General features: G+C 44.4%; 4 protein-coding genes across 4 annotated transcripts; all 4 read left to right on the top strand.

The window, feature by feature from the left end:
* The first annotated feature begins 10,687 nt into the window (after positions 1-10,687).
* LOC136364464 (deleted in malignant brain tumors 1 protein-like) lies at positions 10,688-23,295 on the top strand. The gene is made up of 11 exons (XM_066324435.1): positions 10,688-10,699; positions 12,811-12,887; positions 16,640-16,941; positions 17,301-17,330; positions 18,432-18,585; positions 18,704-18,918; positions 20,182-20,332; positions 20,673-20,884; positions 21,117-21,289; positions 21,953-22,341; positions 22,896-23,295. Exons 1-11 carry the CDS (start codon positions 10,688-10,690, stop codon positions 23,179-23,181), a joined length of 2,001 nt encoding a protein of 666 aa, XP_066180532.1. The 3' UTR covers positions 23,182-23,295.
* An 8,451-nt stretch (positions 23,296-31,746) lies between these two features.
* LOC136364463 (deleted in malignant brain tumors 1 protein-like) lies at positions 31,747-80,404 on the top strand. Its single transcript, XM_066324434.1, has 32 exons — positions 31,747-31,846; positions 34,938-35,249; positions 35,615-35,623; positions 36,230-36,544; positions 37,520-37,837; positions 49,256-49,567; positions 50,546-50,860; positions 51,837-52,151; positions 52,414-52,461; positions 52,851-52,898; positions 53,585-53,896; positions 55,610-55,621; positions 55,752-56,063; positions 56,325-56,372; positions 57,185-57,232; positions 57,919-58,230; positions 58,493-58,540; positions 59,529-59,676; positions 59,950-60,158; positions 60,836-60,937; positions 61,977-62,307; positions 63,179-63,450; positions 64,101-64,269; positions 73,302-73,384; positions 73,634-73,945; positions 74,634-74,681; positions 75,658-75,805; positions 76,079-76,287; positions 76,965-77,137; positions 78,049-78,437; positions 79,309-79,580; positions 80,232-80,404. The coding sequence occupies exons 1-32, from the start codon at positions 31,747-31,749 to the stop codon at positions 80,402-80,404; spliced, it is 6,222 nt and encodes a 2,073-aa protein (XP_066180531.1).
* Positions 80,405-99,849: 19,445 nt separating this feature from the next.
* LOC136364462 (deleted in malignant brain tumors 1 protein-like) lies at positions 99,850-127,873 on the top strand (the record flags this gene model as incomplete). Its single annotated transcript, XM_066324433.1, has 11 exons — positions 99,850-99,886; positions 100,249-100,560; positions 101,530-101,844; positions 102,814-103,128; positions 104,083-104,091; positions 105,979-105,994; positions 114,511-114,809; positions 115,787-116,181; positions 117,046-117,385; positions 126,176-126,487; positions 127,740-127,873. Coding segments are annotated over exons 1-11 (2,484 nt in total), but the record flags the coding sequence as incomplete, so codon positions are not given.
* A 661-nt stretch (positions 127,874-128,534) lies between these two features.
* LOC136364461 (deleted in malignant brain tumors 1 protein-like) lies at positions 128,535-143,091 on the top strand. Its single transcript, XM_066324432.1, has 20 exons — positions 128,535-128,611; positions 129,073-129,147; positions 129,401-129,436; positions 129,570-129,881; positions 130,314-130,373; positions 131,436-131,747; positions 132,445-132,549; positions 132,996-133,307; positions 133,711-133,830; positions 134,588-134,831; positions 135,304-135,345; positions 135,732-136,111; positions 136,558-136,599; positions 137,048-137,359; positions 137,734-137,853; positions 139,138-139,288; positions 139,602-139,813; positions 140,036-140,208; positions 140,809-141,197; positions 141,858-143,091. Exons 1-20 carry the CDS (start codon positions 128,587-128,589, stop codon positions 142,135-142,137), a joined length of 3,702 nt encoding a protein of 1,233 aa, XP_066180529.1. The 5' UTR covers positions 128,535-128,586; the 3' UTR covers positions 142,138-143,091.
* Positions 143,092-143,473: the final 382 nt, after the last annotated feature.

Here is a 143,473-nt window from a genome sequence, read left to right as displayed (position 1 = left end):
AATTAATCTTTATACATATGTTTATTGATGCCCTTGAAGCTTGGGGGTTGTGGGTGGGTTTGTCTTGCTGTAAAGGAGAACAATCAACTACACTTAATTACAAGGTAATTACTCATTGGGTAAACAATAGGCTAAGCAGCCTTTTCTTTCCTCTGTTGAAACATGTACTTCAGAGAATAAATCCAAGGGCTGTAGACAAGTCTTAATGACTGTCATTCCTAAACATGCTCTCCTTTAGAAGAATTTTTTACTAAAATTCTCCATCTGGGTAGCTGGCAGTTTATGGTTTTAAAAGAAAGGGCTGTATTCCACCCAAATGCAGCAATAAATCCTCTGGAGCTGGATTCCTGACAGTGCTCCTTCTCCTCCCAGCTGTATTTCAGTTCTGTTTCAGTTTATCCCAAACTGAGGAGCCTCTGTTTCCTCAGCCTGCTGTTGCCTGCCCTAACTCACCTGGATCACTGCAAATTTACATGGTGTGTAATAGTAATTAATTTCAGTGTACCTTTCAGTCCAGCACTGACTCCTGACAGGATGGGACACCTCATTACCAACTTGTGCCATGGCTGTGCTAAATCACTTGTGAAAATCTGCCAAAACACTGCAGTGCCAAGCCCTGACAGTCTGCAATCCTTTCTGACCCCAAAGATGCAAAGAATGATCTTATAGAAGTGTTTTGTAGCCTCCTTGCACTGCAAGTTCATCTTGCTGATGTTGATTAATGTCCCAGCTTCCTGTTGAAGTGGTGTTATGTTTTGCAATCTGTTTGTGCCCTGTGTAGCACAGAGTGGTGATGATGCACAGCCTTCAGCAAAAATGAGTTTCAAAATCACCTGCCTTCTCTAGTACTCCACCTAATCCAACTAGCAAAAGCTAAACTAAAACCCCAAAGCTAGTAAACTGTGTTTAAAACAGAAGTTACTTTTCATCTGCCTTTTTATTTAAAAAAAAAAAAAATGCTTGCACAATTTTCAGAGCTGATTGATTCTCTTTGTTCCTATTGCTTGTTTTTGTGGTCTCTTAATATGCAAACTCATTTATTTTCTTTGTGTGGGCATTAGGAAAGAGGCAAATGAAATTCTGTAAATGGTTTTCCTGGATCTCTGGGATTAGTAAAATATTTGACCAGAATTCTAGCCCTGAGTTCCATCTAGTGGGGTGTGAGATGGTCTCATGCTGCAACCATCCACTTTGAAAGTGTTTTTCTGATTTACCTTTTCTTAATTTACAGTTATTTCTGTGCAATGGATATCAGTAGCCACATGAATATCAAATGGTAAATGTTTAGAATTTACTTTTCTGGCATCCATGCAGCTTTCACAGTGTACCATGCACTACCCATACAGTTTCTTAAAATCCAATTATTCTCCAAATTATTTTAAAATATTTGAAGTAAGATTGCTGATAAGCAGAGATGTGGAAGCAAAGTTTTGCTTTAATACAATTAATTACCATGGGGTTTTGATGTAGTATGGGATTATAGATCTTGAATGGTTTCTATTCTTTGCTGCTTCAGCAGAGAGTTCTTTCCAAAATGCAATTGAAAATACTTTGTAGAGAATAGCTTTGGCAAAGTTTGTATAAATATCAGTTTCCTGGAAATTTTATGAAGTGTTGGATGCTGTATCAGGGAAATTGGATGTTCTGGCTTGATTTTCAGTATTTTGGAACATCTGAAATGGAAGCTGGAGTTGCTGTGTGTGATGCTGAGTAGATGGCTACGTGAGCTACACTTGGAGGTAGTCTCAAAATGCAAGTTCAACTTATTCCATGAGGGAAAGGTCTTGAGCTATAAAAAATGGTCATGACTAACAATTGTCTGGTTTTTGTGGCTTAGATGCCAAGAAGTAAAATCCTGTCATTTCATTGCCAGAAGACTTCTTTTTCTTTTCTTTTTCCCGTCCTTACCTAGAACTATTTTGTATTCATGCGAAGGTAGCTGAGGATATTTTTAAAGCTACATCTTTCCAAACTATGGTGAGAGAGATGCTAGTAAGGCATGATTAGATTATATACAGGTTTTTATTGTATATCAGAACGAAATGTACTGATTATACATTAAACTGATTAAAACTGCATCTGCAAATACCCAGGAGAAAAAGAAGTGATGACGGTAAAAGTCACCAATCCAGAGCAGTAAGTGATGGGTGCAGTGAGAATTCAGTTCTGTATGTTGGTAGGTCACTGTGGGTCCTTTTCAGGTCCCCTCAAACCCCAAACCGTGTCTCTTGTGCAAGATGCTGGCAGGGAAGTCAGAGCTGGACACTCTGGCCATAGGATTTCAGCCAGTTCAGCCTCTTTGTGCCATTCTTCTGTAAATATGCAATAACTTGATCAGTTAAGGACTGTTTATTGCATAAAATTACTACTAAAACCACTGCATATGTAAATTGACTAATTGGGCAGAGAAAGTAAAGAAAAAACATCAATTTAATCTATCTACATCTGCTGGGAAGTTTTCCTCCAATTTTCAGGGGTTTGTTTAGTAGTCATTGTACTGCAGCATCTGTCCCCATAAACTTTCTGAGGAAGTGGGTAATAATTAGCAACTGATTAGAAGGAAAATGAGTCAGAGCTAAAGCATATGAATCAAATTTACTTAATGTGGTAAAGAATTCGCTTTAGGAGCTTGGAAATACTGCAAAACATGCTGGAGAAGAAAAATCAAATATTTTTTCTGTTCATTCCTTTTCTGTTCAGTGTTTATGCAGAGACCACAGTGATTTTCAGAAAGTTTGCCATGTGGATGTTTGAGGGAGATGCTGTGTTACACAGTGTAATCTTCCTTTCCCCTCTGAAATGGAGCTAGCGGTGCAGATCACCCCTCCACAGAGAAAAGACATTTGTGGGATGTTATTGATTGAGAAAGCTGTGATTCAGGCTGTGTCCATGCAGTGACTGTAGGATTTGCTGTATCTGCCTGGAAAACCCTTTTCCCAACGTCCCTGGAAGCTGAGAGAGAAGCAGCAGCCCTCAGGCCTGAACCCACAGCTGCAGTCCTCCAGGAAAAATAAAAATTTTTCATAGAATCAGAGTGAACTGGGTTGGAAAGGACCTTAAAGACCATCTAATCCCACTGACAGGGACACCTTCCACTATCTCATGCTGCTCCAAGCCCCATCCAACCTGGCCTTGGACACTGCCAGGGATCCAGGGGCTGCCACAGCTTCTGTGAACAAGCTGTTCATAAGAACCTGTGGACAGGTAAGTCCACGAGAGGGCGAGTTGAAGCTAAAAACTCATCCCCAGCCTCTGTGGAAGCTGTATCTGGACATGTCACTGCGATTTGGGGCACTTTCTGTTGGTGACTGTGCTGAGGGGGTGATGTCCTGCAGGAGGAGGGGGATGCAGGGGGAAAAGATGATGTCCATGGAAGTCTGAACTTTGTGTCTGGTCATAAAGAAGTGCTGAAAGCTGCTCTCATAAAAGTTGATTCCAATCTTCCAAGGAACTGGGCAGTTCTGGCAAGGAAAAAGTAGATTTTGTCTGCATCTCATCTCTGGTAAGTTCATATGTCTGGCAGGGAAGGAGAGTCGACTGTCTGATTTGGAAAACGAGACTGTTTCAGCACGCTGTGACTGTTTTAAAATTCTTTGTGCTTGCAAGAAAAAGAAATCAACCCACCAACCTGCAAATCAACCAGAAACAGGCAAATGTAACAGAAAAGGAGCTCTAGCTGCCACTCTCCGGTGCAAAACAAACCTGTAATAAAACCCAACAGTAATTAACAGAAAAATAAATGTACATTTCCCCCACATCTCAATCAACATTGACTTGGAGGTCAGGATCCTGAAAGGAAACCTTCCTTTTGAAGAGGAGTTGGCAAAGGAATGCTTCATTTCACCAGTGTAGTTAGTGGGAGATAAATATTTTATTGGTGTAACAGAGAAGGGTTTACAACCATGAAAATGTTACATTTACATAAACAGCTGTGTAAAGGCTAATGATACACTGAAGCTGTGATACTGCATCTTGGTTTTGTTTTGCAGTCTAACAGTTTTGCTTCTATTTATCCTCAGCTAAGGGGTTTTAATGTTCGTTTGTTTAATGAAAAAGCACTTGCACAGAGAAGGTAGAGTTGTGCAGAAGGAAAAGCTCCACTGGGATAGTTTCCAGCCTGTGCAGTGAATTCCTGTGAGCTCTAAAGGACACTGCAAACCTTTTCACTCCTGCAAAGGGTGTCCTCTGCTCAACTTGCTTCATTGCCTGAAGAACAGACCAGTATTTTTCTTTCTTTTCAGTTAAAAGCCAAAGATCTCTGCTCAACTCCGTGTCTGCCCAGGAGAAAAAGAAACAATAAGAGCAAATCCCAACCCACAGATGCTCATCGTGTCATTTGTTTTGTTACCCAAATACAGGACACTGAAGCTCTGCTCTTGGCACAACACCTCTGCAGACAGAGGACAATTGTCCTCAGTGATTCTTTGATTCTCTTTCTATCTCAGGTCACATTTTTATCCTTGTCCTCCCACCTTTTCAGCTGGTCCAGATCCTTTTTGAGATGCCCAGCCTGGCCCCTGGGTCACTTGCAGCCGTAGAGTAAAGCTGAACCTTCTAGAGAGTCAGAAGATACATCAGATCATTTATCTGTAACTAGCATGGAGTGATATTATGTAGCATTATATTCATTTTTTAGCTCTGGTTTCAGTCTGGGAGGGTTTGAAATTGCAGCCTGAAGCCTGAATAAGACATGATGTGTTTTCTCATCCTCATCACTGAAGTGCTTCAGACTTGCTTAAACAGAAGTGGTAGAAGCTTTATTCCTAAAATTGAAAGGGTTGATGATTTCATCTGCCTCAATCCAGATGTCATAATGTTCCAGGTGTCATCACAGGGAAATCTTGACATAAATTTCATATGACTTTACTGTGACTATAACATGCCATTAACTACTAATTTTATGTAATTGTAAATCCTGCTATTTAGAATCAACTATTATTCATTACATTCAAATATATGATAATTGCCTGTGCAAACCCCTTGAACCAAAATGAGATGCACAAATTGTATAACATTAATGATGCTGCTATTACTAAAACCTGAAACTTGCATTCATTACAGGAGAAAAATTACAGCAACATTTGCAATTAACAAAATTATTAATATTTTTTTTTAAAGGCAGTCTTTCAGAAGAGGTTATCTTCTGGATTTCAGGATGCCCACATTAAAATCTGATCTACGGCAATTCGTTTCCTTAAGTCTGTTTTCTTTGCTTGCATTTCTCCTGGGGAAGAGGGACTCAGAAGGTTTAACACAGGATTTCTAAGGTGACCCCATGTCCAAGAGAAGTGTGTTTAGGTTCTCCTAGGGAAGTGGGCACTGCTCAGAAAGCCAACAAGATGGACAGTCAGCACTGAGCTTACAGGCGTGAGGCAGCCTTGTGTTTGTTATGACAGGAAATTCTCCTTTTTCTGTTGTTTGAGCCATTCTGTGGGAGATCTTCAATGGGAATATTGAAAAGGTGCCGTGTTGTTTCAGGTGTCATTGAAAGTGAAGTAGTTCAACAGGATGCTGAGCAGATGGCTGGTACACTGAGGAAAGTGGCAGGGTTGGATGTTGATAAGAAATGTTTTCTGAGAGGATTTTGCCTCTTTAGTTTTGCCTAGCACTTAATTATTGTGTTGAGCTGCCTGTATGTATTTTATAAAGTGGAGGTTGCAATTCTTTCAGTCTTGCAATCTGTTTGGGATCTGCTTTAGGGCATTTTCTATTTCAGCATCAGATCCTTGCCAAGCCTCGGCCACAGCAGGGAAATTGTGCTTCCAGGAGAGTCTGCTTCAGCAAAGAAATAGAATTGTTCTATTTAGAACAATGGTCACAGAAAATGATTTCCAGACACTGGGCAGTGGCTCTGAAGAGCAAGGAATGGGAAATGGCACAGAAACCTAAAGGCAGAGAAAAGAGCCTTGATGTGATCCCAAACCTTCTGTGGAAGGCCAGTGCAGGAGGAGAGAGCTGGGGCTGTCTCCACTGGGAGCATCAGTGCCAGGCTGCAGCTGTGGCTCCTGGCTGGCCCCTCAGAGCAGGGAGCTGCACTCAGCTGTGCCTGGTCAGTCATGGCTTTGGTGAGCACTTGGATCTCTCCGAGTGGGAGGCTCCCAGGATAGAGCCTGAAATGTCTGAATTTCTGGTATTTGGTGTTGGAAGTCAGTTTTGCCTTCAAATTCAGCTGCAGAACTCGGTTCTGTGTCTGTGCTGGTCAAACAGCTCGTGAAGGACATTTTTGTGCTTTCCCTTTTGTCTTTTAAGTGACTTCATGGATACAGTCTCTCATTCTTAATACAAATGCTGTTGGCTTTGACATCTTTTAGTCAGGTTATGCTCTTATTTACTTTGTCATGGTGGCAGGAGTGTTTGATGCAATCACAGGTCATATTGGGAAAAGGAGGCAGAACTGCAAAGTTTATAATCAGCAGTGATCAGCCGAGCTGAATTAATGAAAACATTATCCTAAACTCAAAACCAGGTGGGTTGGATTGTTTAAGAAGTTGGCCAAACTGTATAGGCAAAAGAATATGTTAATAATAAATAGCACTATTTCTTTATGCAGTGGGTGAGAGACCATGTGGAAAGATAGTCAATATTTGTTTGATAGCAGTGCTAAACTTTGTTTAATGACAAAACAAAATGTTTTAGCTTTTTAGGGGGTGAAGGAACTCAGGACAGGTTGTGATCATTAACACCAACTTTGGGTCCGGAGGTCTTAGTTATAAGTAAATGTCAATTTTCAAGCTGTGATAGCTGTCAAGTGCTTCTGGTTATCCTTAAGTTTATGGTAACATTTTTACTCTTCAGTGACATTTCATGGGATTGTGGTTTAATGGATCATTTCTTAGTTCAGCAAACAATAAAATCTTTCAGACCCACCCTCCTCCTGCAAATCACAGCAGTGCATTTTTCAGCTTCTGCTGTTTGTTGGGTAACAGATCAAATTTGTTCAACAAACGTAAAACAATATCCAAGGGAGATCTGGGTTGGATGGAAGTTGAACTGCCCTTCCCTTATCTCTTACTGGCATCAGCTGCCACAAGCCTTGGAGGTATTTAAATTCGGTTAATGACACTCAGAATTTAGCAATTGTCAAAAAGGTCTGAAATGGTGGCAGATATCAGCCAGCTGATTGCCAGATGAGGGTACTTAAGAGTGGAAAGCAGAAGATATTTTCTCTCTGAGCAAGGGTGGTTCCCATATTAAAATGGCTTAAGAGTTATTCTGTTCAGAAAGAAATGTCCCAGGTCAAATCCATCCATCTCATCCCAGAAAACCAACCTAAACACTTGATTACCAGGTGGCCAGGGTGGGACAGTCTCTCTGTTTCTACCTCTGTGGTGCCAGGCACAGAGAATTGCAGAGTAAGGAACAGCTTTCTGCCATTTTAAAGGTTGTTTGAAAGTGTGGAAACCTTGGTCCTAGACCCTACTCTAAATCTCATTATTGTCTCTATTGCAGCAGCTCTTTATGTAGATCTTGAGTATTAAGAGACCCTAATGACAAGGATATTCTCAAAATTTATATTTTTAATTTGTTTTTTCCATTGCCGTTGACCCTTTATCTATCTTCACAGCTGCAGGCCTGAGTGTATTGATTTAAGGAGTGGTGACTTTATGTTCATACAAAGGAATATCTTGTGCTCTGACATGCTGTGTAAAATATTGGGGTATTTGCTACCAGAAGGCAAACAGGGATCAAAGAGTTCCTGTTCTGCACAATGTCCCCTTGCTGTAAGGTAAAAGACTTCTGTTATCTCATACCCATATTGCATTCAAAGAGGTTGGTGTTTGTTAGTTGGGGTGGGTTGGAGCCAGTGGAGGTCTGGCAGAGGGAGGGATGCTGGGAACAGATGAGGTGCAACCAACAGGAACACAAAATGAGACAAGGCACAAGTGTCCTTTTATCTGCCGAGCACTTTTCCCAAATAATCCCAAGCCTCCTCACTTCCAAAACAGTTCAACATCTCTTCCAAGCATGGGAGAGCAATTCAAAAATAGCAGAGATATTAAATAATGAATGTTTCAACTGCAATCTTTCACTGACTCAGAAGAACTGTGTATCAGGCTCTCAGGTTCTTCAAGCTTTAAATAATAGATTGACTCAATTTTCTACGACTTTATTTGAAATGTCTTGTTATGACAGGTCCAGAACAGGAATTTTTTACACTTTAGCATTTTGGCCAAATGAAATTCTTTGCTGAATTCAGCCTGAATTGTTGCTGAGCCTTTATTCTCCTTATTTTTCAACTCTACTCCTGGCTGGAGTATGGTTACTGCTCTGGAATGCCATCGATCCTAAGAACAATAAAATAAATGATTTCCTTATACAGCTCTTTGCTCTCATGGAGAGCAGTCCCCACCTGCTCACCTAGATGCTCTCACCCGTAAGGCACCAGGCACGGGTTGTTTGGACAAACATTCTCTGCCCTCCTGTTTTGGAACCCTGGGCACTGTGAATTTTAGACTTTCTGAGCTCACAGGCACTGACCCCCAAGCAAACACTGCATTTCACCTGAGGCCTTGGAAGAGGCTTCCAAAATTGAGTGACAGCACTGGGATTGTGGGTGTGCAGTTTGAATAGAAGTGTGTGATATCACGTGGTGGAAAACTCAGAGTTTAAGGTTTTAGAATATAGTAATATATATAAAGCAAGATGGAGGTTTTTGTGCATAAGCTTTCTTTTTTCACCTTCTGCTTCATGGGTCTTGGTGGTATTTTGTAATTGGATAGAAAAATCTGCATTGCAGACCACAGGTGGTTGGTTGTTGGGTTAAAAGTAAAAATAATTTAGGTGCCATTTCATAATTGGTCAGTTTATCCTTAAAAGGCCTTGTAGAGAGACAGAGACAGAGCCATTTTTCACTTTGTTAGCTAGAACTCACAGCTTGTGAGACTGTAATATAGATAAGAACTAATAAACATCTCAGTCTGGATGTGAAACACTGTTTCTTGTGCATTTAATCCCAACTCTGACAGAAAAGAAGATAAAAAGCAGCACTCCTGTGAGCTGCTGGTGTGGGTCTGAATGCCATTCCTCTTGGGGATGAGGGAGACAGTAAGGGAGCAGAGAGGAGTGGGCTGGGAGAGAAACAAGAGAGAGAGGGTACAAGAGGAATGAAGAGAGGAGACTCCCTCAGCCATGTGGGGAGAACTCGGTGTCCATGTGTCTGTCTGCAGCTGTGACTTCTCTGTTGGCATCTTGCAATCAAGATCTTTCATTGGTTCTGTTCCAGCTGTGCACGGGCTCCCAGACGTCCTTGGTGAGCACAGGCACAGCTGTGTGACATGGAGAACAGCAGGAGAAGTGAAGGAAAGCTGCAGGGGTGCAGAGGGAATCTCTAGAGGATCAGTGGAAGGGCTGTAAGGCTGAGCCAAGCAGCTGGAGATGACAGGGACAGAGCAGTGCCAGCAAGCCTGCTACAGGGAACGTCAATTGGACCCTGTTTTTTCTCCTAGCCAGATACACCACTGTACTTAAGGAACACATTTCTAACTTAATGGCTTGTGAGAAATGGAACCAAGTGCAGCAGAGGGATGGCAGGAGACCTATCAAGAGGGAATTGGTGTTCCCACGGCCAGGCAGCAAGGCTGTGTCCAGTGTCAGATTAAATAGTTTAACCTTCCCCATCCCAAGCAAACATAGCTTAATCATAAATCTTGATTTCCTGGTGCAATTAAACCATTCTTGCCTTACAATTTTCTTTGGTGTCACTTGTGCAAACAAAGCTTTGGACAGGGGTGCAAGGAAAGTGAACAGGCGGGGAGAGTGGGCAGGCAGTAGGGAAATTGTGTGCCATGGAGGCTATTTTAGCTTGGGATGAGTTATTGGTACCTGTTTTCTGCCTCTTGCCATGCCTTGTTGGAGGACAGAAACATCACTGATGCTAAAATAGAAGTTATGGTATCAATTGAATTTGAAGGAGTTACTGGGATCTGACTGCTTGTAACAATTAATAAAAAATTGCAGACAACTTGCATCCTTTCTCCCATCCAAAGCACAAGCATTTCATTGCATAGTTGACTTTTTTTTAAAGCAAACATGGATCCAAACTGGAATGAATGTTTCCACATATTCTCATCAAGTTCCAGCTCTGGTTAAATGAGCCAAGAGTCAAAAAAATCCCCAACTCCATCAGCCATCCCACCTGGTGGTGAGAAAGGACCTTTTGTAAAAAAAAACAAAAACCCAGGTCACTACCAGAGCACTACTTTGCTGCTGGCTCTTTGAATTTTTTTCTGCCATGTCAGGGTAGTGACCACTGCAAATGAAGCAAATGAAATTAAATGGAGGGGGTGGTTCAACAGGTGCCAGCCGGTGTCTTGACTACTGACCCAGCAGCTCTGGTGCTTTGATGTGTTCCAGCCAGCTCTGCAACAGTCCCACCTCAGGGCTTGACTGAGTTGTATTTAATTATTAAACTGTATTTAAGAAAGTATGAAATGCCATGCAGGAAATGAGGATTTGGAATAGAAAGCACGACAAACAGCCTTGTGAACACCAAAGTTAGATGAGATGGAGGAGGAGGTTCTCCTTCTACCAGACCTGAGATGTCCTCACAATCCACAGAGGCTCCTGTGCTGGAGCAAGGGGACATTTCTTGAAGGAGCTGTGACCATGGAGAGCTGGTGCTGGATTATCCTGAAGGATAACCTGTTGGTTTATGCTGAAGGACTGCCGCCCAGGGGAAGGACCCGCAATGGAGAAAAAGGTGAGGAAGACAGAGCAACAGTGACAAACTGCCATGTACTGACCACTGTCCCCCTGTGCCACCCAGCATGGGGAAAGGTACAGTAGTGGAATGAAGAAATGACCTCGAGCCTGGCAAAAGAGGGAGCGGGGAAGGCGTTATTTAAGTTTATTGTGTTTCTCGCCATACAAGTTTGTTTTAATTGGCAATCAAGTTATTTTTCTATAAGCTGAATCTGTTTTCCGTGTGACAATAAGTGATTTCTTATCCTTATCTCAACCCATGAACTTCTTCACCTTATTTTTTCCTCCTGCTCAGTTGAAGAGGATGAATGAGAAAGGGGCTGGGTGGGTGTCTTGCAGTCAGCCAAAGGCAATCCACCACACTTCATTTTTATCTGAGGAACTGAGATGCTGGGCTTCACAGAGAATGCAAGTCCTGGACTGGGATGGCCATGCACTGGTGATTGCCATTGGGATCTGTGTGGACCACTCACCCTGAGCTCAGGGTTGTCTCACAGGTTCTCTTTTTGTGTTCAAATGATACCAATTTTCCTTGACTTTTGAATGGTTTTAGTTTGGTTTTCTTTCATCTCTCCGGGTCTGCAACAGCTGCCCCAATGTGCTTACCAAGCCACATCCCTTACTTCCTCCAGTTCCTCCAAAAGATCACTTCCTCCACCTGCCTTGCAAAACCATGAGAATAAAAGTCTCCTCATGTTTACAGAGTCAACAAACTCTTTGTATGTCTAATCCTTTCATTTCCCCCCTATTCTCATGATGAGGTTTGCGCCTCCTTTCTCCTTTTGATTTTCTTTTGGCTCTCCTGTTCTGTGTGAGGTTGAGTTTGGTCATTGGCTGTCCAGGACTGCTGCATTGCATGGTTCAGGAGGCACAAGAAACCTGTTCTTAAGTTTCCGAGAAGTGGTTTGTTTGCCAATCAGTAATAAATCCAAAACTAACAGCAGGAACAATCAGGATGCCAGATTGTTATCTACTAGAAGTTTTTGCACGTTCTCTCTAGAAAAGAAAGTGCAGAATTCTGAGTTACTAAGACCCTGAGACTTTTTAAAGACTGATTGAACTTTGAAGATATCCCTACTTTGAATTGAGGCTTGGACGAGGGGCTCTTCCAGGTTGAGTAGTTCTGTGATTCTGAGGTTTTATATACTGTTCAAACATTTCCAAATTTGCTCTGTGAATGTGAGTTCTTTGATGAGCGCTTGGATCCTCTGAAATTTCATAATGACCTGAGATACTTTCTCTTTGTAAAAATCCATTGTAAATTCCATTGGATGCCCTTAGTTATCTATTACCTTAAATCTGTTGTAAATCTCAGGGAGACAGCTGTGTCAGAAGTTCTGCAAAATTCTTAAGAGCTTCAGAAGTAGAGAATTTGGGATGAATTTTTACTTATTTTCTCTATTTGCCCGTATCCCAGACTTAGAGCCCTTGTTCTCTGGGAAGGTTTTGTGCAGTTCAACAATGATCAGTACATGACCACTGAAGTTTGGCTTGGGTTTGTATCAAAAGTCAAAATATTATTTTTGATGAACTTGCAGAGGGTAAACATCCTGAGTCTTGCTTCCCTGGTGAGTTTAGAGCACACTGAGGGATGAACAGGAGGAGAACAGAAAAAGGGGAATCTACTCACTTTTACTGCATGTTTTTGTGACATCTATTAGGACGTAATACAAAGGGGATCCCATAAGCCCTTGGATTGTTCTTCACTGTACTCCTACCCTTCCACAGGTTCAGTTACAAAAAGAAAGGCACGTTTTGCACCAGCCTAAAAAAGCAGTTTTGTCTCAGATACAGTTCAAACCCAAGAAAGGGACAAGTTACGTAAGCGACAACAGCAGAACTCCACAGCCAAAGAGGGATGGGATGGACAAACAGCAGCTACTGCAACCGCTTTTGATCTCTACTTTCCCTGGATCAGATGCCAGGTGTTGTCTTTTTTGTAGAACCAGGAAACTGTAAATATTGGTTTACAAATCAAACATGTGGTGATGGAAGTTACGGAAGTGAGAGCAGTGGGGAATGTGGTGAGCTACAGAAACAAGAGATTGGGCTGTTGGGCTGCACCCTTTGGGGACTCTGCCTATAAATTCTGGTGTCTTCCTGTATCAGGAGCTCCAAGGAGATGGCTGCTACCAGGATCTTGTCTTGGATGGTGATGGTAATTCTTCATATTCAGGTGGATGCAGGTAAAGAGCCTCACTTCTGATCACCTTTGTAGCTATATTTCACCTCGGGCTAATGTTGACATTTAAGAGTAAAAAGGATTACATGGTTCAGCTCTTTTGAAAACCATGAACAGGTCAAACCTATCAGCTGAGCAAATCGATGTTATCAAAACTACTTCATGAATTTAATGTTTTCCCCATCACTTTTCATAAAAAGCCTAGTAAAGGAAATTAAAATGGATATACTGCAAAGCCAATGATAGTATTTTCCAAACCTTTATATTGAGATAATGGATTTAAAGACTAATAAGTATATTCTGCACTAAATACATGTTTATTTTAAAGAGGTTAAGGTGTATAAACTGTGGGGTTTGTATTTGATTAGACACATTGTTGCATCTAACCTTTTGGTGTTTAATAACAGAGTGCCCTAGAAACAAGTATGGCACATATCCCTGCCCCCATTATTATTACAATTATTAGATTATAATGGAAATTAATGTAATTTTTTATTAGTCTAATTTCCCATAGGCTAATTCCTGTTAGGAGTGTAATTTAATTTGGTTGCAGAGGCAATGGTCTGCCCAGCCATCTTCCATCCCTTTGGGGACCAATACAAATATTGGTGGGCCTGATGGGAGGGGGAATATTCAAACAGGGTGAAATAGGTATTTTCTATTTTAAAAAACACTTTCCCCCTTTCCAGGTGAGACTTCCTGACTGAGCAGGGTGCCAGCCTGGTGCTGAGAGAGACAAGACCTTTCTTTCTAAGCAGCTGCTGTTATGTCCTCTGTGAAGGGATGGAAAAACATCAAAAGTGTTGCCACAGCTGCTGTCTTTCCACCCCTTCCTCTTTCAGGTGTAAAGTTTTGGAATGAACTTGACTTGAACTAATGAACTAAAAGCAGAAAACCTACTTTCCCTTTCCATGCTCCCCCACACCCTTTCACACACAGCAGGAAGAAATAACATTCAGGACTGTTTCCAGACTCAGGTTTTTAATGCCACCATTATTTGCTCCCTCCATAAATATTTGAGGTGCAATTAGTGATAGTGAAAACTAAGCTGGGATGTTGATGTTCAGCTGGAAAATACTGAGCTGCTATTTAACCCTTTAATTACCATCCAGCTAATTTAGATTTTGAGCCTTGCATGTGTGAGGGGCAGAGTGGTGGGTGTGTTGGAAATTTTCCTAATATCTGAATAAATGACACTTGTCCATGTCATGACCTTCTGCATCCAGAAATCACTTCAAACACATAGACTGTGAGTTTGCCAGTGCCACCAGGGGATCCAAGCAAACTTCTCATCGTTATTACTTAATTCATGTAATGTTCCTTCAACCTGTCTTTTTTTTTTTTTTTTTTTTTTTTTTTTTTTTTTTTTTTTGTTAGCACTAGCATATTCTCCAATGCCAACTCGTCTAACAGGTAACTTTTTAAAGATATATAAATATGTTCATTGTTTATAGAGTTGGCCTTGCTAAATATTCTCTCTCCAGGCTGATGAAAACTCTTCTAGTCCAGTGGTAGCGAACACACCAAGGTAGTCAGCGTGCTTCTGACTAGGGTCTCAGATGCTGGATGCACCCGTATAGAATCCGCACAGCAGCACATAAGTGCACTTAAAACACAGTGCATAATTGAATATTTCTTGCTCCTCTCACAGAAAGAATGAGAGTTATCACTGCAATGAAGAGCTTAATTAAATCACTGCTTGGGTTAAAAACTTAGGGTAATAAAGCCAGGTTAAAATGGAGGCTGTATGAATGCAGTAGTTTCTGAGTATTTCTGAAAGCCCAGAGCAAAGTTATGCACAGTTTAAACAGATGAATTTTGTCTGAATACAGATTTGTAGACTGCTTTTCAGTGACCTATGTAGGGACAGAGCAAGCACATGAAATGCCGTTATTAAATGTAGTTTTAAGTTTGGTGCTGTCACCGAAAACACCGGGAAAGAGATCACTTTTCTTCGCATGCCAGAGCCCTGCTCTATGGGACACCTCTGATGTCTTAGTGCCACCTGGAGGCTTTCCATCAGCCCTAGCGGGGAAAACCCTTCTCTGACCCAGTTACTGAAACCAGCTGCGTGGTGTTGATGGAATCAGTGGTGTTGGAAGTCGAAGGGAATGAGGGGTAGCTTAGATGAGGCAGGAATGTGAGCAGAACCTGGGACAGGCAGCTTTTGGAGATACCCCCCCTCTTTTAACCTGCAGCTGTGCACGATGAAAATAATGAGATGTGCAGCCTGCCTTGTCACTGGCCTACTTATGACGACCTCCCCAGATATTTTATGTCATCTTTATTTCTCTTGAGGTTTTTATTGATTTAGTGAAAGGGAGAAAGAGGCAGTTTTTCACAGCCTATTCTCCTATCAGTAGTAGAGCCATCACCTCCCGATCAGGTCAAGTGAAATCAGCAGACAGAATCAAAGAATTGTTCCAGCTGGAAAAGACCTTTAAGATTATCGAGTTCAATCATTAACCCAGCAGTCTCGCACATTTACGTGTCTACAGGTGCCACATTTACATGTCTTTTAAATCCCTCCAGAGATAGCGACTCCACCAGTGCCCTGGGCAGCCTGGTCTTTCCAGGAAGAGATTTCCCCTTATCTCCAGTCAGATAGACTATGTCCTATCACTGATTACGTGGGAGAAGGGACTGACCCCCACCTGGCCACAACCTCCTTTCAGAGTAGCTGAAATAGTAGGGGCAATAAGGTTCCCCCTGAGCCTTCTTTCTCCAGGCTGAGCCCACCAGCTCCCTTGAGCGGATCCCATCCAGCCCCACAGACCTGTGACTATCCAGGTGGGTACAGGTCACTGACTGTTTCCCCTGGGATTATGGGGGCCTCATTCTGCTCCCCATCCCTGTCTTCCAACTTGGGAAGCTGGGTGACCTGAGAAAACTGGTCCCACTTCAAGGCACTCTCTAGGCCAGTTGCGGTTTTGGTGAGCTCACAAAGAGGGTTGATGGTAATGGAAGAAGAAACTGCTGAGATTTACTATGATAGACAGAAATCTCCTGGATCTAAAGTTTGTTGGCTGTAAACTGCTAGAGACTGAAACAGGGTTGAGGAAGCTTCATGTTAAATTTGCCTTGCTGACATTCACATGTGCTGTCCTATATTTTTTCTCTAGAAACAAGAGGTCCCCAAACAACAACTCCCCCCACGACTAGTAAGTAGAATTTATCAGATTGTTGCTTCATATAATAGTGATAGATTTATGTTTTTGTCACAGTATTTATTCTTGGAACAAATTAGCATGATGAAAAAGTTCACATTTTCTTTAGGATGGGGATGTAACATGAGAAGTAAATTATCTGGGAAGCAGGAATTTTGAGATGGCTTTGCTCTACAGCAACCAGCCTCCTAGCTAGAAAGTAAAAGACTTTCTGTCACTTTGTGCCTTCAGGGGATCTTAACTCACTGGAGGAAGGGTAGAGAGCACTGACAGCTCACAAAGAATTTGTACTAATTCTCTTCTCTCTGTGTGTTTTTTTTTTCCTGCTTGTTCTCCTCCACAGTTCAAATCATAGCTGACGGTGAGTCCTGTCCTGCCAGGGCTCTTTTCACGGCCCTGGGCACAGGGATGGGATGTGCCTGCCCCATGCTGCCCCAACCCTCCATCCCACTGTGAGGGAGCTGAGAAGGGGCTGCCAGGCCCTGGGCTGTGCTGCAGATGGATGCACCCATGCCCAGAGAGGATGTGGGATGTCATTGCCTGGGCCAGAGCACCTCTAGCTTGACCAAGGGGTTTGTGTCTCTCAAAGAGTTGCTGCTGAGGCTGGCTGGTGGGCCAACTGGTGTGCAGGCAATGTGGAGATCTACTACTTCGGAGCCTGGGAGAAGGTGTGTGGGTACCTGTGGGACATGCAGGACGCCGAGGTGGTGTGCAGACAGCTGGGCTGTGGCTCCCCTGTCACAACCACACACTCCTTCCCCCCGAGCGACTCGTATGGGTACATGATTACCGAGGTGGACTGCGCAGGCTACGAGAGCTACTTGTGGCAGTGTCCCTACAAGTACCAGTACAGTGTCTGTCACCATGGAGATGCTTCTGTCGTATGCTCAGGTGGGTGTCTGTGTTCTGGTGGTATTTTCCTGAAGAAAATCTGTTATGGTGAGGTAGGATGAAGGCTGTCCAGCCCTTGCTCTGTGCTCAGCAGGGCAGCAGCAGGTCGTGGGTCCACATCCCTGAGGCAGAGAGCGGCATTTCAGAGGGAGCAGCAATCTCATGTTTGCAGACCGTACCTGGGAAAGCTGGGGTTTAGGCATCACTCCTGCAAAGAGCAGGCTGTGAGGAGAGGGATGGTTTTTAGTCAGGCCATCCTCCCTGTGGGTCCCTCCATAATTTTCCATGAAATTAAATATGTGCTCCAAGGGGAGTCAAGCAGTCTGAGTGCCTCATATCCTCTGGTTTTCTCCTTCCAGATTCCGGAATAACAGAGTCTCCAACAGCAGGTAACCAGATTTCTGTTTATATATAGCTTTTCCATGGGATTTTCTTTCTCTGGGATGCTCTGTGCAGGCTGCACTTGCAGACCCTGGCTAATGTCCCTAACATTCAGGGAGATGTGGGATTGCTTGGACTCTTTTGGGATTGAACAACCACTTGTCTGTGGGAGAGATTTGGCCCTAGTCTTCATGGTGCTGTAGTGGAGATGCCCTTGAGCAAGTGCTGGTGCAGTTGGCACTGCAGCCATCTCAGTCCTGCCACGTCACAGTGCTGACTGTGGGCTTTGGCTTTCATTGGACTTCAATGGGGTTCCCATTGGAGAGCGGGTCTCACAGAAGGATGATCCTCTTAGGAAAAACACTTCTTGCTCACCTGCTGCTCTCTCCCTGCAGTACCAGCTGTCTCCGGATGGATGGTCTCCAGGTCATGGAATACAACAGGTATGTCCAAAGGAGCTATGGGGTTGGACAAGCTTCTGCCCTCAGTTATGGATCACAGGATCACAGGAGGATGAGGTTGGAAGGGATCTCTGGAGTCCATCTGGTCCTACCCCCGGCTAAATGCAGGATCAGCTAGAGCTGGCTTCCCAAGACCATATCCAGAGGGCTCTTGGCTATTTGCCACCTCTGTGGACAACCTGTGTCCATGCTCAGTCACCCTTTCAGAGAAAAAGTATCTCCTGATGTTCAGTTTGTGTCCATGGTCTCTTGTCCTCTCACTGAATGCCTGGCTTTTGGAGAGGGTTGACTCCCAGCAGGTTGTATCTCTCAGGAAAAATGCTGAGATTCAACCCTGCGGATTTCTCCCTCCAGCACAACTTCCCCTCTGTCACTGACCACATTTAGGTCCAGAGGAGTTAAGGGGTCTGATTATCTCCTTCCCCAGGTGTCCCACTGGACAGCCAACCCCACGGATTTGGGTTACTGTATGAGCTGAGCACACCCCATGCCCCGGACAGGGGCGATGAAGGGATGATGTTTTGGGGTGCCCGGGAGGAAGGGTCTCTGTGGGGCTGTCTCCTCGGTGGAGCCATGCCCTTCTCTGATGGATTCTGGTGGTGGAATAAGCACTCTCTGGCCACGCCTGGGCTCTGTTTTTTTTCTCAGGGAACTTCTCCTGTGGTGGCCTACTTCAGGGATTGTCTGGCACCATCCAGAGCCCGGGATACCCCAACCCCTACCCCGACAACTCCTACTGCGTGTGGCGTATCCGTCTGCGGGACCCGGCCCGCAGGATCCAGCTCCAGTTTACGGATGTGGAGTGAGTCCAGCCGGGCTGGGAAGAGGCCTCATCCCACTGTGAGGCCTTGGCTCCAGGAACGGGCTGCCCTGTGGGCCCTGCAGCCCGTGGTGCAGACAGATCCTGCTCTCCCCCGCAGGCTGGAAGGCAGCAGCTGCTCCTACGACGCCATCGAGGTGTACGACGGAGGGTCCCCTGAGGGCTGGCCCCTCGGCCGGGTCTGCAGGAACGACCATCGTGTCTTCAACTCATCCGGGAACCGGCTCACCGTCCTGTTCCGCAGCGATGGCAGCGTCAGCAGGAGAGGCTTCCACGCCTACTACTCGTCATTTCTTGACTTCGATAGCACCGTGGGTAAGACTAGAGCTGTCCTTTACTCTTCTCCTGAACAGAAGTTCAAACTCAGTCACAAAGAGCTTCTGGCAGCTCTCAACACCTTGTGGGCACCCAGACCCTCTGGCCCCACTTAAAGGCATCCTGGCTCAAGGGCCTTTTTCAGACCAGGATGGACATGCAGCTGCTGCCAGGCACTGTTTCTTTGCCTGGTGGGCAGGAATGGGACTCTCCCCCCCTCCCCCAGTGCTGCCACTGAGCTATCATCAATTTTCCTGGCCTCTGCTGTAGGCAGAGGAGTTGCTCAGCCCTGGCCCACACATTGCCACAGAGGCCAAAGGCTACTTCTTGCTTCCTCAAAATAAGGAGAGCTGATGTGCTCGGCCACAGTGCAGTGACCTCCCTCTGGCAGCTGAGGAACTGTGGAGGAGCAAGGCTGGCTGCTGCTCTCTGTCTGCAGTGCCAGGCTGCTCTGGATGGCAGCGGCACCGTCTGCTTGAACATCCCCTCCTCCCATCTTGGTGTCACCAGCAAACAGGCTGAGGGTCCCCCCTGTCCCACCCTGCTGACCATTAACAAAGGAGATCAAGGCCTCACTGATGGGAGATGTTGCACGTGCAGAACACAAGCTGCACCCTGGGCTGGTGGGTGGAGGGGGAAGGCTTGCAGGTGCAGACACACAGGGACCTGGACACTACCCATATCCATGTAGTGATTGTGGGTCTGGTGCTTCAGTGTCCCTTCAGGAGCCCTTCTGGGGAGGGGTGACCCCCAGAGGACTGTTTCTTTTAGGCAAAATACTGAGTGTTCACCTGCTGCTCTCTCCCTACAGCTCCCACTATTTTGACATCAACCTCAGGTAGGTTTGGAGGACTTGGGTAAGTTTATGAATTGGATATTTATCAGCATTCTTTTTTTTTGAAACAAAATTATTTGATTTCTTTTTCCTCTTCCCTTTGGTCAGTAGCAATTGTAAGAGGGGGTTCCTCTGTCAAGGAACAGCCGACCTCCAGAATGCCAGCCTCAAAAATTGTGCAGTTCTGCAGCAAATATTTGTGTCCTGCTGGTGTAGGCATTATAAAATCTATTCAGCATTATAAAATCTATTCAGTGTGGTAAGCATCTCCTAACCTGCATTCAGATATATATGAACTTAATGGAGAGGCCACTGAAGCTGATAGAATTCACTGTCTCTCTGTTTAGACATAAACTTCACACAGACACACTCCAGAGGCAGCCCTAAAAGTTCATACATATCTTTTCTTATTGTATTTTTCTCTGCAGAAGATTATTCTTGTGGTGGCTTCCTTTCCTCTCCATCTGGTAACTTACAGAGTCCATTTTACCCCAGAAATTATCCAAACAATGCCAACTGCGTGTGGGAAATACAAGTAAAGAGCAACTTCCTTGTCACACTTGTATTTACAGATATTCAGTAAGTAAGAATTTATTACTTGGGAAGCGGAACTTATGGGACTGGCAACTTGGACTTACCAAGCAAAAGCTCACCCGATTTCAAGGATCTTTATCAAAGCTTTAAGTACATCTAGAGAGGAAAATTGCATTAATTTTTCCTTATTTAGTCAAAAACATGGCTGGCATCTACTGAGGCAGAAATGGGATGCTGGAGTTTCTGTTCCAAAGATTTGACAGTCATATCAATCAAATGTATTCTTCTGCTATAGACAGTTAATCTGACTACAAAAACCAAACCAACAAGCAAACAAAAACCATAAAAACAGAGCATTAAACTAAATAGTCGTGTTGCCTCCCAGGATGGAAGGTGGCAGATGCCTCTCTGACTACGTGGAAATCTACGATGGGCCCCTGCACACCTCTCCTCTCCTTGGGAGGGTTTGTTCTGGGTATTACCACACGTACACGTCGTCCTCAAACCTGCTCACCGTCCGCTTCCACAGCAACCCCCGATACACATACAGAGGGTTTCAGGCCAACTACTATTCCACTCCAGCTGATGACAGCACCAGTAAGTTCATCTTCAAAGCAGAAACGTGCTTCTCAATTATTTCCTAATTCACTGATTGTTAATCTTGTTAAGGTTGTTTCAAATTAGGTCTGTGGTGTTTTCGTGGAGATTCAAGTCCTGGTTTGGATTCTGAACTGCTTCTGCAGATTATAGTGTTTATTTAATCCTCTACTTACAGCCTTTTTTGGTCGCTTCACTGAGCTTGTAACATATTTTCTTTGCCATCCACTAGCACTGCTGTGTTTGCCAACCTACATGCACGTGGTTGTGAGCAGATACTTCCTTCAGTACCACGGCTACTCTGCTTGGAACCTCACCCTGAATGACCCCTCTTGCACACCTTACATTACATCAAATTATGTGGCATTCAACATCCCCTACACTCAATGTGGCACTGTCAGAGAGGTAGGACTGAACGTTTCAACAAAGTGGGCAAATAATGGGAGGATATAAAAATTCAAACAGAGGAATTTGCTTTGAAAATCAGCACAAATTGAAATCTGCCTGGGATGTGCAGGGTCTGGAAGTGTCCTGGTGGTTATGGGTTGTCTCTCTCTCTACTGAAGGATAAGGACTATTTGTACATGCATTTCCTGCCTCTGCTAACAGAGCATTCCCTTACAGCTGTTATCAATCTCCAAAGGAATAAGCTGTGGAAGGATACAAATTTTCAAGGTCCCAGGCTGAGTGTGATAGTTGAAAAGGTTTCAAAGCTTTCACTAAATATGAGTAAATAATGTTGTAGCCAGACTTCAACATAAATAATGTGCTGGATCTGAACCTTCACGTACTTAATGTTGTATAGGTTGTATTTAATTCTGTTATATCTGTATTTATTGTAGGTCATTTTCTAGGCCAAAATTGTGGGTGCTGAATATCCCATGAAGATTACAGAGTCTTATCTTGAGAACAGAAATTACTAGATTCAGACTTTTCCACATCAGACTTTCTGGGAAATAATGTTTTTACAGTGCACATATGCTGTAAGGATACAGTAAAGTTTAGAATGTATAATAGGGTTCCTGACTATTTGAATAAATTTTACATTTCATTTTATGTGCCAAACAGGGAAACAACGACACAATCAGCTATTCCAACGTTGTTAGAGGGTCCTCTTCTGGTACAGTAATTACAAGAAATAGAAATCTTCTCTTGCATGTGAACTGCAAGATGCTTCAGAACACGTGGGCACAAACGATGTATGTGGCGGACGACAATTTTGAAGTCAATGAAACTCAATATGAGAGATACAATGTAAACCTCACATTTTATGACTCCTCAAGCTTCTCATGGCCAGTGTATGACTCACCTTACTACGTCAGCATCAACCAGAATTTGTACCTGGAAGCTTACCTGCACAGCTCTGATCCATTGCTGCAGTTATTTCTGGACACTTGTGTGGCATCTCCCACACCCCACAATTTTACAACAAAATCCTATACTATAATCGAGAATGGGTGAGTTCTTATCCATCACAATTACAGACATAACTGCCTTCAAACTCCTGTATCTCTTATTAAAGTTGTCTTTTAATTTAATGGAATAGTGTGAATATAGCACGCCCTAATGACAGCTTCTAATTAATCGATGGGAAACGGCATTCAGATTTACAGAGGAAAAGGGGATGGATTGACCCAAAATATAACACGCCCACACCCACCCCACAGCTTAAAATAAGAAGTAGACTAAAAGGCTATGGCCTGTTCACGATGGACTATTATTATTATTATTATTATTATTATTAAATTAAAACGTGATAGGGACTATTTCAGTTAAGGTTAATTTACCTTCACAGAATCAAACACCAAGTATCAGACACATATCAGGGTGAGGAAAGGCAATGTGGTCCAATTCTGCCAAAGAAAGGGGTTTTGCTTTTCCCACTTACAGCTTTCTGAACCATTTTCATTATGTTTAAAAATCACTTCTCATGCCATGTGTTTTATTGCGTGTAAATGACTGACTGCAGTATGTACTCATGAAAAGTTGTTTTTTTTTTGTTTCTTTTCAGGTGTGTCAAAGATCCTACCTACACTAAGTATTCCTCACCCCACAGACACATTGTCCGGTTTAGATTCAACGCCTTCCAGTTCATCCAGAGCAATCCAGAGGTTTACCTGCAGTGTAAGCTGGCGGTGTGCAGGGCCTATGATTATTCTTCCAGATGCTACAAAGGCTGTGTTCACAGGTCCAAAAGAGAGGCAAGCTCTGATGAAGAAAGTGTGATTGTTGTTGCTGGCCCAATACAGCTTTGGAAACCTGGTTCTGAGACTGGGGGTGAACATGGATTTGAATAAAGCTGTCTCCTTTGACAGACAGTATCTTTAAATGCCAGTTGGATTCTGGAAGAAACTATGCTGGCTGGATTGCCAGAAGCTCTAGAATAAATAGTAGGAATGTGCTTCCTGACTCGTGCCTGCTAATCCCACTTCACATCAGTCATCCCCATATAACAAAAATGCTACCTCAGCAGTTCTATGGGGAGTGAAATTTGTGATCTTTAAGCTTGTTTTTTGCTTTCTTAATGGTAAAACTGAAATGTTGAAATTGCAGTTTTGGTGCAGTAAACAAGTTTTATTAATACACATCTGAGTCTTGATGTATTAGAGTGCATGAAATCTGTTCATCTAGAATAATAAATTCCGGCTTTTTTTATGTTTTGGATATAACATGATGCGGTATAAAGCATGACCAGGTCTTTTCATATCTCTCAGAGCTGAATTCTTTTGTCATCCAGGAAAACATTAATTCAGCTACCTTTCCATCTGATGTTTCCTGTGCAGAGTATAATTTTTGCAGTCAGCTCCTGGCAGTTCATAGAATCACAGAATATCCTGAGTTGGAGGGGACCCACAGGGATCATCATGTCCACCTCCTGTCCCTGCACAGAGATCCCAACAATCCCACCTGGCCATCCCTGGGAATGTTGTCCAAGCACTCCTGGAGCTCTGGCAGCCTCAGGGCTGTGCCCATTCTTTGGGGAACCTGGGCACTGCCCAGCACTCTCTGAGGGAAGAACCTTTCCCTGATATCCAGCCTGACCCTCCCTGACACAACTTCAAGCCATGCCCTTGAGTCCTGTTACTGGCCACCACAGATTGGTGCTGGCCCTTACTTCCCCTCATGAGGAAGCTGAAGACCATACTGAGTTCTCCCCTCAGTCACTATTTTTACTCTGGATGGGTTTCTCTTAAAGCAGAAAATGAAGAAAGTAATTCCATACCAGATTATGTAAACCTTGCTAAACACCTGGTCACCCTGGTTGAGTAATTTGGTGGATTGAGCAACTTCCTTGCACTGAGTAATTTCATTGATGATTCAAGATTAAAATCCAAGCCAGACAGGCTTTCCTTGGGGGAGGCTCACTTCATGAGTGTGAGGGGGTGAAAAGAGGTGGGCTTGATATAGCAACTCAACACTGAAGGAAGCCAAAAGACTAGGGCAAGTTTAACAACCCTCAAATTGGTTGCCACCCTGTAATATTCTTACTTAATCACAGTACACAAAACATAAACTCTCTCTTCTCAAGATGATATCTTGATTCTGCCAGTGAAAAATACAGCCAGATCTGCTGTGAGGTCAGTACAGCATAACACCTTATGTCTGTAACACCTTATGTCTCTCACCCTGAGTGCCATCATGTGGTATGTACAGGGTGCTGGGGCACCTCAAATCCTGGGTTCAGTTTTGGGCTCCTCAATAGAAAATGTCATTGAGGTGCTGGAGGGTGTCCAGAGAAGGGCCGAGGAGCTGGGGAAGGGTCTGGGCCACATGTTTCATAAGGAGTGGGAGCTGGAAATATGTTCAAAACTTCCCAAGGGAAAAAATTGCTTAGATCAGACTTCAATGCTTCTCACTTATCATGTGATAGTGTAATTGCATCACAGCCAGAGGAAATTTTACAGTGGAAGGCTCCTGAAGGGGAAGAGGGCTGGGAGATTACATGGATTGAGGATGAACTGGATGAAAGTTTAATGACTCACAAGGATTAATATTTGTGACTTAAGTCAGTAGAGTAGCTAATGATTTCTGAAGACTGTGGTTATCACACAACCACAACCTACAAAATTGCAGCCGAACTCCACATGTCTCTATAATTTCCTCCTCTATTAAATACTGGTGAATGAATAAAAAATATATCAATAGCCCCAAAGAGGTATTTGCACTGTCACATTTGCATTAAGATCTGAATTTCTCCTCACCATTCCTTGGCTATGTATAATAAGTCTTCTCCAGCTTCATATAAAATCCTATGTTTAGGGCAAATGGTGTAGTCATTATAGGGCTCTTAATATATGCAAATGATGATTATTAATAAATGACATCTACTCTCACATTTTCTTTTTTTAACGTTGCTTCCCTGAAGTGCTCCACCAAATCTTATTTGAAAAGGCTTGTACTAGCATTTATTTCTCTTTCAAGGCTGCCGGTCACTTCAGTAAAAACCCATGTTATTATTATTCTTTGCTCAAGCTCTTGGTTCAAAACTACACCAATCTTGCTACCCTGTAGGGTGGCAGTTACAAAGAGAACAATGGAATTGGTCAATGGCAATTGTCTTTTTCTTTTTAAAGGGATGACTCACCCCTCCTTATGACAAGACAGAGTAGATTCATTGTGTTGTTGTATTCACATGGACCAGGAAACAACAAAGCCAGAGCTGCAGCACTGAAATCCTCAAAATAGCATATAGGTCAGCGATGAGGATGGGATACAGCAAGAGATGAGATGTATGAAATTCTAGCTTGCAAACACAATGCAGAATCTTTTCAGAGCACTTTGAACATTTCTGTGGATCTGATCTGTTCTGATTTGTTGAGCTTGAAGTCAGTCTAATATATCTAAATGTCAGTGAAAGCCATAAAAAAATATTTTTATATCCTCTCATTTTAAGATGTCTCCACCACTTTCCCCCCTTTATTTTTTCCATTATATTTAGATAAATAGAACAATACAAAATTCATCTTCTCTAACAAAGAGATACTTGCTGAAGTGCCTGGCTTAGACAAGCAAGTCTTGCCAGCTCCTTCCAGCAGACTGGGAGCCCTTGGGCAGCCAGTTACTGCAGCCAGTGCCTGCCCTTGAATTATGGCACAGCCAACTTCTAGGCTCTGTTCTTTACACGAAATCTGGATTATTTATGTAACAGCAAACACAGCATGGAGCCCACCAGGCAGACCTCATCTTTGTCTTTGAATGGTGAAGAGCAAAACCTGCTGCTTGGCATGGCATGGCCCTGCCCCAGTTGTGCCAGGCTCTGCACTGTGCAGGAGGGTGTGGCACAGTCTGCCTTGGTTTTGAGGAGCTTTTCAGTGGTATGAGGTATGTTTGCCCCCAGTGTGCACTGTCATTGTGAAATTTATAAACTGAGAGCTTCACTCGAACAGTGTTTCAGTAAATATCTTCAGGATGGATTTCAAGGGTGTTGGAGGCCTGATCATGCAGAGGTTGAGGCAAACACTTAACTGCCCCGGTGGTTTAGAAAAAATTTTGGAGACTAATTGTAGTAGAAAAGTTATGCATATAACTTAATTAAACATTTGCTAATTCAAATATTTGGTTTTAATGGTTTCTCTTGGCTCACAGTTAAATGTCAGTGCATATTTGCCATCATGTGATATTTAATCCGGCAATATAGATTTAAAACTGGTTTCATTTACTTTGGCAAAATTACCCAACTTCTCTTCCCCGACTATGAATTGTTATAGAATGTCTTGTAATGTAGGGGGTAAGGTGAGATGTATTTGCAGTTGTCATCGCCCACTCATTCAGTAAATACTTCTGCCTCAGATGACCAGATGTAGAGCATCCCTCACACCATAAAAAGCACACTGGCAGAAATTATCTGCCCAGCTAGGTGGGGAAAAAATATAATGTGAAAGGAAATGGCACATATGACACTTTGTTTTCTATCTTGCTGCATGTGTGATTCAGAAAAATAAAACATGCAGCTCAGAAAATTAAACTGTGTACTGGACTGCAGACAGGAAGAAATTTCTTTTGTTCATTGGTAATTTTTTCTTTGGTGCAGATTTTAGTTATTAAAGCTGCATATTCCTAAGATAAACTGCTTGATGGTTTTAGATCTTTGATTAGTGCAGGGAAGAATGAAAAAATGTATTAGTAAGTTTAAAGATTTGTGATAGACACAAACAAAAATCTTCTACTTTAAATGACAAATCAAAGTACACCTTTTTTATAAACAAGGCATAAATTACTGGGTCTTTGGTTTTTAAGCTTTTGAAGAAAAAATTCCTAGAAGAGACAGAGCATAGAGCAGCACATGTAGACATCTGCTGTCCAGGGATTTTCCATGAGGACTTTGCAAAAGCTGGGCTGAGGTTGAAATCATCAAAACCATTCTCAGCTAGAAATGTAAAATCACATGTTTGGGAATCAAGACCTTTAGTGCAGTTGACTTCTTTAGGATGAAGAACAGTACGTAAATTTAATGTGCTTTTTCTTTCCTTTAGGACCACAGAGGTTTCTCTGCACATAAATAGACTTGAAACACAAGCACTATGAGACATGGTACCACAGTCATATCACAAAAAAGAATTCTTACTGTATTATCTTTTGAATGTCCTTAAACACTATACATACAGAAATTTAGTAACAATTTTTCTTTTAATCCACTAACATTTCAAGTAAATAAAGTTTATTATTTTTAGAATAGATTAATCCAGCTTTTTCTTTGCATTTCTGTGTTTAATCAGAATGAACATTTATTTAGAATATTTTCTTTTTAATTTTGATAATTTCTGGGAGGTATATAGAATGAAAAAAAATCCTTGATAAAGATGTAGTATTGTGGCCAAAGAATTAATTTCAAATACATTTTCAAAGTTCATGGGTCACTAGAGGGCTCCAGAAATAGGTAATTCTTGTCAAGTTGCAAGAAAAAGGAAGAAAAAATGAGGCTGGCTAAAGACAGACATAGAAACACATTCTTAAGAAGAGTCAGAATGGGTAAAAGCGTTTAGACAAAAAGGTGTATATAAGGTCAGTATTGCCTTTTTGGAGGAGGACTTTGATGTTTATCAGTTTGTCTCAGCTTTAAAGTATCATAAAAGTTACGCAAGACATTATAAACATATTGGTGCTGAGAAGTAATTACTGGGAAACAGCTAAATGACTAACCCCTGTTCTGTTTCTTGCCTTTAAATGTCTTTCATACAGATAGAAATGCATATTACTTTCCTCTGTACTTCCCTTAGGTTTAGATGTACACCATAAAGCACCCAGCAGCAGCACACCTCCTCTGATGGATTCTCTCTTTTGAGCACCAGTGGCTTTTCCTGCACTTAGGCTTTGTACACACCAAGAGCTGACTTCCCTTCAGCCATTCCCTTTGGCAACTGGCAGCATCATTTCCTTCCTGCTGATCCTTTTGGCTTAAAGGCAAGGTCAGGGCAAGAAGGTGAACAGCTGGTAACACTGAAGAGTGTTGGAAGTCTTGGAGTCAAGTTGCTTTCTGTGTTCACACCTTCTCCTTCAGCAGCCATCTGCCTCAGAGTCCCCCAGATCAGATGCTTTTTCTCTCAGTAAAACTCAGTTTAAGAAACTGAGTTTCAGAAAGGAAAATGGCATTAAATGAACACTAAAGCTAAGAACCCTTCAAAGACCTAAGGATGATTTGAATAGAGTATAAAAAGGGCCAGGTTTGCAGATCAGCCACAAAGCAGTACAAAAGAATTCCTTTCCTAGGAAAGAATTCTTTTCCAGTAGGAAAGACCCCTTCAGGGTCACTTAAGGCAAGAGCAGATATGGCCCAAAAAGAAGCATCCACCAAGATATTGTCACATTCACTGCCAGAAACCCTCCAAATACAGGCAGTTCTGACTGTTGGGGATATTCGGTCATTATGTGACAAAAATGCACGTGTGTCATGTCATGTGGGAAGGGCAGGACTGTTCATACATGGGGTTTCGAGGACATGAGACCCAGGACACCACCCAAATGTCAGACACAGGCACGGCTGGTGTACAGATTGACTTCACCTGCTTTTCCTAAGATGTCTGATATTTAATTTTGTCACTTTCTTAGACTTAAAACTGAACATTTTTTTCCTTTTGTGGGCACGAAGCAAAGGAGACTAAAAGTCTGAGTGCTGGGGGCTCCCCTGGCAGGGTATGGCCCAGCTGGTACAACACAAAATGAATAGGGACAGATACAGGAATTGAGGTCCTCCAGAGCATTCCTGGGCACATATAGAGAGACTAATTCTGTTCAAGCTCCCTCCTGCAAGAAGTGTATGACAGAAAACCAGCCCACGGATCTATAGCACAGAGTATTATTGTAAGTCTTATTGTTCCTTTGTTAAACTGAAAGACAATGATTGATCAATGAACACAGCAGAGCTTTCAATGGAGTTTAACAGCCCTAAGAGTAACTAGAAATGACAACTCTGATTGAAAAATTGCACAGTTTGAAACTTTTGAAACTTCTGATTGAAATTGCATAGAAAGCACTTGGGCTTTAATCCAACTGTAACAGTATAATTTATTGAACACTTATTCAAGCAAGGAGCTGACCACTGAAAAAACAGGTTTTTCTTTAATTGAGGCTGATATTCTCATACAAATGTCTTATTCTTATTCAAATGTTTCCTGTGTCTCAAGACTTTTGACTACAGTAAGACAAATTTGATCCTCTGTATTTTATCTCTCTGATAAGTGGTCAAGAGCCAAGGCAAAAGTTCCATTTCTTCCTGATGTGAGAACAGCACAATGGATTGCTGATCTGCCAGCAGCCATGCAGTCTCATAACTCATGCTTTTTGTGGACTTTTATGACACTTTTTGCTGCATAAAACTTCCTGCTGCTCTGATCTCTGTGTGTGCAATAGATAAGACAGATAATCTGCAGCACATTCTGTAGACTACATTGGAATTTTAGCCTCTACCAATCAAAGGTGCCTGTTATTAAGGCATAAGTCCTCATATAATTTAAAGAACCCTTACTGGAAGTGCCAGAATTACACCAGCAATCAGACACCGGGAAGTAGCCTGATATGTTCATGTGTCCATGGACCTTGCTAGCAGATTTAATTATTGTGAATACATTTAACCACTGTGCATTTAGTGCTCTTCCATTGTTGAAACTCCTTGATATCATCCATGAATTTTCTGTTCACACTGTCTCAAAGCAGCTATGGCTGCATGATCTGGAGATCCTCAAGTCCGTGCCCTTGCTCAGAGCAGGGTCAAAGAAAACAAGCTGCTCAGACTGTGTCCAGTTGGTGTGAATAACTTGAAGAATTGAGGAATCTGTAAAATTGCTGGGCAACCTCTTCCTCTGCTTCTCCAGTCTCACAGAGGAATGCTCTTTCCTTATGTGTAGTAGAGTTTATTGTACTTCAGTTCATGCCCAGTGCTTCTCAACCAGCCACCAGGCACCACTGAGATGAGTCTGGCTCTTTTTTCAAGAATCTTGCAGTAGGATTGACCTCATCATCCCCCTCCCAAGGACAGTGTGTGATCACTCCATTGAGCACATGGTATTGTTTTTGCTCTTGTCAGGCAGTCAGGAGCAGTAGAACTGTGAATAGCAATGTTCAGGCTTCCATGTCTTTATTACCATGTGAGTACAATCAGTTGTATTTACCACAGTCCTCCAGTTACTTGCTCTTCTCAGAAATTACTTTAACAGCTCCTGATTCTCTTTCTGGTCTCTGGCCTTTTGTCTTTCTTTCCTCTAGCTGGGCACTGTGAACCTTTGCAGGAAGAGCACTCTTTATTCCCCTTGCTCTACACCCAAGCTGTGTTTTTCTACGGAAGAAAGGTTGGAATACACCAGCAGGATTATTGAGTTACATCCAACTATTGCAGTTTGGTTGTAGCTGGTCTCGTAGCCAAAATGAACAGAGACATACAGCCTGGACAGGGTGTAATGAAAAGAGTATTAGACCAACAACTGGCCTCTTCCTAGTTCATTTCCATTTCTCCTCATCAGGTGAGAACAGAAATAGTAGAAATGCAATATAATGACCCCAGCAGACAGGAGTGTGGGCTGTTGTGCCCCCAAGTCACCTACAACTCCATTAGGACTTCACACAGACCAACCAAGGAAACCAGCTCAACAGGACTTCTGATTTCAATTTAACATTCTTTTCTTTTTAGAAATTGTGTGATTCAAGGCATTGAAGGGAGTCCTGCTGGCAGATGCCTCTGAGGACCATCGCTGTAGATTGAGGGAAGACACTGGTAAACCAGAGCAATCTCAACAGAAGCCCACAGATGAGGTCCACTTAGGGTACATAACAAATAACTGGCATGAATTTACTTTTGATTCCTGACTTAATCCCATTTATGATTTTTTTTTGTGTGTGTGGGTACATGTGTGTTCAAACAGCAGGGAAACAAAATTATAGTTTCAAATGGAGAACTAAAGTATCAACATTCATGACACATACAGGATTCTCTGCTGGAGAATTTACTAGAAAACCTGCTTTGTATTTACTGCCTCTTCCTGGAATACATTATAACCTCCATAATCAAGCAATTACCTATTAGCAATAAATGAATAAAATTGGGATCGTTGAGGCAAAGAAACACATAGGTTCACTGGTCTGGTTCCAAAGGTATATCTCAGCCAGCACGTGAGGTTAAGATAACTTAAAAGAAGGGCATAACATGGTCATTCCTGGCACAGAGTTACTGTTTTTCCAGGTACTACAAATTATCAAGGAAATGGAAATTTTACCACTCCTGTACAATCCTACTGTAAAGATCAGATAATCATAAAAATTATTGCAAAATAAATCAGATACAGCATGGGCCAGGCTGACCTTGAGAGCCCCAGTCTTTTACCCGTGCAGAGTATAAATTCTAACGCTCCCTTTTGCTGGGATCTCTTGACAAGATGGGGACCACCAGGGACTTGCTGTGCTTATTCCTCTTAAATGTAGCACTCCTGGATGCCAGCTCATCTAAGCTACACAAAATATATTCTTCACAAAAAGGTAGGAACAAGTGTGTCTTGCTTTGCTCTGCTGGGTCTATACATGGCACTCTATACAGGCCACTTGAATCAACCCTTTGCAAAGATTCAAAGACAGACTGAAATTAGATAACATCAGGTTGTCTTATATAAAAATATGAACCAATCTATAGCACAATTAAATATTATTTTTGTTATGAGTTAATTGAGTGTGTTATGAAATTATCATTGCTTGGCAGTAGTGTCTTGTAGATAAGCTTGAACCAAATTTAGAAAGAATTCTGATGTGAAAGACTGAGAGACTTTGTTCCTAGAAATCTGTGGGTTTCCGTATGGAATTATGAGGGATTATGAATACTTTGGCAGTAATATATATCTGTGTTATAACACTTCAAATTCCATCTTGCAAATGCACATGGAAGCACCCAATACTTCTTTAGCCTTATATCATTTAATGGGAGCGCAATAGAAAGTCACAGTTGTTGTGTTGTAGGTGTCAGGAATTCCCAGGTGTGTGCATTTGACTAACTTGGGACTTTCAGGCATGTGGAATAAAACGTTGCAGACTGTAACAGTCTGCAAGTGTGCAAGTACAAAACAGCATTGGGTTTCCTCAGAAACCAATATTTAGTATTGCTAAGGGCTTTCTAAACACTCTCAGTATTTTAAAAAAAGCTATAACAGCAAAAAAACCCCCAAAAACCAATCCAACAAAGGAACAAAAAGGGTATGGCTCTCACTCCTCTTTTGCAGAAGATTTCTGAAATCTTATGCTCTTGCAAGGAATTTCTTCTGACACAGACACCTCTTTGTTCATTTTTTTAGCAGCTATAAATACGAAAACAACATCGATTATATCTCTGGGTATATTTGTGATAGAGTGTGCATTGCTAATTTTGCCCGCTGCTTTCAAAAAGATGCTTCAAAATGCTTGAATTATAAAAACAGAAAACAGAAAAATGAAAACTAATTGTTTTTGCAATAACTAATTTTATAGGAAAATCTGTGTATAGAAACAACTGCAAGTGCTCTGATATTTCAAATTAGAAGCATAGATGTAAGTGAGTTCCACAAAAATTGTGTGTTACTTTGAGTATTTCACTTTATTAGGCTAACCGTAAGACTTCAATGCTTGATTTATTGACCTGCAACAAAATCTGTCCAGTCCTAGCAAATACACATTAAGAATTGCCACTAAAAAAATGCGAATATTAATTAAAAATTTCAGATTATTTTTCTTTGTCTGACCAAACATTAATCCAAACACACACTTCTGAAAAATAAGTTGTTTAACTGACAGGTTTGCCCTCAGTTGGACCTCTTTACATCCTTTTGAAACTGAATTGAAAAGATAATTTTGTGAGGCTATCACACCCTTGTGGAATATGACATTATTAATTATCTCTTATTTCTCAGAGATCAAAACTTTGCCCTCCACCCCAGAAAGATGCAGCACTCTAGGAGAAACCTACCTCATCTGAATTTGTTGATCACATATATTGTAAATAGCAGCCCTGTGAAACAAAAAGCCTAAAATAATAGACTCAGGGAATCACAGAATGATTTGAGTTTCAAGGCAACTCCAAAAAACTTCTGGCTTAAACTTTCAAAAAGAAGCTTAAAAGAGAGTTTAAGACAGAAGATGCTTTGAGCCATTTGTGACCTTGAAGGTTGCCAGTGAAGGGAAATCCACAACATCTCAGCATAATCAAAAAATTAGGACTCATTGTATGGGGAAAAAAAAAAAAAAAGTGTCTTGAAGATGTGTCCAGAAATTATTGGTTTTCATGCTCCTTCCATGGAAGAACACCTTGAGATTGAGACATTGCTCTCCATCTCCCACGTGACACCAGCATCCCCACCTGGGAGAAACCTGATCATGCTCCTTCAGCCACCAGGGACTCACCTGCTTCTTTCTCTTCCTTCTCCACAGATGCCATCAGCACTGACACACCAAAGCTAATGTCATCTACTCTTCCAGGTGGGTCTGAATGTGTCCACAGTTTCTGGCCAGTGCTTTTGAGGAGTCAATCATTTCTGCAGAGTTTGGGGTTTGGTTTTCTCCATGGGGCAGCAGAACCCAGGAAAAGTACATTATAATGAAGCCAAGGCTGGCAGTCCTGGGGATCTGAAAATTGTAGAGCAACGCCAAGTCCCCGTCCAAGGAAGGTGCCTGTCTGTGGGACTTTGTTGGCTGGAATTAGGTGTGTTTTGGGGATGAGTGCAGGTTAAAGAAATCATCCTGCTGAGATCCCCAGGACAGGGTGGCCCCAATATCCCCAGTGCTGGGAGAAACCTGGCCGTCCTTCTATCTCCACCAGAGCCTCACTTCTTTCTCTTCTTCCTCTGCATATGCCACAACCACACCCAGATTAATCTTCTCTGCTCCTCCATGTGAGTCTGGATTTCTCCTGTGTTTCCTTGCTGCTGCTTCTTTTGGCAGAAACAATTCGTGCCTCAGAGGATGGGGTTTAGTCTTCCATGAGGGAGAGAACGGCTTATGAAAAGCACAGCAAGAATGCAGCTGAGACTGGGAATTCTGGTGGCTTGAAATCCATAGGGCATTGCCAAGGCCCTGGCAAGGGAGGGCACAGGCTTGTGTTTTTCGTTGGCTGGAATTTGCTGTGCTTTGGGAATGAGCATGAGATTATGTTTGTGGTTGATCCCACAATGAAAGACCACCATGCTGAACCCCCCCAGTCTCTGCATCTCCCATGATACAGGGTGGCACCAACCTCCCCAGTCTTGGGAGTAATCTTGCCGTGCTCCTTCATCCACCAGGAGATCACTTGTTGCTTCTTCTTTCTTCCCAACAGATGAAACAACCAACCATCAACGGGGGTTAAGATGGTCCGTCCCTTCAGGTGAGCATGAATTTCTCCATATTTTTCTGTTGATTCCTCTTCGCTGGACAGTCAGTGGGGCAGAGGTCTGCATTTAGTTTCCTCCCTGAGAAGAGGAAAATTATGGAAAAAGTAGTTTAATACTAACATAGACAAGACTGAGAGTGCTGGTGGCCAGAAATGTGTAGACCAACGCCAAGGCTCTGACAAGAAAAGGTTTCTTTGTGTTAGAGGTCCTTGAAAATTTTCCCTTGCCTCCTTATTTCCCAGATGCTACCGTCAGCCTGGTGAACGGCAGGAACCGCTGCGAGGGTCGCGTTGAGATTTCACACTCTGGGGGCCAGGGCACCGTCTGTGATGACGGCTGGGACCTGAATGATGCCCAGGTGGTGTGCAGGCAGCTGGGATGTGGCTCTGCTGTTTCTGCAACACCTAATGCCTACTTTGGACAAGGCAGTGGCAACATCTACCTGGATGATGTCAGCTGTACAGGGTCAGAGTCGTCCCTCTTCCAGTGCAGACACCGTGGCTGGGGCAGCCACAACTGTGGCCACAGTGAAGATGCTGGTGTTGTGTGCTCAGGTACCACTGATTTCACTGCCTGCATAATGGCACACTTCCAGAAAGTGTCCCGTCTTGGCTGGAATTCAGGGTGTGTGTTGGTGTTGAATGCAGGATCCTGTTTTTGGTTGGTCCCACCATGAGAGCCCATTCTGCTGACAGCCCTGGGCTCTCCATTGCCCATGTGCCAAGGTGGCAGCAACATGCCCAGCACTGGGAGAAAGCCAGTCCTGGTCCTTCACCCAACAGGCCTCACCTGCCTCTTTCCTTTCCTCCCCTACTGCTGCCACAAGTACAGATACATCCAACACCACCATCTCTGATCCTACAGTCTGTCTGAAATTCCCTTGAGTTTTCTGCCCACTGTTTTTTACATAAGCAATCAGTGCCTCAGAGTTTGGGGTTTGGTTTTCTCCCTGGGACAGGCGAAGCCAGGAAAAGCAATTTCAGTCAGCCAAGGCTGGGAGTCATGGTGGCCTGAAACTCAGAGTGTGATTCCAAGGCCCTGATGCTGTTTTGATTTAAATTTTTTTTTCATTTATATATTCTCTCTATCCTTTGCACACAGATTTGTAGCTTTGTAGCTTCTTATTGTAACTTTGCTACAGCGTTTTCCTAGGCAGGAATTCTAAACTCATTCCAGAATCCCTAGACTCTCTTGGTACTTTTCCTGGCTACCAAGGCAGAAAAACAGCTCTGCAGACACATTTTCATCAAAAAAAGTGCAGTCCCATCTGAGGCACAGAGGACTTAGCAGGGATTTGGACTGGGGAAGAATTACATCAACACTTGTGAATATTTTGTGGCTTTTGTGGCTATTTTTCCATATCTGCCCTGGAGGTCTCCCACAAAGATTGACTTATATATTACTTCCAAGACAGAAATTATCCCGAAAGCTGTGTTGTTGCATTTCTAGGTTGAAAAATGCATCACCCTGGCACAAGAAGGGGCCTTTGTACTGGAGGTTCTTGACGAGTGTTCTGTATCTCTTTCTTCCCAAGGTTCCTCCACCATCAGCCTGGTGAACGGCAGGAACCGCTGCGAGGGTCGCGTTGATATTTCACTCACTGGGGGACGAGGCACCGTCTGTGACGACGGCTGGGACCTGAATGATGCCCAGGTGGTGTGCAGGCAGCTGGGATGTGGCTCTGCTGTTTCTGCAAAATCAAATGCCTACTTTGGACAAGGCAGGAGGAACATCTACCTGGATGATGTCAACTGTACAGGCTGGGAGTCGTCCCTCCTTCAGTGTGGCAACAATGGCTGGGGCAAGCACAACTGTGGCCACAGTGAAGATGCTGGTGTTGTGTGCTCAGGTACCACTGATTTGATTGCCTGCATATGGCGCACTTTCAGAAAATGTTCCCTCTTGGCTGGAATTCAGGGTGTGTGTTGGTGTTGAATGCGGGATCCTGTTTTTGGTTGGCCCCACCATGAGAGCCCATTCTGCTGACTGCCCTGGGCTCTCCATTGTCCATGTGCCAAGGTGGCAGCAACATGCCCAGCACTGGGAGAAAACCAGTCCTGGTCCTTCATCCAACAGGCGTCACCTGCCTCATTCCTTTCCTCCCCTACTGCTGCCACAAGTACAGATACACCCAGCTCCACCTTCTCTGATCCTACAGTCTGTCTGCAATTCCCTTGAGTTTTCTGCCCACTGTTTTTTACATAAACAATCAGTGCCTCAGAGTTTGGGGTTTGATTTTCTCCCGGGGAGACAAGAGGCCAGGTAAAGCAGTTTCACACAGCCACGGCCAGGAGTCGTGGTGGCCTGAAACTCAGAGAGTGATTCCAAGGCCCTAATGCTGTCTTGGTTTTAATCTTTTTTCATTTATATATTCTCTGTATCCATTACACATAGATATGTAGCTTTGTAGGTTCTTATTGTAACTTTGCTACAGCATTTTCCCAGGCAGGGATTCTAAAATCATTCTAGATTTCCTAGGCTCTCTTGGTACTTTTCCTGGCTACCGAGGCAGAAAAACAGCTCTGCAGAAACATTTTCATCAAAAAAGTGCAGTCCCATCTGAGGCACAGAGGACTTTGAAGGGATTTGGACTGGGGAGGAATTATATCACACCTTCTGAATATTTGTGGCTTTTGTGGCTATTTTTCGATATCTGCCCTGGAGGTCTCCCACAAAGATTGACTTATATATTACTTCCAAGACAGAAATTATCCCGAAAGCTGTGTTGTTGCATTTTTGGTTGAAAAAGGCATCACCCTGGCACAAGAAGGTGCCTTTGTGCCAGAGTCTCCTAACAAGTTTTCTTTATCTCTTTCTACTCAAGGTTCCTCCACCGTCAGCCTGGTGAACGGCAGGAACCGCTGCGAGGGTCGCGTTGAGATTTCACACACTGGGGGCCGGGGCACCGTCTGTGACGACGGCTGGGACCTGAATGATGCCCAGGTGGTGTGCAGGCAGCTGGGATGTGGCTCTGCTGTTTCTGCAAAATCAAATGCCTACTTTGGACAAGGCAGTGGCAACATCTACTTAGATGATGTCAGCTGTAGAGGGTCGGAATCATCCCTTTTGCAGTGTGGCAACAATGGCTGGGGCAACCACAACTGTGGCCACAGTGAAGATGCTGGTGTTGTGTGCTCAGGTTGAGTGGTTTGAAAACAAAACTAGTGGGAGACTCCAAGTCAGCAATGCCATTTAACAGAAAGAAAAAAAAATAAAATATATACAATAATACAAAAGACTACTGACAGAGTCAGAATACAACCTGAGTAGACCGGTGGAAGCCATCCAGATGAGGTGGTCTTCCTGAAGCAGTGATGCCGTAGAAAGGTCTGGTAGCTCTTGTCCTCTGGAAATCCAGTGGGTAAGGGCTGCCTGTACTGTCCAAATCCCAGATTATATCCAGATGGGAATGCTTGGCTCCTCCCCCTGGGGGGAGCATCTCACAATGGGATGCTCTCCTTCTATGAGTCCTGCAGTGGGTCCTTGACTGCCCATTAAACAGAGATAGCTCCTGGAGGGAGTTACCTGTGAGTCATGGGGCAAGGCATTGATGGGCCATTAACAGAAGGTAGCCCAAAGGGAGGGTGCCAGGGGGAAAAACACTGTCCCGCCTGTTTTCAACAGCTCATGAAGATGGCGATAGAGTAAATTCTTTGTGCATATCCTACACTGAAACCCAGGACATAATCCACCCCTTATTCTATTACCATCTACATCTTACCCAAATCAATACATTCTTACAGATATATACATATACATACATAGATGTACATACAGAATGAAACCTTAGACACTGTTCTCACTTAAAATTAGATCTCTGTGTGGTACACCACAGGTTTCTCCATCTTTCTGCATTATCCACCAAGTGTCACCAGGTCCTTGAGCAAAGACAATCCCACGGATGAGTCCACAGACAGTAGTCCATTGCACGGGTCAACTTTCCCAGCAGCTGGTGTGTGATAAGGAATGTGAATATCCATTCAATGCCACGTTCTCTGGCCCACAAGTTTATAAGGCCATCATTGAAATGGGTCCCATTGTCCAACTTGATTCTCTCTGGGATGCTGTGTCTCCACAGGACTTGCTTTTCTAGGCCCAAGATGTTGTTCTGGGCTTTGGCATGAGGCACAGTGTAGGTCTCCAACCATCCTTCTGCCAAGGTTAGCACATAGCACTTGCCTTGGTGGATTTGGGGAAGGGTGATGTACTCAGTTAGCCAGGTTTCCCCATACTTGTACTTCAGCCATTGTACACCATACAACAGAGGCTTCACTCGCTTGGCCTCTTTGATTGCAGCACAGGTCTCACAGTTGTGGATCACCTGTGAGATGCTGTCCATAGAAAGGTCCATGCGTCAGTCACGGGCTCATTGGTTTGTCGCATGTCTTCCCTGATGACCAGAGGCATCATGGGCCCAAGGATCTAGGAACAATTTTCCCTTGTGCTGCCAGTCTAGATCACCTGTGATACTTTCACCTTGGCAGCTTTGTCCACCTGCTCATTGTTGCAATGCTCTTCCTTAGCCCAGCTCTTGGGTGCGGGCGCATCCATGTGTCAAACCATCACGGTCAGCCTCTCTACCTGGGCAGTGATGTCCTGCCAAATCTCAGTGGCCCAGATGGCTTCTCCTCTGCACTGCCAGTTGGTCTTTTTCCAGGGATCCAGCCATCCCCACGGAGAATTAGCTACCATCCATGAGTCAGTGTAGAGATAAAGCTTTGGCCACTTCTCTCATTCAGCAATATCCAAAGCCAGCTGGACAGCTTTAAGCTCTGCAACCTGACTTCATCCACCTCATCCCTCAGTAGCTTGTGCTAATTCATCATGTGGGGCTCCATACTGCAGCTTTCTATTCCTGGCTTGTGTCTACAACTCGGCAGGAGCCATCAGTGAATAGATCATATCATCTTTCAGTCTCCGGTAGCTCATTATATGGTGGGGCTTACTTGGCATGTGTCACATGCTCTTGTTCTTCAGATGATAATCCAAAAGTGTCACCTTCTGGCCAGTTTGTTATAATTTCCAGAATTCTAGGGTGATTTGGGTTTCCAGTATAGGTGTTCTGTGTAATGAGGGCAATCCATTTGCTCCATGTGGAGTCAGTGGCGTGATGAGTGGAAGGAATTTTTTCATTGATTATCCGCCCCAGCACCAGTAGTAGGGGTGCCAGAAGCAGCTGTGTTTCAGTGCCAATTGCTTCTGAGGTGGCTTGAACTCCTTCATAGGCAGCCAAGATTTCCTTTTCTGTGGGTATGTTGTTTGCTACGGAGCCTCTGTAACTTCGGCTCCAGGTGGTCCCAATGGTCACCCTCAAGTCTCTCCAGGCACTGTCTGCCAAAGGCTCCAGGACAGACCATTGTTCCCGGCTGCAGAGTAAAGCACATTCTTCACCTCTGGTCCCGTTTTGACTGGGCCAAGGGCTACTGCATGAGTGATCTCCTGCTTGATCTGGACAAAGGCTTGCTGCTGTTCAGGGCCCCAGTGGAAATCGTTCTTCTTGTGGGTCACCAGGTAGAGAGAGCTTACAATCTGGCTGTACTCAGGAATGGGCATTCTTCAAAAGCCTATGGCACCTAGGAGAGCTTGTGTTTCCTTTCTGATGAGCCTAGATCAGTCCATGGCAGATGGTGGGGCTGTGCTTACACCCCTAGGGCTGTCAGTTCCAGGTGTACTGCATGCCCCTCCAGGTGAAAGCAAACAGAGATGTGCACTCTGCTGCCAAATGAAAGGAGAAGAAGGCATTGGCAATATCGATGGTCACAGACCACTTTGCTGCCTTGGAGTCCAGCTTGTACTGAAGCTCTAACATATCTGGCACAGCAGTGCTCAGTGGTGGCGTGACTTCATTCAGACCACGGTAATCCACCGTCAGTCTCCATTCTCCAATGGACTTATGCACTGGCCATAGAGGGCTGTTGAAAAGTGAACGGGCCTTACTGACCACCCCTTGGCTTTCCAGTTTACAGATCATCTCATGTATGGGAATCACAGCGTCTCTGTCTGTGCGGTATTGCCGACGGTGTACTGTTGCTGTGGCAATTGGTACCTGTTGTTGTTTGACTCTCAGCAGTCTCACAGCAGAGGGGTCATCTGAGAGACCAGGCAAAGTATTCAACTGTCTGATGTTTTCTGTCTTCACTACAGCTCTCCCAAAAGCCCAATGATATCCATTTGGGTCTTTGAAATATCCATTCCTGAGATAGTTTATGCCAAGGATGCATGGGGCCTCTGGGCCAGTCACGATGGGGTGTTTTTGCCACCCATTCCCAGTCAAACTCACTTACAGCCTCCAATGCAATCAGTTGCTAGGACCTTCCTGTCACCGCAGAAATAGAAATTGATTCTGTTCCATAGAAGGATTCCACCCACAGGATTCCATTCCTGTCTGAATGTGGTACAGGCAGACAGGTTGGTGTCAAGACATTTGGGAGAGCTCTGGGTGAGGGAATTTTACAGACATTTGGAAAATTGTCATGGATTGCAAAAGGGCATTGTAGGCCTGCACAGGCATGCAACACACAGAAAAGGAGCATGTGGTTCTGGAGCCTGAAGTTGGTTAAATATTTTTACTTCTCCTTCCCAGGGGACCTATATACTTCCCCGTACCTATTTCAGAATGATCTTCTAGAGAACAAAAATAGAGGAGAGGTGTTGTGGTGCACCCTCACAACCAAGTAAATGTTTCCATATTAGGAACAGAGTGTCAGTCCCACCCCAGGACTGTTAAGGGAGAAGAAGCAGAACCTTCTGTGCTTCTCTAGTCATAAATAGCCTAGTGGCAGCACAAAGGCACTTGTTGGATCTTTGAAATGTACCTCAGAACCTGAAACTGTTTCTATTGGGCAGCTTGCAAGAAAACCCTTCCTTGATCCTTGTGTACTTAAGGACCTGCAAAAAGTCTCTCAGCACTTTTTCAGAGTGTCTTAGCAGGTGCAAGGGGCTTCCCTCCTCCATGCATGGATTTTTGTTCTTTAAAAGGTACCAGCCCAATTTGTGAAATCCATGGCCCATGGGTAGTCATGGGAAAGGCTACATGATATGGGAAATTCCACAAATGCAGATTTTCCTGGGCGGGCTGCTTTTGTGTGAAAGTTACCAAACCACAGGAGTGACTTCTCTCTCTCAAAGGCTGAATGAAAAATTGTTTTATAAGTGGTACTGTCCTGAGGTTCTGAGTTATGCCTCTTTACATTGTTTGTGGAAAATGAACAGTTTGTAGTGGGAGAAAGGGTTAGTTTTAGAAATTAATTTGTGTGTCTTTTGTTTTTTTCTTTTCTTTTCTTATTTTCTTCTCTTAGTGTATGGGAATAAAATCTATCTGGTTTTGCTTCAAAGTAGAGCCTTCTTTTACACCTGGAATATGTGGAAGGGAGAAAATGTACCTAAGTTCCCGTAAGGAAATGTGACCTGTCTCTTATGCCCATGAGAAAAGACAATTTAAAAAAAAACGAATAAAAAAGGAAGAATTTCTTGGGAAGAAGCTATTTAATATAGGTGGAAAGGTCACTGGTGTTGATTGAGAAACGTCCTTCTTGAGACATTTGTGTTTTCCACCCAGCTATGAAAGAGATAAGTTCATTTGGAGTTGAGCAAAGTCAGATGTGCAAGGTGAGGCAAGGTGGTGACGTGTGAGGAAGGTTGAGCTGTGCTCTTGTATGTACACCATAAAGCACCCAGCAGCAGCACACCTCCTCTGATGGATTCTCTCTTTTGAGCACCAGTGGCTTTTCCTGCACTTAGGCTTTGTGCACACCAAGAGCTGACTTCCCTTCAGCCATTCCCTTTGGCAACTGGCAGCATCATTTCCTTCCTGCTGATCCTTTTGGCTTAAAGGCAAGGTCAGGGCAAGAAGGTGAACAGCTGGTAACACTGAAGAGAGTGGGAAGTCTTGGAGCCAAGTTGCTTTCTGTGTTCACACCTCCTTCAGCAGTCATATGCCTCAGACTCTCCCAGATCAGGTGCTTTTTCTCTCAGTAAAACTCAGAAACTGAGTTTCAGAAAGGAAAATGGCATTAAATGAACACTAAAGCCAAGAACCCTTCAAAGACCTAAGGGTGATTTGAATAAAGAAGTATAAAAAGGGTCTAGAGCTGAAAAGCCAAGTCTGAAGATCAGCCATAAAGCAGTAGGAAAGAATTCCTTTCCTAGGAAAGAATTCCTTTCCAGTAGAAAAGACCTCTACAGGGTCACTTAAGGTAAGAGCAGATATGGCCCAACAAGAAGCATCCACCAAGGTTATTGTCACATTCACTGCCAGAAACCCTCCAAATACAGGCAGTTCTGACTGTTGGGGATATTCGGTCATTATGTGACAAAAATGCACGTGTGTCACGTCATGTGGGAAGGGCAGGACTGTTCATACATGGGGTTTCGAGGACATGAGACCCAGGACACCACCCAAATGTCAGACACAGGCACGGCTGGTGTACAGATTGACTTCACCTGCTTTTCCTAAGATGTCTGATATTTAATTTTGTCACTTTCTTAGACTTAAAACTGAACATATTTTTCCTTTTGTGGGCACGAAGCAAAGGAGACTAAAAGTCTGAGTGCTGGGGGCTCCCCTGGCAGGGTATGGCCCAGCTGGTACAACACAAAATTGATAGGGACAGATACAGGAATTGAGGTCCTCCAGAGCATTCCTGGGCACATATAGAGAGACTAATTCTGTTCAAGCTCCATCCTGCAAGAAGTGTATGACAGAAAACCAGCCCACGGATCTATAGCACAGAGTATTATTGTAAGTCTTATTGTTCCTTTGTTAAACTGAAAGACAATGATTGATCAATGAACACAGCGGAGCTTTCTATGGAGTTTAACAGCCCTAAGAGCAACTAGAAATGACAACTCTGATTGAAAAATTGCACAGTTTGAAACTTTTGAAACTTCTGATTGAAGTTGCATAAAAAGCACTTGGGCTTTAATCCAACTGTAACAGTATAATTTATTGCACACTTGTTCCAGCAAGCAGCTGACCACTGAAAAAACAGGTTATTCTTTAATTGAGGCTGATATTCTCATACAAATGTCTTATTCTTATTCAAATGTTTCCTGTGTCTCAAGACTTTTGACTACAGTAAGACAAATTTGATCCTCTGTATTTTATCTCTCTGATAAGTGGTCAAGAGCCAAGGCAAAAGTTCCATTTCTTCCTGATGTGAGAACAGCACAATGGATTGCTGATTTGCTAGCAGCCATGCAGTCTCATAAGTCATGCTTTTTGTGGAATTTTATGGTGCTCTTTTTGAATAAAATTTCCTGCTGCTCTGATCTCAGTGTGTGCAATAGATAAGACAGATAATCTGCGGCACATTTTGAAGACTACATTGGAATTTTAGCCTCTACCAATCAAAGATGACTGTTATTAAGGCATAAGTCCTCATATAATTTAAAAATGTTTACAGGAAGTGCCAGAATTGCTCCAGCAATCAGACACTGGTGAGACCTGGGAAGTAGCCTGATATGTTCACATATGCATGGACCTTGCTAGCAGATTTAATTATTGTGAATACATTTAACCACTGTGCATTTAGTGCTCTTCCATTATTGAAACTCCTTGATATCATCCATGAATTTTCTGTTCACACTGTCTCAAAGCAGCTATGGCTGCATGATCTGGAGATCCTCGTGTCCATGCCCTTGCTCAGAGCAGGGTCAAATGAAAACAAGCTTTTCAGGGCTGATTCCAATTGGAGTGAATACCTTGAAGAATTGAGAAATCTATAAAATTGCTGGGCAACCTCTTCCTCTGCTTCTCCAGTCTCACAGAGGAATGCTCTTTCCTTATGTGTAGTAGGGTTTAGTGTACTTCAGTTCATGCCCAGTGCTTCTCAACCAGCCACCAGGCACCACTGAGATGAGTCTGGCTCTTTTTTCAAGAATCTTGAAGTAGGATTGACCTCATCATCCCCCTCCCAAGGACAGTGTGTGATCACTCCATTGAGCACATGGTATTGTTTTTGCTCTTGTCAGGCAGTCAGGAGCAGTAGAACTGTGAATAGCAATGTTCAGGCTTCCATGTCTTTATTACCATGTGAGTACAATCAGTTGTATTTACCACAGTCCTCCAGTTACTTGCTCTTCTCAGAAATTACTTTAACAGTTCCTGATCCTGTTTCTGGCCTCTGGCCTTTTGTCTTTTTTTCCTCTAGGTGGGCACTGTGAACCTTTGCAGGAAGAGCACTCTTTATTCCCCTTGCTCTACACCCAAGCTGTGTTTTTCTACAGAAGGAAGGTTGGAATACACCAGCAGGAATATTGAGTTACATCCAACTATTGCAGTTTGGTTGTAGCTGGTCTCGTAGCCAAAATGAACAGAGACGTACAGCCTGGACAGGGTGTAATGAAAAGAGTATTAGACCAACAACTGGCCTCTTCCTAGTTCACTTCCATTTCTCCTCATCAGATGAGAACAGAAACAGTAGAAATGCAATATAATGACCCCAGCAGACAGGAGTGTGGGCTGTTGTGCTCCCAAGTCACCTACAACTCCATTAGGACTTCACACAGACCAACCAAGGAAACCAGCTCAACAGGACTTCTGATTTCAATTCAACTTTCTTTTCCTTTTAGAAATTGTATGATTCAAGGCATTGAAGGGAGTCCTGCTGGCAGATGCCTCTGAGGACCATTGCTGTAGATTGAGGGAAGACACTGGTAAACCAGAGCAATCTCAACAGAAGCCCACAGATGAGGTCCACTTAGGGTACATAACAAATAACTGGCATGAATTTACTTTTGATTCCTGACTTAATCTCATTTATGATTTTTGTGTGTGTGGGTACATGTGTGTTCAAACAGCAGGGAAACAAACCTACAGTTTCAAATGGAGAACTAAAGTATCAATATTTATGACACATACAGGATTCTCGGATGGAGAAATTACCAGAAAACCTGTTTTGAATTTGCTGCCTCATCCTGCAGATGTTGCAACCTGCCTAATCAGGCAATTACCCTATTAGCTGTAAATTAATAAAATTAGGATGGTTGAGGCAAAGAAACACATAGGTTCATTGTGCTGGTTCCAAAGGTAAGTCTGGGCCTGCACATACCATTAAGATAACTTAAAAGAAGGGCATATCATGGTCTTCTTGCCTGGCATAGAGTTACTGTTCTTCCAAGTACTACAAATTATCGAGGAAATGGAAACTTTACCACCCCTGTATAATCCTACTGTAAAGATCAGATAATCATAAAAATGTATTGCAAAATAAATCAGATACAGCATGGGCCAGGCTGACCTTGAGAGCCCCAGTCTTTTATCCATGCAGAGTATAAATTCTAACGCTCCCTTTTGCTGGGATCTCTTGACAAGATGGGGACCACCAGGGACTTGCTGTGCTTATTCCTCTTAAATGCAGCACTCCTGGATGCCAGCTCATCTAAGCTACACAAAATATATTCTTCACAAAAAGGTAGGAACAAGTGTGTCTTGCTTTGCTCTGCTGGGTCTATACATGGCACTCTATACAGGCCACTTGAATCAACCCTTTGCAAAGATTCAAAGACAGACTGAAATTAGATAACATCAGGTTGTCTTATATAAAAATATGAACCAATCTCTATCACAATTAAATATTATTTTTGTTATGAGTTAATTGAGTGTGTTATGAAATTATCATTGCTTGGCAGTAGTGTCTTGTAGATAAGCTTGAACCAAATTTAGAAAGAATTCTGATGTGAAAGACTGAGAGACTTTGTTCCTAGAAATCTGTGGGTTTCCGTGTGGAATTATGAGGGATTATGAATGCTTTGGCAGTAATATATATCTGTGTTATAATACTTCAAATTGCATCTTGCAAATGCACATGGAAGCACCCAATACTTATTTAGCCTTATATCATTTAATGGGAGCGCAATAGAAAGTCACAGTTGTTGTGTTGTAGGGTGTCAGGAATTCCCAGGTGTGTGCATTTGACTAACTTGGGACTTTCAGGCATGTGGAATAAAGCCTTGGAGACTGTAGCAGTCTGCAAGTGTGCAAGTACAAAACAGCATTGGGTTTCCTCAGAAACCAATATTTAGTATTGCTAAGGGCTTTCTAAACACTCTCAGTATTTTAAAAAAGCTACAGCAGCAAAAAACCCCCAAAAAACAATCCAACAAATGAACAAAAAGGGTATGGCTCTCACTCCTCTTTCGCAGAAGATTTCTGAAATCTTATGCTCTTGCAAGAAATTTCTTCTGACTCAGATACCTCTTTGTTCACTGTTTTTTTGCAGGTATAAATAAGAAAACAACACCCATTATATCCCTGGGTATATTTTTGATAGAGTGTGCATTGCTAATTTTGCCCACTACTTTCAAAAAGATGGTTCATAATGCTTGAATTATAAAAACAGGAAACAGAAAAGCAAAACCTAATATTTTACTACTAATTTAATCTTTCAGGTAAAACTCTGCTTATAAACATCTGCAAGTAATGTGGTATTTCAAATTAGAAGCATAGATGTAAGGGAGTTCCACAAATATTCTGTGTTACTCTCGCCCAGTCACCGCTTCCAGTAAACTTGGAGTATTTCACTTTATTAGGCTAACAGTAAAACTTCAATGCTTGGTTTATTGACTTTGCAGCAAATTCTGTCCATTCCAGGCAAAATAGACATTAAGAATTGTCACCAAAAAAAGTGAATATAAATCAAAAATCTGAATTATTCTTTTTAGTCTGACCAAACATTAATCCAAACACACACTTTTGAAAAATAAGTTGTCTAACTGATAGGTTTGCCCTCAGTTGGGCCTCTTTACATCCTTTTGAAATTGAATTGAAAAGATAATTTTGTGAGGCTATCACACCCTTGTGGAATATGACATTTCTAATTATCTCTTATTTCTCAGAGATCAAAACTTTGCCCTCCACCCCAGAAAGATGCAACACTCTAGGAGAAACCTACCTCATCTGAATTTGTTGATCACATGTATTGTAAATAGCAGCCCTGTGAAACAAAAAGCCTAAAATAATAGACTCAGGGAATCACAGAATCATAGAACGATTTGAGTTTCAAGGCAACTTCAATAAACTCCTGGCTTAAACTTCCAAAAGGAAGCAGAGGCAGTTTAAGACAGAAGATGCTCTGAGCCACCTGTGACATTGAAAGTTGCCAGTGAAGGGAAATCCACAACATCTCAGCACAATCAAAAAATTAGGACTCATTTGCCAAAAAAAAAAAAAAAAAAAAAAAAAAAAAAAAAAAAAAAAGTGTCTTGAAGATGTGTCCAGAAATTATTGGTTTTCTTGCACCTTCCATGGAAGAACACCTTGAGATTGAGACATTGCTCTCCATCTCCCACGTGACAGCAGCATCCCCACCTGGGAGAAACCTGATCATGCTCCTTCAGCCACCAGGGACTCACCTGCTTCTTTCTCTTCCTTCTCCACAGATGCCATCAGCACTGATACACCAAAGTTAATGTCATCTACTCTTCCAGGTGGGTCTGAATGTGTCCACAGTTTCTGGCCAGTGCTTTTGAGGAGCCAGTCATTTCTGCAGAGTTTGGGGTTTGGTTTTCTCCATGGGGCAGCAGAACCCAGGAAAAGTACATTATAATGAAGCCAAGACTGGCAGTCCTGGGGATCTGAAAATTGTAGAGCAATGCCAAGTCCCCATCCAAGGAAGGTGCCTGTCTGTGGGACTTTGTTGGCTGGAATTAGGTGTGTTTTGGGGATGAGTGCAGGTTAAAGAAATCATCCTGCTGAGATCCCCAGGACAGGGTGGCCCCAATATCCCCAGTGCTGGGAGAAACCTGGCCATTCTTCATTCTCCACCAGAGCCTCACTTCTTTCTCTTCTTCCTCTGCATATGCCACAACCACACCCAGATTAATCTTCTCTGCTCCTCCAAGTGAGTCTGAATTTCTCCTGGGTTTTCTTGCTGCTGCTTCTTTTGGCAGAAACAATTCGTGCCTCAGAGGATGGGGTTTATTCTTCCAGAAGGGAGAGCATGGCTTATGAAAAGCACAGCAAGAATGCAGCTGAGACTGGGAGTTCTGGTGGCTTGAAATCCATAGGGCATTGCCAAGGCCCTGGCAAGGGAGGGCACAGGCTTGTGTTTTTTGTTGGCTGGAATTTGCTGTGCTTTGGGAATGAGCATGGGATTATGTTTTTGGTTGATCCCACAATGAAAGACCACCATGCTGAACTCCCCCAGTCTCTCCATCTGCCATGATACAGGGTGGCACCAACATCCCCAGTCTTGGGAGTAATCTTGCCGTGCTCCTTCATCCACCAGGAGATCACTTGCTACTTCTTCTTTCTTCCCAACAGATGAAACAACCAACCATCAACGAGGGTTAAGGTGGTCCATTCCTTCAGGTGAGTCTGAATTTCTCCACATTTTTTTGGCGATTCGTCTTCGTTGGATAGTCAGTAGGGCAGAGGTCTGCATTTAGTTTCCTCCTTGAGAAGAGGAAAACTATTGAAAAGTGGTTTAATTTTAACACATCCAAGACTGTGAGTGATGGTGGCCTGAATTGTGTAGACCAATGCCAAGGCCCTGACAAGAAAAGGTGTCTTTGTGTTAGAGGTCCGTGAAAAGTTTTCCCTTACCTGTTTCTTTCCCAGATGCCACCGTCAGCCTGGTGAACGGCAGGAACCGCTGCGAGGGTCGCGTTGAGATTTCACACTCTGGGGGCCGAGGCACCATCTGTGACGACGGCTGGGACCTGAATGATGCCCAGGTGGTGTGCAGGCAGCTGGGATGTGGCTCTGCTGTTTCTGCAACATCTAATGCCTACTTTGGACAAGGCAGTGGCAACATCTACCTGGATGATGTCAGCTGTACAGGGTCGGAGTTGTCCCTCTTCCAGTGTGGAAACAATGGCTGGGGCAGCCACAACTGTGGCCACAGTGAAGATGTTGGTGTTGTGTGCTCAGGTACCACTGATTTCACTGCTTGCATACTGGCACACTTCCAGAAAATGTTCCCTCTTGGCTGGAATTCAGGGTGTGTGTTGGTGTTGAATGCAGGATCCTGTTTTTGGTTGGTCCCACCATGAGAGCCCATTCTGCTGACAGCCCTGGGCTCTCCATTGCCCATGTGCCAAGGTGGCAGCAACATGCCCAGCACTGTGAGAAAACCAGTCCTGGTCCTTCATCCAACACGCCACACCTGCCTCTTTCATTTCATCCACTACAGTGGTCACAGGAACAACTACACCCATCTCCACCTTCTCTGCTCCTACAGTGGGTCTAAAATTCCCTTGAGTTTTCTGCCCACTGCTTTTTACATAAATAATTAGTGCCTTGTAGTTTGGGGTTTGATTTTCTCCCGGGGAGACGAGAGGCCAGGAAAAGCAGTTTCACACAGCCAAGGCTGTGAGTCGTGGTGGCCTGAAACTCAGAGAGTGATTCCAAAGCCTTGACGCTGTTTAGGGTTTAAACTTTTTTCCTTTATTTATTCTCTGTATCCATTACACAAATATTTGTAGATTTGTAGCTTCTTATTGTGACTTTGCTACAGCGTTTTCCTAGGCAGGAATTCGAAACTCATTCCAGAATGCCTAGGCTCTCTTGGTACTTTTCCTGGCTACCAAGGCAGAAAAGAAGCTCTGCAGACACGTTTTCATCAAAACAGTGCAGTCCTATCTCAGGCACAGAGGACTTTGCAGGGATTTGGACTGGGAAGGAATTGCATCACTACTTGTGAATATTTTGTGGCTTTTGTGGATATTTCTCCATATCTGCTGGGGAGGTGTCCAACATAGATACAATTATGTATTACACCATATAAGGAAATTGTCCAGAAAGCTGTGTTGTTGCACTTCTAGCTTGAAAAAGGCATCACCCTGGAACAAGAAGGTGCCTTTGTGCTAGAGGTTCCTAACAAGTATTCTGTATCTCTTTCTTCCCAAGGTTCCTCCACCATCAGCCTGGTGAACGGCAGGAACCGCTGCGAGGGTCGCGTTGAGATTTCACACACTGGGGGCCAGGGCACCGTCTGTGATGACGGCTGGGACCTGAATGATGCCCAGGTGGTGTGCAGGCAGCTGGGATGTGGCTCTGCTGTTTCTGCAACATCTAATGCCTACTTTGGACAAGGCAGTGGCAACATCTACCTGGATGATGTCAGCTGTACAGGCTGGGAGTCGTCCCTCCTTCAGTGCGGCAACAATGGCTGGGGCAGCCACAACTGTGGCCACAGTGAAGATGCTGGTGTTGTGTGCTCAGGTACCACTGATTTGACTGCTTGCATATTGCCACACTTTCAGAAAGTGTCCCTCTTGGCTGGAATTCAGGGTGTGTGTTGGTGTTGAATGCAGGATCCTGTTTTTGGTTGGTCCCACCATGAGAGCCCATTCTGCTGACAGCCCTGGGCTCTCCATTGCCCATGTGCCAAGGTGGCAGCAACATGCCCAGCACTGGGAGAAAGCCAGTCCTAGTCCTTCATCCAACAGGCGTCACCTACCTCTTTCCTTTCCTCTCCTCCGGCTGTCACAGGAACAACAACACCCAGCTCCAATTTTTCTGCTCCTACAGTGGGTTGGAAACTCTCTTGAGTTTTCCGGCCACTGTTTTTGCAGAAACAATTACTGCCACAGAGTCTAGGTTTTTATTCTCTCCCGGGGAGACGAGAAGGCAGGAAAAGCAGTATAACGCAGCCAAGGCTGTGAGTCGTGGTGGCCTGAAACTCAGAGAGTGACTCCAAAGCCCTGAGGTTGCTTTGATTTTTGTCTTTTTTCCTTTATATATTCTCTGTCTCCTTTACACATATATTTGTGGCTTTGTGACTTCTTATTGTAACTTTGCTACAGCATTTTCCTAGGCAGGAATCCAAGACTCAGTCCAGAATCCCTAGGCTCTCTTGGTACTTTTCGTAGTTAACAAGGCAAGGGAGCACCTCTTCAAACTTGTTCTTAACAACAAAGTGTAGTCCCATATGTGGCAGAGGGGACTCTGAAGAGATTTGAACTGGGGAGGAATTGAATCACCAGTTGTGGATGTTTTCTGGCTTTTGTGGATATTTTTCCATATCTGCCCTGGAGGTCTCCAGGATAAATGTCCCCATATATTACTTCCAACATGGAAATTGTCCAGAAAGCTGTGTTGTTGCATTCCTAGGTTGAAAAAGGCAACACTCTGGAAGGAGAGGGTGCATTTGTGCCAGAGTCTCCTAACAAGTTTTCTTTATCTCTTTCTACTCAAGATTCCTCCACCATCAGCCTGGTGAACGGCAGGAACCGCTGCGAGGGTCGCGTTGAGATTTCACACACTGGGGGCCAGGGCACCGTCTGTGACGATGGCTGGGACCTGAATGATGCCCAGGTGGTGTGCAGGCAGCTGGGATGTGGCTCTGCTGTTTCTGCAACATCTAATGCCTACTTTGGACAAGGCAGTGGCAACATCTACCTGGATGATGTCAGCTGTACAGGCTGGGAGTCGTCCCTCTTCCAGTGTGGCCACAATGGCTGGGGCAACCACAACTGTGGCCACAGTGAAGATGCTGGTGTTGTGTGCTCAGGTACCACTGATTTCACTGCCTGCATAATGGCACACTTCCAGAAAGTGTCCTGTCTTGGCTGGAATTCAGGGTGTGTGTTGGTGTTGAATGCAGGATCCTGTTTTTGGTTGGTCCCACCATGAGAGCCCATTCTGCTGACAGCCCTGGGCTCTCCATTGCCCATGTGCCAAGGTGGCAGCAACATGCCCAGCACTGGGAGAAAGCCAGTCCTAGTCCTTCACCCAACAGGCCTCACCTGCCTCTTTCCTTTACTCTCTTACAGCTGCCTCAGACACAGATACACCCAGCTCCACCATCTCTACTGATCTAGGTGAGTCTGAATTTCTCATTCATTTTCTGGCCATTGATTTTGCAGAACCATTTAGCGCCTTAGGGTTTGGAGTTTAGTCTTCGCCAAGTCATAGCCGAGCCTGGGAAAAGCACAGCAGAATGCAGATGAAACATAGAGACGTGGGACCCTGAAATTCATAGTGCATTGCCAAGGCCCTGGCAAGGGAAGACATTTATGTGTAGTCTTTGTCTGTTTTGGAATTTGGTGTGTGCTGGAGATGAGTGTGAGGGTATGGTTTTGGTGGACATTACAATGCAATACCACCATGCTGAGACTCTCATGCTCTCCATACACCATTTTACAGGGAGTGGTCTGATCATGTTCCTTCACCCACCAGGATCTCATATGCTTCTTTATCTTCCCTACAGATGTCACAGAGGCAGATACACCCAGCTCCACCATCTCTACGACTTCCGGTGAGTCTGAATACCTCCTGGGTTTTGTGGCAAATGTGTTTTGCAGAAACAATTAGTGCATCTTAGGCTGGGGTTTAGTCTTCTCCATGGCAGAGCAGAGCCTGGAAAAAGAACAGCAGAATGCAGATGAAACGGAGAGACATGGGACCCTGAAATTCATAGTGCATATCCAAGGCCCTGGCAAGGGAAGGCACCTGCATGTAGTCTTTGTTTGTTTTGGAATTTGGTGTGTGTTGGAGATGAGTGTGGGGTTATATTTTTGGTGGATCTCACAATAGGAATATCACCACGCTGGGACTCTCCTGCTCTCCATAAACCATTTCATAGGGAGTAATGTTATGATGGAACCTCATCCACCAGGATCTCATATGCTTCTTTATCTTTCTTTCCTACAGATGAAACAACCACTGACATGTTCAGCTTAATGACCTCTGCTCCTTCAGGTGGGTTTGAATTTCTCCTGGGTTTTCTGGCCACTGATTTTTGCAGAAAGAAATAGTGCCTCAGAGATTGGGGTTTAATTTTCTCTGTGGGAGAGGAGAAGGCAGCCAAAGCGGTTTAACACAGCCAAGGCTGGGAGAAATGGAAGCCTGAAATGTGCAGACTGATGCCAAGGCCCTGACAAGAAAAGGTGTCTTTGTGTTAGAGGACCGTGAAAAGTTTTCCCTTACCTGTTTCTTTCCCAGATGCCACCATCAGCCTGGTGAACGGCAGGAACCGCTGCGAGGGTCGCGTTGAGATTTCACACACTGGGGGCCGAGGCACCGTCTGTGACGACGGCTGGGACCTGAATGATGCCCAGGTGGTGTGCAGGCAGCTGGGATGTGGCCATGCTCTTTCTGCAACATCAAATGCCTACTTTGGACAAGGCAGTGGCAACATCTACCTGGATGATGTCAGCTGTACAGGGTCAGAGTCGTCCCTCTTCCAGTGCAGACACCGTGGCTGGGGCAGCCACAACTGTGGCCACAGTGAAGATGCTGGTGTTGTGTGCTCAGGTACCACTGATTTCACTGCCTGCATAATGGCACACTTCCAGAAAATGTTCCCTCTTGGCTGGAATTCAGGGTGTGTGTTGGTGTTGAATGCAGGATCCTGTTTTTGTTGGTCCCACCATGAGAGCCTATTCTGCTGACAGCCCTGGGCTCTCCATTGCCCATGTGCCAAGGTGGCAGCAACATGCCCAGCACTGGGAGAAAGCCAGTCCTGGTCCTTCACCCAACAGGCCTCACCTGCCTCTTTCCTCTCTTCCCTTACAGCGGTCGCAGGCACAGATACACCCAGCTCCACCATCTCTACTGATCTAGGTGAGTCTGAATTTCTCCTGTATTTCCCGGCCACTGGTTTTTCTATAATCAATCAGTACCCCTGAGGCTGGGGTTTAGTCTTCTCCAAGGCATAGCAGAGCCTGGGAAAAGCACAGCAGAATCAGGGAGAGATGCAGGACCCCAATATTCATAGGGCATATCCAAGGCCCTGGCAAGGGAAGGCACCTGTATGTAGTCTTTGTTTTGGAATTTGGTGTGTGTTGGTGATGAGTCTGGGGTTGATTTTGGTGGATCCCACAATAGAAATACTGCCATGCTGAGACACTTGCTCTTTCCATAAACCATTTTACAGGGAGTTATATGATGATGCTCCTTCATCCACCTGGATCTCATATGCTTTTTATCTTCCCTACAGTCAAAACAACTGCTGACATACCAATATTCATGACTTCTGCTCCTTCAGGCGGGTCTGAATTTCTCCGGGGTTTTCTGGCCACAGCATTTTGCAGAAAAAATATGTAGCACAGAAGCTGGGGTTTAGTCCTCAACACAGAGCAGAGCCTGGGAAAAGCACAGCAGAATGCAGATGAAATGGAGAGACATGGGACCCTTGGAATTCATAGGGCATTGCCAAGGCCCTGGCTAGGGAAGGCATTTATGTGTAGTCTTTGTTTGTTTTGGAATTTGGTGTGTGCTGGAGATGAGTGTGAGGGTATGGTTTTGGTGGACATTACAATGCAATACCACCATGCTGAGACTCTCATGCTCTCCATACACCATTTTACAGGGAGTGGTCTGATCATGTTCCTTCACCCACCAGGATCTCATATGCTTCTTTATCTTCCCTACAGATGCCACAGAGGCAGATACACCCAGCTCCACCATCTCTATGACTTCCGGTGAGTCTGAATACCTCCTGGGTTTTGTGGCAAATGTGTTTTGCAGAAACAATTAGTGCATCTTAGGCTGGGGTTTAGTCTTCTCCATGGCAGAGCAGAGCCTGGAGAAAGAACAGCAGAATGCAGATGAAACGGAGAGACATGGGACCCTGAAATTCATAGTGCATATCCAAGGCCCTGGCAAGGGAAGGCACCTGCATGTAGTCTTTGTTTGTTTTGGAATTTGGTGTGTGTTGGAGATGAGTGTGGGGTTATATTTTTGGTGGATCTCACAATAGGAATATCACCATGCTGGGACTCTCCTGCTCTCCATAAACCATTTCATAGGGAGTAATGTTATGATGGAACCTCATCCACCAGGATCTCATATGCTTCTTTATCTTTCTTTCCTACAGATGAAACAACCACTGACATGTTCAGCTTAATGACCTCTGCTCCTTCAGGTGGGTTTGAATTTCTCCTGGGTTTTCTGGCCACTGATTTTTGCAGAAAGAAATAGTGCCTCAGAGATTGGGGTTTAATTTTCTCTGTGGGAGAGGAGAAGGCAGCCAAAGCGGTTTAACACAGCCAAGGCTGGGAGAAATGGAAGCCTGAAATGTGCAGACTGATGCCAAGGCCCTGACAAGAAAAGGTGTCTTTGTGTTAGAGGACCGTGAAAAGTTTTCCCTTACCTGTTTCTTTCCCAGATGCCACCATCAGCCTGGTGAACGGCAGGAACCGCTGCGAGGGTCGCGTTGAGATTTCACACACTGGGGGCCGAGGCACCGTCTGTGACGACGGCTGGGACCTGAATGATGCCCAGGTGGTGTGCAGGCAGCTGGGATGTGGCCATGCTCTTTCTGCAACATCAAATGCCTACTTTGGACAAGGCAGTGGCAACATCTACCTGGATGATGTCAGCTGTACAGGGTCAGAGTCGTCCCTCTTCCAGTGCAGACACCGTGGCTGGGGCAGCCACAACTGTGGCCACAGTGAAGATGCTGGTGTTGTGTGCTCAGGTACCACTGATTTCACTGCCTGCATAATGGCACACTTCCAGAAAATGTTCCCTCTTGGCTGGAATTCAGGGTGTGTGTTGGTGTTGAATGCAGGATCCTGTTTTTGTTGGTCCCACCATGAGAGCCTATTCTGCTGACAGCCCTGGGCTCTCCATTGCCCATGTGCCAAGGTGGCAGCAACATGCCCAGCACTGGGAGAAAGCCAGTCCTGGTCCTTCACCCAACAGGCCTCACCTGCCTCTTTCCTCTCTTCCCTTACAGCGGTCGCAGGCACAGATACACCCAGCTCCACCATCTCTACTGATCTAGGTGAGTCTGAATTTCTCCTGTATTTCCCGGCCACTGGTTTTTCTATAATCAATCAGTACCCCTGAGGCTGGGGTTTAGTCTTCTCCAAGGCATAGCAGAGCCTGGGAAAAGCACAGCAGAATCAGGGAGAGATGCAGGACCCCAATATTCATAGGGCATATCCAAGGCCCTGGCAAGGGAAGGCACCTGTATGTAGTCTTTGTTTTGGAATTTGGTGTGTGTTGGTGATGAGTCTGGGGTTGATTTTGGTGGATCCCACAATAGAAATACTGCCATGCTGAGACACTTGCTCTTTCCATAAACCATTTTACAGGGAGTTATATGATGATGCTCCTTCATCCACCTGGATCTCATATGCTTTTTATCTTCCCTACAGTCAAAACAACTGCTGACATACCAATATTCATGACTTCTGCTCCTTCAGGCGGGTCTGAATTTCTCCGGGGTTTTCTGGCCACAGCATTTTGCAGAAAAAATATGTAGCACAGAAGCTGGGGTTTAGTCCTCAACACAGAGCAGAGCCTGGGAAAAGCACAGCAGAATGCAGATGAAATGGAGAGACATGGGACCCTTGGAATTCATAGGGCATTGCCAAGGCCCTGGCTAGGGAAGGCATTTATGTGTAGTCTTTGTTTGTTTTGGAATTTGGTGTGTGCTGGAGATGAGTGTGAGGGTATGGTTTTGGTGGACATTACAATGCAATACCACCATGCTGAGACTCTCATGCTCTCCATACACCATTTTACAGGGAGTGGTCTGATCATGTTCCTTCACCCACCAGGATCTCATATGCTTCTTTATCTTCCCTACAGATGCCACAGAGGCAGATACACCCAGCTCCACCATCTCTATGACTTCCGGTGAGTCTGAATACCTCCTGGGTTTTGTGGCAAATGTGTTTTGCAGAAACAATTAGTGCATCTTAGGCTGGGGTTTAGTCTTCTCCATGGCAGAGCAGAGCCTGGAGAAAGAACAGCAGAATGCAGATGAAACGGAGAGACATGGGACCCTGAAATTCATAGTGCATATCCAAGGCCCTGGCAAGGGAAGGCACCTGCATGTAGTCTTTGTTTGTTTTGGAATTTGGTGTGTGTTGGAGATGAGTGTGGGGTTATATTTTTGGTGGATCTCACAATAGGAATATCACCATGCTGGGACTCTCCTGCTCTCCATAAACCATTTCATAGGGAGTAATGTTATGATGGAACCTCATCCACCAGGATCTCATATGCTTCTTTATCTTTCTTTCCTACAGATGAAACAACCACTGACATGTTCAGCTTAATGACCTCTGCTCCTTCAGGTGGGTTTGAATTTCTCCTGGGTTTTCTGGCCACTGATTTTTGCAGAAAGAAATAGTGCCTCAGAGATTGGGGTTTAATTTTCTCTGTGGGAGAGGAGAAGGCAGCCAAAGCAGTTTAACACAGCCAAGGCTGGGAGAAATGGAAGCCTGAAATGTGCAGACTGATGCCAAGGCCCTGACAAGAAAAGGTGTCTTTGTGTTAGAGGACCGTGAAAAGTTTTCCCTTACCTGTTTCTTTCTCAGATGCTACCATCAGCCTGGTGAACGGCAGGAACCGCTGTGAGGGTCGCGTTGAGATTTCACACACTGGGGGCCGAGGCACCGTCTGTGACGACGGCTGGGACCTGAATGATGCCCAGGTGGTGTGCAGGCAGCTGGGATGTGGCTCTGCTGTTTCTGCAACATCTAATGCCTACTTTGGACAAGGCAGTGGCAACATCTACCTGGATGATGTCAGCTGTACAGGCTGGGAGTCGTCCCTCTTCCAGTGTGGCCACAATGGCTGGGGCAACCACAACTGTGGCCACAGTGAAGATGCTGGTGTTGTGTGCTCAGGTACCACTGATTTCACTGCCTGCATAATGGCACACTTCCAGAAAGTGTCCTGTCTTGGCTGGAATTCAGGGTGTGTGTTGATGTTGAATGCAGGATCCTGTTTTTGGTTGGTCCCACCATGAGAGCCCATTCTGCTGACAGCCCTGGGCTCTCCATTGTCCATGTGCCAAGGTGGCAGCAACATGCCCAGCACTGGGAGGAAACCAGTCCTGGTCCTTCACCCAACAGGCCTCACCTGCCTCTTTCCTTTACTCTCTTACAGCTCCCTCAGACACAGATACACCCAGCTCCACCATCTCTACTGATCTAGGTGAGTCTGAATTTCTCATTCATTTTCTGGCCATTGATTTTGCAGAACCGTTTAGCGCCTTAGGGTTTGGAGTTTAGTCTTCTCCAAGTCATAGCAGCGCCTCGGAAAAGGACAGCAGAATGCAGGTGAAACAGAGAGACTTGGGACTCAGAAATTCTTGGGGATTGCCAAGCCCTGGGAAGGAATGGTTTCTGCTTCTGTTCTGTGTTAAACTGATTACAGATTTAAATTTTCAGTGTATCTAAGATTATGTTTTTGTTGATCCCACCATATGTGAGCATTCTGCTGAGATCTCCAGGGTCTCCACTCCCCAAGTGACAGGCTGGCACCAACATCCCCAGGGGTGGTAGAACACATTGCCATGCTCCCTTGTCTTCCAGCGCCTCACCTGCTTCCCTTTTTTTTTGTCAGATACAGTCACACGCACAGCCCCTGTTACAAATCCTCCAGGTATATATGTTTAAATTTTTTTTTTCCCATTTCTCCACTCCACTACTCTGCAAGTTTAATAATTACTGTTTTGCTGGTGCAATCTGTTTCATTTGCATAGTATAATAATACATTGAAAAAAATCCTTATTGCTTTTAACTCTATATGCGACACACTGATCTTTTGTGTTTGAGTGATTCTATTGCTGCGGGTGGATTTCAGAGCATGCTGATTATGTGGGAAATTTTCTTTTGTTCCTTCTCTGATTTTACAGTATTTAGACCACCACCTTTTTACTTGATTTCATGCCTATGTGCCTGAAGCCCACAAAGTTAAAAACTGCAGGCACGGGTCATAATTCTCTGAGGAGTTCCTCACTCTTGTAGCTTAACTGAGAGGAGAACAATCATTATGTTTCTTTTGAGATTTATCCTTGTCTTGTCACAGTTTCTGTAAATAGAACACATTTTTATTTCTTCCGAAGCAAATCTCAATTAATCACTTCTATCCCTTATTTTCTTCTTTTTTTTTTTTCCTTTCCTTTTCTTTTCTTTTTCAGGTCAAAAAATTATTTGTGGTGATATACTTTTTAAGTCTTCTGGAGCATTTCAGAGTCCTTCTTTGAATTCTTCAGATAAAGCAGATTGTTTGTGGCAAATACACGTAACAAACAATTTCCGCATTTCGCTCACATTTGATAAAATTCAGTAAGTAATTAATTTACTGTAAGTTATTAATTTACTTTTAATTTACTGCTAATTTGACAACATTCATTATTGCCCACTTTCTGCTTGGGCAACAAGAAAATTCCAAATCTCAACTGCATCCACAGCTCCCGGGCACATTTCCTATCCTATAAATGAATGATAAACATACATGGGAAATGTGTGAGTGCAGAATCCTATGATATAGTTTGTTCAGCGTTTAACCCCCAAAGTTTAGCAAATGCATTTTTTTATATATTCTCATTTCTTCCTCAGGTTGCAAGGGGGATGCCAGAATGACTATATTGAGATCTATGACGGGCCACCCAAATCTTCTCCTCTGCTTGGAAGAATTTGTTCTGGTTCTCCTCTCACGTACACTTCATCTTCAAACTTCATGTCTGTCAGGTTTTACAGTGACTCCAGATATTCCAGTGGAAATTTTCGGGCTCAGTATCAATCCTTTTCAGCAGACCAGAACACCAGTAAATTTCCATTCTATTTGTAATTCTGTTCTCCTGGTAATGTTTTCTTTGCTCAGAAGCTTTTATACACTGGGTTTTTTTGACTAAATAAGTATTTGTTAATGTTGAGAAGTAATCAGTAATAGATTGATGCTTGACGTTCAATTTTGATTCCTACTTGAATATTGTGACTGATTATTGACGGGTCACTTTCAGAAAATAACTACTTTTTCTTCTTTAAAAGTATTCCATTTATTTGCCTTTAGAACTTTTCTATGTTATTTTCTTTACTTGTATTTTTTTGTATCACATCATAATTCACATATATTTTTGTACCTTTCTGGAGAAACTTTCACAGAGTCATAGTAATGTTGGTCAGAAGGGACTTTTGGAAGTTTCCCAGGCCAACTATTCAAAGCAGAACTACTGCTGACACCAGCTCAGGCCCATTAAGAAGTGGTCTAGTTGTGTGTCTAGAAATATTCAAAGGATGAAATATTTAAAGCCATTACTTTGGCTGACCTATTCCAGTACTGCCCTGTTGCTTACTCATATCCAAGCCTCAAGTGTAAAAATAAGTGGTTTGCCTTATGAATTCTCTTCTCTAAATGGTGGGAGTTATTGCACTTGTTGCACTTGCAATACGGAAACATTATCAAGTACCTGAAATCAGTAATAATTTGTATTTTTTCCGCTAGCCCTTCTGTGTTTGCCAATCTACATGCGTGCAGTGGTAGACAGACACTATCTCCAGTCCCAGGGCTACTCGGTGGAGAGCATCAGCCTGGCAGACCCTAAATGTAGGCCAAAAATTACATCAACTGAGGTTATATTCAACATTTCATACAGCGACTGTGGTACACGCAGACAGGTTGGTGTCAAGACATTTGGGAGAGCCCTTGGCATGGGAATTTTACAGACATTTGGAAAATTGTCATGGGTTGCAAAGGGCGTTGTAGGCCTGCACAGGCATGCAAAACACAGAAAAGGAGCATGTGGTTCTGGAGGCTGAAGTTGGTTAAATATTTTTACTCCTCCTTCCCAGGGGACCTATAGACTTCCCTGTACCTGTTTCCGAATGATCTTCTAGAGAACAAAAATAGAGGGGAGGTGTTTCAGTGCACCCCCACAACCAAGTAAATGTTTCCATATTAGGAACAGAGTGTCAGTCCCACCCCAGGATTTTTCAGGGAGAAGAAGCAGAACCTTCTGTGCTTCTCTAGTCATAAATAGACTAATGGCAGCACAAAGGCACTTGTTGGATCTTTGAAATGTACCTCAGAACCTGAAACTATTTCTATTGGGTAGCTTGCTAAAAAAACCCTCCTTGATCCTTGTGTACTTAAGAACCAGCAAAAAGTCTCAGCATTTCTTCAGGGTGTCTTAGCAGGTGCAAGGGGCTTCCCTGCTCCATGCATGGATTTTGTTCTTTTGTTTTGTGTCATTTGTTATTTTCTCTTTAATTAAAACCATTTTGCTTTTTCAAAGCACCTCTGGTCAAGCCGTCTGGCTAATGAGTATTAAGCCATTTCTGGGAGGTTGCTGGTTAACCCTCAGAGCTTGATACACCTGCATGAGGCTCATAACACGCTGGCCTCACACAGAATTTTATCAGGGAGAGTTCAGTGAGCAATCCCATCCTGGATGTTTGGGATTTTTCACTATGACATGTCCTTTCTGAGTGCTAGGACCTGGCACATGAAGAAGCTCATAATACTCATGCTATTTACAGTGAACATGCTCACATGTGGTAATTCAACCCCCATTCAATGTGCCAAACAGGGCGACAATGAAACGATCACCTACTCCAATGTGATAAAGTGCCTGCTCCTGGTACAGTCATCAAGAGGAAGAAGGACCTTCACTTGCACATCAGCTGCAAAATGCTGCAGAACACCTGGGTTCAGGTCATGTACATTGCTGATGATGTCACCGACGTCAACGAAATCCAGTATGGCAGATACAACGTGAGCCTGATGTTCTACAACTCCTCATCTTTCCAGTGGCCAGTGCATGACTTCCCATACTATGTTGACATGGATCAGAATTTGTTCCTCCAAGCTTCTCTTCACAGCTCTGACCGAAATTTGACTTTGTTTGTGGACACCTGCGTGGCATCACCTAATTCTAGTGATTTTAGAACACTGGCCTATGAATTGACCAAAAGTGGGTAAGAGCTTTGTAAAAACTTACTTTAGAAGTGTCTCTATGTGTACTTCTAAAAGAGCTTAATTTGTGAGGCGAGGTGATTTAGGACCAGTGTACATTGCTTGTAACTCTCATTGCAAAAGTTCTCCTAAGAACAGCATTTTGGCAAAGCCTGAGTAAAATTCAGAATGACAACCAAATGTCATTCAGAAGTTGCAGTCAAGTATGAAGATTTCACTCAAAGAGGCTGTGAGGAAATAGAGCTCAGACTTTCTTTCTGAAATAGAAGTATAAAAGGGAGGGATGTCCCCAGCTCTACGTTAGTGTACATCACGAGTTTTACAGCATCCTAACTGTAATACAGATCTGTCTACTCAAAAAGAACAGAAACCCCTTAACCTTTTCTTATTTTAAAGGAAGCCTAAACAACTTTGCTAATTTTATACCAAAGTACATTGAAGTGCTAAACAGGATGTTTACTTTTAAAAAATTAGAAGTGTATTAAAATTAATTTTATGCTTCCAGAGCAGAAAGGGGAACTTTATCTTTCTGCAACAACTTGCAGGGACCCCTTTTCAAACAGTTAATCTTGTTTGCAAATGCGTTACAGGCTCTAACCTGAAATGGAGAAACCAGCAGAACCACTATCCAGTTTTCAGCTATTCATATTTATAGGGAACATGCTAAGCTAAGAAATTTCTGTGCTGTGTACATTTAGCAGTTTCTCCTTTTCCTAAAAGCACTTTTTCTTTTTTTAAGCCTTCTGATTTCTCTTTTACTTCCTGCTTTTATACTTAACCTCAAAACATATTGCAAAGAGAGGGTGTAATAGTGCTTCTGCTCAGGTGAAGCCATGAGTTAGCAGCTGATCCGATGGTTTCACATCTCTGCAGGTGTGCCAGTGATAAAACCTACTCCCTTTTCCCCTCTCCACGCCCCGACGTCGCGCGGTTTGGGTTTAGCTCCTTCTCCTTCGTGAGCCGGTTCCCGTCAGTTTTCCTGCGCTGCCAGCTGGATGTGTGCAGGCTCCACGACTACTCCTCCCGCTGCTACCAGGGCTGTGTGAGCAGGTTCAGGAGGAATGCAGACTCTTCCCATAGACAAGTGGACGTTGTTGTTGGACCCGTGCAGCTTCGGGAAGCTCAGGCTGAGAACAGGAACATCAGTGAGTTTAAATACCTTTAACAACGTAAGGCTCTCTGTGTTACTGTGTGTTTGTGTTTCAGTTCAGACATGAGATCCAGCTCTGAAATGTGCCTTTGCTGGTCCATCTACAATTCTGCTATAATTCTTATGGAGGGATAATTTTTTTTTTACATATATAAAATAGTTTCATTAGATTTACAAACTCTTTGCTTCCTATCATAGTTTAGATCCATTCCATGTTCTGCACATATCAAATGGCAATTGATTCAGTTCTATGGGAGGAGGGATGAGATGTAACTAATCTCCCTGCCAGATTTGTATTAATTTTCCAAAGCTGTCTGTGCCTGATTTACAGGTCTGTTATTTATTTATAATCAATCTCTAGGTCCTCTTGGAAATGTTGTCCTGTAGCTGCTGTTTCCACTAGCAGAAAGCAACATCTTAATGTCTTTGTGTGTAATCATTACAAACTCCCAGTTTCTCCTTAATTTCTTGTCACAATCTTTACTTGTTTTTCATGGCCACAGAATCATTTGTGAAATAATGTGCAGTCTTCTGATCAGATCCAGATTAGAGCTTTTTAACTCAAATTCTCTTTGTTGAATTATCTTTGCAATTGACTAGCTCAGAGGAAAAAAGTAAGTTTCTCTCTTACTGTTTTTTGCACAGAGCTGGCCTCTGACATCCAGGCAAAAGGGGAGACTCTGAGCCCAGTGCCTGCTGACAGCTCCCACATTCCTCTGGCTGTGACCACCGTGCTGCTGGCAGCTGCTGCTCTCACACTGGGAGGATTTCTTTGGAAGAAGAAAATGCAGGAGGGCATTCCATACCAGAAACTGTGAGAGGCAGCTCGAGGCAGGGAGGTGGAAGGACGCTTTCACCAGCCACCTGCTTCGTTATTTGGGTTTGCAGTCAGTGTGAACGGGCAGCTCTCACTTGACTATTCCACCATCCAGACCACGTTTGAGGAATCAAGGTTACACCTGATGTTACCATGAGCTGAATTTATAAAGCCATCTGATTTTCAAATCCAGTCCAAATACACCTAGGGTGTAAAGAAGGACTGATTCTTTCATGCCAGCATCCAAAGAAGCATCTTCAGTGCTGGACATTTCAAAGCTTTTCTGCTGAGCTCCTCCTTGAGTGTCTTGCTGAGAAGACTGAAAGAGGTGACTTGAGAAACAAGAACTGACTTATTTGGCCCTTGCTGATGTGCAGATGAAGCACCTGTGGAGCACCAAAAGACACACTGGCAAGTCGTACAAGAAAAATGTTTCTTTGCAGTAAAGAATCTCAACAGTGAGCCATAAGGAAATATGCTCATGGGCTCCCATGAGGAATTATTGCTGTACAGCACTCCTGACTTTGGGCAGTATGGTTCTTCCCAAATTCATATTTCTCTCAGTAAATGTAGGCCATTTATAAAATTTTGTATGTAGGATGAACATAATCCTGTTACATAAATATGTTAATTAAAAAAAGCAGGAAAGAAAATGGTTTTTTGAGGAACACTTTATTTTTGTGTGCTTACAGACATCCCATTTGTGTATGTGTGTGTGAACTCATGGCTAAGACACTGTCAGGTTGAAGAATGTGGCTTCCGACAAAGTGTCATGGGTTGAAACAGCATTTTCCTGCCAGGAACTTAGAATTCTCTGGAAAGGACAGGGACCTCTGCCACGGGCAGGTTTTGGATTGACATGAAGGTCTGACAAGTCAGAAAGCAGAAGGTGACTTTTGGTAATACCCATATAAAAGCTGAAGCTGGGTTGGAGAGTTCCTCTTTCCCTCCCGTCCCGTGAGCAGATAACATGTGGGCAGCTGAGGGGAGCCCGCCTCAGGCCCTGGGTGCCCCCAGGGTGTCCGGGAGTGGCCAGGACTCCAGATCCACTGCCCCAGAGGAGGCTGGGCTGAGGTTGGGCAGGGTGTCCAGGACTCCAGATCCACTGCCCCAGAGGAGGCCGGGCTGAGGTTGGGCAGGGCTGGCCGTGTGTCGGTCCCGCGGCAGGGATCAGCGCTGGTCATGGCAGGACCGTGCCCTGCCCCTGGCTGATGGCACACCAGGCCCGGGGGAGGATGGGATCCCCCCACCCAGCCTACACTGAGCCTTACAGAGCAGCTGCCAGCGGCTGGTGCCATGAGATTGAGGGATGGAAGAAAAGGTATCCATCAGCCTCCCCACCACATGGCTTTGAAACATTTGCAGCTGCTGTCCTGGACATCACCTGACCACCACAGGCCTGGGCAGGCTTTAACTCTATCCTGACACAAATTGAGACTTCAAAACTCTAACCCTTCTCCAAGATGAGAGAAAATTTGAAACATGTAAAGGAACAATATGGAGATCTCAAAGTCAGTAAAGGAAGAGTGACTCTTAAGTGGTAGAGATGACCAGTCGCCTTGGTTCTAGGCTGAAAATCTCCTCTGGATTATGGTAACAGGATAATATTTTAAATCATGAACGATATAGACTGGGGAGATGATTTGTGGATTTTGAGCAAAGGTATCTGTGATGAACTGAGTGAATATGTATGTGCCCTCATGAGAGGTTGAACAGAGTGAGGTGAGAGGAAGCTCCTCTGCCAGTGAAGACGTGAGAAGACCATCTCTGTTCCCTGAGTCAAAAAAAGATCCTTTGGATTTTTTTTTGAAACAGCTCATTTTTAAAAGGTACCACCCCAATTTGTGAAATCCACAGCTCATGGGTAGTCATGGGAAAGGCTACAGGATATGGGAAGTTCCACAAATGCAGATTTTCCTGGGCGGGCTGCTTTTGCGTGAAAGTTACCAAACCACAGGAGTGACTTCTCTCTCTCAAAGGCTGAATGAAAAATTGTTTTATAAGTGGTACTGTCCTGAGGTTCTGAGTTATGCCTCTTTACATTGTTTGTGGAAAATGAACAGTTTGTAGTGGGAGAAAGGGTTGGTTTTAGAAATTGATTTTTGTGTTATTTTGGTTTTTTTCTTTTCTTTTCTTATTTTCTTCTCATAGTGTACGGTTCTAAAATCTCTCTGGTTTTGCTTCGAAGTTGAGCCTCCTTCTTTTACACCTGGAATAGGTGGGAGGGAGAAAACGTACCTAAGTTCCCATAAGGAAATGTGACCTCTTATGCTCATGAGAAAAGAAAATTAAAAAACCCAAAAAACAGTAAGAAAGGAAGAATTTGTTGGGAAGAAGCTACTTAATATAGGTGGAAAGGTCACTGGTGTTGATTGAGAAACGTCCTTCTTGAGACATTCCTGTTTTCCAGCCAGCTGCGAAAGAGTTAAGTTCATTTGGAGCTGAGCAATGTCAGAGGTGCAAGGTGAGGCAAGGTGCTGACGTATGAGGAAGGTTGAGGTCTGCTCTTGTATGTACACCATAAAGCACCCAGCAGCAGCACACCTCCTCTGATGGATTCTCTCTTTTGAGCACCAGTGGCTTTTCCTGCACTTAGGCTTTGTGCACACCAAGAGCTGACTTCCCTTCAGCCATTCCCTTTGGCAACTGGCAGCATCATTTCCTTCCTGCTGATCCTTTTGGCTTAAAGGCAAGGTCAGGGCAAGAAGGTGAACAGCTGGTAACACTGAAGAGTGTTGGAAGTCTTGGAGCCAAGTTGCTTTCTGTGTTCACACCTTCTCCTTCAGCAGCCGTTTGCCTCAGACTCTCCCAGATCTGGTGCTTTTTCTCTCAGTAAAACTCAGAAACTGGGTTTAAGAAAGGAAAATGGCATTAAATGAACACTAAAGCTAAGAACACTTCAAAGACCTAAGGGTGATTTGAATAACAAAGTATTAAAAGGGTCTAGAGGTGAAAAGCCAGGTCTGAAGATCAGCGATAAAGCAGTAGGAAAGAATTCCTTTCGTAGGAAAGAATTCCTTTCCAGTAGAAGAGACCCCTGCAGGGTCATTTAAGGGAAGAGCAGATATGGCCCAACAAGAAGCATCCACCAAGGTTATTGTCACATTCACTGCCAGAAATCCTCCAAATACAGGCAGTTCTGACTGTTGGGGATATTCGGTCATTATGTGACAAAAATGCACGTGTGTCATGTCATGTGGGAAGGGCAGGACTGCTCATACATGGGGTTTCGAGGACATGAGACCCAGGACACCACCCAAATGTCAGACACAGGCACGGCTGGTGTACAGATTGACTTCACCTGCTTTTCATAAGATGTCTGATATTTAATTTTGTCACTTTCTTAGACTTAAAACTGAACATTTTTTTCCTTTTGTGGGCACGAAGCAAAGGAGACTAAAAGTGTGAGTGCTGGGGGCTCCCCTGGCAGGGTATGGCCCAGCTGGTACAACACAAAATGAATAGGGACAGATACAGGAATTGAGGTCCTCCAGAGCATTCCTGGGCACATACAGAGAGACTAATTCTGTTCAAGCTCCCTCCTGCAAGAAGTGTATGACAGAAAACCAGCCCACGGATCTATAGCACAGAGTATTATTGTAAGTCTTATTATTCCTTTGATAAACCGAAAGACAATGATTGATCAATGAACACAGCAGAGCTTTCTATGGAGTTTAACAGCCCTAAGAGCAACTAGAAATGACAACTCTGATTGAAAAATTGCACAGTTTGAAACTTTTGAAACTTCTGATTGAAATTGCATAGAAAGCACTTGGGCTTTAATCCAACTGTAACAGTATAATTTATTGCACACTTGTTCCAGCAAGCAGCTGACCACTGAAAAAACAGGTTATTCTTTAATTGAGGCTGATATTCTCATACAAATGTCTTATTCTTATTCAAATGTTTCCTGTGTCTCAAGACTTTTGACTACAGTAAGACAAATTTGATCCTCTGTATTTTATCTCTCTGATAAGTGGTCAAGAGCCAAGGCAAAAGTTCCATTTCTTCCTGATGTGAGAACAGCACAATGGATTGCTGATCTGCCAGCAGCCATGCAGTCTCATAACTCATGCTTTTTGTGGACTTTTATGATACTTTTTTCTGCATAAAACTTCCTGCTGCTCTGATCTCAGTGTGTGCTATAGATAAGACACATAATATGAGACACATTCTGTAGACTACATTGGAATTTTAGCCTCTACCAATCAAAGGTGCCTGTTATTAAGGCATAAGTCCTCATATAATTTAAAGAACACTTACTGGAAGTGCCAGAATTGCACCAGCAATCAGACACCGGGAAGTAGCCTGATATATTCACGTGTCCATGGACCTTGCTAGCAGATTTAATTATTGTGAATACATTTAACCACTGTGCATTTAGTGCTCTTCCATTGTTGAAACTCCTTGATATCATCCATGAATTTTCTGTTCACACTGTCTCAAAGCAGCTATGGCTGCATGATCTGGAGATCCTCGAGTCCATGCCCTTGCTCAGAGCAGGGTCAAATGAAAACAAGCTTTTCAGGGCTGATTCCAATTGGAGTGAATACCTTGAAGAATTGAGAAATCTATAAAATTGCTGGGCAACCTCTTCCTCTGCTTCTCCAGTCTCACAGAGGAATTTTCTTTCCTTATGTGTAGTAGGGTTTATTGTACTTCAGTTCATGCCCAGTGCTTCTCAACCAGCCACCAGGCACCACTGAGATGAGTCTGGCTCTTTTTTCAAGAATCTTGAAGTAGGATTGACCTCATCATCCCCCTCCCAAGGACAGTGTGTGATCACTCCATTGAGCACATGGTATTGTTTTTGCTCTTGTCAGGCAGTCAGGAGCAGTAGAACTGTGAATAGCAATGTTCAGGCTTCCATGTCTTTATTACCATGTGAGTACAATCAGTTGTATTTACCACAGTCCTCCAGTTACTTGCTCTTCTCAGAAATTACTTTAACAGCTCCTGATTCTCTTTCTGGACTCTGGCCTTTTGTCTTTCTTTCCTCTAGTTGGGCACTGTGAACCTTTGCAGGAAGAGCACTCTTTATTCCCCTTGCTCTACACCCGAGCTGTGTTTTTCTACGGAAGAAAGGTTGGAATACACCAGCAGGAATATTGAGTTACATCCAACTATTGCAGTTTGGTTGTAGCTGGTCTCGTAGCCAAAATGAACAGAGACGTACAGCCTGGACAGGGTGTAATGAAAAGAGTATTAGACCAACAACTGGCCTCTTCCTAGTTCATTTCCATTTCTCCTCATCAGATGAGAACAGAAACAGTAGAAATGCAATATAATGACCCCAGCAGACAGGAGTTTGAGCTGTTGTGCCCTCAAGTCACCTACAACTCCATTAGGACTTCACACAGACCAACCAAGGAAACCAGCTCAACAGGACTTCTGATTTCAATTTAACCTTCTTTTCTTTTTAGAAATTGTGTGATTCAAGGCATTGAAGGGAGTCCTGCTGGCAGATGCCTCTGAGGACCATCGCTGTAGATGGAGGGAAGACACTGGTAAACCAGAGCAAGCTCAACAGAAGCCCACAGATGAGGTCCACTTAGGGTACATAACAAATAACTGGCATGAATTTACTTTTGATTCCTGACTTAATCCCATTTATGATTTTTTTTTTTTTTGTGTGTGTGGGTACATGTGTGTTCAAACAGCAGGGAAACAAACCTATAGTTTCAAATGGAGAACTAAAGTATCAGCATACATGACACATACAGGATTGTCTGCTGGAGAATTTACTAGAAAACCTTCTTTGTATTTACTGCCTCATCCTGGAATACATTATAACCTCCATAATCAAGCAACTACCTATTAGCAATAAATGAATAAAATTAAGATGTTTGAGGCAAAGAAACATATAGTTTCACTGTGCTGGTTCCTAAAGTAAGTCTGGGCCTGCACATACTGTTAAGATAACTTAAAATAAGGGCATATCATGGTCTTGCCTGGCATAGAGTTACTCTTCTTCCAGGTACCACAAATTATTGAGGAAATGGAAACTTTACCACTCCTGTATAATCCTTCTGTAATGATCTGATAATCATAAAATTTATTGCAAAATAATTCAGATACAGCATGGGCCAGGCTGACCTTGAGAGCCCCAGTCTTTTACCCGTGCAGAGTATAAATTCTAACGCTCCCTTTTGCTGGGATCTCTTGACAAGATGGGGACCACCAGGGACTTGCTGTGCTTATTCCTCTTAAATGCAGCACTCCTGGATGCCAGCTCATCTAAGCTACACAAAATATATTCTTCACAAAAAGGTAGGAACAAGTGTGTCTTGCTTTGCTCTGCTGGGTCTATACATGGCACTCTATACAGGCCACTTGAATCAACCCTTTGCAAAGATTCAAAGACAGACTGAAATTAGATAACATCAGGTTGTCTTATATAAAAATATGAACCAATCTCTACCACAATTAAATATTATTTTTGTTATGAGTTAATTGAGTGTGTTATGAAATTATCATTGCTTGGCAGTAGTGTCTTGTAGATAAGCTTGAACCAAATTTAGAAAGAATTCTGATGTGAAAGACTGAGAGGCTTTGTTCCTAGAAATCTGTGGGTTTCCGTATGGAATTATGAGGGATTATGAATGCTTTGTCTGTAATATATATCTGTGTTATAACACTTCAAATTCCATCTTGCAAATGCACATGGAAACACCCAATACTTCTTTAGCCTTATATCATTTAATGGGAGCGCAATAGAAAGTCACAGTTGTTGTGTTGTAGGTGTCAGGAATTCCCAGGTGTGTGCATTTGACTAACTTGGGACTTTCAGGCATGTGGAATAAAACCTTGGAGACTGTAACAGTCTGCAAGTGTGCAAGTACAAACAGCATTGGGTTTCCTCAGAAACCAATATTTAGTATTGCTAAGGACTTTCTAAACACTCTCAGTATTTTAAAAAAGCTATAACAGCAAAAAAACCCCAAAAACCAATCCAACAAAGGAACAAAAAGGGTATGGCTCTCACTCCTCTTTCACAGAAGATTTCTGAAATCTTATGCTCTTGCAAGGAATTTCTTCTGACACAGACACCTCTTTGTTCATTTTTTTAGCAGCTATAAATACGAAAACAACACCGATTATATCTCTGGGTATATTTGTGATAGAGTGTGCATTGCTAATTTTGCCCGCTGCTTTCAAAAAGATGTTTCAAAATGCTTGAATTATAAAAACAGAAAACAGAAAAACGAAAACTAATTGTTTTTACAATAACTAATTTTATAGGAAAATCTGTGTATAGAAACAACTGCAAGTGCTCTGATATTTCAAATTAGAAGCATAGATGTGAGTTCCACAAAAATTGTGTGTTACTTTGAGTATTTCACTTTATTAGGCTAACCGTAAGACTTCAATGCTTGATTTATTGACCTGCAACAAAATCTGTCCAGTCCTAGCAAATACACATTAAGAATTGCCACTAAAAAAATGCGAATATTAATTAAAAATTTCAGATTATTTTTCTTTGTCTGACCAAACATTAATCCAAACACACACTTTTGAAAAATAAGTTGTCTAACTGACAGGTTTGCCCTCAGTTGGACCTCTTTGCATCCTTTTGAAATTGAATTGAAAAGATAATTTTGTGAGGCTATCACACCCTTGTGGAATATGACATTATTAATTATCTCTTATTTCTCAGAGATCAAAACTTTGCCCTCCACCCCAGAAAGATGCAGCACTCTAGGAGAAACCTACCTCATCTGAATTTGTTGATCACATGTATTGTAAATAGCAGCCCTGTGAAACAAAAAGCCGAAAATAATAGACTCAGGGAATCACAGAATGATTTGAGTTTCAAGGCAACTCCAAAAAACTTCTGGCTTAAACTTTCAAAAAGAAGTTTAAAAGAGAGTTTAAGACAGAAGATGCTCTGAGACATTTGTGACCTTGAAAGTTGCCAGTGAAGGGAAATCCACAACATCTCAGCACAATCAAAAAATTAGGACTCATTTGACAGAAAAAAAAAAAAAAAAAAAAAAAGGTGTCTTAAAGATGTGTCCAGAAATTATTGGTTTTCTTGCACCTTCCATGGAAGAACACCTTGAGATTGAGACATTGCTCTCCATCTCCCACGTGACACCAGCATCCCCAGATGGGAGAAACCTGATCATGCTCCTTCAGCCACCAGGGACTCACCTGCTTCTTTCTCTTCCTTCTCCACAGATGCCATCAGCACTGACACACCAAAGCTAATGTCATCTACTCTTCCAGGTGGGTCTGAATGTGTCCACAGTTTCTGGCCAGTGCTTTTGAGGAGTCAATCATTTCTGCAGAGTTTGGGGTTTGGTTTTCTCCATGGGGCAGAAGAACCCAGGAAAAGTACATTATAATGAAGCCAAGACTGGCAGTCCTGGGGATCTGAAAATTGTAGAGCAATGCCAAGTCCCCGTCCAAGGAAGGTGCCTGCCTGTGGGACTTTGTTGGCTGGAATTAGGTGTGTTTTGGGGATGAGTGCAGGTTAAAGAAATCATCCTCCTGAGATCCCCAGGACAGGATGGCCCCAATATCCTCAGTGCTGGGAGAAACCTGGCCATTCTTCATTCTCCACCAGAGCCTCACTTCTTTCTCTTCTTCCTCTGCATATGCCACAACCACACCCAGATTAATCTTCTCTGCTCCTCCAAGTGAGTCTGAATTTCTCCTGGCTTTTCTTGCTGCTGCTTCTTTTGGCAGAAACAATTCGTGCCTCAGAGGATGGGGTTTATTCTTCCAGAAGGGAGAGCATGGCTTAGGAAAAGCACAGCAAGAATGCAGCTGAGACTGGGAGTTCTGGTGGCTTGAAATCCATAGGGCATTGCCAAGGCCCTGGCAAGGGAGGGCACAGGCTTGTGTTTTTTGTTGGCTGGAATTTGCTGTGCTTTGGGAATGAGCATGGGATTATGTTTTTGGTTGATCCCACAATGAAAGACCACCATGCTGAACCCCCCCAGGCTCTCCATCTGCCATGATACAGGGTGGCACCAACATTCCCAGTCTTGGGAGTAATCTTGCCGTGCTCCTTCATCCACCAGGAGATCACTTGTTGCTGCTTCTTTCTTCCCAACAGATGAAACAACCAACCATCAACGGGGGTTAAGGTGGTCCATTCCTTCAGGTGAGTCTGAATTTCTCCACATTTTTTTGGCGATTCGTCTTCGTTGGATAGTCAGTAGGGCAGAGGTCTGCATTTAGTTTCCTCCTTGAGAAGAGGAAAACTATTGAAAAGTGGTTTAATTTTAACACATCCAAGACTGTGAGTGATGGTGGCCTGAATTGTGTAGACCAATGCCAAGGCCCTGACAAGAAAAGGTGTCTTTGTGTTAGAGGTCCGTGAAAAGTTTTCCCTTACCTGTTTCTTTCCCAGATGCCACCATCAGCCTGGTGAACGGCAGGAACCGCTGCGAGGGTCGCGTTGAGATTTCACACTCTGGGGGCCGGGGCACCGTCTGTGACGACGGCTGGGACCTGAATGATGCCCAGGTGGTGTGCAGGCAGCTGGGATGTGGCTCTGCTGTTTCTGCAACATCTAATGCCTACTTTGGACAAGGCAGTGGCAACATCTACCTGGATGATGTCAGCTGTACAGGCTGGGAGTCGTCCCTCTTCCAGTGTGGCAACAATGGCTGGGGCAGTCACAACTGTGGCCACAGTGAAGATGCTGGTGTTGTGTGCTCAGGTACCACTGATTTCACTGCCTGCATAATGGCACACTTCCAGAAAGTGTCCCGTCTTGGCTGGAATTCAGGGTGTGTGTTGGTGTTGAATGCAGGATCCTGTTTTTGGTTGGTCCCACCATGAGAGCCCATTCTGCTGACAGCCCTGGGCTCTCCATTGCCCATGTGCCAAGTTGGCAGCAACATGCCCAGTACTGGGAGAAAACCAGTCCTGGTCCTTCACCCAACAGGCCTCACCTGCCTCTTTCCTCTCTTCCCTTACAGCGGTCGCAGGCACAGATACACCCAGCTCCACCATCTCTACTGATCTAGGTGAGTCTGAATTTCTCCTGCATTTTCTAGCCATTAATTTTTGTAGAAACATTTAGTGTCTCAGAGTTTGCGGTTTAGTCTTCTCCAAGGCATAGCAGAGTCTGGGAAAAGCACAGCAGAATCGGGGAGAGATGCGGGACCCCCAAATTCAGAGGGCATTGCCAAGGCCCTGGCAAGGGAAGGCACCTGTATGTAGTCTTTGTTCTGGAATTTGGTGTGTGTTGGAGATGAGTGTGAGGGTATGGTTTTGGTGGACATTACAATGCAATACCACTATGCTGAGACTCTCAGTGTCTCCATAAACCATTTTACAGGGAGTAGTCTGATCATGTGCCTTCACCCACCAGGATCTCATATGCTTCTTTATCTTCCCTACAGCTGACACAGGCACAGATATTACCAGCTCCACCATCACTATGACTTTCGGTGAGTGTGAATACATCTTCGGTTTTGTGGCAAATGTGTTTTGCAAAAACAATTAGTACTTCTGGGGCTGGGGTTTAGTCTTCTCCAAGGCAGAGCAGAGCCTGGGAAAAGCACAGCAGAATACAGATGAAATAGAGAGACTTGGGACCCAGAAATTCTTGGGGATTGCCAAGGGCCTGGGAAGGAATGGTTTCTGCTTCTGTTCTGTGTTAAACTGATTACAGATTTAAATTTTCAGTGTATCTAAGATTATGTTTTTGTTGATCCCACCATATGTGAGCATTCTGCTGAGATCTCCAGGGTCTCCACTCCCCAAGTGACAGGCTGGCACCAACATCCCCAGGGGTGGTAGAACACATTGCCATGCTCCCTTGTCTTCCAGCGCCTCACCTGCTTCCCTTTTTTTTTGTCAGATACAGTCACACACACAGCCCCTGTTACAAATCCTCCAGGTATATATGTTTAAATTTTTTTTTCCCATTTCTCCACTCCACTACTCTGCAAGTTTAATAATTACTGTTTTGCTGTTGCAATCTTTTCATTTGCATAATATAATAATACATTGAAAAAAATCTTTATTGCTTCTAACTCTATATGCTACACACTGATCTTTTGTGTTTGGGTGATTCTATTGCTGCGGGTGGATTTCAGAGCATGCTGATTATGTGGGAAATTTTCTTTTGTTCCTTCTCTGATTTTACAGTATTTAGGCCACCACCTTTTTACTTGATTTCATGCCTATGTGCCTGAAGCCGACAAAGTTAAAAACCGCAGGCACGGGTCATAATTCTCTGAGGAGTTCCTCACTCTTGTAGCTTAACTGAGAGGAGAACAATCATTATGTTTCTTTTGAGATTTATCCTTGTCTTGTCACAGTTTCTGTAAATAGAACATATTTTTATTTCTTCCGAAGCAAATCTCAATTAATCACTTCTATCCCTTATTTTTTCCTTTTTCTTTTCCTTTTCTTTTTCAGGTCAAAAAATTATTTGTGGTGATATACTTTTTAAGTCTTCTGGAGCATTTCAGAGTCCTTCTTTGAATTCTTCAGATAAAGCAGATTGTTTGTGGCAAATACACGTAACAAACAATTTCCGCATTTCGCTCACATTTGATAAAATTCAGTAAGTAATTAATTTACTGTAAGTTATTAATTTACTTTTAATTTACTGCTAATTTGACAACATTCATTATTGCCCACTTTCTGCTTGGGCAACAAGAAAATTCCAAATCTCAACTGCATCCACAGCTCCCGGGCACATCTCCTATCCTATAAATGAATGATAAATATACATGGGAAATGTGTGAGTGCAGAATCCTATGATATAGTTTGTTCAGCGTTTAACCCCCAAAGTTTAGCAAATGCATTTTTTTATATATTCTCATTTCTTCCTCAGGTTGCAAGGGGGATGCCAGAATGACTATATTGAGATCTATGACGGGCCACCCAAATCTTCTCCTCTGCTTGGAAGAATTTGTTCTGGTTCTCCTCTCACGTACACTTCATCTTCAAACTTCATGTCTGTCAGGTTTTACAGTGACTCCAGATATTCCAGTGGAAATTTTCGGGCTCAGTATCAATCCTTTTCAGCAGACCAGAACACCAGTAAATTTCCATTCTATTTGTAATTCTGTTCTCCTGGTAGTGTTTTCTTTGCTCAGAAGCTTTTATACACTGTTTTTTTTTGACTAAATAAGTATTTGTTAATGTTGAGAAGTAACCAGTAATAGATTCCTACTTGAAGTTCAATTTTGATTCCTACTTGAATTTTGTGACTGATTATTGACTGGTCACTTTCAGAAAATAACTACTTTTTCTTCTTTAAAAATATTCCATTTATTTGCCTTTCATACTTTTCTATGTTATTTTCTTTACTCGTATTTTTTTGTATCACATCATAATTCACATATATTTTTGTACCTTTCTGGAGAAACTTTCACAGAGTCATAGTAATGTTGGTCAGAAGGGACTTTTGGAAGTTTCCCAGGCCAACTATTCAAAGCAGAGCTACTGCTGACACCAGCTCAGGCCCATTAAGAAGTGGTCTAGTTGTGTGTCTAGAAATATTCAAAGGATGAAATATTTAAAGCCATTACTTTGGCTGACCTATTCCAGTACTGCCCTGTTGCTTACTCATATCCAAGCCTCAAGTGTAAAAATAAGTGGTTTGCCTTATGAATTCTCTTCTCTAAATGGTGGGAGTTATTGCACTTGTTGCACTTGCAATACGGAAACATTATCAAGTACCTGAAATCAGTAATAATTTGTATTTTTTCCGCTAGCCCTTCTGTGTTTGCCAATCTACATGCGTGCAGTGGTAGACAGACACTATCTCCAGTCCCAGGGCTACTCGGTGGAGAGCATCAGCCTGGCAGACCCTAAATGTAGGCCAAAAATTACATCAACTGAGGTTATATTCAACATTTCATACAGCGACTGTGGTACACGCAGACAGGTTGGTGTCAAGACATTTGGGAGAGCCCTTGGCATGGGAATTTTACAGACATTTGGAAAATTGTCATGGGTTGCAAAGGGCGTTGTAGGCCTGCACAGGCATGCAACACACAGAAAAGGAGCATGTGGTTCTGGAGCCTGAAGTTGGTTAAATATTTTTACTCCTCCTTCCCAGGGGACCTATATCCTTCCCTGTACCTGTTTCCGAATGATCTTCTAGAGAACAAAAATAGAGGGGAGGTGTTTCAGTGCACCCCCACAACCAAGTAAATGTTTCCATATTAGGAACAGAGTGTCAGTCCCACCCCAGGATTTTTCAGGGAGAAGAAGCAGAACCTTCTGTGCTTCTCTAGTCATAAATAGACTAATGGCAGCACAAAGGCACTTGTTGGATCTTTGAAATGTACCTCAGAACCTGAAACTGTTTCTATTGGCTAGCTTGTTAAAAATTCCCTCCTTGATCCTTGTGTACTTAAGAACCAGCAAAAAGTCTCAGCATTTCTTCAGGGTGTCTTAGCAGGTGCAAGGGGCTTCCCTGCTCCATGCATGGATTTTGTTCTTTTGTTTTGTGTCATTTGTTATTTTCTCTTTAATTAAAACCATTTTGCTTTTTCAAAGCACCTCTGGTCAAGCCGTCTGGCTAATGAGTATTAAGCCATTTCTGGGAGGTTGCTGGTTAATCCTCAGAGCTTGATACACCTGCATGAGGCTCATAACACGCTGGCCTCACACAGAATTTTATCAGGGAGAGTTCAGTGAGCAATCCCATCCTGGATGTTTGGGATTTTTCACTGTGACATGTCCTTTCTGAGTGCTAGGACCTGGCACATGAAGAAGCTCATAATACTCATGCTATTTACAGTGAACATGCTCACATGTGGTAATTCAACCCCCATTCAATGTGCCAAACAGGGCGACAATGAAACGATCACCTACTCCAATGTGATAAAAGTGCCTGCTCCTGGTACAGTCATCAAGAGGAAGAAGGACCTTCACTTGCACATCAGCTGCAAAATGCTGCAGAACACCTGGGTTCAGGTCATGTACATTGCTGATGATGTCACCGACGTCAACGAAATCCAGTATGGCAGATACAACGTGAGCCTGATGTTCTACAACTCCTCATCTTTCCAGTGGCCAGTGCATGACTTCCCATACTATGTTGACATGGATCAGAATTTGTTCCTCCAAGCTTCTCTTCACAGCTCTGACCGAAATTTGACTTTGTTTGTGGACACCTGCGTGGCATCACCTAATTCTAGTGATTTTAGAACACTGGCCTATGAATTGACCAAAAGTGGGTAAGAGCTTTGTAAAAACTTACTTTAGAAGTGTCTCTATGTGTACTTCTAAAAGAGCTTAATTTGTGAGGCGAGGTGATTTAGGACCAGTGTACATTGCTTGTAACTCTCATTGCAAAAGTTCTCCTAAGAACAGCATTTTGGCAAAGCCTGAGTAAAATTCAGAATGACAACCAAATGTCATTCAGAAGTTGCAGTCAAGTATGAAGATTTCACTCAAAGAGGCTGTGAGGAAATAGAGCTCAGACTTTCTTTCTGAAATAGAGGTATAAAAGGGAGGGATGTCCCCAGCTCTACGTTAGTGTACATCACGAGTTTTACAGCATCCTAACTGTAATACAGATCTGTCTACTCAAAAAGAACAGAAACCCCTTAACCTTTTCTTATTTTAAAGGAAGCCTAAACAACTTTGCTAATTTTATACCAAAGTACATTGAAGTGCTAAACAGGATGTTTACTTTTAAAAAATTAGAAGTGTATTAAAATTAATTTTATGCTTCCAGAGCAGAAAGGGGAACTTTATCTTTCTGCAACAACTTGCAGGGACCCCTTTTCAAACAGTTAATCTTGTTTGCAAATGCGTTACAGGCTCTAACCTGAAATGGAGAAACCAGCAGAACCACTATCCAGTTTTCAGCTATTCATATTTATAGGGAACATGCTAAGCTATGAAATTTCTGTGCTGTGTACATTTAGCAGTTTCTCCTTTTCCTAAAAGCACTTTTTCTTTTTTTAAGCCTTCTGATTTCTCTTTTACTTCCTGCTTTTATACTTAACCTCAAAACATATTGCAAAGAGAGGGTGTAATAGTGCTTCTGCTCAGGTGAAGCCATGAGTTAGCAGCTGATCCGATGGTTTCACATCTCTGCAGGTGTGCCAGTGATAAAACCTACTCCCTTTTCCCCTCTCCACGCCCCGACGTCGCGCGGTTTGGGTTTAGCTCCTTCTCCTTCGTGAGCCGGTTCCCGTCAGTTTTCCTGCGCTGCCAGCTTGATGTGTGCAGGCTCCACGACTACTCCTCCCGCTGCTACCAGGGCTGTGTGAGCAGGTTCAGGAGGAATGCAGACTCTTCCCATAGACAAGTGGACGTTGTTGTTGGACCCGTGCAGCTTCGGGAAGCTCAGGCTGAGAACAGGAACATCAGTGAGTTTAAATACCTTTAACAACGTAAGGCTCTCTGTGTTACTGTGTGTTTGTGTTTCAGTTCAGACATGAGATCCAGCTCTGAAATGTGCCTTTGCTGGTCCATCTACAATTCTGCTATAATTCTTATGGAGGGATAATTTTTTTTACATATATAAAATAGTTTCATTAGATTTACAAACTCTTTCCTTCCTATCATAGTTTAGATCCGTTCCGTGTTCTGCACATGTGAAAAGGCAATTGATTCAGTTCTATGGGAGGAGGGATGAGATGTAACTAATCTCCCTGCCAGATTTGTATTAATTTTCCAAAGCTGTCTGTGCCTGATTTACAGGTCTGTTATTTATTTATAATCAATCTCTAGGTCCTCTTGGAAATGTTGTCCTGTAGCTGCTGTTTCCACTAGCAGAAAGCAACATCTTAAGGTCTTTGAGTGTAATCATTACAGACTCCCAGTTTCTCCTTAATTTCTTGCCACAAATCTTTACTTGTTTTTCATGGCCACAGAATCATTTGTGAAAAATTGTCCAGTGTCCTGATCAGATCCAGATTAGAGCTTTTTAACTCAAATTCTCTTTGCTGAATTCTCTTTGCAATTGACTAGCTCAGGGGAAAAAAATGTAAGTTTCTCTCTTACTGTTTTTTGCACAGAGCTGGCCTCTGACATCCAGGCAAAAGGGGAGACTCTGAGCCCAGTGCCTGCTGACAGCTCCCACATTCCTCTGGCTGTGACCACCGTGCTGCTGGCAGCTGCTGCTCTCACACTGGGAGGATTTCTTTGGAAGAAGAAAATGCAGGAGGGCATTCCATACCAGAAACTGTGAGAGGCAGCTCCAGGCAGGGAGGTGGAAGGACGCTTTCACCACCCACCTGCTTCGTTATTTGGGTTTGCAGTCAGTGTGAACGGGCAGCTCTCACTTGACTATTCCACCATCCAGACCACGTTTGAAAAATCAAGGTTACACCTGATGTTACCATGAGCTGAATTTATAAAGCCATCTGATTTTCAAATCCAGTCCAAATACACCTAGGGTGTAAAGAAGGACTGATTCTTTCATGCCAGCATCCAAAGAAGCATCTTCAGTGCTGGACATTTCAAAGCTTTTCTGCTGAACTCCTCCTTGAGTGTCTGGCTGAGAACACTGAAAGAGGTGACTTGAGAAACAAGAACTGACTTATTTGGCCCCTGCTGATGTGCAGATGAAGCCCTTGTGGAGCACCAAAAGACACACTGGCAAGTCGTACAAGAAAAATATTTCTTTGCAGTAAAAAAATCTCAACAGTGAGCCATAAGGAAATATGCTCATGGGCTCACATGAGGAATTATTGTTGTACAGCATTCCTGACTTTGGGCAGTATGGTTCTTCCCAAATTCATATTTCTCTCAGTAAATGTAGGCCATTTATAAAATTTTGTATGTAGAATGAACATAATCCTGTTACATAAATATGTTAATTAAAAAAACCTGGAAAGAAAACATTTTTTTGAGCAATACTTTATTTTTGTGTACTTACAGACATCCCACTTGTGTGCATGTGAACTCATGGCTCACACACTGTCAGGTTGAAGAATGTGGCTTCCGACAAAGTGTCATGGGTTGAAACAGCATTTTCCGGCCAGGAACTTAGAATTCTCCGGAAAGGACAGGGACCTCTGCCACGGGCAGGTTTTGGATTGACATGAAGGTCTGACAAGTCAGAAAGCAGAAGGTGACTTTTGGTAATACCCATATAAAAGCTGAAGCTGGGTTGGAGAGTTCCTCTTTCCCTCCCGTCCCGTGAGCAGATAACATGTGGGCAGCTGAGGGGAGCCCGCCTCAGGCCCTGGGTGCCCCCAGGGTGTCCGGGAGTGGCCAGGACTCCAGATCCACTGCCCCAGAGGAGGCCGGGCTGAGGTTGGGCAGGGTGTCCAGGACTCCAGATCCACTGCCCCAGAGGAGGCTGGGCTGAGGTTGGGCAGGGCTGGCCGTGTGTCGGTCCCGCGGCAGGGATCAGCGCTGGTCATGGCAGGACCGTGCCCTGCCCCTGGCTGATGGCACACCAGGCCCATGGGGAGGATGGGATTCCCCCCACCCACCCTACACTGAGCCTTACAGAGCAGCTGCCAGCGGCTGGTGCCATGAGATTGAGGGATGGAAGAAAAGGTATCCATCAGCCTCCCCACCACATGGCTTTGAAACATTTGCAGCTGCTGTCCTGGACATCACCTGACCACCACAGGCCTGGGCAGGCTTTAACTCTATCCTGACACAAACTGAGACTTCAAAACTCTAACCCTTCTCCAAGATGAGAGAAAATTTGAAACATGTAAAGGAACAATATGGAGACCTCAAAGTCAGTAAAGGAAGAGTGACTCTTAAGTGGTAGAGATGACCAGTCGCCTTGGTTCTAGGCTGAAAATCTCCTCTGGATTATGGTAACAGGATAATATTTTAAATCATGAACGATATAGACTGGGGAGATGATTTGTGGATTTTGAGCAAAGGTATCTGTGATGAACTGAGTGAATATGTATGTGCCCTCATGAGAGGTTGAACAGAGTGAGGTGAGAGGAAGCTCCTCTGCCAGTGAAGATGTGAGAAGACCATTTCTGTTCCCAGAGTCAAAAAAAGATCCTTTGGGAGTTTTTTGAAACAGCTCATTTTTAAAAGGTACCACCCCAATTTGTGAAATCCACAGCCCAGGGGTAGTCATGGGAAAGGCTACAGGATATGGGAAGTTCCACAAAAGCAGATTTTCCTGGGCGGGCTGCTTTTGTGTGGAAGTTACGAAACCACAGGAGTGACTTCTCTCTCTCAAAGGCTGAATGAAAAATTGTTTTATAAGTGGTACTGTCCCGAGGCTCTGGGGTTTGCCTCTTTACATTGTTTCTGGAAAATGAACAGTTTGTAGTGGGAGAAAGGGTTGGTTTTAGAAATTAAGTTGTGTGTTTTTTGGGTTTTTTTTCTTTTCTTTTCTTATTTTCTTGTCTTAGTGTATGGTAATAAAATATATCTTGTTTTGTTTCTAAGTTGATCCTGCTTCTTTTACACCTGGAATGTGTGGAAGGGAGAAAATGTACCTAATTTCCCATAAGGAAATGTGACCTGTCTCTTATGCCCATGAGAAAAGACAATTTGAAAATACCAATGAAAAAGGAAGAATTTGTTGGGAAGAAGATACTTAATACAGGTGGAAAGGTCACTGGTGTTGATCGAGAAATGCCCTTCTTGAGACATTCCTGTTTTCCAGCCAGCTATGAAAGAGATAAGTTCATTTGGAGCTGAGCAATATCAGAGGTGCAAGGTGAGCCAAGATGGTACTATGAGAGAAGGGTTGAGCAGCCCTCTTTTATGTACACCATGAATCACCTAGCAGCAGCACATCTCCTCTGAACATCTATATTGGAAACCCAAATACTCCTGGGATTCTGGAAATTATAAAAAATTGGCCAGAAGGCGAGACATCTGGATTATCATCTGAAGAAGAAGAGCGTGTGACACATGCCAAGTAAGCCCCAACATATAATGAGCTACCGGAGACTGAAAGACGATATGCTGACTTCATTGATGACTCCTGCTGAATTGTAGGCACTAGCCAGGAATGGAAAGCTGCAGTATGGAGCCCCACATGATGAATTAGCCCAAGCTACTGAAGGACGAGGTGGATGAAGTCAGGTTGCAGAGCTTAAAGCTGTCCAGCTGGCTTTGGGTATTGCTGAATGAGAGAAGTGGCCAAAGCTTTATCTCTACACTGACTCATGGATGGTAGCTAATTCTCCGTGGGGACGGCTGGATCCCTGGAAAAAGACCAACTGGCAGTGCAGAGGAGAACCCATCTGGGCCACTGAGATTTGGCAGGACATCACTGCCCAGGTAGAGAGGCTGACCGTGATGGTTTGACACATGGATACGTCTGTACCCAAGAGCTGGGCTAATGAAGAGCATTGCAACAATGAGCAGGTGGACAAAGCTGCCAAGGTGAAAGTATCACAAGTGAATCTAGACTGGCAGCACAAGGGAGAATTGTTCCTAGATCCTTGGGCCCATGATGCCTCTGGTCATCAGGAAGACATGCAACAGACCAATGGGACTGTGACTGACGCGTGGACATATCTATGGACAGCATCTCACAGGCGACCCACAACTGTGAGACCTGTGCTGCAATCAAAGAGGCCAAGCAAGTGAAGCCTCTGTTGTATGGTGTACGATGGCTGAAGTACAAGTATGGGGAAACCTGGCTAACTGAGTACATCACCCTTCCCCAAACCCCCAAGGGAAGTGCTATGTGCTAGCCTTGGCAGAAGCCACCACAAGATGGTTGGAGATCTACCCTGTGCCTCATGCCACTGCTCAGAACATCATCTTGGGCCTAGAAAAGCAAGTCCTGTGGAGACACAGCATCCCAGAGAGAATCAAGTCGGACAATGGGACCCATTTCAATGATGGCCTTATAAACATGTGGGCCAGAGAACATGGCATTGAATGGATATTCACATTCCTTAGCACATTCCTCCTCTCCAGGTGAGACAGTATTTTTCTCCCTGGCACCCTCCCTCTGGGCTACCTTCTGTTAATGGCCCATCAATACCTTGCCCCATGACTCACAGGTAACTCCTTCCAGGAGCTATCTCTGTTTAATGGGCAGTCAAGGATCCACTGCAGGACTCATAGAAAGATAGCATCCCATTGTGAGATGCTCTCCCCATGGGGAGGAGCCAAGCATTCCCATCTGGATATAATCTGGGATTTGGACAGTACAGGCAGCCCTTACCCACTGAATTTCCAGAGGACAAGAGCTACCAGACCTTTCTACGGCATCACAGCTTCAGGAAGACCACCTCATCTGGATGGCTTCCACCAGTCTACTCAGGTTGTATTCTGACTCTGTCAGTAGTCTTTTGTATTATTGTATATATTTTATTTTTTTTTCTTTCTGTTAAATGGCATTGCTGACTTGGAGTCTCCCACTAGTTTTGTTTTCAAACCACTCAACCTGAGCACACAACACCAGCATCTTCACTGTGGCCACAGTTGTGGTTGCCCCAGCCATTGTTGCCACACTGCAAAAGGGATGATTCCGACCCTCTACAGCTGACATCATCTAAGTAGATGTTGCCACTGCCTTGTCCAAAGTAGGCATTTGATTTTGCAGAAACAGCAGAGCCACATCCCAGCTGCCTGCACACCACCTGGGCATCATTCAGGTCCCAGCCGTCGTCACAGACGGTGACCCGGCCCCCAGAGTGTGAAATCTCAACGCGACCCTCGCAGCGGTTCCTGCCGTTCACCAGGCTGATGGTGGCATCTGGGAAAGAAACAGGTAACGGAAATCTTTTCACTGACCTCTAACACAAAAGCAGTTTTTCTTGTCAGTGGCTTGACATCAGCCTACACATTTCTGGCCACCACCTCTCTCAGTCTTGGCTGTTTTAAAATTAAACTGCTTTTCCATAGTTTTCCTCTTCTCAGGAAGGAATTTAAACACAGACCTCTGCCTCACTGACTATCCAGACATGAGGAATCGCCAAAAAAAAGTGGAGAAATTCAGGCTCACCTGAAGGAATGGACCACCTTAACTCTCATCTATGGTTGTTTTTTTCATCTGTTGGGAAGAAAGAAGAAGTAGCAAGTGATCTCCTGGTGGATGAAGGAACATGGCAACATTACTCTCAAGACTGGGGATGTTGGTGCCACCCTGTAACATGGGAAATGGAGAGCCTTGGGGGCGTCAGCATGGTGGTCTTTCATTGTGGGATCAACCAAAAACATAATCCCATGCTCATTCTCAAAGCACAGCAAATTCCAACCTGATGTAAAATGCACACACCTGGGACTTCCTGACACCCTACAACACAACAACTGTGACTTTCTATTGCGCTCCCGTTAAATGATATAAGGCTAAATAAGTATTGCGTGCTTCCATGTGCATTTGCAAGATGGAATTTGAAGTGTTATAACACAGATATATATTACTGCCAAAGCATTCATAATTCCTCATAATTAAATAGGGAAACCCACAGATTTCTAGGAACAAAGTCTCTCAATCTTTCACATCAGAATTCTTTCTAAATTTGGTACAAACTTAGCTACAAGACACTACTGCCAAGCAATGATAATTTCATAACACAGAATTCACTTCAACAAAAATAATATTTAATTGTGCTATGGATTGGTACATATTTTTATATAAGACAACCTGATGTTATCTAATTTCAGTCTGTCTTTGAATCTTTGCAAAGGGTTGATTCAAGTGGCCTGTATAGAGTGCCATGTATAGACCCAGCAGAGCAAAGCAAGACACACTTGCTCCTACCTTTTTGTGAAGAATATATTTTGTGTAGCTTAGATGAGCTGGCATCCAGGAGTGCTGCATTTAAGAGGAATAAGCACAGCAAGTCCCTGGTGGTCCCCATCTTGTCAAGAGATCCCAGCAAAAGGGAGCGTTAGAATTTATACTCTGCACGGGTAAAAGACTGGGGCTCTCAAGGTCAGCCTGGCCCATGCTGTATCTGATTTATTTTGCAATAATTTTTATGATTATCTGATCTTTACAGAAGGATTGTACAGGAGTGGTAAAATTTCCATTTCCTTGATAATTTGTAGTACCTGGAAAAACAGTAACTCTGTGCCAGGCATGACCATGTTATGCCCTTCTTTTAAGTTATCTTAACCTCACGTGCTAGCCAAGATATACCTTTGGAACCAGCACAATGAACCTATGTGTTTCTTTGCCTCAACCATCCCAATTTTATTCATTTATTGCTAATAGGTAATTGCTTGATTATGGAGGTTATAATGTATTCCAGGATGAGGCAGTAAATACAAAGCAGGTTTTCTAGTAAATTCTGCAGCAGACAATCCTGTATGTGTCATGAATGTTGATACTTCAGTTCTCCATTTGAAACTATAGGTTTGTTTCCCTGCTGTTTGAACACACATGCACGCACACACACACACACACACAAATCATAAATGGATTAAGTCAGGAATCAAAAGTAAATTCATGCCAGTTATTTGTTATGTACCCTAAGTGGACCTCATCTGTGGGCTTCTGTTGAGCTTGCTCTGGTTTACCAGTGTCTTCCCTCCATCTACAGCAATGGTCGTCAGAGGCATCTGCCAGCAGGACTCCCTTCAATGCCTTGAATCACACAATTTCTAAAAGGAAAAGAAAGTTGAATTGAAATCAGAAGTCCTGTTGAGCTGGTTTCCTTGGTTGGTCTGTGTGAAGTCCTAATGGAGTTGTAGGTGACTTGGGAGCACAACAGCCCACACTCCTGTCTGCTGGGGTCATTATATTGCATTTCTACTATTTCTGTTCTCACCTGATGAGGAGAAATGGAAGGGAACTAGGAAGAGGCCAGTTGTTGGTCTAATACTCTTTTCATTACACCCTGTCCAGGCTGTATGTCTCTGCTCATTTTGGCTACGAGACCAGCTACAACCAAACTGCAATAGTTGGATGTAACTCAATATTCCTGCTGGTGTATTCCAACCTTTCTTCCGTAGAAAAACACAGCTTGGGTGTAGAGCAAGGGGAATAAAGAGTGCTCTTCCTGCAAAGGTTCACAGTGCCCAGCTAGAGGAAAGAAAGACAAAAGGCCAGAGGCCAGAAACAGAATCAGGAGCTGTTAAAGTAATTTCTGAGAAGAGCAAGTAACTGGAGGACTGTGGTAAGTACAACTGATTGTACTCACATGGTAATAAAGACATGGAAGCCTGAACATTGCTATTCACAGTTCTACTGCTCCTGACTGCCTGACAAGAGCAAAAACAATACCATGTGCTCAATGGAGTGATCACACACTGTCCTTGGGAGGGGGATGATGAGGTCAATCCTACTTCAAGATTCTTGAAAAATGAGCCAGACTCATCTCAGTGGTGCCTGGTGGCTGGTTGAGAAGCACTGGGCATGAACTGAAGTACAATAAACTCTACTACACATAAGGAAAGAGCATTCCTCTGTGAGACTGGAGAAGCAGAGGAAGAGGTTGCCCAGTCATTTTATAGATTCCTCAATTCTTCAAGTTATTCACACCAACTGGACACTGTCTGAGCAGCTTGTTTTCTTTGACCCTGCTCTGAGCAAGGGCATGGACTTGAAGATCTCCAGATCATCCAGCCATAGCTGCTTTGAGACAGTGTGAACAGAAAATTCATGGATGATATCAAGGAGTTTCAACAATGGAAGAGCACTAAATGCACAGTGGTTAAATGTATTCACAATAATTAAATCTGCTAGCAAGGTCCATGGACACGTGAATATATCAGGCAACTTCCCGGTGTCTGATTACTGGTGCAATTCTGGCACTTCCAGTAAGTGTTCTTTAAATTATATGAGGACTTATGCCTTAATAAGAGGCACCTTTGATTGGTAGAGGCTAAAATTCCAATGTAGTCTTCAAAATGTGCCACAGATTATCTGTCTTATCTATTGCACACACAGAGATCAGAGCAGCAGGAAGTTTTATGCAGCAAAAAGTATCATAAAAGTCCACAAAAAGCATGAGTTATGAGACTGCATGGCTGCTGGCAGATCAGCAATCCATTGTGCTGTTCTCACATCAGGAAGAAATGGAACTTTTGCCTTGGCTCTTGACCACTTATCAGAGAGATAATATACAGGGGATCAAATTTGTCTTACTGTAGTCAAAAGTCTTGAGACACAGGAAACATTTGAATAAGAATAAGACATTTGTATGAGAATATCAGCCTCAATTAAAGAATAACCTGTTTTTTCAGTGGTCAGCTGCTTGCTGGAACAAGTGTGCAATAAATTATACTGTTACAGTTGGATTAAAGCCCAAGTGCTTTCTAGGCAATTTCATTCAGAAGTTTGAAAAGTTTCAAACTGTGCAATTTTTCAATCAGAGTTGTCATTTCTAGTTGCTCTTAGGGCTGTTAAACTCCATTGAAAGCTCCACTGTGTTCATTGATCAATCATTGTCTTTCAGTTTAACAAAGGAACAATAAGATTTACAATGATACTCTGTGCTGTAGATCCGTGGGCTGGTTTTCTGTCATACACTTCTTGCAGGAGGGAGCTTGAACAGAATTAGTCTCTCTATATGTGCCCAGGAATGCTCTGGAGGACCTCAATTCCTGTATCTGTCCCTATCAATTTTGTGTTGTACCAGCTGGGCCATACCCTGCCAGGGGAGCCCCCAGCACTCACACTTTTAGTCTCCTTTGCTTCGTGCCCACAAAAGGAAAAAAATGTTCAGTTTTAAGTCAAAGAAAGTGACAAAATTAAATATCAGACATCTTATGAAAAGCAGGTGAAGTCAATCTGTACACCAGCCGTGCCTGTGTCTGACATTTGGGCGGTGTCCTGGGTCTCATGTCCTCGAAACCCCATGTATGAACAGTCCTGCCCTTCCCACATGACATGACACACGTGCATTTTTGTCACATAATGACCAAATATCCCCAACAGTCAGAACTGCCTGTATTTGGAGGGTTTCTGGCAGTCAATGTGACAAGGCTTTCTGGCAGTGAATGTGACAATAACCTTGGTGGATACTCCTTGTTGGGCCATATCTGCTCTTGCCTTAAATGACCCTGAAGGGGTCTTTTCTTCTGGAAAGGAATTCTTTCCTACTGCTTTGTGGCTGATCTGCAAACCTGGCCTCTTTTTATACTCCTCTATTAAAATCACCCTTAGGTCTTTGAAGTGTTCTTAGCTTTAGTGTTCATTTAATGCCATTTTCCTTTCTGAAACTCTGTTTCTGAGTTTTACTGAGAGAAAAAGCACTTGATCTGGGAGAGTCTGAGGCACATGACTGCTGAAGGAGAAGGTGTGAACACAGAAAGCAACTTGGCTCCAAGACTTCCCACTCTCTTCAGTGTTACCAGCTGTTCACCTTCTTGCCCTGACCTTGCCTTTAAGCCAAAAGGATCAGCAGGAAGGAAATGATGCTGCCAGTTGCCAAAGGGAATGGCTGAAGGGAAGTCAGCTCTTGGTGTGTACAAAGCCTAAGTGCAGGAAAAGCCACTGGTGCTCAAAAGAGAGAATCCATCAGAGGAGGTGTGCTGCTGCTGGGTGCTTTATGGTGTACATACAAGAGCACAGCTCAACCTTCCTCACACGTCACCACTTTGGCTCACCTTGCACATCTGACATTGCTCAGCTCCAAATGAACTTATCTCTTTCATAGCTGGCTGGAAAACACAAATGTCTCAAGAAGGGCATTTCTCAATCAACACCAGTGACCTTTCCACCTATATTAAATAGCTTCTTCAAAACAAATTCATCCTTTTTCATTGGTATTTTCAAATTTTCTTTTCTCATGGGCATAAGAGACAGGTCACATTTCCTTATGGGAACTTAGGTACATTTTCTCCACCCATTCAAGGTGTAAAAGAAGAAGGATCAACTTAGGAGCAAAGCAAGATCGATTTTATTAAAATACACTAAGAGAAGAAAATAAGAAAAGAAAAGAAAAGAAAAGAAAAAAACAAAAAAACACAAAAATTAATTTCTAAAACCAACACTTTCTCCCACTACAAATGGTTCATTTTCCACAAACAATGTAAAGAGGCAAACCCCAGAGCCTCAGGACAGTACCACTTATAAAATAATTTTTCATTCGGCCTTTGAGAGAGAGAAGTCACTCCTGTGGTTTGGTAACTTTCACACAAAAGCAGCCCGCCCAGGAAAATCTGCTTTTGTGGAACTTCCCATATCACGTAGCCTTTCCCATCACTACGCATGGGCCATGGATTTCACAAATTGTGGCGGTACCTTTTAAAATTGAGCTGTTTCAAAAAAACCCCAAAGGATCTTTTCTTGACTCAGGGAACAGAGATGGTCTTTTCACGTCTTCACTGACAGAGGAGCTTCTTCTCATCTCACTCTGTTCAACCTCTCATGAGGGCACATACATATTCACTCAATTTATCATGGATACCTTTGCTCAAAATCCACAAATCATCTCCCCAATCTATATCGTTCATGATTTAAAATATTATCCTGTTATCATAATCCAGAGGAGATTTTCAGCCTAGAACCAAGGCGACTGGTCATCTCTACCACTTAAGAGTCACTCTTCCAATACTGACTTTGAGGTCTCCATATTGTACCTTTACATGTTTCCAATCGGGCCTTTTCTCTCATCTTGGAGAAGGGTTAGAGTTTTGAAGTCTCAGTTTGTGTCAGGATAGAGTTAAAGCCTGCCCAGGCCTGTGGTGGTCAGGTGATGTCCAGGACAGCAGCTGCAAATGTTTCAAAGCCATGTGGTGGGGAGGCTGATGGATACCTTTTCTTCCATCCCTCAATCTCATGGCACCAGCCGCTGGCAGCTGCTCTGTAAGGCTCAGCGTAGGGTGGGTGGGGGGATCCCATCCTCCCCCGGGCCTGGTGTGCCATCAGGCAGGGGCAGGGCACGGTCCTGCCATGACCAGCGCTGATCCCTGCCGCGGGACCGACACACGGCCAGCCCTGCCCAACCTCAGCCCGGCCTCCTCTGGGGCAGTGGATCTGGAGTCCTGGACACCCTGCCCAACCTCAGCCTGGCCTCCTCTGGGGCAGTGGATCTGGAGTCCTGGACACCCTGCCCAACCTCAGCCTGGCCTCCTCTGGGGCAGTGGATCTGGAGTCCTGGACACCATGTCCAACCTCAGCCTGGCCTCCTCTGGGGCAGTGGATCTGGAGTCCTGGACACCCTGCCCAACCTCAGCCCAGCCTCCTCTGGGGCAGTGGATCTGGAGTCCTGGACACCATGTCCAACCTCAGCCCAGCCTCCTCTGGGGCAGTGGATCTGGAGTCCTGGACACCATGTCCAACCTCAGCCCGGCCTCCTCTGGGGCAGTGGATCTGGAGTCCTGGCCACTCCCGGACACCCTGGGGGCACCCAGGGCCTGAGGCGGGCTCCCCTCAGCTGCCCACATGTTATCTGCTCACGGGACGGGAGGGAAAGAGGAACTCTCCAACCCAGCTTCAGCTTTTATATGGGTATTACCAAAAGTCACCTTCTGCTTTCTGACTTGTCAGACCTTCATCTCAATCCAAAACCTGCCCGTGGCAGAGGTCCCTGTCCTTTCCAGAGAATTCTAAGTTCCTGGCAGGAAAATGTTGTTTCAACCCATGACACTTTGTCAGAAGCCACATTCTTCAACCTGACAGTGTGTGAGCCATGAGTTCACATGCACACAAATGGGATGTCTGTAAGTACACAAAAATAAAGTGTTCCTCAAAAAAACCATTTTCTTTCCTGCTTTTTTTAATTAACACATTTATGTAACAGGATTATGTTTGTCCTACATACAAAATTTTATAAATGGCCTACATTTACTGAGAGAAATATGAATTTGGGAAGAACCATACTGCCCAAAGTCAGGAATGCTGTACAGCAATAATTCCTCACGTGAGCCCATGAGCATATTTCCTTATGGCTCACTGTTGAGATTTTTTACTACAAAGAAACATTTTTCTTGTACGACTTGCCAGTGTGTCTTTTGGTGCTCCACAGGTGCTTCATCTGCACATCAGCAAGGGCCAAATAAGTCAGTTCTTGTTTCTCAAGTCGCCTCTTTCAGTCTTCTCAGCAAGACACTCAAGAAGGAGCTCAGCAGAAAAGCTTTGAAATGTCCAGCACTGAAGATGCTTCTTTGGATGCTGGCATGAAAGAATCAGTCCTTCTTTACACCCTAGGTGTATTTGGACTGGATTTGAAAATCAGATGGCTTTATAAATTCAGCTCATGGTAACATCAGGTGTAACCTTGATTTTTCAAACATGGTCTGGATGGAGGAATAGTCAAGTGACAGCTGCCTGTTCACACTGACTGCAAACCCAAATAACGGAGCAGGTGGGTGGTGAAAGCGTCCTTCCACCTCCCTGCCTGGAGCTGCCTCTCACAGTTTCTGGTATGGAATGCCCTCCTGCATTTTCTTCTTCCAAAGAAATCCTCCCAGTGTGAGAGCAGCAGCTGCCAGCAGCACGGTGGTCACAGCCAGAGGAACGTGGGAGCTGTCAGCAGGCACTGGGCTCAGAGTCTCCCCTTTTGCCTGGATGTCAGAGGCCAGCTCTGTGCAAAAAAACAGTAAGAGAGAAACTTACATTTTTTTCCTCTGAGCTGGTCAATTGCAAAGAAAATTCAGGAAAGAGAATTTGAGTTAAAAAGCTCTAATCTGGATCTGATCAGGAGACCGGACAATTTTTCACAAATGACTCTGTGGCCATGCAAGACAAGTAAAGATTTGTGGCAAGAAATTAAGGAGAAACTGGGAGTCTGTAATGATTACACACAAAGACATTAAGATGTTGCTTTCTGCTAGTGGAAACAGCAGCTACAGGACAACATTTCCAAGAGGACCTAGAGATTGATTATAAATAAATAACAGACCTGTAAATCAGGCACAGACATCTTTGGAAAATTAATACAAATCAGGCAGGGAGATGAGTTACATCTCATCTCTCCTCCCACAGAACTGAATCAATTGCCATTTGATATGTGGAGAACATGGAATGGATCTAAACTATGATAGGAAGGAAAGAGTTTGTAAATCTAATGAAACTATTTTATGTATGTAAAAAAAATAATCCCTCCATAAGAATTATAGACGAATTGTCTATATAATGACCAGCAAAGGCACATTTCAGAGCTGGATCTCATGTCTGAACTGAAACACAAACACTCAGTAACACAGAGAGCCTTACGTTGTTAAAGGTATTTAAACTCACTGATGTTCCTGTTCTCAGCCTGAGCTTCCCGAAGCTGCACGGGTCCAACAATAACGTCCACTTGTCTATGGGAAGAGTCTGCATTCCTCCTGAACCTGCTCACACAGCCCTGGTAGCAGCGGGAGGAGTAGTCGTGGAGCCTGCACACATCCAGCTGGCAGCGCAGGAAAACTGACGGGAACCGGCTCACGGAGAAGGAACTAAACCAAAACAGTATTGTGGGCTCCTCTATGTGCCAAGCCCTAGCACTCAGAAAGGACATGTCACAGTGAAAAATGCCAAGCATCCAGGATGGGATTGCTCACTTAACTCTCCCTGATAAAATTCTGTGTGAGGCCAGCGTGTTATGAGCCTCATGAAGGTGTATCAAGCTCTGAGGATTAACCAGCAACCTCCCAGAAATGGCTTAATACTCATTAGCCAGACGGCTTGACCAGAGGTGCTTTGAAAAAGAAACAAGTTTTTAATTGAAGAGAAAATAACAAGCGACAAAAAACAAAAGAACAAAATCCATGCATGGAGCAGGGAAGCCCCTTGCACCTGCTAAGACACTCTGAAAAAGTGCTGAGAGACATTTTGCAGGTCCTTAAGTACACAAGGATCAAGGAGGAGTTTTCTTGCAAGCTGCCCAATAGAAACAGTTTCAGGTTCTGAAGTACATTTCAAAGATCCAACAAGTGCCTTTGTGCTTATTTAAGGCAAGAGCAGATATGGCCCAACAAGAAGCATCCACCAAGGTTATTGTCACATTCACTGCCAGAAACTCTCCAAATACAGGCAGTTCTGACTGTTGGGGATATTTGGTCATTATGAGACAAAAATGCACATGTGTCATGTCATGTGGGAAGGGCAGGACTGTTCATACATGGGGTTTCGAGGACATGAGACCCAGGACACCACCCAAATGTCAGACACAGGCACGGCTGGTGTACAGATTGACTTCACCTGCTTTTCATAAGATGTCTGATATTTAATTTTGTCACTTTCTTTGACTTAAAACTGAACATATTTTTCCTTTTGTGGGCACGAAGCAAAGGAGACTAAAAGTGTGAGTGCTGGGGGCTCCCCTGGCAGGGTATGGCCCAGCTGGTACAACACAAAATGAATAGGGACAGATACAGGAATTGAGGTCCTCCCGAGCATTCCTGGGCACATACAGAGAGACTAATTCTGTTCAAGCTCCCTCCTGCAAGAAGTGTATGACAGAAAACCAGCCCACGGATCTATAGCACAGAGTATTATTGTAAGTCTTATTGTTCCTTTGTTAAACTGAAAGACAATGATTGATCAATGAACACAGCGGAGCTTTCTATGGAGTTTAACAGCCCTAAGAGCAACTAGAAATGACAACTCTGATTGAAAAATTGCACAGTTTGAAACTTTTGAAACTTCTGATTGAAATTGCCTAGAAAGCACTTGGGCTTTAATCCAACTGTAACAGTATAATTTATTGAACACTTGTTCCAGCAAGCAGCTGACCACTGAAAAAACAGGTTATTCTTTAATTGAGGCTGATATTCTCATACAAATGTCTTATTCTTATTCAAATGTTTCCTGTGTCTCAAGACTTTTGACTACAGTAAGACAAATTTGATCCTCTGTATTTTATCTCTCTGATAAGTGGTCAAGAGCCAAGGCAAAAGTTCCATTTCTGCCTGATGTGAGAACAGCACAATGGATTGCTGATCTGCCAGCAGCCATGCAGTCTCATAACTCATGCTTTTTGTGGACTTTTATGATACTTTTTGCTGCATAGAACTTCCTGCTGCTCTGATCTCTGTGTGTGCAATAGATAAGACAGGTAATCTGCAGCACATTCTGTAGACTACATTGGAATTTTAGCCTCTACCAATCAAAGGTGCCTCTTATTAAGGCATAGGTCCTCATATAATTTAAAGAACCCTTACTGGAAGTGCCAGAATTACACCAGCAATCAGACACCGGGAAGTAGCCTGATATATTCACGTGTCCATGGACCTTGCTAGCAGATTTAATTATTGTGAATACATTTAACCACTGTGCATTTAGTGCTCTTCCATTGTTGAAACTCCTTGATATCATCCATGAATTTTCTGTTCACACTGTCTCAAAGCAGCTATGGCTGCATGATCTGGAGATCCTCAAGTCCATGCCCTTGCTCAGAGCAGGGTCAAATGAAAACAAGCTTTTCAGGGCTGATTCCAATTGGAGTGAATACCTTGAAGAATTGAGAAATCTGTAAAATTGCTGGGCAACCTCTTCCTCTGCTTCTCCAGTCTCACAGAGGAATTTTCTTTCCTTATGTGTAGTAGGGTTTATTGTACTTCAGTTCATGCCCAGTGCTTCTCAACCAGCCACCAGGCACCACTGAGATGAGTCTGGCTCTTTTTTCAAGAATCTTGCAGTAGGATTGACCTCATCATCCCCCTCCCAAGGACAGTGTGTGATCACTCCATTGAGCACATGGTATTGTTTTTGCTCTTGTCAGGCAGTCAGGAGCAGTAGAACTGTGAATAGCAATGTTCAGGCTTCCATGTCTTTATTACCATGTGAGTACAATCAGTTGTATTTACCACAGTCCTCCAGTTACTTGCTCTTCTCAGAAATTACTTTAACAGCTCCAGATTCTGTTTCTGGTCTCTGGCCTTTTGTCTTTCTTTCCTCCAGCTGGGCACTGTGAACCTTTGCAGGAAGAGCACTCTTTATTCCCCTTGCTCTACACCCAAGCTGTGTTTTTCTACGGAAGAAAGGTTGGAATACACCAGCAGGAATATTGAGTTACATCCAACTATTGCAGTTTGGTTGTAGCTGGTCTCGTAGCCAAAATGAGCAGAGACATACAGCCTGGACAGGGTGTAATGAAAAGAGTATTAGACCAACAACTGGCCTCTTCCTAGTTCACTTCCATTTCTCCTCATCAGGTGAGAACAGAAATAGTAGAAATGCAATATAATGACTCCAGCAGACAGGAGTGTGGGCTGTTGTGCTCCCAAGTCACCTACAACTCCATTAGGACTTCACACAGACCAACCAAGGAAACCAGCTCAACAGGACTTCTGATTTCAATTCAACTTTCTTTTCCTTTTAGAAATTGTGTGATTCAAGGCATTGAAGGGAGTCCTGCTGGCAGATGCCTCTGAGGACCATCGCTGTAGATGGAGGGAAGACACTGGTAAACCAGAGCAAGCTCAACAGAAGCCCACAGATGAGGTCCACTTAGGGTACATAACAAATAACTGGCATGAATTTACTTTTGATTCCTGACTTAATCCCATTTATGATTTGTGTGTGTGTGTGTGTGTGCGTGCATGTGTGTTCAAACAGCAGGGAAACAAACCTATAGTTTCAAATGGAGAACTGAAGTATCAACATTCATGACACATACAGGATTGTCTGCTGCAGAATTTACTAGAAAACCTGCTTTGTATTTACTGCCTCATCCTGGAATACATTATAACCTCCATAATCAAGCAATTACCTATTAGCAATAAATGAATAAAATTAGGATGGTTGAGGCAAAGAAACACATAGGTTCATTGTGCTGGTTCCAAAGGTATATCTTGGCCAGCACGTGAGGTTAAGATAACTTAAAAGAAGGGCATAACATGGTCATTCCTTGCACAGAGTTACTGTTTTTCCAGGTACTACAAATTATCAAGGAAATGGAAATTTTACCACTCCTGTACAATCCTTCTGTAAAGATCAGATAATCATAAATATTATTGCAAAATAATTCAGATACAGCATGGGCCAGGCTGACCTTGAGAGCCCCAGTCTTTTACCCGTGCAGAGTATAAATTCTAACGCTCCCTTTTGCTGGGATCTCTTGACAAGATGGGGACCACCAGGGACTTGCTGTGCTTATTCCTCTTAAATGCAGCACTCCTGGATGCCAGCTCATCTAAGCTACACAAAATATATTCTTCACAAAAAGGTAGGAACAAGTGTGTCTTGCTTTGCTCTGCTGGGTCTATACATGGCACTCTATACAGGCCACTTGAATCAACCCTTTGCAAAGATTCAAAGACAGACTGAAATTAGATAACATCAGGTTGTCTTATATAAAAATATGTACCAATCCATAGCACAATTAAATATTATTTTTGTTGAAGTGAATTCAGTGTTATGAAATTATCATTGCTTGGCAGTAGTGTCTTGTAGCTAAGTTTGTACCAAATTTAGAAAGAATTCTGATGTGAAAGATTGAGAGACTTTGTTCCTAGAAATCTGTGGGTTTCCCTATTTAATTATGAGGAATTATGAATGCTTTGGCAGTAATATATATCTGTGTTATAACACTTCAAATTCCATCTTGCAAATGCACATGGAAGCACCCAATACTTCTTTAGCCTTATATCATTTAATGGGAGCGCAATAGAAAGTCACAGTTGTTGTGTTGTAGGTGTCAGGAATTCCCAGGTGTGTGCATTTGACTAACTTGGGACTTTCAGGCATGTGGAATAAAACCTTGGAGACTGTAACAGTCTGCAAGTGTGCAAGTACAAAACAGCATTGGGTTTCCTCAGAAACCAATATTTAGTATTGCTAAGGACTTTCTAAACACTCTCATTATTTTAAAATTTTTAACCCCAAGAAAAACTCAAACAATCCAAGAAATGAAATAAAGATATGACTCTCACTCCTCTTTCACAGAAGATTTCTGAAATCTTATGCTCTTGCAAGAAATTTCTTCTGACTAAGAAACCACTTTGTTCACTGGTTTTTGCAGCTATAAATAAGAAAACAATACCCATTATATCCCTGGGTATATTAGTAATAGAGTGTGCATTGCTAATTTTGCACACTGCATTCAAAAAGATGGTTCATAATGCTCGAATAATAAAAACAGAAAACAGAAAGATGAATTCTAATTGTTTTTACCAGTAATTTAATTTTACAGGAAAATCTGTATATATAAACCTTTGCAAGTAGTGTGATATTTCAAATTAGAAGCATAGATGTAAGGGAGTTCCACAAAGATTCTGTGTTACTTTGAGTATTTCACTTTATTCGGCTAAGAGTAAGACTTTAATGCTTCATTTATTGACCTGCAACAAAATCTGTCCAGTCCTAGCAAATACACATTAAGAATTGCCACTAAAAAATGCGAATATTAATCAAAAATTTCAGATTATTTTTCTTAGTCTGACCAAACATTAATCCAAACACACACGTTTGAAAAATAAGTTGTCTAACTGACAGGTTTGCCCTCAGTTGGGGGCAACTTCAATTTCTTTGCATCCTTTTGAAATTGAATTGAAAAGATAATTTTGTGAGGCTATCACACCCTTGTGGAATATGACATTTCTAATTATCTCTTATTTCTCAGAGATCAAAACTTTGCCCTCCACCATAGAAAGATGCAACACTCTAGGAGAAACCTACCTCATCTGAATTTGTTGATCACATGTATTGTAAATAGCAGCCCTGTGAAACAAAAAGCCTAAAATAATAGACTCAGGGAATCACAGAATGATTTGAGTTTCAAGGCAACTCCAAAAAACTTCTGGCTTAAACTTTCAAAAAGAAATTTAAAACAGAGTTTAAGACAGAAGATGCTCAGAGCCACCTGTGACCTTGAAAGTTGCCAGTGAAGGGAAATCCACAACATCTCAGCATAATCAAAAAAACAGGACTCATTTGAATGAGGAAAAAAAAAAAAGGCGTCTTGAAGATGTGTTCAGAAATTATTGGTTTTCTTGTTCCTTCCATGGAAGAACACCTTGAGATTGAGACATTGCTCTCCATCTCCCACGTGACACCAGCATCCCCACATGGGAGAAACCTGATCATGCTCCTTCAGCCACCAGGGACTCACCTGCTTCTTTCTCTTCCTTCTCCACAGATGCCATCAGCACTGACACACCAAAGTTAATGTCATCTACTCTTCCAGGTGGGTCTGAATGTGTCCACAGTTTCTGGCCAGTGCTTTTGAGGAGCCAGTCATTTCTGCAGAGTTTGGGGTTTGGTTTTCTCGATGGGGCAGCAGAACCCAGGAAAAGTACATTATAATGAAGCCAAGGCTGGCAGTCCTGGGGATCTGAAAATTGGAGAGCAATGCCAAGTCCTCGTCCAAGGAAGGTGCCTGTCTGTGGGACTTTGTTGGCTGGAATTAGGTGTGTTTTGGGGATGAGTGCAGGTTAAAGAAATCATCCTCCTGAGATCCCCAGGACAGGATGGCCCCAATATCCCCAGTGCTGGGAGAAACCTGGCCATTCTTCATTCTCCACCAGAGCCTCACTTCTTTCTCTTCTTCCTCTGCATATGCCACAACCACACCCAGATTAATCTTCTCTGCTCCTCCAAGTGAGTCTGAATTTCTCCTGGCTTTTCTTGCTGCTGCTTCTTTTGGCAGAAACAATTCGTGCCTCAGAGGGTGGGGATTAGTCTTCCATGAGGGAGACCAGGGCTTATGAAAAGCACAGCAAGAATGCAGCTGAGACTGGGAGTTCTGGTGGCTTGAAATCCATAGGACATTGCCAAGGCCCTGGCAAGGGAGGGCACAGGCTTGTGGTTATTGTTGGCTGGAATTTGCTGTGCTTTGGGAATGAGCATGGGATTATGTTTTTGGTTGATCCCACAATGAAAGACCACCATGCTGAACCCCCCCAGGCTCTCCATCTGCCATGATACAGGGTGGCACCAACATCCCCAGTCTTGGGAGTAATCTTGTCATGCTCCTTCATCCACCAGGAGATCACTTGCTACTTCTTCTTTCTTCCCAACAGATGAAACAACCAACCATCAACGGGGGTTAAGGTGGTCCATTCCTTCAGGTGAGCCTGAATTTCTCCATATTTTTCTGTTGATTCCTCTTCGCTGGATAGTCAGTGGGGCAGAGGTCTATGTTTAGTTTCCTCTCTGAGAAGAGGAAAACTATGGAAAAGCAGTTTAATATTAACATACACAAGACTGAGAGTGCTGGTGGCCAGAAATGTGTACACCATTGCCAAGGCCCTGACAAGAAAAGGTGTCTTTGTGTTAGAGGTCCGTGAAAAGTTTTCCCTTGCCTCCTTATTTCCCAGATGCCTCCGTCAGCCTGGTGAACGGCAGGAACCGCTGCGAGGGTCGCATTGAGATTTCACACTCTGGGGGCCGGGGCACCGTCTGTGACGACGGCTGGGACCTGAATGATGCCCAGGTGGTGTGCAGGCAGCTGGGATGTGGCTCTGCTGTTTCTGCAAAATCAAATGCCTACTTTGGACAAGGCAGTGGCAATATCTACCTGGATGATGTCAGCTGTACAGGGTCAGAGTCGTCCCTCTTCCAGTGCGGCAACAATGGCTGGGGCAGTCACAACTGTCAACACAGTGAAGATGCTGGTGTTGTGTGCTCAGGTACCACTGATTTCACTGCCTGCATAATGGCACACTTTCAGAAAATGTTCCCTCTTGGCTGGAATTCAGGGTGTGTGTTGGTGTTGAATGCAGGATCCTGTTTTTGGTTGGTCCCACCATGAGAGCCCATTCTGCTGACAGCCCTGGGCTCTCCATTGTCCATGTGCCAAGGTGGCAGCAACATGCCCAGTACTGGGAGAAAACCAGTCCTGGTCCTTCATCCAACACGCCTCACCTGCCTCATTCCTTTCCTCCCCTACTGCTGCCACAAGCACAGATACACCCAGCACCACCTTCTCTCATCCTACAGTCTGTCTGAAATTCCCTTGAGTTTTCTGCCCACTGCTTTTTACATAAACAATCAATGCCTCGTAGTTTGGGGCTTGATTTTCTCCCGGGGAGACGAGAGGCCAGGAAAAGCAGTTTCACTCAGCCAAGCCTGGGAGACGTGCGGGCATGAAACTCAGAGAGTGATTCCAAGGCTCTGATGCTGTTTTGGTTTTAATTTTTTTTCATTTATATATTCTCTCTATCCTTTGCACATAGATTTGTAGCTTTGTAGCTTCTTATTGTAACTTTGCTACAGTGTTCTCCTAGGCAGGAATTCTAAACTCATTCCAGAATCCCTAGAGTCTCTTGGTACTTTTCCTGGCTACCGAGGCAGAAAAGAAGCTCTGCAGACACATTTTCATCAAAAAAGTGCAGTCCCATCTGAGGCACAGAGGACTTTGAAGGGATTTGGACTGGGGAGGAATTATATCACCCCTTGTGAATATTTTGTGGCTATTTTTCCATATCTGCCCTAGAGGTCTCCCACAAAGATTGACTAATATATTACTTCCAAGACAGAAATTATCTGGAAAGCTGTGTTGTTGCATTTCTAGGTTGAAAAATGCATCACCCTGGCACAAGAAGGTGCCTTTGTGCTAGAGGTTCTTGACAAGTGTTCTGTATCTCTTTCTTCCCAAGGTTCCTCCACCATCAGCCTGGTGAATGGCAGGAACCGCTGCGAGGGTCGCGTTGAGATTTCACACTCTGGGGGCCGGGGCACCGTCTGTGACGATGGCTGGGACCTGAATGATGCCCAGGTGGTGTGCAGGCAGCTGGGATGTGGCTCTGCTGTTTCTGCAAAATTAAATGCCTACTTTGGACAAGGCAGTGGCAATATCTACCTGGATGATGTCAGCTGTACAGGCTGGGAGACATCCCTCCTTCAGTGCGGCAACAATGGCTGGGGCAGCCACAACTGTCAACACAGTGAAGATGCTGGTGTTGTGTGCTCAGGTACCACTGATTTCACTGCCTGCATAATGGCACACTTTCAGAAAATATCCCCTCTTGGCTAGAATTCGGGGTGTGTGTTGGTGTTGAATGCAGGATCCTGTTTTTGGTTGGTCCCACCATGAGAGCCCATTCTGCTGACAGCCCTGGGCTCTCCATTGCCCATGTGCCAAGGTGGCAGCAACATGCCCAGCACTGGGAGAAAACCAGCCCTGGTCCTTCATTCAACAGGCGTCACCTGCCTCTTTCCTTTCCTCCCCTACTGCTGCCACAAGTACAGATACACCCAGCACCACCTTCTCTCATCCTACAGTCTGTCTGAAATTCCCTTGAGTTTCCTGGCAACTGCTTTTTACATAAACAATTAGTGCCTCAGAGTTTGGGGTTTGATTTTCTCCCGGGGAGACGAGAGGCCAGGAAAAGCAGTTTCACACAGCCAAGCCTGGGAGACGTGCGGGCCTGAAACTCAGAGAGTGATTCCAAGGCTCTGATGCTGTTTTGGTTTTAATCTTTTTTCATTTATATATTCTCTGTATCCTTTGCACATAGATTTGTAGCTTCTTATTGTAACTTTGCTACAGCATTTTCCCAGGCAGGAATTCTAAAATCATTCTAGATGCCCTAGGCTCTCTTGGTACTTTTCCTGGCTACCAAGGCAGAAAAACAGCTCTGCAGACACATTTTCATCAAAAAAGTGCAGTCCCATCTGAGGCACAGAGGACTTTGAAGGGATTTCGACTGGGGAGGAATTATATCACCCCTTGTGAATATTTTGTGGCTTTGTGGCTATTTTTCCATATCTGCCCTGGAGGTCTCCCACAAAGATTGACTAATATATTACTTCCAAGACAGAAATTATCCCGAAAGCTGTGTTGTTGCATTTCTAGGTTGAAAAATGCATCACCCTGGCACAAGAAGGTGCCTTTGTACTGGAGGTTCTTGACAAGTGTTCTGTATCTCTTTCTTCCCAAGGTTCCTCCACCGTCAGCCTGGTGAACGGCAGGAACCGCTGCGAGGGTCGCGTTGAGATTTCACACACTGGGGGCCGGGGCACCGTCTGTGACGACGGCTGGGACCTGAATGATGCCCAGGTGGTGTGCAGGCAGCTTGGATGTGGCTCTGCTGTTTCTGCAAAATCAAATGCCTACTTTGGACAAGGCAGTGGCAACATCTACCTGGATGATGTCAGCTGTACAGGGTCAGAATCATCCCTTTTGCAGTGTGGCAACAATGGCTGGGGCAACCACAACTGTGGCCACAGTGAAGATGCTGGTGTTGTGTGCTCAGGTTGAGTGGTTTGAAAACAAAACTAGTGGGAGACTCCAAGTCAGCAATGCCATTTAATAGAAAGAAAAAAAAATAAAATATATAAAATAATACAAAAGACTACTGACAGAGTCAGAATACAACCTGAGTAGACTGGTGGAAGCCATCCAGATGAGGTGGTCTTCCTGAAGCAGTGATGCCGTAGAAAGGTCTGGTAGCTCTTGTTCTCTGTAAATCCAGTGGGTAAGGGCTGCCTTTACTGTCCAAATCCCAGATTATATCCAGATGGGAATGCTTGGCTCCTCCCCCTGGGGGGAGCATCTCACAATGGGATGCTCTCCTTCTATGAGTCCTGCAGTGGGTCCTTGTCTGCCCATTAAACAGAGATAGCTCCTGGAGGGAGTTACCTGTGAGTCATGGGGCAAGGTATTGATGGGCCATTAACAGAAGGTAGCCCAAAGGGAGGGTGCCAGGGGGAAAAACACTGTCCCACCTGTTTTCAACAGCTCATGAAGATGGCGATAGAATAAATTCTTTGTGCATATCCTACACTGAAACCCAGGACATAATCCACCCCTTATTCTATTACCATCTACATCTTACCCAAATCAATACATTCTTACAGATATATACATATACATACATAGATGTATATACAGAATGAAACCTTAGACACTGTTCTCACTTAAAATTAGATCTCTGTGTGGTACACCACAGGTTTCTCCATCTTTCTGCATTATCCACCAAGTGTTCCCAGGTCCTTGAGCAGAGACAATTCCATGGATGGGTCCCCAGACAGTAGTCCATTGCACGGGTCAACTTTCCCAGCAGCTGGTGTGTGATAAGGAATGTGAATATCCATTCAATGCCATGTTCTCTGGCCCACAAGTTTATAAGGCCATCATTGAAATGGGTCCCATTGTCCAACTTGATTCTCTCTGGGATGCTGTGTCTCCACAGGACTTGCTTTTCTAGGCCCAAGATGTTGTTCTGGGCTTTGGCATGAGGCACAGTGTAGGTCTCCAACCATCCTTCTGCCAAGGTTAGCACATAGTGCTTCCCTTGGTGGATTTGGGGAAGGGTGATGTACTCAGTTAGCCAGGTTTCCCCATACTTGTACTTCAGCCATCGTACACCATACAACAGAGGCTTCACTTGCTTGGCCTCTTTGATTGCAGCACAGGTCTCACAGTTGTGGATCACCTGTGAGATGCTGTCCATAGAAAGGTCCATGCGTCAGTCACGGGCTCATTGGTTTGTCGCATGTCTTCCCTGATGACCAGAGGCATCATGGGCCCAAGGATCTAGGAACAATTCTCCCTTGTGCTGCCAGTCTAGATCCACTTGTGATACTTTCACCTTGGCAGCTTTGTCCACCTGCTCATTGTTGCAATGCTCTTCATTAGCCCAGCTCTTGGGTACGGGCGTATCCATGTGTCAAACCATCACGGTCAGCCTCTCTACCTGGGCAGTGATGTCCTGCCAAATCTCAGTGGCCCAGATGGGTTCTCCTCTGCACTGCCAGTTGGTCTTTTTTCAGGGATCCAGCCATCCCCACGGAGAATTAGCTACCATCCATGAGTCAGTGGAGAGATAAAGCTTTGGCCACTTCTCTCATTCAGCAATACCCAAAGCCAGCTGGACTGCTTTAAGCTCTGCAACCTGACTTCATCCACCTCGTCCTTCAGTAGCTTGTGCTAATTCATCATGTGGGGCTCCATACTGCAGCTTTCCATTGCCAACAAGTGCCTACAATTTGGCAGGAGCCATCAGTGAATAGAGCATATCATCTTTCAGTCTCTAGTAGCTCATTATATGTTGGGGCTTACTTGGCATGTGTCACATGCTCTTCTTCTTCAGATGATAATCCAAACGTCTCGCCTCGTGTCCAGTTTGTTATAATTTCCAGAATTTCCAGGTTTGGGTTTCCAGTATAGGTGTGCTGTGTAATAAGGGCGATCCATTTGCTCCATGTGGAGTCAGTGGCGTGATGAGTGGAAGGAATTTTTTCATTGAATATCCGCCCCAGCACCGGTAGTCGGGGTGCCAGAAGCAGCTGTGTTTCAGTGCCAATTGCTTATGAGGTGGCTTGAACTCCTTCATAGGCAGCCAAGATTTCCTTTTCTGTGGGTATGTTGTTTGCTACGGAGCCTCTGTAACTTCGGCTCCAGGTGGTCCCAATGGTCACCCTCAAGTCTCTCCAGGCACTGTCTGCCAAAGGCTCCAGGACAGACCATTGTTCCCGGCTGCAGAGTAAAGCACATTCTTCACCTCTGGTCCCGTTTTGACTGGGCCAAGGGCTACTGCATGAGTGATCTCCTGCTTGATCTGGACAAAGGCTTGCTGCTGTTCAGGGCCCCAGTGGAAATCGTTCTTCTTGTGGGTCACCAGGTAGAGAGAGCTTACAATCTGGCTGCACTCAGGAATGGGCATTCTTCAAAAGCCTATGGCACCTAGGAGAGCTTGTGTTTCCTTTCTGATGAGCCTAGATCAGTCCATGGCAGATGGTGGGGCTGTGCTTACACCCCTAGGGCTGTCAGTTCCAGGTGTACTGCATGCCCCTCCAGGTGAAAGCAAACAGAGATGTGCACTCTGCTGCCAAATGAAAGGAGAAGAAGGCATTGGCAATATCGATGGTCACAGACCACTTTGCTGCCTTGGAGTCCAGCTTGTACTGAAGCTCTAACATATCTGGCACAGCAGTGCTCAGTGGTGGCGTGACTTCATTCAGACCACGGTAATCCATCGTCAGTCTCCATTCTCCAATGGACTTATGCACTGGCCATAGAGGGCTGTTGAAAAGTGAATGGGCCTTACTGACCACCCCTTGGCTTTCCAGTTTACAGATCATCTCATGTATGGGAATCACAGCGTCTCTGTCTGTGCGGTATTGCCGACGGTGTACTGTTGCTGTGGCAATTGGTACCTGTTGTTGTTTGACTCTCAGCAGTCTCACAGCAGAGGGGTCATCTGAGAGACCAGGCAAAGTATTCAACTGTCTGATGTTTTCTGTCTTCACTACAGCTCTCCCAAAAGCCCAATGATATCCATTTGGGTCTTTGAAATATCCATTCCTGAGATAGTTTATGCCAAGGATGCATGGGGCCTCTGGGCCAGTCACGATGGGGTGTTTTTGCCACCCATTCCCAGTCAAACTCACTTACAGCCTCCAATGCAATCAGTTGCTAGGACCTTCCTGTCACCGCAGAAATAGAAATTGATTCTGTTCCATAGAAGGATTCCACCCACAGGATTCCATTCCTGTCTGAATGTGGTACAGGCAGACAGGTTGGTGTCAAGACATTTGGGAGAGCTCTGGGTGAGGGAATTTTACAGACATTTGGAAAATTGTCATGGATTGCAAAAGGGCATTGTAGGCCTGCACAGGCATGCAAAACACAGAAAAGGAGCATGTGGTTCTGGAGCCTGAAGTTGGTTAAATATTTTTACTTCTCCTTCCCAGGGGACCTATATACTTCCCCGTACCTATTTCAGAATGATCTTCTAGAGAACAAAAATAGAGGAGAGGTGTTGTGGTGCACCCTCACAACCAAGTAAATGTTTCCATATTAGGAACAGAGTGTCAGTCCCACCCCAGGACTGTTAAGGGAGAAGAAGCAGAACCTTCTGTGCTTCTCTAGTCATAAATAGCCTAGTGGCAGCACAAAGGCACTTGTTGGATCTTTGAAATGTACCTCAGAACCTGAAACTGTTTCTATTGGGCAGCTTGCAAGAAAACCCTTCCTTGATCCTTGTGTACTTAAGGACCTGCAAAAAGTCTCTCAGCACTTTTTCAGAGTGTCTTAGCAGGTGCAAGGGGCTTCCCTCCTCCATGCATGGATTTTTGTTCTTTAAAAGGTGCCAGCCCAATTTGTGAAATCCATGGCCCATGGGTAGTCATGGGAAAGGCTACATGATATGGGAAATTCCACAAATGCAGATTTTCCTGGGCAGGCTGCTTTTGTGTGAAAGTTACCAAACCACAGGAGTGACTTCTCTCTCTCAAAGGCTGAATGAAAAATTGTTTTATAAGTGGTACTGTCCTGAGGTTCTGAGTTATGCCTCTTTACATTGTTTGTGGAAAATGAACAGTTTGTAGTGGGAGAAAGGGTTAGTTTTAGAAATTAATTTGTGTGTCTTTTTGTTTTTTTCTTTTCTTTTCTTATTTTCTTCTCTTAGTGTATGGGAATAAAATCTATCTGGTTTTGCTTCAAAGTAGAGCCTTCTTTTACACCTGGAATATGTGGAAGGGAGAAAATGTACCTAAGGTCCCATAAGGAAATGTGACCTGTCTCTTATGCCCATGAGAAAAGACAATTTAAAAAAAAACGAATAAAAAAGGAAGAATTTGTTGGGAAGAAGCTATTTAATATAGGTGGAAAGGTCACTGGTGTTGATAGAGAAACGTCCTTCTTGAGACATTTGTGTTTTCCACCCAGCTATGAAAGAGATAAGTTCATTTGGAGTTGAGCAAAGTCAGATGTGCAAGGTGAGGCAAGGTGGTGACGTGTGAGGAAGGTTGAGCTGTGCTCTTGTATGTACACCATAAAGCACCCAGCAGCAGCACACCTCCTCTGATGGATTCTCTCTTTTGAGCACCAGTGGCTTTTCCTGCACTTAGGCTTTGTGCACACCAAGAGCTGACTTCCCTTCAGCCATTCCCTTTGGCAACTGGCAGCATCATTTCCTTCCTGCTGATCCTTTTGGCTTAAAGGCAAGGTCAGGGCAAGAAGGTGAACAGCTGGTAACACTGAAGAGAGTGGGAAGTCTTGGAGCCAAGTTGCTTTCTGTGTTCACACCTCCTTCAGCAGTCATATGCCTCAGACTCTCCCAGATCAGGTTCTTTTTCTCTCAGTAAAACTCAGAAACTGAGTTTCAGAAAGGAAAATGGCATTAAATGAACACTAAAGCCAAGAACCCTTCAAAGACCTAAGGGTGATTTGAATAAAGAAGTATAAAAAGGGTCTAGAGCTGAAAAGCCAAGTCTGAAGATCAGCCATAAAGCAGTAGGAAAGAATTCCTTTCCTAGGAAAGAATTCCTTTCCAGTAGAAAAGACCTCTACAGGGTCACTTAAGGCAAGAGCAGATATGGCCCAACAAGAAGCATCCACCAAGGTTATTGTCACATTCACTGCCAGAAATCCTCCAAATACAGGCAGTTCTGACTGTTGGGGATATTCGGTCATTATGTGACAAAAATGCACGTGTGTCATGTCATGTGGGAAGTGCAGGACTGTTCATACATGGGGTTTCGAGGACATGAGTTCCAGGACACCACCCAAATGTCAGACACAGGCACGGCTGGTGTACAGATTGACTTCACCTGCTTTTCATAAGATGTCTGATATTTAATTTTGTCACTTTCTTTGACTTAAAACTGAACATTTTTCCTTTTGTGGGCACGAAGCAAAGGAGACTAAAAGTCTGAGTGCTGGGGGCTCCCCTGGCAGGGTATGGCCCAGCTGGTACAACACAAAATTGATAGGGACAGATAAAGCATTCCTGGGAACATACAGAGAGACTAATTCTGTTCAAGCTCCCTCCTGCAAGAAGTGTATGACAGAAAACCAGCCCACGGATCTATAGCACAGAGTATTATTGTAAGTCTTATTGTTCCTTTGTTAAACTGAAAGACAATGATTGATCAATGAACACAGCAGAGCTTTCAATGGAGTTTAACAGCCCTAAGAGTAACTAGAAATGACAACTCTGATTGAAAAATTGCACAGTTTGAAACTTTTGAAACTTCTGATTGAAATTGCATAGAAAGCACTTGGGCTTTAATCCAACTCTAACAGTATAATTTATTGAACACTTATTCAAGCAAGGAGCTGACCACTGAAAAAACAGGTTTTTCTTTAATTGAGGCTGATATTCTCATACAAATGTCTTATTCTTATTCAAATGTTTCCTGTGTCTCAAGACTTTTGACTACAGTAAGACAAATTTGATCCTCTGTATTTTATCTCTCTGATAAGTGGTCAAGAGCCAAGGCAAAAGTTCCATTTCTTCCTGATGTGAGAACAGCACAATGGATTGCTGATCTGCCAGCAGCCATGCAGTCTCATAACTCATGCTTTTTGTGGACTTTTATGATACTTTTTGCTGCATAAAACTTCCTGCTGCTCTGATCTCAGTGTGTGCTATAGATAAGACACATAATATGAGACACATTCTGTAGACTACATTGGAATTTTAGCCTCTACCAATCAAAGGTGCCTGTTATTAAGGCATAAGTTCTCATATAATTTAAAGAACACTTACTGGAAGTGCCAGAATTGCACCAGTAATCAGACACCGGGAAGTAGCCTGATATGTTCACGTGTCCATGGACCTTGCTAGCAGATTTAATTATTGTGAATACATTTAACCACTGTGCATTTAGTGCTCTTCCATTGTTGAAACTCCTTGATATCATCCATGAATTTTCTGTTCACACTGTCTCAAAGCAGCTATGGCTGCATGATCTGGAGATCCTCAAGTCCGTGCCCTTGCTCAGAGCAGGGTCAAAGAAAACAAGCTGCTCAGACAGTGTCCAGTTGGTGTGAATAACTTGAAGAATTGAGGAATCTGTAAAATTGCTGGGAAACCTCTTCCTCTGCTTCTCCAGTCTCACAGAGGAATGCTCTTTCCTTATGTGTAGTAGGGTTTATTGTACTTCAGTTCATGCCCAGTGCTTCTCAACCAGCCACCAGGCACCACTGAGATGAGTCTGGCTCTTTTTTCAAGAATCTTGAAGTAGGATTGACCTCATCATCCCCCTCCCAAGGACAGTGTGTGATCACTCCATTGAGCACATGGTATTGTTTTTGCTCTTGTCAGGCAGTCAGGAGCAGTAGAACTGTGAATAGCAATGTTCAGGCTTCCATGTCTTTATTACCATGTGAGTACAATCAGTTGTATTTACCACAGTCCTCCAGTTACTTGCTCTTCTCAGAAATTACTTTAACAGCTCCTGATTCTCTTTCTGGTCTCTGGCCTTTTGTCTTTCTTTCCTCTAGCTGGGCACTGTGAACCTTTGCAGGAAGAGCACTCTTTATTCCCCTTGCTCTACACCCAAGCTGTGTTTTTCTACGGAAGAAAGGTTGGAATACACCAGCAGGATTATTGAGTTACATCCAACTATTGCAGTTTGGTTGTAGCTGGTCTCGTAGCCAAAATGAACAGAGACGTACAGCCTGGACAGGGTGTAATGAAAAGAGTATTAGACCAACAACTGGCCTCTTCCTAGTTCACTTCCATTTCTCCTCATCAGATGAGAACAGAAATAGTAGAAATGCAATATAATGACCCCAGCAGACAGGAGTGTGGGCTGTTGTGCTCCCAAGTCACCTACAACTCCATTAGGACTTCACACAGACCAACCAAGGAAACCAGCTCAACAGGACTTCTGATTTCAATTCAACTTTCTTTTCTTTTTAGAAATTGTGTGATTCAAGGCATTGAAGGGAGTCCTGCTGGCAGATGCCTCTGAGGACCATCGCTGTAGATTGAGGGAAGACACTTAAACCAGAGCAATCTCAACAGAAGCCCACAGATGAGGTCCACTTAGGGTACATAACAAATAACTGGCATGAATTTACTTTTGATTCCTGACTTAATCCCATTTATAATTTTATTTTTTTTTTTGTGTGTGGGTACATGTGTGTTCAAACAGCAGGGAAACAAACCTATAGTTTCAAATGGAGAACTAAAGTATCAGCATTCATGACACATACAATATTGTCTGCTGCAGAATTTACTAGAAAACCTTCTTTGTATTTACTGCCTCATCCTGGAATACATTATAACCTCCATAATCAAGCAATTACCTATTAGCAATAAATGAATAAAATTAAGATGTTTGAGGCAAAGAAACATATAGTTTCACTGTGCTGGTTCCTAAAGTAAGTCTGGGCCTGCACATACTGTTAAGATAACTTAAAATAAGGGCATATCATGGTCTTGCCTGGCATAGAGTTACTCTTCTTCCAGGTACCACAAATTATTGAGGAAATGGAAACTTTACCACTCCTGTATAATCCTTCTGTAAAGATCAGATAATCATAAAGATTATTGCAAAATAAATCAGATACAGCATGGGCCAGGCTGACCTTGAGAGCCCCAGTCTTTTACCCGTGCAGAGTATAAATTCTAACGCTCCCTTTTGCTGGGATCTCTTGACAAGATGGGGACCACCAGGGACTTGCTGTGCTTATTCCTCTTAAATGCAGCACTCCTGGATGCCAGCTCATCTAAGCTACACAAAATATATTCTTCACAAAAAGGTAGGAACAAGTGTGTCTTGCTTTGCTCTGCTGGGTCTATACATGGCACTCTATACAGGCCACTTGAATCAACCCTTTGCAAAGATTCAAAGACAGACTGAAATTAGATAACATCAGGTTATCTTATGAAAAATATGTACCAATCTATAGCATAATTAAATATTATTTCTGTTGAAGTGAATTCAGTGTGATGAAATTATCATTGCTTGGCAGTAGTGTCTTGTAGCTAAGTTTGTACCAAATTTAGAAAGAATTCTGATGTGAAAGATTGAGAGACTTTGTTCCTAGAAATCTGTGGGTTTCCGTATGGAATTATGAGGGATTATGAATGCTTTGTCTGTAATATATATCTGTGTTATAATACTTCAAATTCCATCTTGCAAATGCACATGGAAGCACGCAATACTTATTTAGCCTTATATCATTTAATGGGAGCGCAATAGAAAGTCACAGTTGTTGTGTTGTAGGGTGTCAGGAAGTCCCCGGTGTGTGCATTTGACTAACTTGGGACTTTCAGGCATGTGGAATAAAACCTTGGAGACTGTAACAGTCTGCAAGTGTGCAAATACAAAATAGCATTGGGTTTCCTCAGAAACCAATATTTAGTATTGCTAAGGACTTTCTAAACACTCTCATTATTTTAAAAAGTTAAAACACCAAAAAAACCCAAAAAGCCCAACAAATGAACAAAAAAGGCGTGACCACTTTCACAGAAGATTTCTGAAATCTTATGCTCTTCCAAGGAATTTCTCCTGTCTCAGACACCTCTTTATTCATTTTTTTTTTCATCCCCAGCGGTAAATAAGTAAACAACGTCCATTATATCCCTGGGTATGTTAGTAATAGAGTGTGCATTTCTAATTTTGTCCACTGCTTTCAAAAAGATGGTTCATAATGCTTGAATAATAAAAACAGAAAACAGAAAGATGAATTCTAATTGTTTTTACCAGTAATTTAATTTTACAGGAAAATCTGTGTATTTAATCGTTGCAAGTAGTGTGATATTTCAAATTAGAAGCATAGGTGTAAGGGAGTTCCACAAAAATTGTGTGTTACTTTGAGTATTTCACTTTATTAGGCTAACAGTAAGACTTCAATGCTTGGTTTATTGACCTGCAACAAAATCTGTCCAGTCCTAGCAAATACACATTAAGAATTGCCACTAAAAAAATGCGAATATTAATCAAAAATTTCAGATTATTTTTCTTAGTCTGACCAAACATTAATCCAAACACACACGTTTGAAAAATAAGTTGTCTAACTGATAGGTTTGCCCTCAGTCGGGCCTCTTTACATCCTTTTGAAATTGAATTGAAAAGATAATTTTGTGAGGCTATCACACCCTTGTGGAATATGACATTATTAATTATCTCTTATTTCTCAGAGATCAAAACTTTGCCCTCTACCTCAGAAAGATGCAGCACTCTGGGGAAAACATACCTCATCTGAACTTGTTGATCACATGTATTGCAAATTCAGTCACTGAAAGCAGCCATGTATAATAAGAATCCTAAAAAAATAGACTCATGGAATCACAGAATCATAAAACGATTTGAGTTACAAGGCAACATCAAAAAACTTCTGGCTTAAACTTCCAAAAAGAAGCAGAGATTTCTTTAAAGAAGTTTAAAACAGAGTTTAAGACAGAAGATGCTCAGAGCCACCTGTGACCTTGAAAGTTGCCAGTGAAGGGAAATCCACAACATCTCAGCACAATCAAAAAATTAGGACTCATTTGACCAGGAAAAAAAAAAAAATAAGGTGTCTGGAAGGTGTGTCCAGAAATTTTTGGTTTTCTTGTTCCTTCCATGGAAGAACACCTTGAGATTGAGACATTGCTCTCCATCTCCCACGTGACACCAGCATCCCCAACTGGGAGAAACCTGATCATGCTCCTTCAGCCACCAGGGACTCACCTGCTTCTTTCTCTTCCTTCTCCACAGATGCCATCAGCACTGACACACCAAAGTTAATGTCATCTACTCTTCCAGGTGGGTCTGAATGTGTCCACAGTTTCTGGCCAGTGCTTTTGAGGAGTCAATCATTTCTGCAGAGTTTGGGGTTTGGTTTTCTCCATGGGGCAGCAGAACCCAGGAAAAGTACATTATAATGAAGCCAAGGCTGGCAGTCCTGGGGATCTGAAAATTGTAGAGCAATGCCATGTCCCCGTCCAAGGAAGGTGCCTGTCTGTGGGACTTTGTTGGCTGGAATTAGGTGTGTTTTGGGGATGAGTGCAGGTTAAAGAAATTATCCTCCTGAGATCCCCAGGACAGGATGGCCCCAATATCCCCAGTGCTGGGAGAAACCTGGCCATTCTTCATTCTCCACCAGAGCCCCACTTCTTTCTCTTCTTCCTCTGCATATGCCACAACCACACCCAGATTAATCTTCTTTGCTCCTCCAAGTGAGTCTGAATTTTTCCTGGCTTTTCTTGCTGCTGCTTCTTTTTGCAGAAACAATTCGTGCCTCAGAGGATGGGGTTTAGTCTTCCATGAGGGAGAGAACGGCTTATGAAAAGCACAGCAAGAATGCAGCTGAGACTGGGAGTTCTGGTGGCTTGAAATCCATAGGGCATTGCCAAGGCCCTGGCAAGGGAGGGCACAGGCTTGTGTTTTTCGTTGGCTGGAATTTGCTGTGCTTTGGGAATGAGCATGAGATTATGTTTGTGGTTGATCCCACAATGAAAGACCACCATGCTGAACCCCCCCAGTCTCTCCATCTCCCATGTTGCAGGGTGGCCCCAACATCCCCAGTCTTGGGAGTAATCTTGCCGTGCTCCTTCATCCACCAGGAGATCACTTGCTATTTCTTCTTTCTTCCCAACAGATGAAACAACCAACCATCAACGGGGGTTAAGGTGGTCCATTCCTTCAGGTGAGCCTGAATTTCTACGCATATTTTTGGCAATTCCTCATCGCTGGATAGTCAGTGGGGCAGAGGTCTGAGTTTAATTTCCTCCCTGAGAAGTGGAAAATTATGGAAAATCAGTTTAATATTAACACAGCCAAGACTGAGAGTGGTGGCGGCCTGAATTGTGTAGACCAATGCCAAGGCCCTGACAAGAAAAGGTGTCTTTGTGTTAGAGGTCCGTGAAAAGTTTTCCCTTACCTGTTTCTTTCCCAGATGCCATCATCAGCCTGGTGAACGGCAGGAACCACTGCGAGGGTCGTGTTGAGATTTCACACTCTGGGGGCCGGGGCACCGTCTGTGACGACGGCTGGGACCTGAATGATGCCCAGGTGGTGTGCAGGCAGCTGGGATGTGGCTCTGCTGTTTCTGCAAAATCAAATGCCTACTTTGGACAAGGCAGTGGCAACATCTACCTGGATGATGTCAGCTGTACGGGGTCAGAGTCGTCCCTCTTCCAGTGCGGCAACAATGGCTGGGGCAAGCACAACTGTGGCCACAGTGAAGATGCTGGTGTGGTGTGCTCAGGTACCACTGATTTCACTGCCTGCATAATGGCGCACTTTCAGAAAATGTTCCCTCTTGGCTGGAATTCTGGGTGTGTGTTGGTGTTGAATGCAGGATCCTGTTTTTGGTTGGTCCCACCATGAGAGCCCATTCTGCTGACAGCCCTGGGCTCTCCATTGTCCATGTGCCAAAGTGGCTGCAACATGCCCAGTATGGGGAGAAAGCCAGTCCTGGTCCTTCATCCAACACGCTTCACCTACCCCTTTCCTTTCCTCCCCTACAGTTGTCACTGTCTCAACTATGCCCAGCTCCAATTCTCTGCTCCAACAGTGGGTCTAAAATTCTCTTGAGTTTTCTGCCCACTTCTTTTTCCATAAACAATAACTGCCTCAGAGTATGCGGTTTGTTTTTTTCTCCCTCTGACAGGAATATAGCAAGAAAAGCAGTTTCACACAGCCAAGGCTGGGACTCATAGCGGCCTGAAACTGAGAGAGTGATTCCAAAGTCCTTAAGCGGCTGTGTTTTTTTATCTTTTTTCATTTATATATTCTCTGTTTCCTTTGCACACACATTTGTAGCTTTGTAGCTTCTTATTATGCCTTTGCTACAACCTTTTCCCAGGCAGGAATTCTAAACTCGTTCCAAAATCCCTAGGTCTCTTGGTACTTCTTGATTACCAAGGCAGAAAAACAGCTCTGCAGACACATTTTTATCAAAAAAGTTCAGTCCCATACGAGGCGCAGAGGACTTTGAAGGAATTTGGATTGGGGAGGAATCGCATCAGTACTTGTGAATATTTTGTGGCTTTTGTCATATTTTTCCATATCTGTCCTGGAGGTCTCCAACTAAGATACAATTATGTATTACACTGTATAAGGAAATTATCCCGAAAGCTGTGTTGTTGCATTTCTAGGTTGAAAAATGCATCACCCTGGCACAAGAAGGTGCCTTTGTGCTAGAGGTTCTTGACAAGTGTTCTGTATCTCTTTCTTCCCAAGGTTCCTCCACCGTCAGCCTGGTGAACGGCAGGAACCGCTGCGAGGGTCGCATTGAGATTTCACACACTGGGGGCCGGGGCACCGTCTGTGACGACGGCTGGGACCTGAATGATGCCCAGGTGGTGTGCAGGCAGCTGGGATGTGGCTCTGCTGTTTCTGCAACATCTAATGCCTACTTTGGACAAGGCAGTGGCAACATCTACCTGGATGATGTCAGCTGTACAGGCTGGGAATCGTCCCTCTTCCAGTGCAGACACCGTGGCTGGGGCAGCCACAACTGTCAACACAGTGAAGATGCTGGTGTTGTGTGCTCAGGTACCACTGATTTCACTGCCTGCATACTGGCACACTTTCAGAAAATGTTCCCTCTTGGCTGGAATTCAGGGTGTGTGTTGGTGTTGAATGCAGGATCCTGTTTTTGGTTGGTCCCACCATGAGAGCCCATTCTGCTGACAGCCCTGGGCTCTCCATTGCCCATGTGCCAAGGTGGCAGCAACATGCCCAGCACTGGGAGAAAACCAGTCCTGGTCCTTCATTCAACACGTCTCACCTACCTATTTCCTTTCCTCCCCTACTGCTGCCACAAGCACAGATACACCCAGCACCACCTTCTCTGATCCTACAGTGCATCTGCTATTCCCTTGAGTTTCCTGGCAACTGCTTTTTACATAAACAATTAGTGCCTCAGAGTTTGGGGTTTGATTTTCTCCGGGGGAGACGAGAGGCCAGGAAAAGCAGTTTCACACAGCCAAGGCTGGGAGTCGTGGTGGCCTGAAACTCAGAGAGTGATTCCAAGGCTCTGATGCTGTTTTGGTTTTAATCTTTTTTCATTTATATATTCTCTGTATCCATTACACATAGATTTGTAGCTTTGTAGGTTCTTATTGTAACTTTGCTACAGCATTTTCCCAGGCAGGAATTCTAAAATCATTCTAGATTCCCTAGGCTCTCTTGGTACTTTTCCTGGCTACTAAGGCAGAAAAACAGCTCTGCAGACATATTTTCATCAAAACAGTGCAGTCCCATCTGAGGCACAGAGGACTTTGAAGGGATTTGGACTGGGGAGGAATTATATCACCCCTTGTGAATATTTTGTGGCTATTTTTCCATATCTGCCCTGGAGGTCTCCCACAAAGATTGACTAATATATTACTTCCAAGACAGAAATTGTCCAGAAAGCTGTGTTGTTGCACTTCTAGGTTGAAAAAGGCATCACCCTGGAACAAGAAGGTGCCTTTGTGCTAGAGGTTCCTAACAAGTATTCTGTATCTCTTTCTACTCAAGGTTCCTCCACCGTCAGCCTGGTGAACGGCAGGAACCGCTGCGAGGGTCGTGTTGAGATTTCACACTCTGGGGGCCGGGGCACCGTCTGTGACGACGGCTGGGACCTGAATGATGCCCAGGTGGTGTGCAGGCAGCTGGGATGTGGCTCTGCTGTTTCTGCAAAATCAAATGCCTACTTTGGACAAGGCAGTGGCAACATCTACCTGGATGATGTCAGCTGTACAGGGTCAGAATCATCCCTTTTGCAGTGTGGCCACAGTGGCTGGGGCAACCACAACTGTGGCCACAGTGAAGATGCTGGTGTTGTGTGCTCAGGTTGAGTGGTTTGAAAACAAAACTAGTGGGAGACTCCAAGTCAGCAATGCCATTTAATAGAAAGAAAGAAAAAAAAAAAAAAAACCAAAATAAAATAAATACAGAAATACAAAATACTACTGACAGAGTCAGAATACAACCTGAGTAGACTGGTGGAAGCCATCCAGATGAGGTGGTCTTCCTGAAGCTGTGATGCCGTAGAAAGGTCTGGTAGCTCTTGTCCTCTGGAAATCCAGTGGGTAAGGGCTGCCTGTACTGTCCAAATCCCAGATTATATCCAGATGGGAATGCTTGGCTCCTCCCCATGGGGGGAGCATCTCACAATGGGATGCTCTCCTTCTATGAGTCCTGCAGTGGGTCCTTGACTGCCCATTAAACAGAGATAGCTCCTGGAGGGAGTTACCTGCGAGTCATATGGCAAGGCATTGATGGGCCATTAACAGAAGGTAGCCCAAATAGAGTGTGCCATGGGGAAAAACACTGTCCCACCTGTTTACAACAGCTCATGAAGATGGCGATAGAGTAAATTCTTTGTGCATATCCTACACTGAAACCCAGGACATAATCCACCCCTTATTCTATTACCATCTACATTTTACCCAAATCAATACATTCTTACAGATATATACATATACATACATAGATGTATATACAGAATGAAACCTTAGACACTGTTCTCACTTAAAATTAGATCTCTGTGTGGTACACAACAGGTTTCTACATCTTTCTACATTATCCACCAAGTGTCACCAGGTCCTTGAGCAAAGACAATCCCACGGATGTGTCCACGGATAGTAGTCCATTGCACTGGTCAACTTTCCCAGCAGCTGGTGTGTGATAAGGAATGTGAATATCCATTCAATGCCATGTTCTCTGGCCCACAAGTTTATAAGGCCATCATTGAAGTGGGTCCCATTGTCCAGCTTGATTCTCTCTGGGATGCTGTGTCTCCACAGGACTTGCTTTTCTAGGCCCAAGATGATGTTCTGAGCAGTGGCATGAGGCACAGGGTAGATCTCCAACCATCTTGTGGTGGCTTCTGCCAAGGTTAGCACATAGCACTTGCCTTGGGGGTTTGGGGAAGGGTGATGTACTCAGTTAGCCAGGTTTCCCCATACTTGTACTTCAGCCATTGTACACCATACAACAGAGGCTTCACTTGCTTGGCCTGTTTGATTGCAGCACAGGTCTCACAGTTGTGGATCACCTGTGAGATGCTGTCCATAGAAAGGTCCACTCCTCGGTCGCAGGCTCATTGTATGATGCATCTCTTTCCTGATGATCAAAGGCATCATGGGCCCAATGATCTAGGAACAATTCTCCCTTTTGCTCTCCCTTTTATGAGGGAGGGTTAAGTGAGCAATCCCATCCTGTATGCTTGAGATTTTTCAGTGTCAAATATCCTTTCTGACTGCTAGGACCTGGCACATAGAGGAGCCCACAATACTCACAATATTTACAGTGAACACGATCACTTGGGGTAATTCAAACCCCTTTTCCCCTCTCCACGCCCCGACGTCGCACAGTTTGGGTTTAGCTCCTTTGCCTTCGTGAGCCGGTTCCCGTCAGTTTTCCTGCGCTGCCAGCTGGATGTGTGCAGGCTCCACAACTACTCCTCCCGCTGCTACCAGGGCTGCGTGAGCAGGTTCAGGAGGAATGCAGACTCTTCCCATAGACAAGTGGATGTTGTTGTTGGACCCGTGCAGCTTCGGGAAGCTCAGGCTGAGAACAGGAACATCAGTGAGTTTAAATACCTTTAACAAAGTAAGGCTCTCTGTGTTACAGTGTGTTTGTGTTTCAGTTCAGACATGAGATCCAGCTCTGAAATGTGCCTTTGCTGGTCCATCTACAATTCTGCTATAATTCTTATGGAGGGATTATTTTTTTTACATATATAAAATAGTTTCATTAGATTTACAAACTCTTTCCTTCCTATCATAGTTTAGATCCATTCCATGTTCTGCACATGTGAAAAGGCAATTGATTCAGTTCTATGGGAGGAGGGATGAGATGTAACTAATCTCCCTGCCAGATTTGTATTAATTTTCCAAAGCTGTCTGTGCCTGATTTACAGGTCTGTTATTTATTTATAATCAATCTCTAGGTCCTCTTGGAAATGTTGTCCTGTAGCTGCTGTTTCCACTAGCAGAAAGCAACATCTTAAGGTCTTTGAGTGTAATCATTACAGACTTCCAGTTTCTCTTTAATTTCTTGCCACAATCTTTACTTGTTTTGCATGGCCACAGAACCATTTGTGAAATAATGTGCAGTCTTCTGATCAGATCCAGATTAGAGCTTTTTAACTCAAATTCTCTTTGCTGAATTTTCTTTGCAATTGACTAGCTCAGGGGAAAAAATGTAAGTTTCTCTCTTACTGTTTTTTGCACAGAGCTGGCCTCTGACATCCAGGCAAAAGGGGAGACTCTGAGCCCAGTGCCTGCTGACAGCTCCCACGTTCCTCTGGCTGTGACCACCGTGCTGCTGGCAGCTGCTGCTCTCACACTGGGAGGATTTCTTTGGAAGAAGAAAATGCAGGAGGGCATTCCATACCAGAAAGTGTGAGAGGCAGCTCCAGGCGGGGAGGTGGAAGGACGCTTTCACCAGCCACCTGCTTCGTTATTTGGGTTTGCAGTCAGTGTGAACAGGCAGCTGTCACTTGACTATTCCACCATCCAGACCACGTTTGAGGAATCAAGGTTACACCTGATGTTACCATGAGCTGAATTTATAAAGCCATCTGATTTTCAAATCCAGTCCAAATACACCTAGGGTGTAAAGAAGGACTGATTCTTTCATGCCAGCATCCAAAGAAGCATCTTCAGTGCTGGACATTTCAAAGCTTTTCTGCTGAACTCCTCCTTGTGTGTCTGGCTGAGAACACTGAAAGAGGTGACTTGAGAAACAAGAACTGACTTATTTGGCCCTTGCTGATGTGAAGATGAAGCACCTGTGGAGCACCAAGAGACACACTGGGAAGTAGTACAAGAAAAATGTTTCTTTCTTTGCAGTAAAAAATCTCAACAGTGAGCCATAAGGAAATATGCTCATGGGCTCACGTGAGGAATTATTGCTGTACAGCACTCCTGACTTTGGGCAGTATGGTTCTTCCCAAATTCATATTTCGCTGAGTAAATGTAGGCTATTTATAAGACATTGTATGTAGAATGAATATAATCCTGTTACATAAATGTGTTAATTACAAAAACCTGGAAAGAAAATGTTTTTTTGAGGAACATTTTATTTTTGTGTACTTGCATATATCCCACTTGTGTGTGTGTGAACTCATGACTAACACACTTTCAGGTTGGAGAACATGGTTTCTGACAAAGTGTCTTTGCCAAGTGATGATTCCTGCTCTTGCTGTCACACATTTCTATACCTGGAGTAGGTGGGAAGGGAGAATGTACCTAAGTTCCCATAAGGAAATGTGACCTGTCTCTTATGCCCATGTGAAAACAAAATTAAAAAAAAAAAAACAATATAAAAGGAAGAATTTGTTTAGAAAAAGCCACTTAATACAGGTGGAAAGGTCACTGGTGTTGATTGAGAAATACCCTTCTTGAGACATTCCTGCTGTCCAGCCAGCTGTGAAAGAGGTAAGTTCATTTGTAGCTGAGCAATGTCAGATGGGCAAGTGAGCCAAGGTGATGACGTGTGAGGAAGGTTGAGCTGTGCTCTTGGGTGACATCCTGCCCTGACAAGGAAAATATGGGCAGCTCTGATGGGAATCAGCCCTGCAGCCTGCAACATTTTTTCCTTCAAGCTGCTCATGATTCCAGGCAGGCCTCTCATCCCTCCTCTGTGATGTGAAGATGGGATCACACAAGGAGGGGCTAGCACTGTACACAGAAAGTGAGAAGTTTTTTCCACACTTGGGGAACAAGGATTTAGGGTCCTCCTCCCTACTCTGCCTTCAGCCACCTTTGGAGGGAAAGCATCTCAGGAGGCTGACCTGCCTTCATCTGTTCTCTGGGCTAGAGATTGTTCAGGCTCAGAGGAATCCAGGCACCTGCTCATCACAGCAAGGACTCTCCTGGACCTGGCTATTCCTAACTCTGTAGAACAGGACTTTCGCCCTGCTCTTCCCAGTCTGACTGTATTCTCCTTCCCCTGTTCCTGTTGTGGCCATGCCATGCTGAGGTGGTGTTGCTACCACACCATCTTGCAGGGTACAGCTTGATGGCACTTTTTTCCCACTTCTCTTATTCTCTCAATATGATTTTCACCAGACAAACAGAAAGATCCCAGGCCTAGATCCTGGTGTCTCCTATCCTCATCACCCCTGTGCTGCTCAGAGCTGAGTTTTCCCACTGCATGTCTGTGCCAGGGCTCCCAAATGGAAAAATATAAAGGCTGGATAAAAATACATGGTAGAATTACCAAGTTCACTGGTTTCCATATTAAATATTGCTGCAGAAAACATTGCCAAACAGCTCAGGTAGTAGATGTCTGACTCCTCCTCATTTCTTGCTCTGTCCCTTGATCTATAAGCATTATTGCAATGCAGGATTCAAGAAAAGTGGGTTTGATCATTAGGAAAAAGTCATGTGCCTGGTGAATGATCTCTCTGCCACAAACCCTTCTGCCTGGATTCAGACTGTCATTCCTTTGTGGAGAAGTTTGTGGGTATCCTTATTCCAGTGTTGATACTTTCCTATAGTCATGGGTGAAAGCTGATTGTTCTTGTTCACCCTTTCAATGGTTTCCAATTTTAACGTTTAAAAATCCAGTATGTCTGCAAAATGCCCTCACAATTGTCAGCAGAAGAAAAAGTGTTTCCAAAGCTCAGCACTGCTTCATTCAGAGTGATGTGCTGGGAAATACGTTAAGCTGCCAGAAGAAGACCTTGAGAACAAAAATGGGTTACTGTAAGAGATTTACCTAGCCAGTGAGAAGGATGAAATACTGCATGGTACTTGCATTAATTCACTAAGGTTAATAAAAACAAATTATTTACCTATTTCTATCATGCAGAGATTGACTGATAATAAAGATCTTTAGAAATATCTAGATTTTTGAAATGAAAAATTTACTGATGAAGAAGGTTGTGAAGAACAAATTAATTAATCAATCAATCTTGATCTTTTACCTGGTCAGCTTAAGACTTTTTTTACAGTTGAACCACCTGGGAATCCTTTTCATGTCCCCCTTCCTCCTCACCCTTTTTCAGTTATTACGAGAGTTTGGAGAAGAACTGTGATCCATCACTCACTCTTGCTTCACTGATTGCAGTGTTTGATTGGCCAGTCAAATAAACTGGATTTTTCATTCTTGTCAAGGTGTCAAAACCAGAATATGAATAGTCAATACCAGGTGTTGTGTACATATCCTCATTCATGTGCAAATGTGGTTGTTTAGATAAAGAAGAAACATATTTACCATTCTGAATGTTCACTTTCAAGGCTTCCAAAGTGATCTTTGGCGTCTTTTATTTTTCACTTCCTTCTACCATTCCAGTGATATTGGCCTTTGTGGAAAGATGTTTTAGATCATTCTCTTTCCCCCTTGGGCTTTTGCCTTTCTGCTTGGTGACTGTCCCTGGAGGCAATTAATTAATATGTGACAGCAATTTTAACTGGTGACAATTCCATCCAAGCAAGACATGATGGCTGTAGAGGTAGGTATGAGATGGACAACAACATTCTGCCTCTCCAGTGTTAGGATGAGCATCAGATTTTCTTGTGAAATTGTTAGAAACACAAAAACTGAGGGAAGTAACCACTTTGGCAAGAGAGTGATGAAAGAGAATTAAGCATTATTTCATGTTGTGGAAAAAACTTTAAATTCCTCTTCCAAGAATGATATAGCTGTAACTGCCACCATGTAAAATTAAACAAGAAATAGATTTTTCCTTAAACAAGGAAGAGACATTTTCTTAATCTGAAGAAATCAGAACTGTTTTCTGCCGATTCATTGGTTGAAAGGATCAAATGAAATTTTAGGACAAAATTAGTTTCAGCCTACATAATTTTCCATTCACTATGCATAAAATCCACTGATTTTTTTCGATGGTGTTTGCACAAAAAATTATCAGTCGACCCTGATTCTCTGACACTTCCTTGCAATCTGTCTGTCAGTGAATTTTGATTGGAATTTTGGCTTGAACCTAAAAGTGCCTCAAAATAATAGGTTTATACTGGGGCTGGAAGTGTTGACTTCAGCTGCAAGTGTCCCCCCAGTCATACTTACACAGGGCCACCAGGTCTGATCTTATTTTATGTAAAGTCTGCTGAAGCTTTAGGACATTCATGGCTCCCCAAGGAGACCTGCCACATTAACTGGTAAGGGTCTCCTGCTATATTGCTGGAAGAAAACCATTTAAGTTTCAAGATTCCACTACCATCCCAATACCTGACTCGTGAAAAAAAAATGCTGAGATGCATCAATCAGATTTTAAAGGTATCTTTGGACAGGAGCTTTTTTTTTTTTTTTTTTTTTTTTTTTTGTACAATGAGATGATTGTGAAACCCATGGTAGCATAAATAGTTCCTTCCAGGCAATGGAAAATGTTACTCTCGAGATATTGTCTTTTCGCAAAACCCAGGAAGTTACAAAATATTAAATAACAAATCAAACATTTGTTTGTTTCAGATCAGAGGACTATGGTTGTTTTATTGTTCTGCTGTAGAAAAAGAGACTTGTAGAGCCACTCCCCTTCTGAAATAGAGACTATATATTCTGAGGTCTTTTTTGCCAACACCACCTGCTGGGATGGGTACCACTATGATTTTGACATGGCTGTTCTTGTTGGGTCCAGCAGTTCTGGAGGCCAAAACAGGTAAAACACTTAGACCTGTTCCAGGGCACATAGAAAAATGATAAAGACTGCTTGGAGTCCTCTCTCTTGATTCCAAGAGCAGAAATTAGATTCTGGCTGATATTGGTTTGGCCAAAAGAATAAAGGGGGAATTGGATGAAAGAAGAGAGCTTTGTTCTACTAAAATGATGAACTAATCATCAGAGTGGGTGATAAGAATGATTTGAACCATTTAGTGGAGTTCATTTTTGCTGCCACAGAGTCCTACTCATCTTAGTGCCTTGTATCATTGCAAGAATTGTGAATGTGAGTATGTAATGAATGAGGTGTTCTTCCAGTTCCAGAAATCTGATCTAAAAATTATGGAAATATTTATTTCTTTACTTACTTTCAGTGTGTATTTTATTCCAGAGAATATGTGTGCGCACATATGATATATATTTAATATCACTTGTATTATCTGGTTTGTGTCATGTACAATTTAACAAAATATTACATTAAGTTTTCACACTCTAGCACTGTGGTTAAATGACGGACATCTAAAAGTATGAGAGATGAAATATTTTTAGTTCAACTTTTTTTATAGTCATAGAATCTTTCCTTCCATGATTACTTTCTGTCTCCTGAATGGTTTGGATGACTTTGAGTTAATAGTTCTGGGTATATCCTAGAATGATTGCTGATGACTTTTCTAATGAGTAATTTAAGCTTCGTGATGATAATTTATATTGCCACCAGTCACCTCATTAAGTCTCCTGCTTTTCTGGTGATAAGTCATCTCACTCTGGCTGCTCTAGTTCGTCTCTCTGCTCTCTGTGTCCCAGAGCAGAGTATTTGCCGTATTTGTATAATCACAGGCTTTTGTCTTTTTGATACCTTTGAAGTGTGAGGCAGGATTTAACCTATCCAATTTCATCCCCAGCTGATGGTTATGCTCTCACTGTGATGACAGGCCTTGAATGAAAGCAAATAAAACTGGTTTAGGTTGGCTTCAATTTCCTAATCCTACTCTGACTTTTTGCCAGGTTTGCTGTTTCAGCTCTCAAAAACCCTGTGAGTAGGATTCAAAAATGCACATGTTTAAGCAGATATTTGAAGGAACAAGTCAGATATAAGTCAAGGGGCACTTTTATAGCTTTGCCCTTTGAAAGTCATTCAAATCAGGACAAATTTAGTTTGGTCACCATCTTGACTGTACTTCTAGCTGAATAGCAAAGAATTAGGTGCAGTGAAGAAATCCTGGAGCTGTTAACTTTTGAGATTTGTTTTGCTTTGGATGACTAAGTGTTTAATAACAAGGTAAATATGCACTTGGCAGCAAAGTAAAATATAACAAGTGCAGCTGTTTTGATTTCCAGAGTTTAAATACTGCAAATCCAAAGTTACAACATTCATTTGCTTGCTTACACTTGGTAGTAAAGCCTTTAATAAACTTCTTCACCAATAACGTATCTCTAAAAATCAGGATTTTCACGCTGGTTACTCCAGAATGTCTAAACAAGACATATAAAACTGAAAAACAGATGGGCTTTACCTGAATGAATGCAGTAATCAGGGGTATACATGGCAGGTTATTTCTTTATTTCAGAATGTAATAACATTTTACTGGTGTATAAGAAATAAAGCCACTGAACTCCTATTGAAATCTTTGTGATCCTGTTGAGACCATCATCCATTCTGTAGGAGACTTGGTGGAATTCTTACACTAAAGTTACTCTTATAAGCTATAGGATTTGATGATGTGTAGACTAGATCCTTAAACTTGTCCCAGAAATTTCTTTTCTTGCTTTTGTGCTTAGCCTGTTGCCTAACTTTACTGTAGGGACCTTGCATAAAATATACGTGGCTGATTTTGAGAACTAGAAGAGAGGAATAAAAATGGTACAAATCACCTCTGTCCTCACAGGCACTTAATACTGGGCTGGGCAACAACTTCTGGGGACAACAGGGGAAGAAAGCAGAATAGATACTCCTTCCAGCCCCTTCCAGCTTATTTTCCTGACTGTTTTGTGCTCCTGCCTTCTCTCCCAAAGGTCCCTACGTCCAGCTGGTGAACGGAAGGCACCGGTGCGAAGGTCGTGTGGAGATCTATTACAGAGGACGGTCGGGGACAGTCTGTGATGACTACTGGGACCTGGCAGATGCCCAGGTTGTGTGTAGGCAGCTGGGATGTGGCAGGGCCATTGCAGCTCTAGGAAGTGCCTACTTTGGGCAAGGCTCAGGTGACATCGTGCTGGACAACGTGGGGTGCAGAGGAAACGAGGTGTCCTTGTTGCGCTGCAACCACACGGGGTGGAGGATCCACAACTGTGCCCACTATGAAGATGCTTCTGTTGTCTGCTCAGGTACTCCCAGATTTTTCCTCCCCCCAATCCTGTCCTTCCACCCCACTGACCCTGCAGAACCAGCATGGACTCATGTTTTTCTCACTACGGTCATGTAAAAACTGGGCTTGTCCATCCATGCCAAGCAATTAAAAACCCCAAGGATCAGATACACATTGCAGATATGCAGAACAATTACTCCATCTAATTACCTGGCAGTGGCAATAAGGAAACAATTCAAAATTATAGGCAAAGCTATGTCTGATAGGCAAAGTTCATCAGGGAGGAATGGGGTTAGGTGAACTCTTGAGGGATTTGTTGTTGGCAATAATAATTTCAAAATCACAACTCAGATTGTCATAGCACATAATACACTTTGGATTGTTTCCATATTTTTCAAGTCTTTCTTCATTTAGATCCATTAATGCTTTTTTACTTTGCAAATATCCATCCATTTTGAGTACTCTTTCACCTTGTCATGTTCATTTTACTTTCCCATTAGTTTTTAGGAGAATGTGGGTTATTTATATCTTATTTTTTCATGCATTGTGAACCAAGACATGGTTGATGATAACAGATTGTTCAGGTGTTTTATATCTATATAGCAGTTTTCCATGTTTCCTTGGAGAGTAAGAGCCTGGAGAGCTGAATCCATGCTAGAAGCAGTGCTAGCTACACTAGTGTTTTTCACTTAGAGAAAAGAATAAATATTGCTACAATATATCTATTAATCTATGTGTGATGTGTTCAGAGCCTTTTAAAATGCCATTTATTTCTTTCTTACATTCATAGCTCCAGTGCCTTCTATGGGCTGGATGTATTGAACAGATGATTTAGCCTGCTCCACTCCTGCTCTTGCATGGAGCACCATCCAAAGACCACTGCCCAGACAGTTCCCGAGGATGTCCTGATCCTCTGCAGAAGGGCATTCACAATGGGGACAGGTCCAAGCCCTGCTGCTGCCAGTAGCAGCTCCCCCACTCCATGCCAGGAGCCTGTAGAGTCTCAGGCTGTCGAGGCTGTGGTGTCCTGGGGCTGGGAGCAGATGCCACACCAGAACCTCACCATGTTTACCATCTGGAAATACCACTTCCAGGAAAAATTTAAATTGGTTGTTACCCTCCTCCATTCTCTCCATTGACCCCAGACAAGATGGACTATGCCGTCAGAAAAACTGTTCTTGATTTCACTTCATCCTGGAGGAACAGGGCTTGTAGCTACCAGATGTATCCATTGCACAGTGCTCACATGCGGGATGCTCTTCTTTTTTCAGAAACAGAAGAGTCAGAAGAGTCTGATCTAACACCAACAGAGCAAACACCAGCATATATAACCACCACAGCCCTGGAGCCGACCTTTATGAAAGGGACACTCCCAGAAACAATGACATCTCTAAAAGATCCAATGTCAGCATCAGCAGTCTTCAGAGAGGAGATGGCAGCTCTGAGGGAGACGGCCACAAGTGAATTAACAACCAGCACAGGGGAGGTGACATCCCCATTGCAGACAGCCACCACGGTGCCATCTACCCCTGAAGCAGAAACATCTTTCCTAGTGGACACGGCCCTCACAGTGCCGATGACAACCCCAGAGGTGACAACCAACACATTGGTAACAACCTCCCCAGGAGAAACGTCCACTTCACCAGAGATGCCAGTGTCAACCATTGCCCTACCACTGTTGTACTCACTGCCTGATATGAGCACCACAGTGAGACTGGACACCACAACAGAGGAGAGCAAAGCAGGTAACCCTGTCTACTGTCACTCACTGTTCTCTTTAGTGTTCCTGGACTTTCTTCCCAGACTTGATTGCACTGCAGGGAGACTCCCAAAACTACAGGGCAGAGTTCCATGCTCTCTTCCCCCGTTAATTGTCCAGCTCTGCTTTTCATGTCCATTCCCATTGCAATAATGACCTCCTTAGCAGGAACATCCAGCCCACCACATCTGACCAGCATGACCAGCACAGTGCTACCTAGCACAGCAGAGGTGTCTGCCTCACCAAAGATATCCACCTCACCAGACCTGATCACCTCACCAGACCTGACCACCTCACCGGAGACGACAGCATCCACAAGGATAACTCCACCATTGCTGACCACCTCAGAGACAAAAGCTATGACAGCAGAGGAGACCACACCAGGTAAGCCTATCATATCCCACTCAATGGTCTTCTTGGTGCTCCTGATCTCTTTACTGAGTCATCCTAACCCCTGGCACATGTCCCAGTGGTGGATTTTGGTGCCCTCCCTTGGAAGCAGCCATGCTGACGTCTCCTGGTAGATGTGGGGCAGAGCAGTGACCTTGGTGTTTCCTGTTGCCTAGTGAGCTGAGCATGTGCCAAGCAAAAGCCCTGTTTGCACACAGAGAGTACAGCAGTCTCTCCTGGTCTGCAGGAGTAGGGTTTCAGAGAGGTGGCAAAGAAAAGGACTGAGGGATCACAGAGCTGGGAGGCTGGGAAAGGACTCAGAGCATTTTGGGCTCATAGGTGTCCCTATGGGAAGTGACTGGACAGAACCTCACCCTCTCTACCAGCATTAATGACCCAGCCTCACTTATCATAACCAAATGCTGTGGCCATTTTAAGAATTACCTCCCTAGCAGGGATGTCCAGTGCAGTGTTGGAGACCAAGGAAACGACCCTCATGGCAGAGACGACCACCTCAACAGTGGCGAGCAGTAAGTACAACCTGGATTGGAAAGATGGAAAGGAGGAGAGCAGATAACCCTTATCCACTCTCATTCATTGTTCAGTGCATGAAACAGCAAAGTCAAGATGGTCATTTCAGATGAGTAAAAGAGCTCTGCAGGATGTTGGAGGAATCACAGGACAGGGGGTCCTAGAAAATGGGCTACTCTCACTTGTACGGCATTGTGTTGATTCTGTTTGTAGCCTTTGTCATTGACACCAAATTCTTCCTTGCATCCACAGCTCCAGAGCCCACCTCATCCAGGCCAAATTCCACAGGTAATTCCAGCCCCCCAGCCCCACACCTGTCCTCGCAGCCACCATGCGGGCTCTCTGTCACAGTGTCCCATGTGGGGACAGCAGAGTGCTGGGCTGGTGTGAGCTTGTCCTTGTCCCCTGTGCCGTGTTGCAGGGCCCAGCGTGCGGCTGTCGGGCGGCAGGAACGGCTGCGAGGGCCGCGTGGAGCTGTACGACGGCAGCGCCTGGGGGACGGTGTGTGACGACCAGTGGGACCTGCAGGATGCCCAGGTGGTGTGCCAGCAGCTGGGCTGTGGACAGCCCCTGGCTGCCCTGGACACTGCCCACTTTGGCCAGGGCTCCGGCCGCATCTTCCTGGACGACGTGCAGTGCCGCGGGGACGAGCCCTCCCTGCGGATGTGCCGGCACAGCGGCTGGGGCGTGCACAACTGCGGGCACATAGAGGATGCCAGCGTCATCTGTGCAGGTGAGGGGCCAGCAGAGGCCATCAGCTCTCCAACAGTTCATGCCAGACAGGTTCTGCTGTCCTCCATGTGAAGTAGCCATGCAGAGCAAGGGCTGAGAGGAGACCCTGGGGTCTTCTGCTACCTGGCACTGAAATATGTGTTATGCAAAATCCCCATTTTTACACAGAGAGTGCAGAACAGGTTCTCCAGCCTCATAGGTGTAGGTGCTCCATGCAGTTGGAAAGAGTACATGTGTGGGATCACAACATGGGATGTACTGGCGATACATCAGGCTGGTGTCTGGCCAGGCCAATGGCAGGACTTCCATACCCTTTCTCCCTTAATTCCTTGAGCTTAGCATTTCCATGTCCATGTCCTTGTCCATGTCCATGCCCTGCCACAAGTTTGCTGCCTTTAGTACTTTTTCATTCACTCCCTCTTTTTCCTTGCAGCTGCCGATCCAACCCCTCCTGCTCAATGGCCATACACAACAGGTAATTCCTTCCCACTCAGCATATTTCCAGTTTTATAGTGAGCCCCACCCTGCCACAAGAGGAGAAGAGAGGGCCCTGCTGGGCTGAGCCTGCTCACTGCAATGCTGCTGGTCCGTTCTGTCCATGGCAAAGTGTCTTGTCATTTGAGGGCTTCTCCCAGGGCTTCTCCAGGATCTGAGGCTCTGCAGAATGGCAGCTGCAATGGTGGTGCCCAGTCCAAACCCTGGTCTGCCAGACACTCCATGGCTCCTAGCTATGGGGCAGCAAGTACCAGGTGGATGGGGGCAATCCCTTCCCTCAAGCCCACAGGCTTGCCAGACCAGCCCAAGACACAGGTATCTGTCCTGATGCCAGCTCACAGCTGTTGCTTTTCAATCATCAAGCAGAGGTGACCAATCCCTTGTGGATACTTTGTCAGGACCCATAGCCTTAAATATCTGGAAGATGTATGACTGGTACTCCTTAAGGGATGACCTATAGTGTGTAAAAATGCTTTTGGGCATGTGCCCCCCCCACCCTGAGCAGCTCCAACCACCCCCAGGTTCTTTTCATGGGATTCCCCAGCAGATCTTTGCTCATTGTGCATCAGCCTACTATGCACCTGGAGTCTTAGCTGTCTCACTTCCCATCCTTAGGGTCCTAGTTAAGGGCAAATTTGGGAGAAAACCCTCAAATAAGATCCCTCGAGGAAGCAAACCCAAACAGCCACTCCCCACAACAGAACCAGGAAAAAAACCTCATGGGAGGAAAGTGGAAAAAACTATTTGTTTAACAAACAAAGTGCCCACAAGCACAAAGAATGAATAATATGAAACAATAAAACCTCTCGTTCTGGAGTAAGATGGTAAATTAAGAAAGTTTTTACCGTGGGTGGCAGAACTCAATATACAGCACAAACAGGACAGACAGCTGGGGATACAAACATCATAAAGTCACCCCAGGACACTTGGTCTCTTTAGGTTTGCGACACCTCAAACCAAACTCACTGTGGCAAAATCTCCAAAACATTTGGGGAGGTGGTGGGGACTGTGCATGCTAGGGTGTTGGAAACCTGATGTTGTCCCCTGTGCCGTGTTGCAGGGCCCAGCGTGCGGCTGTCGGGCGGCAGGAACGGCTGCGAGGGCCGCGTGGAGCTATACGATGGCAGCGCCTGGGGGACAGTGTGTGACGACCAGTGGGACCTGCAGGATGCCCAGGTGGTGTGCCAGCAGCTGGGCTGTGGACAGCCCCTGGATGCCCCACGCAATGCTCGCTTTGGCCAGGGCTCTGGCCGCATCTTCCTGGACGACGTGCAGTGCCGCGGGGACGAGCCCTCCCTGCGGATGTGCCGGCACAACGGCTGGGGCGTGCACAACTGTGACCATGTGGAGGATGCCAGTATCATCTGTGCAGGTGGGTGGGTGGCCAGCAGATGACACAAGCCCTTTGCAGATCATTCTAAGAAGTTGCAGGGTCTGTTCTCCGGGAGCAGTTGAGCTGCCCTGGTATGGCCGGGGCTGAGGAAAGGCTGGTGTCTTCTTCCACCGGCGGCTGAAGCCTGTGTGATGGGAAAGACTCATTTTTACAGAAAGGGTGACACTGTTGTACACTACAACACAGACTCCGACTTCAGAAGGTTGAAAATTACTCCTTTATTTTTGGGATGTGTCTCCCTTTTATACTATTCCACGCAGACCAATTCAATTGGTAAAACAAAGACTAACTTCTTCAATCACATTGGTCTGACCAGAGGGACACCAAGAAGAAGTCCCTCCTGGGGAAAAGAATGCAAACAAAGTTGCAGTTACAAAAACATGTCTCTTCTTTACAGAAAATACCCTAGGAAAAAATTTCAGAAAACCAAAACACTTTAGGCATGAAACCAGGGCTACAAGAGGACACACACTGGATTTTCCACACTTCCTCCTTTAGAGGCTAAATGAGGGGGCAAAGAGCGGGAGGGTGGGATTGTTCTCTGGGGAGAATGGCGCGGGACTGGGGACAGCTCCAGCTTGTATCAGAATGGGGGTAAAGGGAAGATCCAAGTGCTCTTCCCATTATATTGCTATGGCCCGAATTCTCCTGTCCATGTTGATGACCATGTCCACAGCCATGTCCACACACTGCCACAAGCCTCAGTACACTTTTGTTCACTCCCTCTTCTTCTTTGCAGCCGCCAATCCAACCACTCCTACTCAATGGCCACTCACAACAGGTAGGTCCTGCTCACCCAGTTAATGCCCAGTTTTAAAGTGAGGCCCAGCCTGGAACAAGACGAGAAGGGAGTCCAACAGTGCTCATCCTGCTTAGTGCCAGGCTGCGGATCGCTTGACCATGACAACTCCAGGGTGCTCCAATGGTCCCCATTGGGGTTGGTTTGCTCCCAAGGGTTGCTAATGGTTTTTGGGGAAATTCCTCAGTGAATCAATGATGTCTGCACCCAGGCAGCTCCAACAGGACACCAACAAGTGTCTGGACAGGGCTAGACTGTTGTCTGCATGCCTGCAGTCTATCCTCAGTGAGAATCCTCCCCCAATCCCTTCTGGGTCCACACTCCAGCTCCTGCTCACTGTAGTAAAACCTGCAAAGCAGTTGGGAAGCTCAGGGCTACAAGTGCAGAGTTGGTAGAAACCTGATGTTGTCCCCTGTGCCGTGTTGCAGGGCCCAGCGTGCGGCTGTCGGGCGGCAGGAACGGCTGCGAGGGCCGCGTGGAGCTGTACGACGGCAGCGCCTGGGGGACGGTGTGTGACGACCAGTGGGACCTGCGGGATGCCCAGGTGGTGTGCCGGCAGCTGGGCTGTGGACAGCCCCTGGATGCCCCACGCAATGCTCGCTTTGGCCAGGGCTCCGGCCGCATCTTCCTGGACGATGTGCAGTGCCGCGGGGACGAGCCCTCCCTGCGGATGTGCCAGCACACGGGATGGGGCATGCACAACTGTGACCACGTGGAGGATGCCAGTGTCATCTGTGCAGGTGGGTGGGTGGCCAGCAGACACCACTGGGCCTTTGGCATATCACTGTGAGATGCTTCTGTGTCTGTCCTCTGGGAACAGCCAAGCTGTGCTACTCGGCCCTGGCCACAGCTGAGACAAGGGTGGGGTCTCCTGGTGCTTGAGACTGAAGCCAATGCCATGCACAAACCCCATTCTGGCACAGAGAGGGCTCTCCACAATTCCCACTGTTGGCATCCACTGAGGGGGCAAAGAGCAAGTTTGAAAGATTGTTCTTTGGGAAGGATGGGGCAGGACTGAGGGCAGGTCAGGGTGGTGCAAGGAGGAGGGAAAGGAAGGAATGAGCTCCACCCTCCCTCCTGGCATGAGGCCTCCAGCTCTGCTTTTTATGCCCATTGCCATTGAACGCATCTCCTCCCTAACAGAGACATCCACCCTTCTGGAAATGGCCACCACAGCACCAATCCCTGCCACAACCAAGGTGTCCACCCCAGCATCGGTGCCCACCACAACAAGGCCTGCCACAGCAAGGAGCAGCACACCAGGTAACCCTGTCCACTCTCACTCACTGCTCTCCCTACTGCTCCTCATCTCCCTTGACCGAGCTGGTTGCACCGCAGGGACTCTCCCAGCCCTGGGACTCTCCTGTCAGGCCACCACCAACCAAACTGAGGATGCAATGATCATGGAGAAGAACAAAGGGCAAAGGGGGCAGCTGTGCTTTGAGTCCAGGAACTCTGCAGCCATTGCTGGTTTAATGAAACTCTTTGCAGAGGGATTATCTATCACTGCAACCAGGAGCAACATGTTCACTCTGTCTTAATTGCCTCAATTCCTGCATGAGTCGTACCAGAACAATTTCCTAGACAGGTTTGGGAATTGGGCATGTGTCTGGAGGAAAGAAAGCAGCTGACATTAATGTTTTGAAACTCAGGAGAAGTCCGTGGAAGTCCCGTGTGAAACAGCAAAGGAAGATGCAGTTTATTTCCTATAAGTAAAAGAGCTCTGCAGGATGTTATAGGAATAACAGGACAGGGGGTCCTAGAAAATGGGCTACTCTCACTTGTACGGCATTGTGCTGATTCTGTTTGGAGCCTTTGTCACTGAAATCAAATTCTTCCTTGCATCCACAGCTCCAGAGCCCACCTCATCCAGGCCAAATTCCACAGGTAATTCCAGCCCCCCAGCCCCACACCTGTCCTTACAGCCACCATGTGGGCTCCCTGTCACAGTGTCCCATGTGGGGACAGCAGAGTGCTGGGCTGGTGTGAGCTTGTCCTTGTCCCCTGTGCCGTGTTGCAGGGCCCAGCGTGCGGCTGTCGGGCGGCAGGAACGGCTGCGAGGGCCGCGTGGAGCTGTACGACGGCAGCGCCTGGGGGACGGTGTGTGACGACCAGTGGGACCTGCAGGATGCCCAGGTGGTGTGCCGGCAGCTGGGCTGTGGACAGCCCCTGGCTGCACCGGGCACTGCCCGCTTTGGCCAGGGCTCCGGCCGCATCTTCCTGGACGATGTGCAGTGCCGCGGGGATGAGCCCTCCCTGCGGATGTGCCGGCACAGGGGATGGGGCATGCACAACTGCAGGCACATAGAGGATGCCAGTGTCATCTGTGCAGGTGAGGGGCCAGCAGAGACCATCAGGAGGCTTTTGGTTTCCTCCACTGAAATCAGGCTTGCCGACTTCTCTCGGCAGAGATGGGGCTAAGTGTTAAGGTGGCAAAAAGCAGACTGGAGACTGTAGAGCGTGAAAGATGGAGCAGGACTGGGAGCTCATCAGGCTGGTGTCCAGATGGGGGAAGGCTGGACAGAACTCCATGCCCTCATCCCCTTTTAGTCCTACAGATTGGATTTTCATTTCCATGCCTATGTGCCTATGTCTATGTCCATGCTCTTATCCATGTCCATGCCAGTGTCCACACTTGTATCCATGTCCATGCCTATGTCCACATGCATGTCAATCCATTGTTAGAGCTCTGCTGCACTCACTACCTATTTGTTCACTCCCTGTTCTTTGTTGCAGCCACCCAGCCAACCCCTCCTGCTCAATGGCCACTCACAACAGGTAAGCCCACTTCATCCATCTGTGGCCAGCTTTTAAAGCCAGCCCCAGTCTGGCACAATAAGAGAAGAAGGTGGTCTAACAGGGCTGATCCTAGTCCGTGCAAGGCTGCTGTTCCCCTGTGCCCCTGACATCTTCAGGGTGCAGGAGTGCTCCCCTCAGTGAATGGGCCACATGCACAGGGTAGCTAAGGGCTTTTCTGCACATGTTCCAGGGTCTTGAGCACATCTATCCCCAGGCAGACCCAGCAACCCCCAGCAGGTCCCTTGATAGGACGCATGTGCCATCTCCACACCCAGGGTCTTTCCTCAGCCACTGTTCTCTCTTAGATCTCAGTGTCTGCACCACCCCAGATCACGGTCACTGTGACAAAATCTCCAACACAGCAGGGGAGGTGGTGGGAGCTGTGGATGCTGGGTTGGAGGGACTCAAACCAACCCCAGGTGCCGTGTTGCAGGGCCCAGCGTGCGGCTGTCGGGCGGCAGGAACGGCTGCGAGGGCCGCGTGGAGCTGTACGACGGCAGCGCCTGGGGGACGGTGTGTGACGACCAGTGGGACCTGCGGGATGCCCAGGTGGTGTGCCGGCAGCTGGGCTGTGGACAGCCCCTGGCTGCCCTGGCCGCTGCCCACTTTGGCCAGGGCTCTGGCCGCATCTTCCTGGACGACGTGCAGTGCCGCGGGGACGAGCCCTCCCTGCGGATGTGCCGGCACAGCGGCTGGGGCGTGCACAACTGCGGGCACATAGAGGATGCCAGTGTCATCTGTGCAGGTGAGGGGCCAGCAGAGACCATCAGGAGGCTTTTGGTTTCCTCCACTGAAATCAGGCTTGCTGACTTCTCTTGACAGAAATGGGGCTGAGTGATGAAGTGGCAAAAAGCAGATTGAGAGATTATGGAGTAGGAAAGATGGAGCAGGAGTAGGAGTACATTAGCCTGGTTTCTGGATTGGGGAAAAGCTGCAGAGAACTCCATGCTCTCATCTCATTTTAGTCCTACAGACTGGATTTTCCTGTCCATGACCATGTCCATGCCTATGTCTATGTCCCTGCCCACATCCATGCCCATGTCCATGTCCACATCCACGTCCATGCCCATGTTTATGTGCATGTCTATATCCATATCCGTGTCCATGCCAATGTCTACATCCATGTCAATCCATTGTTACAGCCCTGCTGCACTTCCTCCCCTGTTGTTCACTCCCTGTTCTTTGTTGCAGCCACCCAGCCAACCCCTCCTGCTCAATGGCCGCTCACAACAGGTAAGCCCAGCTCACCCAGCTTTGGCCTGCTTTTAAAGCCAGCCCCAGTCTGGCATGATAAGAAAAGAGTCCAACAGGGCTGATCCTGTTCCGTGCAAGGCTGCGGTTCCCCTGTGCCCCTGACATCTTCAGGGTGCAGAAGTGCTCCCCTCAGTGAATGGGCCACATGCATGGGGAGCAAAGGGCTTTTCTGCACATGTTCCAGGGTCTTGAGCACATCTATTCCCAGGCAGACCCAGCAACCCCCAGCAGGTCCCTTGATAGGACGCATGTGCCATCTCCACACCCAGGGTCTTTCCTCAGCCACTGTTCTCTCTTAGATCTCAGTGTCTGCACCACCCCAGATCACGGTCACTGTGACAAAATCTCCAACACAGCAGGGGAGGTGGTGGGAGCTGTGGATGCTGGGTTGGAGGGACTCAAACCAACCCCAGGTGCCGTGTTGCAGGGCCCAGCGTGCGGCTGTCGGGCGGCAGGAACGGCTGCGAGGGCCGCGTGGAGCTGTACGACGGCAGCGCCTGGGGGACGGTGTGTGACGACCAGTGGGACCTGCGGGATGCCCAGGTGGTGTGCCAGCAGCTGGGCTGTGGACAGCCCCTGGCTGCACCAGGCACTGCCCGCTTTGGCCAGGGCTCCAGCCGCATCTTCCTGGACGATGTGCAGTGCCGCGGGGACGAGCCCTCCCTGCGGATGTGCCAGCACAGGGGATGGGGCGTGCACAACTGCAGGCACATAGAGGATGCCAGCGTCATCTGTGCAGGTGGGTGGGTGGCCAGCAGACACCACTGGGCCTTTGGCAAATCATTCTAATAGGGTTTTGGGTTGGGCCAGTGCAGAGACAAGGCTGGGGTCTTCTGCTGCCTGTGGCTGAAGCCAATGCCCTGCAAAAATCCCATTCTTGCACAGAGAGGGAACTGCAGGCTCTCCACAATTCCTACTGCTGGCATCCACTGAGAGGGCAAAGAGCAGGATTGAAAGATTGTTCTTTGGGAAGGATGGGGCAGGACCTGGACAGGTCAAGGTGGTTCCAGGATTAGGGAAAGGAAGGAATGAGCTCCACCCTCCCTCCTGGCATGGGGCCTCCAGCTCTGCTTTTCATGCCCATTGCCATTGAACTCATCTCCTCCCTAACAGAGACATCCACCCTTCTGGAAATGGCCACCACAGCACCAATCCCTGCCACAACCAAGGTGTCCACCCCAGCATCGGTGCCCACCACAACAAGGCCTGCCACAGCAAGGAGCAGCACACCAGGTAACCCTGTCCACTCTCACTCACTGCTCTCCCTACTGCTCCTCATCTCCCTTGACCGAGCTGGTTGCACTGCAGGGACTCTCCCAGATCTGGGACTCTCCTGTCAGGCCACCACCAACCAAACTGAGGATGCAATGATCATGGAGAAGAACTGGCAAAGGGGGCAGCTGTGCTTTGAGTCCAGGAACTCTGCAGCCATTGCTGGTTTAATGAAACTCTTTGCAGAGGGATTATCTATCACTGCAACCAGGGCTAACATGCCCAGGGATCATTCTGCCTTCACCCCTTCAATTCCTGCATGAGTCGTACCAGAAGTATTTCCTAGACATGCTCTGTGTTTTGGGATATGATCAGAAGAGCAGAGAATATGATCATTTGCACTGGGGTCAACTAGGTCTCCTATGGAGCTCCTGGCCCTCTATGCCTGGTCTTCTGTTTCCACTTCCCTGTCTTCTTTCTTCACACATACAGCTCCAGTGGCCACCTCCACATCTCCACCAGGTTATGTTCTCCTGTGGCTCTTCTCACCTTGCTAATTTGTGGTCTGTCTGCCTCCTTGTGGCACATTTCTGTAAATTTGTCTTTTGTCTCTATGACAATATCACTGCAAGTGTGATTGATCTTTTTCAAGCGGAATATAAAATGGATTTTCATCTTTAAATGTCACATCTTGTAGGATTTATGTTCAGAGCTTGTGCTCACCTTCCTATAAAGACACTTTTAGGATTATCTCTGTATTTAACAAGAATTATGTCATTCATACTGGCAGGAACACTAAAGCTTTTTGCAGCTACGTTTGTACTTGAGATTTTTCCCAGCTTCATGGAGTGCTTATTTCAGTCTGAGACCAGAAAATTACAGTTTTCTAGAAAACTTGAAACTTATTTACCCTCCAAAGACCTTAGGGTAATAAAGAAAAGCAGCAGAATAACTGATTAGAGGCTGTCTGTTGAAGAAGGTACTTCCATTTCAACCCTTATGACACCTCCCACAATTGAACTCCACTCTAAAAAGGGGCAGAAAGCACCCAGGTGTTACCAGCCCAGCCTGAAGAGGGTAGTCTGACACCATGGATGGAAATCCACCACTGCAGGAATTCCAAATCCAACATGAAAGCACGCCTTAACCCGAAAACAAATATTAGTTTTGATTCAGCTCCTATAGACTATCACCTGCAGTCAGCAGGGGACCTGCCTTTTGATGGATGTGGATGAGGCACATACAGCTCAAGTACACTTTTTCAGAGGTTCCTCTAAGTTAATTCTTTCCCATTTCTCTCTGCAGCACCTTATTTTTGTGGTGGCTCAGTCTCAGATTCCTCTGGGATGCTACAGAGTCCCAACTATCCTGGAAGTTATCCAAATGACGCCGACTGCGTGTGGGAAATACAAGTAGAGAACAATTTCCGTGTAACACTCACATTTAGAGATATTGCGTAAGTAAAACATTGATTCCCTGGGCAAATATCAAAGTCAGAACTTAACTGAGAAGTTTGAAATCTAACCTGAAACAGGCAACCTTCCCAATTCTAAAGATACTTCCAACAACATCCATCCAGTTGGAAGACCAGATCAAAATTTGGATTGCTGTTGCATTTTTTTCTCACCATTTTTTGCTAAAGCTGCATAAAAGCCAAATTAAATTTGTGCTAATAAAGCTTTACATGCTGAAAGGCTTTATCACATGTTAGGCAGTGAAATCAGAGTTTCTGAAATGGATTTGACAAGGTGCTGATATTTTTCTACCAGGATGCAAAGCGCGACGTGCCAGCGTGACTACATTGAGGTCTATGATGGACCTCTCCACTCTTCCCCTCTTCTTGGGAGATTCTGTTCTGGTTCCTTCCCCACGTACGTGTCCACTTCAAACATGATGAGTGTTCGCTTCCACAGTGATTCCAGACACTCCTTCAGAGGGTTTCAGGCTCACTACTCCTCCATTCCAGCAGGTCACAACACCAGTAAGTTCCCAGCCAGTATTTCTCAACAGACAAGCCTATTTATTTATTGCAAAATAAATATCTCTGTAAAGTTAAAGATATTTGTGGAAATTGAACAATGTGCGTGAAATACGGTGGGTTGGGGTGGGAACTGCCTGACTTCTAAATTAAAGAGAAAAACTGCCTTTAATCATTATGAAATTCCTAAAGTCACCAGTATATTGTGCCTTCCTCTCTTTCCAGCCATTCAGTGCTTGCCAGACTACATGCACGTCGTGGTCAGCAGACGTTACCTCCAGTCTCAGGGCTACTCAGCAGAGGGGGTCACCCTGAGTGACAATCGCTGCAGACCGACAATCACATCACAGGAAGTTGTGTTCAACATTCCCTACAACGGCTGTGGGACAACACAAGAGGTACACCCCCTGTTTATCAGCTGCACATCTAAGCTTAGCAAAACTTAGAACTCAGCTGGAATGTGACAAAGTGCAATTCCAAAACTCTTGGGGGTCCCAGCCTAGATGATCAGACTGCTTTGAGTTTCCTTGGGTCTCTGCCCTGATGGTGATTTGATAGAGAGAGGCAGCCTTGATCTAGTTGTCCAGAAACAGAATTTTAATAATGCAAAAATAACAAACCATAAGGTGTACGCTATAATGGAGTGAACTGGAACAAGGCAGTAACAAGAGGCAAAAGGCAGGGTCCAGGGTCAGACAGGGGTATTTATACACCCCAATGTGGGCAGGAGTTAAGGCGGGGTCTGAGGGAAGGGTCCAATAGGGGAGAACGATTAGGAATATTAAAATTCCTGCACCAAAAATCAACCTATGGTAACACAAAGAATGAGGAACCTACCAGTAATGATTTGCATGCTTGAACAGCGGGAACATGGGAGTAAGCCTCTTTCTTACCGTACTTAGAAAGGGGTTTCTCAGGGCACTAAGCTGAGGTTTTCCCCTTCCCTGGGTAAACCAGTCTCTACACAATTCCTGACTTTAAATTACCTCGTTAAACAGGAGAACAATGATACCATCAACTACTCCAACACGATCAGGGTTGCATCCTCCGGGCACATAATCAAGAGGAAAAAGAACATCAACTTGCACGTCAGCTGCAAAATGCTGAGGAAGAGCTGGCAGCAGGTGGTGTACGCTGCCGAGGACACCGTGGAGGTGAACGAGTTCCAGTTTGGAAGATACGACATGAATATCACCTTCTACAATTCCCCAGCCTTCCAGCAGCAAGTGCGCAGCTCTCCCTACTACATCGACCTCAACCAAAACCTGTACCTCCAGGCTTGTCTCCACAGCTCAGATCCCAACCTGAAAGTGGTTGTGGACACGTGTGTGGCATCACCTGACCCTCGTGACTTTAACACGCTGGCCTATTACTTAGTCAAGAATAGGTAAGAGCTTTCTTCAAGCTGTTACAAACACACCTGCCAACCACATTTATTTTAAATCATACAGCCCATCTGAATGGGGTTAGAACTCACTATCAACAGGCTGCAAAAAGTGGTCTTTGATTTTATTTTTTTTTTACTTTTATGAGCCTGGAAATAAGAAATTATATTTAGACCTTACTATCATTTAATTTCACTTTACTCCATCTTTGTCCTGCAAGCAAAGTTCAAAGTAATGGGACAAAAGTAGATGAGACGGTGAAAACTGTCAGCAGGAATTGTTATCCTAGGAGTTAAATATTGTAGTAAAAACAGGTCAAGCATTAGACTAATTTTTATGCCTTGTATAATACTGAAATTACTGACAGTCTGTTGGTCCCTCGTCACCACTTACAGTGTCCTTCTCTTGGAAGAAAGAAAAAGAAAAGTTGCCAATACTCCAGCTGCTTCTTTAAAAAGTCTATATTTTTAAAGTCCGTTTTATGCTATGAAAGTTGCATTTTTATCCCACTGCGTTTTTAGTACCTGACTATGATATAATTCAGTTTTGATCTGAATTTTTCAGGAATTTATAGCAATAAATTGAATTATTTGAATTTTAATTTCACAGGAACATGCATGTAGGCATCCTTGAAGACTAATTCCTTTTTTTACCCCTCCTAGGTGTCCCAGAGATCCTTCCTACGCCACGTTCCGCTCCCCTTCCAGCCACTTTGCTCGGTTCAAATTCAACGCCTTTGAGTTCATGAGCCGGCACCCGTCAGTGTACCTCAAGTGCCAGATGCTGGTCTGCAGGCTCGGGGACTACTCCTCCCACTGCTACAGGGGCTGCAGCTCCAGGGCCAAGAGAGACACCAGCTCTGCTGAGGAAGAAGTGGATGTGGTGGTCGGACCCATTCAGCTCCACAAAGGGGATGCTTCGAGTGAGCACCGGGAAAGATGAGAAAATTCCTCTCCCATATGTTCTAGGATGACCAACGGGCTCCAAGAAAAGCCATGGCTCTGTCACCTGTCACTGAAACCTGCTTTTGCCAGCTTTGCCCTAAAAAAGAAGAGATTAACACTTTGCAAGCTTCTGCTTTCAGCCTTCTGCTTTCACCTTTCAAGTTTTCTGCGCTTTTTTTTTGTTTTTAAAATGTGTAGCTTCTCTGGTTGTCCCAAAGGAGAGCTGCCTGTTATCCAACTTAATGCTACAGCTTGAATTGTGCTAATTGGCTCCATTCTGATTGTGAATTCGATGGCACTTGGGGATATGGTTTATTGTGGACTTATCTGTGCTAGTTTAATGGCAGGACATGATAACCTTAAAGGTCTTTTCTAACCAAAATGATCCCATGATTCCATGACAGCCAGCTGGGGGCAAATTCCCAGCTTTCTTGAGAAATATTCCATCCTCTCAGTTGTTTTCTGCTTATGCAGTTTACTTAGTTGAGTTGTCATCCCTGCTAATATGAAGCCTGTCCACATAGTTGAAAGCCATGAATCTGTGAGTTTGCTTATTTCTGACTTTGATCTGGGAGCCACCCCTTTAACACTGGAGCTCTTTGTGCCTTGATCTTTAATATGCTGAGAGATGAGATCAGATCCCAATAACTTTCACTCATAGGACTGGGCTCTTCTAGCAACCAGAATTGTGGCTATACACTATTCTAACTATTTTGAGTATTGCTTTTAGTGCTATATTTCTCATTGAAACAATGATGGGTCAATGCTTATTTTAGAAATGTAGAGATTTCCAAGCTAAAATTAACCTGTTTTGTGAGCAGCTGTAATTTATAATTGGAGGAAGGAATGTTTACAAAGCAATAAATCTATTTTGTCTCTCAAATTAATATCTCTGTGCTTAAAATGCAAGTGTTTTACTGTGTTGAAGAGTGTGATCTGTTTGATTAAAAATTCCAAGTGGTGGTCTGAGCCCCTGCTCCTGAAACGCTACACAGGGAACTTCTAAATATCTTAATATAAAATTTATCTTAATCTAAATATTTAAATATCTTCCCCCTGCTGCTGACACCAGTGGTTGGTGCTGTCACCCTCTTCTTGATAGTTTTCCTGCAAGACTGGCACAAAGAGGCTGCTTCCACATGGGATAATGTCAAAGAAAAGGTCAGCATCATTCACTGGGTGAATGCAGGGCAAACTTTGCACATCATGAGCCACCAAAATGCCTCACTGATGACAGTCTCACATGCGCCATTCGTGGGAAGCTGTGATATTTTTATCTACAATAAATTCTGCTACAATGCCCTTAGAACAGCTTTGTAATCCGAACACCTCTT

The sequence above is a fragment of the Sylvia atricapilla genome, chromosome 8 (assembly GCF_009819655.1).
Source record: "Sylvia atricapilla isolate bSylAtr1 chromosome 8, bSylAtr1.pri, whole genome shotgun sequence".
NCBI lineage: Eukaryota > Metazoa > Chordata > Aves > Passeriformes > Sylviidae > Sylvia > Sylvia atricapilla.
The sequence above is the reverse complement of the archived record's forward strand: the minus strand, read 5'-3'. Positions and strand labels throughout refer to the sequence as shown.

Bases quoted from the DNA above. Each gene is read 5' to 3' on its own strand.
- LOC136364464 (XM_066324435.1), top strand. The intron at 17,331-18,431 runs GTAACCAGATTT...TTTTTTTCTCAG, and splicing joins AACAGAGTCTCCAACAGCAG to GGAACTTCTCCTGTGGTGGC. The intron at 22,342-22,895 runs GTGAGTTCTTAT...GTTTCTTTTCAG, and splicing joins TATACTATAATCGAGAATGG to GTGTGTCAAAGATCCTACCT.
- LOC136364463 (XM_066324434.1), top strand. From the start codon at position 31,747: ATGGGGACCACCAGGGACTTGCTGTGCTTATTCCTCTTAAATGTAGCA. The intron at 62,308-63,178 runs GTAAGAGCTTTG...ACATCTCTGCAG, and splicing joins TATGAATTGACCAAAAGTGG to GTGTGCCAGTGATAAAACCT. The intron at 78,438-79,308 runs GTAAGAGCTTTG...ACATCTCTGCAG, and splicing joins TATGAATTGACCAAAAGTGG to GTGTGCCAGTGATAAAACCT.
- LOC136364461 (XM_066324432.1), top strand. From the start codon at position 128,587: ATGACAGCAGAGGAGACCACACCAG. The intron at 129,882-130,313 runs GTGAGGGGCCAG...TTTTCCTTGCAG, and splicing joins TGCCAGCGTCATCTGTGCAG to CTGCCGATCCAACCCCTCCT. The intron at 135,346-135,731 runs GTAAGCCCACTT...CCAACACAGCAG, and splicing joins TCAATGGCCACTCACAACAG to GGGAGGTGGTGGGAGCTGTG.